The sequence below is a fragment of the Puma concolor genome, chromosome C2 (genome assembly GCF_028749965.1).
Source record: "Puma concolor isolate L17-30 chromosome C2, mPumCon1.1.hap2, whole genome shotgun sequence".
NCBI classification, from domain to species: domain Eukaryota; kingdom Metazoa; phylum Chordata; class Mammalia; order Carnivora; family Felidae; genus Puma; species Puma concolor.
In genome coordinates, this window is record NC_141675.1 from 6,885,565 (window position 1) to 7,029,743 (window position 144,179).

The 144,179-nt window shown below is 44.1% G+C and overlaps 1 protein-coding gene across 1 annotated transcript; it reads right to left on the reverse strand.

Moving 5' to 3' along the window:
• Positions 1–2,986: 2,986 nt before the first annotated feature.
• SCN11A (sodium voltage-gated channel alpha subunit 11) lies at positions 2,987–98,464 on the reverse strand. Its single transcript, XM_086720478.1, has 27 exons — positions 98,392–98,464; positions 89,043–89,353; positions 85,827–85,945; positions 83,936–84,037; positions 75,410–75,538; positions 74,007–74,110; positions 69,940–70,113; positions 68,929–68,992; positions 63,582–63,723; positions 62,813–63,010; positions 61,804–61,977; positions 58,595–58,724; positions 57,274–57,512; positions 53,240–53,422; positions 50,438–50,806; positions 47,874–48,305; positions 37,237–37,350; positions 36,391–36,505; positions 34,245–34,399; positions 31,132–31,305; positions 25,150–25,251; positions 24,427–24,696; positions 23,681–23,734; positions 20,891–21,028; positions 12,811–12,915; positions 7,561–7,831; positions 2,987–4,642 (listed from the first exon to the last, which is right to left on the reverse strand). The coding sequence occupies exons 2-27, from the start codon at positions 89,313–89,315 to the stop codon at positions 3,612–3,614; spliced, it is 5,361 nt and encodes a 1,786-aa protein (XP_086576604.1). The 5' UTR covers positions 89,316–89,353; positions 98,392–98,464; the 3' UTR covers positions 2,987–3,611.
• Between the last annotated feature and the right edge of the window lie 45,715 nt (positions 98,465–144,179).

Below are 144,179 nucleotides of genomic sequence, written 5' to 3' on the forward strand. Positions count from 1 at the left end.
TTGCCAGGCAACAAGCTCTCCGGGACCGGCGGCTCCCCCTCCTTGAGCGGGAGGAGCTCGCACAGGATTTCAACTTTCCCAAGGGCACCGAGCACGAGTGGCTGACATTCCAAGACGGCTCCCCAGAGCAGCCGGCTCCCGAGCCTGAACTGTGTATACGGCAAGGTCTCATGCTCCACAGACAGGGAGAAGAGCGGGCAGTGGGGTCCTTTCCTGGAACCCAACGACCCCACGTCCTGGCTCCTGGCTTGCTTCTTGGTGGAAGCGGTGGGAAGGTGGGACCACGTAACTCATCCTGTTGGCTGTGAATTTCTCGTGAAGCCCGCTCCACGCCCAAACGGCCTGGCATCGTGTTTCCCTTCCCCTGCCTCCCCACGCCCTTGGCCGAACTGTCTCTCCTCCTCGTCTTTACCCTCTGAAAGCATGTCCCCCGGGGCGAGGCCTCTGCCTCCTTCTAGATCTGGGTATGCTCCTCTCCTCCATGAGTTCTTCTGTTCCTGGGGCTTCAAACGCCATCCCTGCTCATGCCTTATCCTCGCGGTCTTGGCTGGACACCGTCACTTGGACGGCATCTTAAACCTTCAAAATGTTCCCAACTGTTAAAAATGTTCCGAACTGGTAAAAAATAAAAAATAAAATAAAAAATTTCCTCTGCCATGGGTGCCTGGGTGGCTCCGTCGGTTGGACGTCCGACTTCGGCTCGGGTCGTGATCTCATGGTCTGTGGGTTCAAGCCCCGCGTCGGGCTCTGTGCTGACAGCTCGGAGCCTGGAGCCCACTTCGGATTCTGGGTCTCCCCCTCTCTCTGCCCCTCCCCCTCTCATGCTCTGTCTCTCTCTGTCAAAAATAAATGAACATTAAAAAAATTTATATAAAAAATTTCCTCCGCCGTAGCCGTGAAATCAAACGATCTCTTGCCCTCCTATAGTCATGAACTTGGCAACTCGTACTGCTGTCTACCCTGTCACCTTGACCCTCAAATCCTAAGGTTCCCCCTGGATCCCTCCACCACGGCCGGTCAGTGGGCACAAGCATCCTAGGGTCACACTGCATTGCCCCTGCCTCCCTCCTCAGTGCCTCTTCCCCTCCAAGACCAGTATTCTGCACTCTTTCCACTGTATTCCACCCTGCATCCTCTGATTAGTTTTTCTCCCCGTTTCAAACACCTTCAGTGCCTCCCTATTACCTAATTATGTTATAATGCCTCACCCTGGCATTTAAGGCTCTTCAGAGAACAGCCCGTTTCCAAGATTCTGTTGGGGCTGCTCCACCAAGGTGCTCTTACGTCCCAATGGGTCAGTTGGCTGGCTGGTCCTTCCTTACACCTTCTACACCTTCTCCTTCCCCTCCATGGCGTCTCCACTTCAACACCCTCCCGAGCCAGCTTCCCTTGCCACAATCCTGCACATCTATCAGTGTCACGTCGGGTACCCCACTTTCTCTTGTGAAGCCTTCCCGGGAGCTTGCCTACTACAGTCACACTCTCGAGAACGGAGGGATGTCCCTGGTTTACTGCACCTGTTACGTTGCATTGTATTATCCCATGAGTCCTTGTCTAACTCCCCTCCCCACCAGCATATGTGCTCGTGACGTTAAGGGCTATTGGCTGTGAGCAGTTTACCCAGGGTGCTCCTGCACTGGCCCTCAGAGACATGGCTGTTGATTGAATTCAGCAGGGGCTGATTTGCCTGGAAATACAACTCAGAAGACAAGACGCCTGGCTTCTTGTGCCTGTAGGACTGTTTGCCCTGGACATGCAGCTTAGCCCCAGGAGGACAGAGTATTGTCTCTGTGTCCTGGGGGTATCCTGGAGCCCCGCACAGTGCGAGCTCTCTCAGAGGAGAGAGACTTCTAGCACCTGCCCAGGATTTGGATAATTCTCCCGCCTTGGCTTTCCTCCCTTAGCCCTTTGGGTCTCCCAGTGCCAGGCTCACACACAGATGCCGGGCAGCGCTCGGAAAAGAGCACGTTGGGCATTTGCTGCCATCTAGTGAAGGAAGCGTGGCTCAGTCTGTGGCTAAAGCGAAGCAGAGCCTGTGCCCTCCCCGCGACAAGGAGCAGCAGGTCAGAGGCTCAGACCTGAGACCCGGGGCCGCTGGCAGGCACCGGCCCCTCCAGCCTGCCTGCAGCCCCGGTTTGCACAGGGTTTTCCTCCACGCCTCCACTGTCACGAGGTAGGTTCTCCGCCCCCAGGGCAGCCTCTTGCCAAGCCTGTCTTGGTCTGTAGACACCTCCAGTTTTTAGGGAGGTCCTGGGCCTTTTGAGAGGCCTGGTTGGTTCTCTGGACTGCATTTCACACAGACATTCAGCCAGAACTGAATGTAGGGCTCATCAGCTCACCCGCTACGGCTCCCCCACCCAGGGGTCCGTGTGTGGCTAAGAAGGTGCTCTCCCTGCCCAAGGTGGCCACTGCAGATATTTTAAGTGACGCTTTCTTTCTTTTTCCCCTAATGTTTATTTACTTTTGAGAGAGAGAGAGACAGAGTGCAAGCTGGGGTGGGGCACAGAGAGATGGAGACACAGAATCCGAAGCAGGTTCCAGACTCTGAGCTGTCAGCAGAGAGCCTGATGCGGGGCTCGAACTCACAAACCATGAGATCATGACCTGAGCCGAAGTCGGATGCCCAACGGACTAAACCCCCCAGGCGCCCCATTAAGGGAGGCTTTCTTACTGGTTCCAGCCAGTGGTGTGCTGGGGCCAGCTCATGAGAACTGGTCGGGCATCTCTTCCCTGCTCCACATTCAGTAATATCATGTCGGTAGCCTGAAATCAGGCCTGATGGGAGAGTTCACCACAGAAATCAGTACATGTTACAAATCGTGGCCCTTTTTTTTTTTCCTGAAGAGCCAGTTGCTATACATTTATCAGCATATGACTGGCTTCCATCGAAATTCGAAGCAAAGCACCACTTTTAAATGACTACTTAGACAACCGCCAAACAAGATGTTTTTTTAGTGTGCCATCTGAATGAAAGGCCAACTAAAAGTCTCATTTATTTATTTATTTTTTCAAAATGTATATAACGGAGATTGCAGCTGGTGAAAGGGTGGTAACTGAGAAGTCAAGATCATGCCTTAGGTTCAAAACAAAACCAAAATACTAATGGCTGGTAAAAAAAAAATATCTGCAATAGGTTATTTATTTATTGGAAGGTTTTGAATTTTTACTCATCATGCAAAGGAGTTATATGGGATAAGCCACATACTTGCATTGGGGAAAACACTGAACGAAGGTATTGAACAATGTGCTTAGAAACAATATGGAAAAACACCATCTACAGTTTTAATGTGGTTTTTGTTTTGTTTATTCTTTTTTTTCTCCATGATTTGAAGTGTGTTTCAATCCTAACATTGGTGTGTCCTCTACAGCCCTTCTAGTGTCTTCCTTGCTAAGATACTGCCAGTGGTTCATAGTCAGGCAGCCTTATCGTCTATCTCTGTAAGAACCATTTGAAATACACATTGACATATCACTTCTTTTAGGCAGAAAAAGAAATGGGATGGCTATTTTGGGGAGTCAGTTGCTTGTTCACACACCGAGCTGTGGACCCCTGGAGCTGAGAGGCCAGAGGCAAGGTTGTGAGGCTGTGAGGTAAGGGTGGAGGTAGGGGCTCAGTCGTAGTGGACCTTGCCCTCGGCCACCCCGGAGCTGGAGAGGTCTCCATTGCAGAGTGTCTGGAGTGGTGAACGAGGCCCGTCTTCTAAGGCACACATGGACATCTTCAGCTTGTATTTTCGAAAGGCCTTTTGAATAACAGCAGCACATCTTTCCTCTTCCTTCCTCTTGGTGGTGGTGACTATGGGTTCATACAACTTCTTGGAAGGGTTGGCCTCCATGAACTTCTCCTCCATCATTGCTTTCATGCTGTCCAGGCCGCTGGAGTCACCAAGTACCCTAGTGGTGAACGCGAAGAGAATATCCAGGCAGTGGAGGCGATCTCCACTCACCATGGGCAAGTCCATCATTAGGAACTGAAATCTATTTGGCTTTGCCACCCGTAAAGGCTCAGGAAGGGCATCGGCAAAGTCAGAAAGGGCAGGATACTTGATAAACTGTGTTGCTTCTGGGTCAAACTTTTCCCAGACTTCATAGAATATTTCAAAGTCATCTTCACCCAAAGGGTCCTCACTTTCTTCAGTGGCAGTATTGAAGTTCTCTAAGATCACAGCAATGTACATGTTGACAACAATGAGGAAGGAAATGATGATGTAACTAACAAAGTAGGCTATGGCTATGGCAGGGAGGTGACGGCTGTCTAAGTTGGGGTTGCATGAATCATTTGATTGCAGCATGGGCCTGAGGAGGGCATCCCAGCCTGCCGAGGTGGTGATCTGGAAGAGACAGAGTATGCTGCCAACAAAAGTCTTGAAGTTGAATATGTCATCAATTCCAAACCCTTCCTTCACTTTGCAAAAGCAGTTCATACCAAAAATGGCATAGATAAACATAACCAGAAAAAGCAGAAGACCGATGTTGAATAGAGAGGGAAGGGACATCATCAGAGCAAAAAGGAGGGTTCTAATTCCTCGTGCTGCCCGAACAAGTCTCAGGATCCGACCAATCCGAGCCAAGCGCACAACTCTGAAGAGCGTTGGAGGGAAGGGAATGTGCTGCTGGTTCTCCAAGGCAGAAACCATGGCACCTTAGGAGAAGGAGATAGGTCGATTAATTTCCAGCAGGCACACTGCTTTCAGATCCAGCTTGTCGCTCCTGCCTTGGAATCTTAGCGTGACCGACTTTTCTCGGTACTTTGCAATTTACGCACCGCACACTTACCAATATCAGGGCAATATCTATCTGTGCCTTAACTTGGAAAATAATTTCCAAGCACCGTACAACTTTAAGATGGGACTTTGGATGGAATAGGAGATGATCTAAAATATTGAAGGCACCCAAGGAATGGAAAGAGAATGCAGTTTATAAAAGACTATTTTGTGAGTTATCTCATACACTCGAAGTACATTTTCTGTGCCGGGTATTGAAAGTCATTCACGGGATAAATAGTTTTCCATATTTGTTGGAAGTGGAAAACAGATGGAAAACAGATAAACTAAGGATGGAGTCCTTCAGATTAGAGCGCAGGGAGGAATGTCTGTTACCGAAGGTTGGCTTGAACCTGAGCTGTCATCAGAAACTGTGGAAACTCTAACCCCAAAATTCCTTAAAAAGGCCAGTTCCTATTTGTGTAGGGGAATGTGAGCACAGCCTGCTACAGGTGATGACAGGGCTGGAGGGAGAAGGTGTTAGGAGGCTCAAATCTGGGCGGAAGCTGCCATGGGCGTCTCATATTTGTCAATATGCTCATCCCAAGGAAGGACTCCTGGGGTCTGCTCAAAAAGCTTGAGGGACTGGAGATACTTTCCGTATTGCTGTAGACACCCCCCAAAAGAGCATCTCGAGCAGAGGTTTCCGCAAACAGTTGAATATTTGCCCTAAAATGTCATCCTGTTCTCTCATCGCCTGCTCTGCAAGGAAATGATACAGGATTTGAAACAGCTCACATTTTGGCCTAAATATTATAGAACGGCTGGGACCTGCTTACCCTCTGTAGATATGGCCTTGGTCTTGCTCTGGGGGGTCCTCTGAGGTCATTAGGGGTGGTGGGCAGCCAGAATTGTCTGCTATCACCTAATGACTAAAGAGAAGTGGTGGATAATATACTTCACCAACTGCCCTGTTGTGCCAATGAAGTTAAATTCACATGTTAATTTTGCAGCCAACGCTGGTAGATGTGGAATTTATTAAGTTCCAATTTAGCAACAACTGGAGGAGGTCCACCCTTTAAGGCCACCTCCTCCACGAATATTTTTCTGACTAATTGAGCCAACAGTAATCCGTCCTTTATCTGAGCTCAATTCTGTGTACCATGAGATTTGGTGTGCAGCTAATTTCTCGGTTTCTGACTCTTTAAGGTGAGTAAGTCTCCATACGTCACCTGCCTCGTTAACTCCTAGAGAGATTCACTTTGACTCGCACTCATTTTGTATTTATCTAAAAGCTTAGGAAAGAGCTTGAGAAAGCGTAGAAGCTTAGTGTCGGGTGGCATATCTATCTACTGGCAAAGGCAGATAAAATGCTGCCCACGTCGGTGAGTAGGATTTGGCTCAGCGCATGCATTTTCTCATCCACTGGAGCAAAATGCGATACAGTGCTCTGCTGGGGTCTGTTCAAATTGCCTAGCAGTTGTTCAAAGGACAGAAGTAAGAGATACTCCCACAAACTGCACAATGGCTGGCACTGCCTGGAAGGAGCTCAGTAAGTGGTGGGATAAGTGAGCCGCTCTCTACATATTGGAGGAAGGGCTCTTCAAGTTCTCCGAGGGCTGTGCCAGACTCATGCTTAACATAGTTTTCTGGTTTTGCTGTTGCTGTCAGTTTCACCAGGACTTGGGATTGGAATTGATTGACGAAGATAAGCGATCCATTTCACTGTAGGCGTGTGGAAGGATCTATTGCTAAACTTTATCTACATAAGTTTCACGGCTTAGAAGCCAGAACAGACTATCATCTGTACCATTTTCTCGTTCTTGGAAACATCGGCATTGCTGCCGTAGTGATAGGAACCAAAATATTTTGATCTCGCGTATCTGTTGAACGCATCCTTTCTGAAGGAGCACAAAAGCTCCCACTTGTGAAATCAGTTTTCATTATCTTCATTGCTTTTTGAACTACGAGAATGGCCTCTGGGTGGTTGCACGCAATTATAAAAAGTCAAATTATCGGTTTAGTTAAAAGCAAACTGCAAAAACCCAGTGTTAACTCTCATGGTTTAGCCATGAAGAATTTAATTTCAAAGTTGATGTGTGTGTGTATGTATGTGTGTTATAAAAGGTATACAGCAACAGCTCTTTTTTTTTCTGTATTCTTCTTCCATAAATCTTCTAGGTAATCCTGCTTATGTTAAGAAAAATATACTGATTATAGAGTAAGGCTGGTTGGTGAATGGGGTCCAAGCAGTAGAGACAAGCATCGTTCATGCTGTGGTTTAGGTTAACGTGGGATTCAGAATAAAGAGAAAGCTCTGCTTATCTTTAGGACACACTCTGGGAAGCCCAATTTGGAAGCCATGGAGGCCCTGTATGGGAGGTGAGAGAGGGCCTAGGAATGTCCCAGAGATACAGTAATTGTGATCCGATATCCACATGGATTTTGAACTAAGGAAAACCGTGGGAACTAAGTGCCAAATCCTTCAAACTAAAAGATGCTGACAAGAGCTTATAGTTGCACAGGAAAGGTAGGGCTTTGGCTCAACTATGTGACTGTACCAGGTACCCCCACAAACACTTTAAGGTCATCTTAACTTTGTCTCTCTCCACTGAATAAATGGATCCGCACATTTATTGGACTCTCTATTTCACTCATGTAAACAGTCAAGAGAATGAAAATTGCTCCGTATCTCCTAGCAACTTCCCAGGAGAGAATGGCATCAGTACACCTATTTTTTCAGAATCCACGTTAAGCCTAATTTGTTGCGTTGCGGATAGTCTGGACACGCTACCAAATGATAAGATTTACTTCTAGCTCTCAGATGAAGGCCCCTCTGGCTTCTGATTTTACTTACTAACAATAGAGAGAACCACGATCACACAGTCGAATAAGTTCCAGCCATTGGTGAAGTAGTATTGCCTCAAAGCAAAGATTTTGATGAGACACTCAATTGTAAAGATGACCACAAAGGCCAGGTTGAGATCCTCAAGGATGGCTTTTGTGTCTTCGGGATGGTTATTTGATTCAGCCATCATGATAACCATGTTGAGGAAAATGAGGATGATGATGATGACGTCAAAGACCTGGTTTGTGACCAGGTCGAACGCGAGACCCTGGCATTTATTCTGAGAGGGGGAAAAAAAAAAGAAATCTTAGATCATTTTGCATTGTAAGAACAAAGTCACGTACATAAGGAAGACACACACGACAGAATTTGTCCTCCCTTACAATTAAAGCAGTTTCTTGAAAAATGAACACCCTTTTTAAACAAGAAATTCTTGCATATACATGTTCATTTAAATTTAATTACATGACTGCTTTTAAGCTGTAGGCTTACAGCTTTAATTCCATTTTAAAACACAAAAAATTAAAAATTCTTAGTAACAGCATAACTTTGATATGATGGATGATGTTTTGCTGAAATAGAACAGCTCATGTTGGGTTTAATGACAAAAAGATGACCTTTGGTCTCTATACTTCATCTGTTTCTTTACTTTGACTTCAATAATACCTGCTTACATAAGTATGCTGGACAAAATGGAATTCACATCCCCAAGGCTCCATTCATTAATTCAGAATAGTCAGACCTTGTACTTAACCCAAACTCTGTATGCGAGCAGTTCTTGAATGCCAATGTTCCACATGTGGCTCACTTGAAAATAAGGCTAGGTAAATGGGATTGTGAGGCAATGATTACTAAAGACAGAAATGGAAAAATGATTTCATTTTATTACTGGTGGTGAACTTGCACAGTTGGCTGGTACACAGATGGCCATCCGATGCACAGTTGCTCTGGTACAGGTTCTATCTCAAGTTTGCACACCTAACCCACCACACGCAGTGATATGACTCAACTATTCCACTATATTTTCCGTAATCTAATGGCTGTGAAGCACTACTTTGCTCTTAGTGGAAAGCTATTCTTAAACACAAACTCATACACTAATATTGCATAGCATGCTTGACTATAAATTGATTGTTTTATAATATATGTACATGTTAAGGTATTTTGTATTATCACCCAATCAAAATATACACACGCCAGTCTACCTGGAAAACTCCTAAACCCCTAAGAATCATCATTAGAACCCTAGCATCTGTTACGGTAATCAGGCAAAAGATGATGGTGGCTTGTGGTGGTGATAGTGGAGAGAGATATAAGCATTTAGGTCGAAGAGCTAAGAGGGAAGTAAATGCAGGAAGGGAAGTGGCTGCAGGAAAATGATAAGCTGAGGCTATCATCTCAGGCTGGTGGAACCGGTCAGCCAGCCACAGAGCAGACAATGAGGAATTTCAGAGGGAGATGTTAAGATCTGTCCTGAGAACACTGAGTTTGAGGCACCAGTGAGGCATCCGAGGGCCCTGGGCAGGTAACAGTATGGGTACGGAGCTCAGGTGCAGAGCTGGAACGCAGATGTGGAGTTCAAGGGCACCAGTGCCGACATGACTTAAAACCATGAGAGTGAACGGTATCAGTCAGGAAGGGCGAGAGCAATGAGAAGAGGGGTTAGGGACAGCACTGGAGGGATACTACACGTAAGCTGGTGTCTTCCAAATTTTGTCCCGGAATCATTAAAGGAGTCTGGAGGAGAAACTTGAAAGCCAATTGCATTTGCTATGTGAGAATGCATCTGGGAAGTCAGAAAGGAACTGGGGAAAAGGTACTTTTAAGGGCGCTGTCCGGGGAAGCCCAGTGAGTGGCAAGAATTAAGAGTGAGGGAGGGTATGCCTAGGCCTAAGAGTTCAACTCTGACAAACAGAGGAGATCAAGAATACAAGGTAGCTAAGTTGGCAGAGATAAAAAAGCATTTGCATGTACAAAAAAGCGTTAGAATGTACAGTGAATCCTGCACCTCAGTACCATTTTTAAACCGGTAATGGAGCCCCCCTCCCCCCCGCCACTGTGTGGATGGTTCAGGAAGAATCAGAAATGACTCCAGATCCCTTCCTCTACTGTTAAAAAGAAAATGCATCACTGCTCAGGTAAAAACAGTTAGATTTCCCCCCCATGCAATTGTTATTCATCTGTCCCAAAGATAATATTTAGATTTTAGAGATTGAAAAAAGTCAGTAGGAGGGGCACCTGGGTGGCTCAGTCGGTTGAGGGCCAGACTTCAGCACAGGTCATGATTTTACAGTTTGTGGGTTCGAACCCCGCGTCGGGCTCTGTGCTGACAGCTCGGAGCCTGGAGCCTGCTTCGGATTCTGTGTCTCCCTCGCTCTCTGCCCCTCCCCGACTTGCGCTCTGTCTGTCTCTCTCGCTCTCAAAAATAAATAAGCATTTAAGAAAAAAATTTTTTAATGTCAGTAGGGAGATCAAGTTGCAAATTAAGTGCTAACAGCTGATGTAAAGTCTTAAATTCAGGGACATCAGGGAGTATGTATTTACCTCTTGCAAGACTGCTGTCTGGAACATAGAAGTTAACGTAAACCTGATGCGTTAACTGGGGAGATGATACTCGGTTGTTGGAATCGCTCGGTGTGAAGCTATGACTGGTAAGCTGCAGCTACACAGGGGATTACGGGGTGACACCTACCCGCAGACAATCCATGGGCCACAAACGCCATAAGACATGGTTCAAGCACGGAGGTGGCAGCTTCCCTGGGGTAAAGTAGCTCGTGCCCACTGGAAGCTCGGCGCTTGCAGCCTAGCATGCAAAGTGCAGCGGAAAGGCCTAGAAGCTGCATCTGTGTCCTTGCAACATCTGTCTGGCTGTGTGCTTGCTTCATACCCTTTATGAGGTCGACAGGTAAATACGTGGGAACATACTGTGTCTCTTGAGTCTTCCAGTTAATTTCAAACCTAGGACCAACCAGTCCCGAATCAGCGGTTGCACAACACCCACGGGCAAATAAAAATTCTCTCTGTCTTTTTTGTTGGCTCGAGGTCAAATGACAACCTCCTCAAATATAGTTATATCATTAACCTCCCAGTGAAAAATTCTTCCTGGTATAAATTCTAAACCCTTTGCCCGAACACTCACAGGTATTTTTAGTGCAACGCAAATATTTAATCCTAGTGGCGTGGACTCTGTGTGGACCCTCGAACATAACCTCTCACTCAGCTAATGGTCACGGACAATACACGCTGTGCCACGCTCTATTCTGCGTCACGGGAATAGCAGTAAACGAAACATACCTTGGATCATTTGGGGTCTCGTGTTCGAGTGGAAGTCTCTATGTCCTCTACACGCTGCAGACATCAAGCCCCTCTTCCATGTTGCCTTCCTGAACTTTTCAGCCCCCTCCCTACCTTGAAACTCACTTGTCAGAGCTGCTAACTATGGGTAGCCATCCCTTTTTAATCTGGTGTGCCCCAATTCCAGAGCCTCAATTAAGCTGCAAGCCTGAGACAGCCCCAGACTACCTGAGAAAGCACGATTCACAGAGAGCAGGGGTCAGATCTGGCCCGCAGTTGGTTTTTGTGTCGCCTGGGAGCTCAGCATGGGTGTCACATTTTTTTTAATGTTTGGGGGAAAACTCACAAGAAAAAATAAAATGTCAGCATGTGAAAATTAAAGAAATCCAAGTTTCAGTGTCTATAAATCAAGTTGCCCTAGAACACAGCCATGCTTTATGACCATTAGTTCAATACTGTCTACAGCTGCCTTTGTGCTAATGCCAGAGTGGAGACCACGCGGACCGCAAAGCCTGAAATATTTACTATCTGACCCTTTGCGGAAAAAGGTGTGTCAACTCCCGATACAGAAACTTCGTCGTAAATGCTGGTGAGGCGGAAGCCAGTAGGCATGGCCTAGACTTCACACCAGAAAAGACCGGTCAAGGATAGTGTAAATACATTTTAAACTGGTCAAGATTTAGTCAAAACTACAGGGAGAAATCACCTCACACCTGTCACGGTGGGCGGAATTAACAACGTAAGAAACAACAGGTGTTGGTAAGGACATGGAGAAAAAGGAACCCTCTTGCCCTGCTGGTGTGAATGCAAACCGGGGCAGCCATTGTGGAAAACAGTATGGAGTTTCCTCAAACACTTAAAAGTAGAACTACCTTAAGGTCCCACAATCGCACTCCTAGATATTTGCCCAAAGAACATAAAAATACTAATTTGGGGGGATACATCCACCCCGATATTTATAACAGCCTATCTACAATAGCCAAATTATGGGAACAGTCCCAAGTGTCCATCAACTAATGAATGGGCAAAGGTGGATATACACAATGGAGTATCACTCAGCCATAAAAAGAATGAAATTTTGCTACTTGCAACAACATGGAGGGAGCTAGAGCCAAGTGAAATAAGTCAGTCAGAGAAAGACAAACACCATAGGATCACACTTGCATGGGGAATTTAAGAAACAAAACCAACGAGCAAAGAGAGGAAAAAGAAAGAGAGAGAGAGAGACAAACCAAGAAACAGACTCTTAACTGCAGAGAACACACTGAGGATTACCAGGGGGAGCTGTGTAGGGGGAGGGGTGAAATAAGTGATGAAGATTAAGGAGTGCACTTGTCGTGGGGCGCCTGGGTGGCTCAGTCAGTTAAGCGTCCACCTCTTGATTTCGGCTCAGGTCACGATCTCACGGTTCGTGAGTTTGAGCCCCGCGTTGGGTTCTGCAATGATAGTGTGGCACCTGCTTGGGATTCTCTCTCTCCCCCTCTGTCTCTCTGCCCCTCCCCCACTTGTGTTCTCTCTCTCTCTCTCTCTCTCTCTCAATAAACGTACAAAAAAAAAAAGGGGGGGGAGTGCACTTGTTGCGATCATCACCAAGTGATGTACGGAAGTGTTGAATCACTATACTCTACACCTGAAACTAATATAACACTGTGCGTTAACCACACTGGAATTTAAAATTAAAAAAGAAAAAAAGATTTAAACTGTTAAGTTCACATCGTTGCAATGAGCATACACTAAACACCTATTGTGCGCTTACCAAAAAGCAAATGAAAGGTTTTTTGCCCAAGTTCTTATTATTGAATTTGAATGTCTCATTTCCTTAAAGACACTAGTGTATCTGGGTTTTTACGGAGTTCTTAGATAATGTGTGTAAACTTAGAAAATAAAGGAGAATGGCACAGTAGACGTCTGAGCTCAAGACCACTTAATAGATCTATGTGTTTAGAACAAATCAGTTGCTCTCACCAGAGGCCTCGGAATGGGCTTTTGAGGTTTTTTGGATCCTAATTTTTTCATTGCATTATAGTATTTCTTCTGTTCTTCTGTCATAAAAATATCTTCACCACCTAAGTATATGGAGAAGATGAGAGCTAATTATCATTAACAGTATTTTTTTGGGGGGGAACAAGTTCTAAATTTTCAGAAACAGTTTCAAAGTTCTACTACATTCTATCCTAAAATTCCAGTGGGAAGCAAAAGAGGCGGGACTCTAGGGGAAGGCTGAAAGGTAACAGGGTTTAAATTAAGGAATGAGGAAATAATGTTACTTTTATCAGCTATATTTTACTTTTTAGAATGTCAACAAAGATTGCTTACTCTTTGCAAACAGCCATGGAATCTTTACAAGAACTGAATATATTTCAGGTTTCATAAGTCAAACCACAGTGCAACAAAAATCTAGTAACAAACATTCAAACAAAAACTCTCACGAAGTGGCAATTAAAATTCTCCCGAATAAGTGTATAAATGCACATACCACCATCAATAGGATTTCATAAGATTTGTTCCGGCCAATTCTCAGAAAACAGTAACAACTAGAGAGCTTTAAATGTCACTATTGAGCAAGAAAGAATAGAAATATGAACAAGAATTTCTGTTTCTGGAAAATTTGGGAGGGAGTAAAATATCTAGAAATGCTGAGTAAATCAGAACAAATTCTTTTAAAACGTACAGCTAAACTGGCACAAAAGACAGGAAAATCTCCAGGGTCTGAAAAATCAATAGTGATCAAAAAAGACAGAGAGTAGGAAACTAGCTTGAAGCCATTGTGGGCCAAGAGCATGTGCTAATCTCTGTAAAAACTAGAATCTTGGGCCTTAATAAGTATAAGGGAGTCATGAGGGAAAAAGGCAGTGGGCTTATGCCAAGATGCCTCCATGAATCTGGGACTCCCCAAGTGCTACCAATGAAAGGGTGAAGAAGAAAACAGAATCTGTCTGTTGGTGGAGGAAGATAAGTAGGAAACTTAGTTTGGACTCGGGGTAAAAATCCAGTCTTCCCTGATAATTTGTGAATCCAGGCCTACCTTGATGACAGTGTGGGATTTGAATTTTCACCACTACCAGTGTAGACCAAAAATATACAGCCTTATGGCAGTGTTTTCAACAATGGTGCTGGGGAAACTGGATATCCCCAATTTTCCCAGCACTAAGAATAAAGGTAAATCCTTACTTAACACCACACACACACAAAAATAGCTCAAAAAAGATCAAAGACATAAAGGTAAGATCTAAAACAATAAAACTCTTAGAAGGAAACATAGGACAAAAACTTCACAACGTTAGATTTGACAATGATTTCTTGCATGTGATGTGAAAGGCACAGAGAACAAAATTAAAAATAGACAAATTGGACTTCATGAAAATTTTTAAATTTTGTACATTAAAAGACATTACCAGTGGAGCCAAAAGGCAACTCACAGAATGGGGGGAAATATTTACATATACATACATATATATATATATATATATATATATATGTATGTATATGTATTTATTTTATATATGTATATATCATATACATATTTTTCTATGATTTTATTTTTAAGTAATATTTATACCCAACATGGGGCTCAAACTCAAACCCGAGACCAAGAGTCGCACGCTTCACTGACTCAGCCAGCCAGGTGCCCCTTATATATCAGAAATCATGTATCTGATAAGGGATTAATCAGAATATATGGAAAACTCCTAAAACTTAAAAACAAAAAAACCAAACAGCCAATGTCAGAGAAATTACTATCCGTGTTCTCTTCTAGAATTTTATGGTTTTAAGTCTCACATTTAGGCTTTTGATCCATTTTGAGTTTATTTTGGGGTATGGTGTTAGAAAGTGGTCCAGTTTCATTCTTTTACGCGTAGCTGTCCTGTTTTCCCAACGCCGCTTATTGAAGAGACTGTTTTTCACCCATTGTATATTCTTGCCTCCTTTGTCACAGATTAATTCACCAGATAAGCATGTATTTATTTCTGGGCTCTCTATCCTGTTCCATTGGTCTGTGTGTCTATTTGTGCCCCAGTGCCATGCTGCTTTGATTACTACAGCTTTGTAGCATATCTTAAAATCTGAAATTGCAATACTTCCAGCTTTGTTCTTCTTTCTCAAGATTGCTTTGACTCTTCAGGGTCTTTTGTGGTTCCACACAAAGTTTCGTGTTATTTGTTCTTGTTCTGTGAAAAATGCTGTTGGTATTTTGATGGGGATTGCATTGAATCCATAGATTGCTTTGGGTAGTATGGACATTTTAACAATATTAATTCTTCCAGTCCATGAGCATGGAATATCTTTCCATTTGTATCATCTTCGATTTCTTTCATCAATGTTTGTAGTTTTCAGAGTATAGGTCTTTCACCTCTGTGATTAAATTTATTCCTAGGCATTTTATTCTTTTAAGTGTAATTGTAAATGGAGTTGTTTTCTTAGTTTCTCTTTCTGCTACTTCATTATTAGTGTATTAAAATGCTACCAATTGGTGGGTATTAATTTTGTGTCCTGCACATTTACTGAACTTATCTATTACTTCTGGTAGTTTTTTTGGTAGAGTCTTTAGGATTTTGTTTGTATTGTTTCATGTCATCTGCAAATAGTGGCAATTTAACTTCTTTAACAATATGGATGACTCATTCCTTTTCTCTTGTCTCCAGCCATGGCTGGAACTTCCAGTACTATGTTGAATAAAAGTGCCAAGAGTGAATATCTTTGTCTTCTTCCTGACCTTAGAGGAAAAGCTCTCAGTTTCCCCTCCACTGAGTATGATGTTAGCTGTGGGCTTTTTGTATATGGCCTTTAATACGTTGAGGTATTTCCTTCTAAATCCCCTTTGTTAAGAGTTTTTTATCATGAATGAGTGTAGTATTTTTGTCAATATTTTTCTAGATGTCTCCTGAGGCAAGGGGGAAGAAAAGCAAAGATAAATTATCAGGAGTACATCAAAATAAAAACTTTTGCACGGTGAAGAAAACCATCAACAAAACAAAAAGGCAACCTACTAAATGGGAGAAGACCTTTACAAATGATTTATCCAGTAAGGGTAAATATCTAAAACATATAAAGAACTTATACAACTCAACAACCCAATTAAAAAATGGACAGGGGACCCGAATAGACACTTTTCCAAAGAGGACATACAAATGGCCAACAGACACATGAAAAAGGGCTCAACATCACTGTTGGGATCTTGATGCAAATCAAAATCACAGTGAGATATCACCTCACACCTGTCAGAATGACTAAAATAAAAAGGATAAGAAAGAACGAGTGTTGACAAGAATGTGGAGAAAAAGGAGCCCTCACGCACATTGGTAGGAATGCAAAATGGTGCAGCCACTGTGGAAAACAGTACGGAGGTTCCCCAAAACATTAAAAATAGAAATCGCATATGATCCAATAATTCTACTCCTGGGTATTTACCAAGAGAAAATGAAAACGCTAACTTAAAAAGATGCACACACCTCTATGTTTATTGTAGCATTATCTATAATAGCCAAGACATGGAAGAAACCTAAGCATCTATTGATAGACGAATGGAGAAGGAAGATGTACTTCAGGGGCGGGTGCCTGGGTGGCTCAGTCGGTTAAGCATCTGAATCTGGCTCAGGTCATGATCTCACGGTTCATGAATCCGAGCCCCACATCGGGCTGTCTGCTGTCAGGATCCGCTTTGGATCCTCTGTCTCCCTCTCTCCCTCTCCGCCCATGCAGGGCGCACTCTCTCTCTCTCTTCCTCTCTCCCTCAAAAATAAATAGACATTTAAAAAAAGGGAAGATGTGGCACACATGTGTGCAATATTATGCGACCATTAAAAAAGGAGGAGTTTGTGCCATTTGTGACCACCTGGGTGGGCCTAGAGCGTATTATGCTAAGTAAAATAAGTCAAACTGAGAAAGACAAATTCCACATGATTTCACGCCGACGCGGAATCTAAAAACCAAACGGATAAACAAACAGAAAGCAGCATCAGACCTAGAATACAGAGAACAAAGCGATGATTGCCAGAGGGAAGGGGGGACGGGGGGCAAAATGGGGGAGGGGAGTGGGAGACACAGGCTTCCAGTTATGGAGGGAATAAGTCATGGGAACAAAAGGCACGGCATATGGAATAGAGGCAGTGATACTGTAATAATGTTGAAGAGTGACAGATGGCAGCCACACCGTGGTGAGCACACCGTAACGTATAACCTTGGCAAATCACTATGTGCTACACCTGAAAGTAATGTGATATCATGCGTCCACTATACAATAAATAAATAAATAAATAAATAAATAAATAAATAAATAAAACAATCCAATTCAGAAACTGGCAAAGGACTCGACTAGCCATGTGTCTAAAGAAGACATATAAATAGGCAACAGGCCTATGAAAAACAAAAAAAATGCTCACCACCGGGAGTCAGAGATATCTGCACACCGATGTTCACGGCAGCTCTAGTCACGAAAGCTAAAATGTGGAAGCAACCCAGGTTGCTTCACCGTCCATCAAGAGCTGAGCGGCTGGGCAAAATGCGGCATATATACGCGGTGGAATATTCTTCAGCCTTAAAAAAGGAGATTCTGACATATGCTACAGCACGGACGAACCTTGAGGACACGATGCTGAGGGAAATAAGTCCATCACAAACGGACAAGTGCCATAGAATTCCACTTACACGAGGTACTCAGAGCAGCCAAATTCATAGCAAAAGAAAGTAGAATGGGAGTTGCCAAGGGCTGGGGGAGGGGGAAGGAGAATGGGGAGGCAGGGTTGAACAGGTACAGAGTTTCGGTTTTACAAGATGAAAAGAGTTGTGGGGATGGGTAGGGGTGATGATTGCACAACATTATGAATGTACTTAACACCCCTGAACTGTACATGGAAAATGGTTAAGGTGGTAAATTTTATGTTATGTGTATTGTACCACCGTAAAAAAAATAAATACATACATTTTTTTTTGTAAAAAAAAAAAAAAAATGCAGCCCCAGAAGTTAACCAGATTGTCTCAGGATGCCTGGCAGATATGCGTCTTCAGTAATCATATGCATCATGACAGTATGTGTTAGTGCTGTTATTCTGAGACTGTCCTGTGTGTGTGTTGGGGTATAAAGCAAAAATGAGTAATCATGGAAAATGTTAATTCTATCATTTCCTGTGCCCGTGAGAATCGGTTTTCTCAGCATGGGAAAGAAGAGATTCAATTCAAGTTATTATCAGAGAAGAGGTTAAGTGAAAACCTTACAGTTCTCAACTTGAATGACCAGTATTCATATTTCTACGTACATTTCCTTGAAGTCCTAAATGTGAATAGCTCTGGCCACTGAAAAATCCTAGAAGCAATGGCAATGAGCTTTCCAGGTTGTGATCTTGGGATACCACCTCCCCACCCCACCCCCTGCAAAAAAAAAAAAAAAAAAAAAACAAACAAAAAAAAAAAAACAGAACTCCTTAGAGAAATGGCTGATTCTTGATCTGGCACAGGAGAGATACCACTTAGCCCTGGAACATCTTGTCATTCCAGATGGCAAGGAAGCTGTCAAACGGGAGGACCTGATTTTAATCCTGATTTGAAAAGAAACAAACTTTAAGATCACTTGATCAAAGGATGAAAGATAAATATTTTAAGAAAATGAAAGACTCAAAGAAATCTGAATGTTGACTGGGTACTTGACAAGCTTAAAGATTCCATGTTAAACTTTTTAGGTGTGATCATGGACTGTGTTTATGTTTAAAAAGAGATATGTCTTGAAATATCGGTGGATGAAATGATGTGCTGTCATTTGCTCTGTTGAAAAATCTGGTGGCAGGATTGGATAAGGGGAGAGATGCCATAAAGATGGGTTTTTTTTTTTTTAGTTTTTAAAAATGCTTTATTCACTTTTGAGTGAGAAAGAGACAGAGCATGAGCAGGGGGAGGGGCAGAGAGAGAGAGGGAAAAATAGAATCTGAACCAGGTTCCAGGCTCTGAGCTGTCCGCACAGAGCCCAACGCGGGGCTCGAACTCACGAACAGTGAGATCATGACCTGAGCCGAAGTCGAACGCCTAACCAAATGAGCCACCCAAGCGCCCCCATAAAGAAGCTCTTAAATCAATAAACATGTTGGGTGATGGGTAGTGTAGGTTCATTTTAGTAGACTCTTGTGCATGTTGGAAATCTTCTATAATAAAAGGTAAAGACAAAACGAAATGCCATGGCCTGATCAAAACAGTGATTTCAAATGTAAGCTGAAATCTAAAATCGCAAGGCCTTGACATCCAAATTATAAGTATTGACTGAAGTCAAGCCGCATATAACAGAGGTGACGCCACACCACACACCTCCAAGTAATAGCAGCAGTAAACTTACAGAAGGACAATGAGTGACTTTCCCAGAAGTCACTAAAGGCTAATCAGGGGTGCCTGGGAGGCTCAGTCAGTTAAACGTCTGACTTCGGCTCAGGTCATGATCTCACGCACGGTTTGTGGGTTCGAGCCCCGCGTCAGGCTCTGTGCCGACAGCTCAGAGCCTGGAGCCTGCTTCGGATTCTGTGTCTCCCTCTCTCTCTGCCCCTCCCCTGCTCTCTCTCTCTCTCTCACTCTCTCTCAAAAATAAACATTAAAAAATATTTTTAATAAGTAACAAAGCTAATCAGTATCAGTCTACATTTTGGATAGATTACAAGAGTTCAAGAAAAATTGAAAAGAGCCATAAAAAAGTTAGAAAACCAAAGGTGAATATTTAGTTACCTGATTTTAGGATTTGGGGATTCAGTTTCTACATGTAAGAGAAGAGGCCAAAAAAGGACAAGATTGGGAGTTCGGTCCCATAAAAATACTAAATGCCTACAAATCAAAAATGTCATTACAGAAATATAAGAAGCAAGTCACAAATTGGACTTAATATATAAAAACATAAGAAAAAATGACAATTTCCATTTGGAAAAGAGACAAAGGGAGAAATATAGCCATCAATCTGAAAAAATATATAAGCTCACAAATGATTAAATAAATGAACAATGAGATAACACCTTTACCCATCAAGCTGGAAACGAAAAATTATAAAAATACGAATGATGAGAACAGAGCAAACAGGCATTTTTACATCTTGCAATCCTGTTGCAAGGAGTGCCGAGCACAGCATTTCTGAAAGGTTATTTGACAATATATGTTTAATGCCTTAAATTCTAGAAACTTATCCTGAGAAAATAATCACAGATACAGAGAGAATTTCAAGAATGTTCACGATTGTTTTAGAAGAGCAAGAAATTTAGAAATGACCTAAATGTCCAAAAAAGAAGGGAATGATTAAGATAAATTACTATCTATCTATAATATGAGATGCAATTCAGCCCTGAAAATTCTCACAATAGAGATGATTTCATCACATGGGCTCAGTACTAATGGGGAAGGGGGGTGCTACAAAATTAAAAATATTCTGTCATCTCAACCATGTACAAGGAATACATATTTAGTGAGAAAGTAACTGATGAGGCTTACTCTAAACCTGTTATCATCTAGTGACCACCTTAGTGGCGATTAAATTTTTTTAGTCTTCTTTTATTTTCCACATTCACTAAACATCCCCTTATAGACTACAGAATCAGAAAAAAAATACACATCTGTTTATTACAATGCATGACGAAAAAAATCTCCCTAAAAAAACCCTGCCTCTTTCCCAACCAACTTGTTTCCAAGTAAGTTCACAAAATCTGCCGAGACTCGCGTGCTGGGAGCCAGGAGGCAAGTTTGCTGGAAAAGGAGAGTTCTTCTTTTTGTCTTGGATTACAAGGTACACTTGAAAGGTTACTTAAATATGACTGTAGAGTCATAAATACTAATCCTAGTACGTGTTTTTCTGTTGGGGTTCAACAGTGTCCTCTGTGTAAGGGGGTAGAATGGAGAATAAAAAGCAGCGATTTAATAGAAACCAGCTATCCTCAATCTCTTTTCAGCCATATCTCCAAGAATCTTCTCCAGGTAGCTTTGTTCCCATGCAGATGATGCTTTGCACCACAATCTAGATCAGCATTGTGTTCCTTCCAAGCCCTTTGGGGAAGACGTAAAACCACCAAATCAGAACAACCCCCATACTTATCTTTTTCTGCTGTTGGTTGAAGTTGTCAATAATAACACCGATGAAGAGATTCAGAGTAAAGAATGAGCCAAAGATGATAAAAGCCACGAAGAAAAGGTAGTTTTGTGGGTTCTCCTCAAACCCTGGCTGTAGTTCTTTCTGTTAGGGAGTTTTTTAAACAAGAAAAGAAAACAATTACAGGAGAAAATTAGAAGCCATCTTAACTACCTTATCTAAAAGACCACAGTGTCTCTCGGCAGGAGCTTTAGCTCCCCAGCCTCCTCCAACCAGCCATGGCTCGTGCAGGGAGACCCTCTTTAAGCTTCCCCTTGAGGGGCTTAAGTTGTACCATGCAATGGGGAGGGCATGTGAAAAGAGGCGTAGGCTTTTTCTCCTAAGCAATAGAGAATCATGAAAGGGTTGTAAGATTGGGGAATGGCATGACCCCATGTGTCCTTTGAGAAGGTCTCTAGAATGTCTACATGGACACATAACTGGAAGGAGCCAGACTGGAGATGAGGCCACTGCAGAAGGGGCACAGTCCCTTCAGGCAGAGGTGACTACCAACTCTTGATGAACAGCTACATCCTTCAGATAGAGCCCACTGTTGTATCTAGTCTGTGCTTGTGCCCGGTCACTCTTGAATTCCCAGTGCCTGGCATACTTTGTGACATGTAGATTCTCAATACACCTTGGATGGATGGATGGATGGATGGATGGATGGATGGATGGATGGATGAGTGAATTAGTAATCAAGCGCTAGAGCAGACGCAAAAATGGACCACAACTAACTTCCCCCAACTCAAGGTGTGACCAAAAGCATCCAAAATCCCCTTTGTCCAAGTTCTTCACATTGTCATTGGCTTTATGCAGTTTGGGGACAGGTGGCAGGAAGATTTCTCTTTTCTTTCTCCAGATGACATGTGAAGATATATCTGAGTGTTGATAGCTCTGTCACTTGTTGAATGTTTTTATGATGTTTGCTATTTAATACCCACCACACAGACTAATGTAATGAAGGTAATATTTGAAAATATTCTTGTCTTTTGCCTTGAAGAGTACCTGGCCTTGGTCCCAATTGGCTTGAGATGTCCATTTGTTTGAACTAAGGGTAGCCATTAGTACAAAAACTATATAATGGAAAGAATCACCACTCAGCATCTGACATTTAAAATAAGGTTATAATGCAGGCTAACCATCCTGCAAAGAGAGGTTCAACTAGGGAAAGTAAATGATAAAAGCTCACCTCTCTTGTACCCAGAAAAAGCAGTAGAGAGACAGAGAATATCAGAGTCATGAGATGTGTATCCTGATTCTCCCTCCATGGGTTTGGAGAGGGGACTTGGGATTCAGTAAATTGAAAGGAACATGAAGGGGGGAAAGAGGATAGTTTTGCTCAACTTCTGTATTTTTCTAAAAGGAAGCTGCTGCCGGGAAGGCCTGGGATACATTGTGCAGGCAGGATGACTTAAGAGGTTAGAGTAGCATACTTGGACAGAAAGAGTCTCTCAAACTTTTCAGTTTTCATGAGGCTGGGAAATGGAGTTGATAGCCATGGGCTCGCCCTGATGGGCTTTTGGTAAGTGATGGGAGTAGCCTGCTGGGCCAGGGAGCCAAGTAGAGGACATGACAGAGAGTCAGTGTTTAAGGCCAGGAAGAGTTAAGGGGGGAGAAAGGCCCATGTTTTCAACAATATTTGAGACCCGCAAGAATCTCTGTGACTGTGCAGACAGGGGATCATCATGCTAGGTGCCAGCACATACCAGCTATAATGTCCCAGGACCAGCATCAGGATGGGCATCCCTCCACCCACCGCCACCCACCTATCATTCGCTCAGGGAACATACGTAAGCCACACTTCCTGCAGACTTCTGCATAAGATTCCCTCCCCATCCCCCATCTCCACCTCAAGGCAAATGGATGCCTAAGGTAAACTAGGGTGAAGGTCATATACTCAAAAGACAAAAATTAAGCACATTAATAGTTTAAAATACTGCGTTTGTTATAATTTACTACTGTACCACTTCTCACACCCCCAGTGCTGTCTCTACCAGCTCACATGTATTGAACATCTACTATGTGCCAGGCATCAATTCTGCAGACTCTCAAACAGAACAACATGTGTGTGACGACAGGGAAAAAATAATGCTGGCTCCATTCTTGATTCAACCATTTGCTTACTCCATGGCTTTGGGCAGCATTCTTCCCTTCTACTCCTCAGTTCTCCCTACTGGGAAATAGAAATGGCCTAGATGGCTGAGTACCCTTCCAACTCTGGGAATCCATGATTTTACTTCTTACTTAACTAGAATTTAACAGGTGGCAATCGCCAGAAGCCCGTTTAGTCTCTGGAGAGACTGTAGCCATGGGAAGCCTCTCTTATCGGACGCAGTCCATCTGTAAGGTCTTCCCACAGCCCTTGGCTGGCACCCTTTGAAATCTGGCTTCTGCCTGTATACCCATTTGGAAAAGAAGTGAGAGAGGAAAATCAAGGCATTCTGTGATTCTGTTGCTTCTGGCTCCATAGCATCCCAAATCCCTTTTGTCCAAGTTCTCCTCCGTGAGAGGTTGTTCCTTGGTCACTATGGAGAAACAGGACTGGGCTTTGGAGCAGAATGGAATGGAACACTCATCAGAAGATGAATGGAAACTTTTTTTTTTTGATCCCTATTTCATAGTGTTTGTCCCAAGGAAAACAGGGCAAGAACGCTAGCCAGTGGAACTACGACGTGGGAAGTTCTAGACCGTGTAGTGATGACATCCCTGATGTGACCCTGGCACTCTCTGTAACATGGCAGAACACAAGCTCACCCCTCTGGAGTCGACAGCTGCATACATGATATCCATCCAGCCCTTAAATGTTGCCTGTAACAAAAGCAGAGAAACATGAACACAGAGACTTGCTATCTACAGATGAGTGCCGTAAAACAGCCAGCGAGGCCCAGTGGGCAGATGCGTCCAAGACGATGCCCCACCCTTCCAGGACGGAATGGCCAGGTGAAAGAGAATTCCTTTCCTTTACAAAGGAATTCAGACTATGGGTGTCTTGTGAGTTTTTTTTTTTTTTTTCTTCTTCATTTATACAAAATAAAGAGTTTTTTTTGTTTTTTTTTTTAAAGAAATTCCTGCCTTAAAAATTTCTGGAGAAGCTGTGTTAAAGCTGCTGGAAAGAGCCTGGCTGAGGCTTCCCTCGTGCCTCATGTTTGTGCTGTTCAAGCCCTGGCAACCATGGTTTGACCAGAGGACTGACTTCCAACAAAGAAGTGCTCCTTAGCAACTGAGTCTCCGCTCCTGTTTGGCTCTGGAGAGTAAGGCGCCATACGGGACAGGGTGAGAGATGTACAGGGCCTTGTGTGGAGGTTGAGGCTCAGTAAACAAGAAAGTTGGAGACACTCAGTGGGGGGCAGTTCCAGAGGGCACTGGCTTCCACATTAGAAACCGGGATTTGATTCTACCAGCTCAATGCAGTCACTGTGTTTTTCATTAACCCGAGAAACGATTTATGCTTCTTTTAAGGTTTCTCTCCTCAGAGTGAAAAATATACCAACGGCACTTACCACTTGCAAGAGGGCAAGGTAAGCCATTCCCACATTGTCAAAGTTGACCGGCGGGGTGACCCAAGAGAAATTTCCACTTTCGCATTGACTTTGGTTTGCAACAACGCTGTAATTTATAACTGAGTTTGTATCTGATACATTAATGCATCTTCCAAATTTTCCAGAGAAGAAGTTTACTCCCAGGATACAAAATATGAGCCAGAAAATGAGGCAGACAAGCAAAACATTCAGAATGGCAGGTATGGCACCTATGAGAGCATTGACGACCACCTTAAAAAAGAAAACGGAAGAAAAAGTAGGATTCACCAAGCTCCGGATCTCAGGATGGGCCTGATGTGCAGGACTGGACCTCTTAGGGTCTGTCTTTACTTTCTACCCTCAAACTCCCAACCCCGCATCCTAGGACAAGCCCTGCTCTCGGCTCCATATGGACCCGTTTCTCTTGTCACTGAGGATCACTTGAGAAGTGTCCTCTGATGACAGTGTCACAGACCTATGGGACACCTGCCCTAGGATTGAAGGAAAGCCGGAACCCATCTTGCCTACCACAGAATGCACGCTACGTCCTGAATTTTTCATCTCTCAAATTCTAAACAGCGCGTTAGGTAGGAAGGAGTCCAGAAACAGCTTGACGATTTAAGGGAAGCCCAGCCCAAGAAGAACGATTGGTGTTTCCACCTCTCCCTGACAGCTGACCTTCCTCCCCTTTGCTGAAGAACGTACCTTCATTCCTTCAAACTGGGACAGTGCGCGCAGGGGCCTCAGTGCTCGTAGAGTCCTGAAGGACTTCAAGCTCTTTAGGTCGATGAGACTGGTCACAGAGACCTGGTGGGAAGAGAAGCGACAGGTAGTGTACCTGACTTGGCTCCCAGGGAAGCCAGTGGGGGGCTGGTAGCCCTCATTCCGAGAGGCAGACACAGGGTGTCCTCAGTGGATTATCCAGAAACAGAAGCCAGCCAGCCTTCTAGAAGTCGGAAGGCAAGCGAAGAGGCTATTTTTGCTCCAGTCTGCCAAAGCTACAACCCATGCAGGTGAGGGCAATGCACTTACATGATTTGTTTAATGAAAGACAAAGAAAAGTGAGAAATTGTTAAAGGAAACCAAAGGACATGACACAATGATGTGTCACTTAGGGTCCTGAACTGGATCCTGGACTAGGGGGAGGTGAGGGAAGGTGACACAGGTGGATAGAAAGAATTAACCTGAGGGAGCATTTTAGAGGAGATGAAACTATTCTATGGTGTGATTGTGGTGGTGCTTACACAATTGCACACCTTCCCCCCAAATCATTGAATTACACACTTAAAAGTGGTGAATACATTTCAAGCAAGCTATCCCTCAGTAAAGCTGATTTTTAAAACTGAGCCGAAGACGGGGCGCCTGGGTGGCGCAGTCGGTTAAGCGTCCGACTTCAGCCAGGTCACGATCTCGCAGTCCGTGAGTTCGAGCCCCGCGTCGGGCTCTGGTCTGATGGCTCAGAGCCTGGAGCCTGTTTCCGATTCTGTGTCTCCCTCTCTCTGCCCCTCCCCCGCTCATGCTCTGTCTCTCTCTGTCCCAAAAATAAATAAACGTTGAAAAAAAAAAAAAAATTTAAAAAAAAAAAAAAAAAAAAAGAAAGAATTAACCATAAAGGACCTTATTGAAACGATTGACAAAATTAGAAAATGTGTATGGATCTTACTATTGAGTCACGTTAAATTTCCTGACTTTGATAATTGTGCTGTGACCGTGTGAGACAATGTCATTGCTCTCAGGAAATACACACTGGAATGTTTAGGGGTAAAGAGGTGTGGTGCCTGCAACCTAATCTCAAGCAGTTTAGCAAGAAAAATGAAGAGAAAAGGACAAAGCAGATGGGGTGAAATGTTAACAACTGGTGAATCTGGGGAAAGAGTGTAAGGGGTTCTTTAGGTGTTTCTTGCAACTTTTCCGTAACATCCTCAACTATCCGTTTCAACATCAAAATTAAAAGTTACAATGAAATAATAAATTGTTTGCTAGTATTTCCCCTCACTCAGTTAAATTTGGGGGGGAATTAAATCCAATTTTCTCTCCCAACATACTTCTTCCCAATGAGTCAGGACTAAGGACTGGAAAGCTCTATAAACACACTAAATTGAAACTTAAATATAACGAGCTTAAGTTGCACACCACCATCTGCGGATTCCAGTCACTCTCATCGATTATGCAGAGGCTCAGCTTGCAAGACGGGTTGCTCAGCGGGACAGGAAGTGAGTTATCCTACAACTGACTATGCTGATATTAGAGTTCGCTATTATCTAAAACCATTCCCCACTAATCCTGCCAATCTCATCGTAGTAGTAAAATACTGGCAAATTCAGAGAAATTAAGTGAGTTGGTATGGCAGAATGACAAAATTTTTAAATGGGTAATTCAGCTTTTAAAAAATTATCGATTCAAAATGCTCTTATTTATAAAGGTTTCCTAAAATAGGCTGTTTGTTTGTAATGGCACTGCCTGTCGGGAGAGTTATTTCAGCAGCTTTTCCACAAATACTCTTTCTACCTGGTTCCTGGCAAGAGGGAAAAGAACGGCACAGCTTAACGGTTCTTCTGGCTTTACCCAGTAGCTGTTATGGGTGGGGAAGAAGGGCCCCTAGAGGGACATTGTACACCTCTTCACCTGGAATCCGATCCCCAGTCTCCGTTCCACTAGATTCAGAAGCACTGATGAGACACGCAGACATAAAAACACCCGCATTCTTTCCCACTCTACAGTCTTCTGCTGCTTTTTATCTTATCTTTTTTTCCTATCTAACTTGCATTTATCAGTCCGCACCGTGTGAACGGTCACCATTTTGATACATATCTTTTTTTTCCTTGTGGTTTACTCCTTCTAACTGTTGTAAAATATTACAGTATATAAATATTCATATTTTATGGATCCATTCCCCCTTGGTGAGTATCTAGGTTATTTCAATTTCTTTGCTGCTATGAACAACAAACTGGACAGCTGTATGCATTTCTCCTGCCTACGTACTCAAGAATTTTCCTTACATGTCTAACTAGAAGTGGTATTTCTGGATAGTAAATTACAAATTGGGCTCATTTACAATTTTACTTAATAGTGCAAAATTTTTCTGGGGCACCTGGGTGGCTTAGTTGGTTAAGTGTCTGACTTTTGATTTCAGCTCAGGTCATGATCCCAGGGTTACAGGATCGAGCCCCACATCAGGCTCGGTGCTGAGTGTGGAGCCTGCTTGGGATTCTCTCTCTCCTTCTGTCCCTCTGTCCTGCTCTCTCTCTCTCTCTCAAAATAAACAAATAAACCTTTTTTAAAAATACTGCAAAAATGTCCCTGAAATTTTATTACATTAGTAGCAGTGATTAGAGATTCCATTTTCTTATATCTTTCTAAGTATTAGAGATTATCCAACTTTAAAATTTTTGTCAGTCTGATGAGTAACACGGTTTCTCATTTTAACATGTACTTCTGTGCTAATTGGTGATGCAGCTAGTATGTATTTCTTCATATATTTATTACAACTTGAGTTCCTTATGTGAATTACCTGTTTGCATCCTTCTCCCATTCTTACATTGGGTTGTCTTTCTCTTAAGAGCTGTAGGGAGTTTTTTATACTATGGATAATAATTTTCTGTTATGTATATGTCAAATACTGTCTCCAGGCCCTAGCCTGTCTTTATAATTACAATTCTACTGAATAAAAAACCCAGAAGTTTTACATTTTGGGATAGTTGAATTCAATTATGTTCTTGTGGTTGTGTTTGTATTTTTCTTTTTACATACATTTTTTTTTTTTTAAGTCCGACCATTTATTTTGAGAGACAGAGTGCATGCAAGCAGGGGAGGGGAAGAGAGAGAGGGAGAGAAGATCCCACGCAGGCTTCTTGCTGTCAGTGCAGAACCCAGTGCAGGTCTCCAACTCACAAACTGTGAGATCATTACCTGAGTCGAAATCCAGAGTTGGATGTTTAACCGACTGAGCCACCCAGGCGCCCCTCTATTTTTCTACTTCAAAATTATAAAGATCATTTTACACAATGCTGATTAACAAGCAGTGTAAAAGGATTATTCACAGACATTCTCTTATTTAATCTGCACAATAATTTTCTGAATTAAGTACATTTTATATCACCTACCATGTTACAGACAAGGAAACCCAAAGCCCAGAGGATTAACAACTTACTTCAAGTGGAATTGGCGTTCACACCCTGGCCTATGTGATGCTACAGCTAATAATAGCAATAGTGGACCACACTTGTCCAGTGCCTTGTCTGGGATTTATAAAGCATATAAGATTATTTCTTTCCTCGTTCTACTCATTTTTGTTCCGTTCATTTTGTTATCAAGGTTATACTTGTCTCATTAAGTAAAGTTTGTAAGCTTCCTCTCTTTTCTTATTCTTTGTAACAATTTGAATAAGGTTGGGGGTAACTGCCTATCTTAGTTCAGGCTGCTGTAATAGAATATCGTAGCCTGGGTTGCTTATAAATAATGGAAATTTATTTCTCACAGTCTGGAGCTGGGAAGTCCAAGATCAAGGTGTCAGCAGAATCACTGTCTGGTGAGAGGCCACATCCTGGCTCACCTATTGCTTTCTTCTCCCTGTGTCTTCCCGTGACAGAAGGGGTGAGGAAGCTCTGTGGGGTTCTCTTTTATAGCAGCTGTAGTTCCATTCATGAGGGCTCTTCCCTCATAACCTCTGCTCGTAACCTAATAAACACCTCTAAATAGGAACACATTGAGGATTACGTTTCAACATATGAATTTTAGGGGATGCAAACATTCAGTATATAGCACTACTCCTTGAAAGTTTGATACAACTTGCCTGTAAAACCATCTCGGCCTGGTGCCTTTTTGACAGTGTGGTTTTGAACTACTGTTTTGGTATTTTAAATGGTTATTGTTAGATTTGTGTTTTCCATTTTGTATCTGGTCAAATTTTGGCACTCGGTAAAAAGTCTATACTCTCATTTTCATTAATGTGAAGATTTATGTCAAAAGAAGGAAGCACTTTGCTTAAGGTTGCACAGAAAAAGCACAGACAAGAGAGCTTTAGGATCAGTTTCCTGAGTTGAGGTCAGTGGACCACAGGTCCCTAGAATGGAGATGCCAATCATTTGTCCACTGTCTTATGGGTTCTTCACTCTAATATAAGAAGATAATGGATTCAGAATGATTTGCACCCTGGAAACTGACAGGGTTGACAGACGTGGATATATTTATTTCCTTTTATCACTCCTGTTGGAGCTCCCATAGCACTGCTGCCTTTCTAAAATGCCTGAAACATATGGCTACTTGTGTCCACCAATAATTTTTTAAATTTTTATTTAAACTCTAGTCAGTTAACATACAGTGCAATACTGGTTTCAGGAGTAGAATTCAGTGATTCATCACTTACATACAACACCCAGTGCTCATCCCAACAAGTGCCCTCCTTAATGCCCACCACCCATCTAGCCCATCTCCCTACCCACCTCCCCTCCAGCAACACTCAGTCTGTTCTTTATTGTTAAGAGTCTCTTATGGTTTGTTTCCCTCTTTCCCTTTCTCCCCCTTCCCATATGTTTATCTGTTTCTTAAATCCCACACATGAGTAAAACCATATGGTTTTTGTCTTTCTCAGTGTGACTTATTTCGCTTAGCATAATACACTCTGGTTCTATCTACATTGTTTCAAATGGCAAGATTTCATTCTTTTGATGGCTGAGTAATATTCCACTATGTACATATATACCACATCTTCTTTATCCATTCATGAGTCGACAGACGCTTGGGTGTGTCCACCAACATTAGCAACATTATGGTTCTCCAAATAGGTATGCTGACCACATGGTTTATGCACGTATCATGTCTACTTCTTTAAATAGCAGGGACAAAGTCTAACTAGTTAGCTCATGGTAGAAAGGATATCAATGTTAAAATCAAGGGCTTTAGAGTGAGGCTTCCTGGGTTTTTGAGTTTCACCTCCACCATTTCTAGCCAATCTTTGACACGTTTCTTAACTTCTCTATGACTTAGTTTCTTCCTGCGTATATGAGAAAAGTAATAGTGCCTACCGTACTGAGTGGTTGTGATAGCTAAAAGAGAGAATGCATGTGAAGCATATAGCAGAGTACCTGGTACAGACAAAGCTTTTGATAAGTGTGATATACTATTATTAGCTTTAGCATCACACCGACCAAGGTGTGAGTCCCAGTTTCATCTGAAGCAAGTTGCTAACCACCTGAGCTTCAAAGTTCTTTGTCTGTAATCTGGTAGGTGATGTATAACTCTGCTTAAGCCAGAGCACTGATGTGCAGATTAAATGAAAGAATGTTCTTATGTTGCTTGACAATCAAAAGGGAGACCAGCTTAGTCTACTGGCTTCTGACCTGCTTGGAGAAGTCTTCAGAGAAAATAGAAAGTTGGAAGGAGAAGGGTAGGACACTCAATATTATTCTAGGCATACATCAGACATAAGCAGCGCTTATGGAGAGAACTGGATGAGTCATCATGGAAAGGGCTGGGGTGGTGAGAATATGAAGTGCAGTGCGAAGAATGTGACCCAGAACAGACGGGACTGCTGATGGGTAGATGACGACTATTTGCAAGTACTGTGGAGAAAAATATTTTGGAGAGGCATCCATATAAGGCACACAGGAAAGGCAGCTCCCGTATGATGCCCACCCCTCCCCTCCCCCCAACCCTTGCCCGCATGGGACACAGAGATGTTAAACTTACAATTACAATGATGAAGTCAAGCCAGCACCAGACACTGGTGAAATACTTCCCAAATCCAAAGGCTACCCATTTTAGACCCATCTCCAGGATAAAAATGTATGTGAAAATATGGTCAGTACAATTAAGTAATGCTTGGATATTGGGTCGTTTCTCAAGGTGAATATCTTCAAATACCTGAAATGATAAAGCATAGCCATAGGCCAGGTTGAATATTTGCACAGAACTGCTTGAGGACTTTACTTTTTAATTTTTCTTCCTTATTTGAATAAACTAGTATCTCTTTTGGTGACAAGGTTTTGCTCAAAAGGTATTAAGGATGAAATGTCTCAGTGGAATCAATTCCTTGAGTAAGTAAAACCACAAGAAGGAAGATCCTATTTCTACACTTCCATTGCCACAAGAGCTCCCTAGGTTCTTATCACTGACCCCTGAAATGTGAAAACATCTTCCTAACAGATCACCACACAATTTCCTGATCTTCCGGATCCTTCCAACTCTTGTCAACAATATCTTGCCAACGTTTCCAGAACCACTCAGTGAAATATTCCATCTCTCTCATCCTCCTAGTTACTTTAGTAGCCCTATTCAGTGGCTCTCCATTGCCTGTAACACCTTAGGTCCAAACACCTTAGCTCCCACTCTAAATCCTGCCAACCCTGATGCCAACGACCTACCGCAAACAGCCTTACCACTTACCCCTGTGCTCACGATGGATGTGCTCATTTTTATGTGTACCAACACATGCAAAAGTTGAGGAAGCTCTGGGCTAGTGTAAATTACTTTGAATGTGAAACATTCATTCAATGTGATCATGAAAATGAGACGCCTTAGCTTCTGAAGAGACCCTTTTTCATGCTACATGCAAGCATCTCCCTCATTCAAAGTGCATATGTGATTCTTCGGGGTCTATATAACTAGGGTAAAAACTGAGAATGAAAAAAAAGAAGATAAGGGAACCCAGTACTGAACCTGTCAAGACATCTGGGCAAACACTGAAGGCAAGAAAGAAATCGGCCCTGCTGTTGAGTACGAAGGTAAGCCCATGGCCCCATGGCCCTAGGGAACAATAATGCAAAAGAACAAAACAGTCTGACTTTCAACTCCTAGGTGGGCTTTGACTGGAGAAGACCCTCCACTTCCTCCTGTCCCCTGTCATCTCCTCATCATTTTTGAAGTCTCAGTTTGGCTGATATTTTCCATAGGAAACTGTCCTTCTTCCACCAAGAATGAGTTAGATGCCCATTCTACATGGCCCCATGTCATCCACTGCTTCTCTGAGTGTACCACTATGGTCCTGGTCTGTAATTGCTTGGACCCCATCTGTCTTCCCTACTAGACTCCCTGCTCCTGGAAGTCAGGGACTTATCTGTGTATTTGCCTCTTAAAGACAGACAAATGGGAATGGTGTGGAAGCTCAGTTCCTCTGTCATTTTGGAAGCTGAGCAGCAAGCTGGCTCAGCAGATCTGTTTGCTCCGCAGAAGAGTAGGCCAATATTAGCAACTGAGCTTTGGAGGCTCCCACATTATAATGAGGACATTTCCTTGTCCAGGAAGCTCCCATTATTACACAGTTGTCCAGACCAGAGCTTCCCAAACTCTAATGAGTCCCGAAGCATCTAGGTTCTGATTTCAGCGGGCCTGGGGTGGGCCCAAGACTGCATTTCTAACAAGTTTCCAAGTGATACTAAGGCTGCTGGTCCACACAGCACAGACAGTGGCAAGAGACCAGATGTTTCCTGTCTTCCTTTCTCTGCAGATACGTTAAGTGGAACTAGACCCGAGTCCCTCTCCTATAACCCTCAACATTGTGTGTTCAGTCTTGCTTTGTCCAACCTACACTCCTCTTAACATAACAAAGATGAGAACTAGAAGGAGGGTACCATGTCTCCCTGGCCTTCTGACAACACCGTGCTTTCCCACTGAGTAACACAGGGTTCGGTAGACACCAATTACCATTGTGGAATAAATGAAGAGCCCTATTACTTGAATAAGGTAAATAGCCAGTGAAAATGTAAGCCCAGAAGACTTCAGGGGATCCTAGACCAAGGGTTCGCAACAAAAAGTAAGAGAGTTCTCTGATACGGTTTAGAAAAATTTATTTTTTTTTTCTTGAGAAATAATTTGTACTGCAAGTAGATAAATGGAGATGGGTGCTGATCATAGGGTCTGGGGGGCCCCAGCGTGCACTCATCTGCTTTCACCTGGAGATCACACAAACGTGAAGCACTAGCCAGGAAAGCAGTGGTGACGAAGCAAGACATTTCCTTGTCCCTTCCAATGGCTAGTGACTTAATGTTCTGTGACCCCAAATCAATAAGGGAGAACCTAAGGTTCCATTCACTTACATACCAAATAGTAAGAGAGTTTAGTTATATATTCTGTCCATTTTAAGGGAAAACACAAGATAGAAGGGGACGAAGGGAAAGAGAGAGAGAAACATGTAGGTAGTAAGGAAGAAGATACTATCACTCAAGGGTGGGAGGCAAAGAGAAGGCAAGGACCAAAAGGTGAGGAGAGAGAGAAGGAAGGATATATGCTATGGAGGCCAATGGATTTGGAGTTATTTCCAAACCTCACTGGGACACACCTGACACCTCAATCTAGAAGGATCTGCCATGTACATAAAGCAGTATCTCTTTGTTTCTCCTCCCAAGGGAACATGAGTGGTGGAAAATACCAAGACAATGTATTATATCCTCATCTGGTCCCTGTAGCCTTTCCCTCTTAATGTTTTACCTTTTGGAGAGCAGCTCTATGTTCTTCTGGAAAAGAGAGGTAGAAACATTGCTGTCCAGAGGAAGAAATATGTAGGATACAGTGAAAATGTCTAGAAATTCTCCAAGAATGAGGGACAGAACTGGGGTCAAGGACAGGCTCCAGTAGCCACTTTAAAGTGCTGATTTGAGTCACGCTTCCCCACAGGTAAAGTGTCTTTGGCTTGGGGACTTGCCAGTTGGAGCATGACTCTAGAAGTTGGGTAAAATCTTGCCCTTGAGGGGACCCAGCAGCAGAGATCCCGCTTCTGCCTTGTCTCCCCACATTCACAGTCCCATGTCAGAATGTAGCCCAGCTGCCTTGATCCCCAATGTCCCCACAAGACCGTGATAATTTACCAGTGCCCCACTGCTCAGCAGAATCACAAAGATAACAAAGCTCTCAAACCAACTGTGTTTCACTATTTGGTAGCAGGTTTTCCGCAGGTTCCACCAAATGATCCAGTGGGACTTTCTCTTGTCCGTGGCACAGCATGGGAAGCAGTGACCCAGGCCTGCAAGAAATAAGCAGTAGCATTATCATTAGTGCCTGCCTTGAACTGTATTAATAATCCTAACTCTTCATCCCTGCCTTTATGTTTATCCCTTACCTTTGCAGTTTTTCCCACTGAAGAAAGAGGTGAAGTCGTTTTCCAACCCCTCAGTTCCGGGCTTGGCCATATGACTTGATTTGGCCAATAGAGCAGAGTGAAAGTCACACATGCCAGGCCCGAGCTTCGGCCTTTACAGGCCGTGCATGTTTCCACTTGCTCTCCAGGACCATTTCCATAAGAAAGGAATATTTGGGCCAGCCCACTGGTTTCAGGAGAAGGAGGATGGACATGTGGTACAGAACCAAGTGGTCCAGGCAAGCCCAGGCTAGGTTGGCCGGCTCCCAGTCATCACCACTCATACGAATAAAGCCAGCCCAAATCAGCAGAGATACCAGCCTAGATGAGCGGAATCATGTAGATGCATGTTCACTCTTGTGTGCCACTGGGGCTGCATGGCTGTTTGTTATACTGCGATTTCTTTTGGCAATAGTAAGCTGTGTCCTAAGGACGGAGGGGAATGAGGTAAGGGGGGGCACAGGCTCTGTGAACCACCCAAACCACACAGGGGAGAATCTGATCCACTGTCGAGGTGCTTACACATAGCTGAACATTTGCCTTCAACACACATGAGCCCTCGGCATGAATCACGTCACCCTTCTCTCCTCGTCTCTTCCGCCCATCCTCCAAGTCCTGTGGATGCTAATTTCACAGTGATCACAACATTCCACTCCCTTCCTCATCATCTTCCTAAGCAACCGTGAGGTCTCCTCAGCCTGCCCCTGCCATCCTCCACTGTTTAGAACATCAATAGGTCAATCTCCCTGAAAGGTTATTTCTTCTTTTATGCCACCCCTCCCTTCTTGAAACCAACCTTTCTTCTCCAACTCCACTGTTGACAACCTGTGCATACCTCAAAGACCAGTCCAAATGTAAGTCAGGAGAACGGTGATCTATTCCTAGTCTGACTTCTGACCCCGTGGGAAGTTGGGGGGCCGTCAAACAACCTGGAATATGTTTGAAACCATTCTTGGTGTCTTGTCTGAGACCGGTCTAGTGTCAAACTTATGGAGAAATTTTTAATTTTTAGATTCATTCATTCACTTAAGTCCCTATCTATCTATCTATCTATCTATCTATCTATCTATCTATCTATGTTGAGCCCACAATCTAGGAAAGATTCCATTCTCACCCTAGAGATACAATATTAAGTCACTGCCTATGTTTTTAAGGACCTCACAAGAGAGACAGACACAAATAAATTCCCCACATGAATATAGGAAATAATAAAGGCACATAGGAACGAACTACTATAACTACTCAAGGAATCAGGAGAGACTACATTTATTGATTGCTTATTATGTGCCAGATACTCTTCTAGGTGATTTACATTCACTCATTTAATACTAATAATAACCCTTTGCAGTAGATACTAGTATTATAGCCATCTTATAAATGAGGCACAGAGTGGCTAAGTAAATTAAGTCACACACCTAGTAAGCGGAGAGGCCAAAATTAAGCTCAGGCAGTCTGGGTCCAGAGCCAAAGGTCCTAACTACAATGCTACCTTTCTTCCAGAGAAAAATCTTGAGGGATGGCAGGGCTCCATTCAACCCTGGTCAGGTTCCCTTTTCTACCACCTCGTCTACGTCCTGACAATGGATGTACGGGGGGTTAGAGAAAGTGGAAGACATATTGGCCCAGCGGGCTCTCTCGGAAAGTTTTCTGGAGTTTCTACCCCAGTTGTTAGGTTATATAAGTTGAGCCCACCTAAATCAAGAATTTCCTGAAATCTCCTTTGCCTGGATCTGATAATGGCCCCAAGAATTGATAGATGCCCTCTCTTCACTTTTGTCTCCAGTAGAAGTAGAAAGAATGCATCTACAGAGCTTCCAAGAATAACAGAATTTCCTCCAAATGTTCTGCGAACTGGATGCAGGAATACTGCCACTTACCTTTGGGAAAACATCTCTCTGGTTCTTTTTTGGGAACCATTTCCGGTACCCTTGCAAAAGGATCCTGTGGATCAATGGTGCTACATTCTGAGAAAACACTGGTAGTATCAGACTTCTGCACATGAGAACAAAGGAAAAAGGGAATCATTTACCAAGACTGTCTCTCACCATGGTAGCACCTGATACCTTAGTGTGCAACATTTTAGGAATAAAGCTAGCTAGACAAAGATTCCAGGTATAGGGGTTTCTAGAAAGTGTCCCTCTCATTGGGTGTTTCTAAAAAGTGCTCTGAGTAGCCCTGACATTAGGAGAGAATTTCCTAACTGCTCTCCCCTGGCTGAAAAAAGACAAGGTATATGAAGATACAGTGTCTCAACCTTCCCCCCGCTACAAATCATATCTCTGATACACTACCTAACTCCAAATAGGGAAGCTGGGTGATGAGGTGAAGGCTACTTTACTGAGACTAATTTTCAGCTCTCTCAATCCCTAGAAGAGTAGGCCTATGTTAGTGGCTCTCATTGATTTTTGTCTTCCAGGATACATTTTGACAATGTCTAGAGGCACTTTTGATTTCACAACTGGGGAATACTATTTGCATCTAGTGGGTAGATGCCACGAATGTTGCCAAACATCCTACAGTAGACAGAAGAACCTACCACCATGAGGAATTATCATGCCCCAAATGTCTTAGTGGAGAGGTTAAGAAACCCTGGCCTACACCTTTGCTTAAGATCGGACTCTGGCAATTGGTTCCGCATTAGTCTTGATAGCCATAGTGACTGTCTTGGAGAATGTGTATGGATAAGCCACAGGTTCCTCTTGGGAGCACCCTGGGAAAATTACCTTTCGGGGGTTCTGTGCTGACAGATAAATGTCACCTTCAGAGAACACATCAATTTCCACACTTTGAGCTCCTGGGCTGGTAGACGTCTTGGTCTCCTGAGGGAGTTCATAGGCCTGACACAGAGGAGGCCAATTAAGTACAATTAATATTCCTCCTGGACAGCTCACTTGAGATAAAACAACTTTGAATTATGACATTTTACTCCTTTTCTTTTCACTTTTTAAAACTCTCCTGGAGAAACTCCACACAAAATAATTCTGGGAAAGCTACCATAGGAAACAGGTAATGAAACTTACCCAAAAGTCATTTAAGCAAAACTATATGGTTTTGGTACAAAATTCACCAAATAATTCAGAAGGGAATGGCTAAATAATAAATTATTTAAAAAGTGGTGCTGGTATAATTATCCCTGAAAAAAAATAATATAATACAGAATGCAGTAAAAATAAAATCCATAATGATTTGATGTACTAATATAAAAATAGATGAGTAGAAAATGTTAGAAGAATAATTTGGAAAATAATTTTTTCTATTCTTTGGGGTACAGAGGGTTGGTTTAGTGAAATAGAAAAGGGCATAAAGAGACAAATGAAGATGTATTACTACAGAAAAATACAAAGTAAATTTTGTGTGACAACCTGTGGGTATATTCAAGAAAGATGTACAAAGTCATGCAGGTATATGTGATTACACCTGCAGGTATAATCAAGAAGGATGTCACGGTGTATGTAAATATTCCTGTGACTCTGACACCCTAAGGTCATAATTTAAGAACACTTCTCCCTTTTGAACACATGCATGGACACATTACACACACACACACACACACACACACACACACACACACGAAACACAGGTAAATGTATCTATGGACCAGACACAGAACAGAAATATGAAGTAGTAACAATTTAAAGTGTGTAGCAGAGAGGGGCGCCTGGGGGGGTTCAGTCGGTTGGGTGTCTGACTTCGGCTCAGGACATGATCTCATGGTTTGTGAGTTCAAGCCCTGCGTCGGGCTCTGTGCTGACAGCTCGGAGCCTGGAGCCTGCTTCAGGTTCTGCGTCTCCTCCTCTCTCTTCCACTCCAACGCTCATGCTCTGTCTCTCTCTGTCTCTCAGTCATAAATAAACATTAAAAAAAAAATTAAAGTGTGTAGCAGAGAATGATAACTAAAAGTGCCCCATAGGAGGAAGGGAACCACAGCTATGTCCAAAGCTTGAAACTGTGGACTGGGTTGAAGTTCTTGCACTTAAGAGAGAAGGCCAAAACAAGTTGTCAATGCTTGGAATTACAATTATACACAGCTGCCTATCTAGGGAGGCAGAAGGAAGGAAGGCCTCAGCAATAAGACCTGAGTAAAGGTACCCACTGGATCTGAAATACGCCTAGTGTCACTATTAGACAAGAATCTCCAGTTGGCAATTTAAGACTTGGTTCTGCGCTGGTTGCCCCAGAAGTATCTATTAAAGACATCACAGAACTTAGACTGCAGAGGGAGTGACAGATCCTCTCACTAAAGATGAAATTTTAAACGAAGACTCTGAAATACAGGAGGAGACAAACAAATCAGTAGCCCTGTAAATTAACTACTAGGAGGTGGATTTACTTGAGAAAAAAACGAAATCATATAATAATCTGGAAGTGTCATCAAAATGAGTAAGTTTAGGATTTAATCAAAAGTATACAGAGTTTCACTTCCTGAATGGCAATGTAAGGAGCTCTGTGGACATGTTCTCCAGAGAAATGAACCTAAGTGGGGAAAAATATTTTTAAGAAATCACTTAGAGTCTCTGGAAATTGTCCTAAGGGCATACAGCAAAGGAAGAAACATTTATTCAAAAAAATCTTCAGAATTCAGGAACAGCAGCAGGAGTCCATGGCAATCGAGCCATGAGTTCCCCTCTCCCTCTCACCTTCCAGCTCAGTTTGATGGAAGCCTTACTTGAGGCAGCTGTGACAAAGATGAGGTTCCCTCTACCCTCAGCCCCCAAGGAAGGGATATGTATCTTATCAGGAGGTGGAGATCACTAGCTTTTCTTATCCTCTCCAATGCGGAGTTGACGAGGCCACGTTCCTGGTGAATGTGGCCAAGAATTTGGGCTCTCTTTTTCAAACCAGTCTCCTAGGACAGAGACTATTCCAGGCTCCCCAGCTTGAGAATACTGTAATCCTGATAAGCCTCATGCCAGCTAGTTTGTAGGGAAGAGGTTCCCTCTTTTTACAAAGATGGAAGCTGAGAAGATGTGAGACCACTGCCCCTCCAAGCACTTGCATTAGTAGCTAAGGGCTTTTGTCTATGGAAGGAGGCATTCCATAAGAAACAAGAACTTTGAAGCTCTCCACAAAAGAATCGACTTTATCTGACACAATGTGAGGGAGTCCAAGCCTAAGGGTATTCTTGAAAACAACGGAGATTTTGATGGTAAGCAAGTAAGAAGAGACTGGTGGCTCTTCATTAAAAGCAACAAACTCTAATTTGGATGTAAATCTTAAAAAATAAAAAAATAAATTTAAAAAAAGCAACAGACTAAACCACAGGTCAGCAAGTTCACCACAGAGAACCGAGGAAAGAGACAACTGAGAAGAATCTCCCTGGGTTGGGGGCGGAGGGGAGGGACCTGAGTGGCTCAGTCAGTTGAACATCTGACCTCAGCTCAGGTCATGATCTCGCAGTTTGTGAGTTTGAGCCCCACACTGGGCTCACTGCTGTCAGTCTGTCAGCTCAGATCCCACTTTGGATCCTCTGTCCCCTTCTCTCTGCCCCTCCCCGGCTTGCGTGCCTCCAATAAATAAATAAATAAATAAATAAATAAATATTTTTTTAAAGAAGAAGAAGGAGAAGGAGGAGGAGGAGGAGGAAGAGGAGGAGAAGAATCTCCCTGGGGTCAGAACAAATCTCCAAGACTGGCCTAATAAGTAAACCCTACCTGAATTTAATTAGGTCAGACTGCGGAGCAATCAATGCCCTGTGGTATCGTCAAAAACAATAGAGCAATTAAGCCAGCAATTAGTTGAGCCTAAAATCTGGGTGTGACGCCATATATGGCAGACAGAGTAACAGAGAGATCTTGGAAAGAGACAGTCAAAGAGAGACCTACTAAAATAACTGTCATCCTGCAGTGACGGCCAGCAAACCCAAGGATGTGCCCTCCAAAGTGGCACCAAAGACTTCACATTTGTGTGTGTGTGTGCGGTGAGGGGAGGTAGGAAAAGGAGGGAATAGATTTCACTAGAATAGTCTAGCCAAGTCACCAAAGAATCCCCAGAGAGGAGAAAAGGGAATAAGTTCCAGGTCCGCTACAATATATTAAAATGTCCAGTTTTAAACAGAAATTATAAAACATGGGAAAAAGCCCAGGAAAGTATGACCCATACATAGGAAGAAAGAGGACAACATACACTGCCTGTGAGAGGGCCTGGATGCCAGAGTTAATAAACAAAGAATACAAAACAGTGAGTATAAATATGTTCAAAGAATTTTTAACAATATTTAATAAATAAGGGATGCTATGATAACAATGTATAATCAAATACAGATTATCAATGAAGTGAGAAAAGTTATTTAAAAAACAATAAAAATTCGGGGCGCCTGGGTGGCTCAGTCGGTTGAGCGTCCGACTTCGGCTCAGGTCATGATCTCACGGTTTGTGAGGTCGAGCCCCGCATCGGGCTCTGTGCTGACAGCTCAGAGCCTGGAGCCTGCTTCAGATTCTGGGTCTCCCTCTCTCTCTGCCCCTTCCCTGCTCATGCTCTGTCTCTCTCTGTCTCTCAAAAATGAATAAACCTTAAAAAAAATATTTTTTAAAAAACAATAAAAATTCTAGAGTTGAAATGTGTAATAACGGAAATGAAAAACTCACTAAGTTGAGCAACAGTACATCTGAACTGGCAGAAGAAAGAATCAGTGGACTTGAAGAGGGATCAGTACAGATTGTACAATCCAAAGAGCACAGGAAAGAAAGAAGAGAGAAAACCTAAAGGAAACTCAGAGGAATGTAGGACACTGTTAAGCACACCAACCACAAAGAAAGGAGAGAGAAAAAGGAGCAGAATAATGGCTGAAGACTTCCCAATGTTGACCAAAAATATTAATCGACACCTTTAAGAAGCTCAGAAAACTCAAAATAGGATAAACACAAAGGGATCCAAACATAGATATACCATAGTAAAAATGCTGAAAGCCAAGGACAGAGGAAATATTGAAAATAGCAAGAAAGAAGCCATTCATCATGTACCATGGGATTCCAACAAAATTAACAGCTGACTTCTTATTAGAAACAATGGAGACTAGAAAGCAGTGGAATGATATGCCATGAGTGCTGAAATAAAAAAGCAAATGTGAACCAAGATTTTATTATCCAGCAAAACTATCTTTCAAAAATGAAGGTGAAATAAAGACATTCCCAGATTAACAAAAAGGAAATTCTTGGCTAGCTGACCCACCTTACAAAAAAATACTGAAAAAGATCTTTCAGGCTGAAAGGAAGTGATCCTAAATGATAGTAAAAGTGCACACAAGAGAGCAAAGAGCGGAGGTAAAGGTAAGTCTGTAATTATAAAAGATGAGAAAAATGCGTATTTCTTTTCTTCCCTTCTGATTTCAAAAGAAATCATCTGAAACAGTTTAAAATTAACATATTTTTGGACATGTAACATATAAAAATAAAATATATGTGAGAATAATAATACCAAAGAGGCAACCAGGAGCAAAGTTTTATTGTAGTAAGGATATGACACCTGAAGGTAACTCACATTCACAGAAACAAATGAAGAGAGCTAGAAATGATAAATGAGAAAATTAATAAACTTTATAAATAGATACTTGTTTTCTTTCTTTTCTCAGCTTCACTAGTAAACATATAATTATATAAAGCAACGATAAAAATGTATTGTTGTGTTTTTAACATATATGAATGCAATATGTATAATAAAAATAGTACAAAAATGTGGGAGAGGGAACAGAGCTACACATGAGTAATGTTTCTGTATCTCATTAGAACTAAGTTAACTTATCAGACATCAATTCTGAAGAAGTTAGATGTATGTGGCAGCTCCTAGAGCAATCAATAAGGAAGTAACTCAAAAAATGATGTGAAAGTCGTTAAAGGAATTAAGATGTTATATTAGAAAATACTCAAATAATGAAAAATAAGGCAATAAAGGAGGAAAAGAGGAATAAAAACACATGGAACTTATAAAAACAAAAAGTAAAATATTAGTAGATAAACTAGATCAATAATAATATTAAATGTGAATGGGTCAAAAATATAATAAAAAAAGGTAGAAAATGTTAGACTGGATAAGAAAACAAGATCCAGGGGCGCCTGGGTGGCGCAGTCGGTTAAGCGTCCGACTTCAGCCAGGTCACGATCTCGCGGTCCGTGAGTTCGAGCCCCGCGTCGGGCTCTGGGCTGATGGCTCAGAGCCTGGAGCCTGTTTCCGATTCTGTGTCTCCCTCTCTCTCTCTGCCCCTCCCCTGTTCATGCTCTGTCTCTCTCTGTACCAAAAATAAATAAACGTTGAAAAAAAAATTTTTTTTAAAAAAAAAGAAAACAAGATCCAATTATGTACTGTCTACAGAAGAGACATTTTAGATTCAAAGATACAAACAGTTTGAAAGTAAAAGAATGGAAAAAGCTATCATACAAGCAGAAGCCAGACTAAAGCTGTAATAACTATATTAATATCATACAAAACAGACTTTGAAACAAAAAAATTTACTAAAGATAAAGAGGGACATTTTATAATGACGACAAATCACTATATCAGAAAGATATAACATTTATAAACATGTATGCACCTAACAGAAGAGCCACAAAATATATGAGGCAAAAACTGACAGAATTGAAGGGAGAAATAGACACTTCAATAATAATAGTTGGAGACTTCAATAACCCATTTTCAAAAATGAATATAACAACTAAGTAGCAGATAGAAATAGAAGACTCGAACAACCTGATCTATCAATTATACTGAAAAGACACCTGTGGAACCCTCAACTCCAAACAGCAGAATATACATTCTTCTCCCATGCACACGGAACACTTCCAGGATAGACAATATGCTAGGCCATAAAACAAGCCTCGATAAATTTAAATGTATTGAAATTGTACAGACTGTGTTCTCTGATCATAATGAAATAAAATTGGAAGAACAAAAAGACACTTGAAAAATCACAACTATGTGGAAATTAAACAAAACATTCCTAAACAACCAATTTGACTTGTAGTCAAATAAAAAATCACAAAAGGTATTAGACTTTAAGGCTTGAAGTATAAAAGACTTTAAGATAAATGGAAATAAAAATATTATATGCCAAAATACATTGTTGGATACGTACAGCTAAAGTAGCACTTAGAGGGAAATTTATAGCTATAGATACCTACAATTAAAAAACATCTCAAATCAATAACCTAACCTTCCACCTTAAGGCACTGGGAGAGGAAGAGAAAACTAACTCAAAACAAGCATAAATAAGCATACAGTAAGTATTTGAGCAGAGATTCAGAAAATAATAGATATAATCAACAAAATCAAAAGTTGATTATTTTAAAAGATCAACAAAATTGACAAAACTTTAATAAGACTGACCAAGAGAAAATGAAAGATCAAATTGCTAAAATCAGGAACAAGGGGGGACATTGCTATCAACCTTACAGAAACCAAAAGGATTCCAAGGAAATATTATGATTAACTATATGTTAACAAATCAGATAACTTCAAAAAAAGGACATATTCCTAGAAATACAAAAACTACCAAAACAGCCACAAGAAGAAACAGAAAATCAGAACAGCCCTGTAATTCCTATAACAAAGTAAACAGATTTAATTTGTAATTTAAAAACTTCTCACGGAGGGTGGCTCAGTTGGTTAAGTGACTTCCGCTCAGGTCATGATCTCAGGGTTTGTGAGTTTGAGCCCCACATCAGGCTCTGTGCTGACAGCTCAGAGCCTGGAGCCTGCTTCAGATTCTCTGTCTCCCTCTGTCTCTGCTCCTCCCCTGTTCATGCTCTGTCTCTCTCTCTCTCTTCCAGTTTCTGGTCTGACATGTAAGAAGGCATGGAAGTCTCCACTCCATCCTAACATGTGAAAGGCTAAACGAACTGGAAAACCAATAACTCTTCTTAGAGCCATAAGAGAAATAAGTCCAGGGCAAATTATTGTCCCCCAAATTGGAGAGAAAGACAGGATAATACAGAGAATCACAATTTACCAAAGAGGAAGCCCAGGAGCAAAATCCTCCGTGGGAATCAGTCCCCAAGGAGGGAAACCTAAACTGTAATTGACAAACCGCTGGAGGCTCAGTGTGGACAAGTCTAAGAGATAAAAGTCCTAGGGGACCCAGTCAACAGAGGCCCCCACACATTTGTGAGTTTTAACTCTTAGAGCTCTACCAGGTTCTCACAGTAAATGTAGGAGAAAAATCCACACTTGCTTCCAGCAGGGGGAGAGTAAAAGGAACCATTTTGAAACATGCTAGAGAATTCTATTCTTAACAAGCCCTTCCCTCAAGAGAAACTAACCAGAGCCTAACCTGCTGGGGTTTTATCAGGACCTAACTTACCCCAGGGTGGGAAATACCCGACTCTAGCTCACGCTAGCCACACTGAGAAGCACTGTTCACGGTCCAGAAGCACAGGCTCACTAAAAGACTGAGATCTAATCATAGGACCACAGAGCTTCTTCATTCCCCTCAAACCTCACCAACACATTGATAAAGGCCCATTTAGAGCATTTCCATCTACCCAGCACATCATGTCTGATTCTGAAGAAAAAATAGAAGGCATACCAGAAGGCAAAAAATATAGGTTGAAGAGACAGGCAAGCATCAGTACCAGTCCCAATATGGCAGTGTTGTTGGAATTGTCAGACCAGGAATTTAAAACAGCTATGATTAAAATACTCGGGGCTCTAATGGACAGAGTAGACAGCATGCAAGAACACACAGGCAAATTGAGCAAGAGAGATGAAAATTCTAAGAAAGGATTTAAAAAATGCTAGAGATCTAACACATTGTAATAGAAATAAAGAATGTCACTGATGGGCCTATTAGTAGACTGGATACAGCTGAGGAAAGAATCTCTGAGCTTGAGGCTATCTCAGTAAACATCTCCAAACCTGAAAGACAAAGAGAACAAATACGGGGAAAAAAAGGAACAGAATCCTTAAGACCTGTGGGGCACCTACATAGGTGAAACATACATGTAATGGGAATACCAGAAGGAGAAGACAGAACAGAACAGAATATTTGAAACAATACACACAATGTTCTAGCCTCAATTATAACTGATAATATTTGGATGGACCCCAGGACATCACGCTCAAGTGAAACAAGTCAGAAAAAGACAAATACAGCACGGTATCACTTATGTGTGAAATCTAAAAAAGCCAAATTTGCAGAGACAGAGAACAGAATGGTAGTTAACAGGGGCTGGGGGGTGGGGGGTGGGGGGTGGGGGGAGTGGGTAGCTGTTGGTCCCAAAATACAAACTTTCAGTTAGAAGATGAATAAGGATATAATGTACAGTGTTGTGATTATAATTAATAATACTATGGTATATACTTGAAAGTTGCTAAGAGAGTAAACCTTAAATATTCTTACCACAATAAAGAAATAATTATGTGACATGACAGAGGTGTTAGCTAATACTATGGTGGTAATCATATTATAAGGAGGCCCATGTTAACCTGATACCAAAACCAGGCAGACACATTATAAGGGGAAAACCTAGGGATGCAAAATCTTTAACAAAATACTAGCCAGTTGGATGCAAATATACATAAGAGGATAATAATATACCATGCCCGAATAGGGATAATCCAAGGAATGCCTAAGTGATTTAGCATCCAAAATAAATGTTAAAAATGATTATCCCAATAAATATAGGAAAAGTGTTTCAGAAAAATCGGTACACATTCATAATTTAAAAGAAAAATAAAACCTCCTGGCAAATGGAATGAAGGGAACTTCCTCCCCTAAGATCTTACTTAATGGGAAAAGACTTTATGTTTCTAACTAAGACCAGGAGCAAGGCAAGGAATACATTCCCATGATTCCTATTCAACATTATACCAAAGGTTCTAACCAATGGAATAAGGCAAGAAAAAAAAAGCCCACATAAAAAAAAAAAGAAGTTTTTATTTACAGATGAAATACTTATATGCCTAGAAAATCCTAAGGAAACTACAAAAAAGCTATTGGAATTAATAAGTCAGTTTACCAACACTGCAGGATAGATACAAAGTCAAAACACAAAAGCCTATTTATATCCATGTACTAATACCGAACATTCAGAAACTAAAATTTTGAAAATTACATTTACAATAACGTAAAAATATTAACAGATAGAGCCAATTTGATTTTTGACAAAGATACCAAGTTGATTCAGTGGGATAAGAACAGTCTTTTCAAAACACGGTACTATAATCACTCATATATACAGGAAAAAATGACTCAACTCATATCATACACAAGAATTAAGTTGAAATGGATCATAGACCTGAACCTGAGAGTTAAACCTGTAAAATTCTCAAAGAAAACATACGGGAAAATATGTCCAGTTTTGGGTTATACAAAGATTTCTTAGAATGGAATGAAAACCCACGGACCATAGGAATAATATTGATGAGTGATACTTCACCAAAGTTAAAAATTTCTGCTCACTGAAAGATACCGGGAAGAAAATAAAAGATGAACCACAGGCAGTTAGAAATATGTGCAGTGTTATACCTATCAAAGGACTTGTATCCAAATATGTAATCGACTCTTACAACTCAATAATAAGAAATAAAGATGGACAACAGATACTTTACCAACGAAGATATATTATGCAGTATCATTATTTATCAGTGACATGAAACTGGAAACCACAATGAGATACCGCCACAAACCCGTTAGAATGATTACAACGATTGCTAATGGGAATGCAATATGCTACAACCACTGTGGAAAACTCAGGAATATTGAGACAGCCCAGCTGCATCCAGAATGAAGCCTGTAGTTGTTTATTTTTTTTTAATTTTTTTTTTCAACGTTTATTTATTTTTGGGACAGAGAGAGACAGAGCATGAACGGGGGAGGGGCAGAGAGAGAGGGAGACACAGAATCGGAAACAGGCTCCAGGCTCCGAGCCGTCAGCCCAGAGCCCCACGCGGGGCTCGAACTCACGGACCGCGAGATCGTGACCTGGCTGAAGTCGGACGCTTAACCGACTGCGCCACCCAGGCGCCCCCGTAGTTGTTTATTTAGGGCGCTCAGCTCCCTGCCGCTCCCTGACCGCCTCATCTCCCACCACTCCTCGCCTACCGGTCCCTTCAGAGACTTTGTTCTCACCACCATCTCCTTCTCTGTGCTGTTCAGTTCACTTCCCACCTTTCAGCTAATCCAAACGTTACGCTTCTTTCAGGGCTCAACCGCAGTCACTTGATTCCCCTGTCACCCTGGCCCACTCTGATCTCGCTCCCCCCTGGACTCCTCTGCCATCTCTCCACCTCCGTACGTGCGGGAGCACGATTCGAACCGGCACTAGGATGTGCACGCAAAGACTGCATGGAGCTCAGAACAGGGCGGGCCACCAGTGCCCCATGGCAGCTCTCCCTTCATGTGACCTCTACGTCTATGTATGAAGCTTCATACCTGTTTGCCAGCCTCAGGGGGTGCAACGCACTGTGCATTGATTTTGCCAGAAGATTCAAAATCATCCTCTTCCTCTGCAAGTGGGGCCAACCAAGTCCGGTCATGCTCTACACTCAAGGTCTTTGGTGCAGACGTGACTACACCGAACTCCTCCCAGGTCTCCGAGCCCCTTTTCACCCCTGCGACCAGCGGAATGATGTCTTTGCTTTTGGCAGGAGGGCCTCCCGACACCTCTTTTTGCTGCGGTAACGTTTGCCTCCTGCACCACGTGTGACAAAAACGCGCAAGAGTATGGATTACAAAGCAAAAAGCCCGGTGGAACCGATCCAGGGCTAACTGGACTTTGGTTTTTTTGGCCTCTCCATCCAAGCTTCCATCCCTCTCCTCATTACTGAAGGAATTGAGCAGCAAGGCAATGAAGAGGTTGAGTACCTGGGGTGGGGCAGGGGGAGGGGAGACACAAGGGGAATAGGAAGCTTAGCAGACGGGAAAATACAGTAGGTTTCCGGAGCAACTTCTCCCCCAAGACCCAAAACTAACTCAAATGAGAGTTCTACGTCCTTCTGGCTTCTAAGAAAGTTTACCTATAAAATGAATAAGAGGAGAAAAATTGAGGAAGAGAGCAAGGTAAAAGAAAAACGGAAGGGAAATGGTGCAAACAGCCCAAGTCTGGCTTGTCTACATACAAGCAACAGATGTTGTAAACCCTGGCCACGGTAAAGCAGAGCTGTGTGGCCATGTATGTTCCTTGGGGATCCGTCGAATCCTGACCTTGGTTTTCCTGGAATTGCCCACAGGGATATGGGTCTGATTGTCTCAGACTGCTGTGGAGTCCTCTCCTGTTGGTACAGTTTGAGAGAGGATGTGCTTTGGGCAGGGTTTTTAGGTCCTGTTGCCTGAGCCACAACAAAGTATTGGGACTGAGCCGGAGGGGTTGGAATCGAATCTGCGACTCTTCTGTTGAAGCTTGGATCAATTTAAATTCAGATTTCAGATCATCTCATCACCTTCCTACTTGGGGTTTTTTTGCTGACACTTACACACCCTCCCATTCATCATCTTTACCTCCTCAAGCACCTTTGTGGCTGTCACCCACTCAAAAATAGACTGCCTTCGGGGAGGCGTATCTCATGAGCTCGAATGGGTCTCGTCACTCTCCCTCAGCTTCACCATAAGAATTCCCAACTGTAGATCTTTGCTCAAGCTTTCCTCTCTTTGCTAAGTCCACCTTGCCTTTTTTTTATATTTTTTTTTTTTTTTGAGAGAGAGAGAGAGTGTAAGCAGGGGAGGGGCAGAGAGAGAGGGGGACAGAGGATCTGAAGCACTCTTTGGGCTGACAGCAGTGAGAGTGATGTGGGGCCTGAAATCACAAACCGTGAGATCATGACCTGAGCTGAAGTTGGACACTCAACCGACTGAGCCGCCCAGGCGCCACCTCCTTGCCTCTTGAGTACCCTTCTCAAGTACTGTATCTTCCACACATCCTTTGTTAACACTCCGTTCCCACTCCCATTGGTGATACCCTGTTCCGAAACTTTTGTATCCCTTACTGTCTTTCTAACACCGCTGATCTCGTACATAGGATGAAGCAATGGTGTTCATGCGGATGGTTCATTATATTTGCACGATAGCCCCAACTTGATTCTCAAGACCTTGTGGTCAGATGTCCTGTGTGTCTCTTGTCTCTTCATATCTTTACTGGGTACCCAATTAGCTAATAGGGTCTATGTTTCCAGCTGCAGGTAATAGACTCAAGGTAACTTACGCAACAAGAAAATGTAACATAACAAGATGCTTGAAAATAAAACAGGGGGATGGGGTATCTGGGTGGCTCAGTTGGTTAAGCGTCTGACTCTTGATTTCAGCTCAAGTCACGATCTCACAGTTGTGAGATCAAGCCCCGTCCCAAGCTTGGGATTCTCTCTTTCTCCCACTCTGTCCCTCCCCTGCTTGCACACATGTGCGTGTTCTCTCTCTCTCTCCCTCTCTCTCAAAAAATAAAATAAAATAAAAAAATAAAACATGGGGAACACGAAGATAGGTTCGTTCCACCTTTTCCCTCTACCTTCCTAACAACTTTGTGTTAGGCTGGCTCTTCTCCTGCTTGGATAATGTTTGCAGCTCTGAGATGAATCAGTCTTTAATAAAAAGGCCCAGGGAAAGTAAAGGACCTTTTTTTTTTTTTTTTTAGCTCATCCCTTTTTTTTTTTTAAGACCAAGAAATCTTCCTTACTAGATATCCCTTTACATCTTATTGCCCAAATTAAGTCACACATCCCTACCTCAGCCATTCATGGACAAAGAGAACACAATTATCTTAGAATAATCACCTGTAGTAGAATAGATATTGAGGCATCAGTCAACATGAGCGCTGTGTGACGAGGAGGTTTTGTTTCATGCTTATAATAATTTCCTCAAGTCAAATTCAAATGCATATTTTAATATCATATAACATTACATGCATAATTTTATATTTAGAGTAATGATCACTAGCGAAGCATTGCAAAAGAAGGTAATGCATCCGTTTAGTCCGTATATTAAAAAAAAAGATATAAGACACTCACCACGAGTTTTCCTATCACCATGATCAACAGAAAGACGACGACGCACAGTGGTTTACTAGTTTCTTGCATACATTCCCACATGTTTTCGATCCATTCCCCACAGAGGATGCGGAATACCACCAGAAAGGAACGGTAGAAGTCCCCCATGTGCCAGCGTCGTAAACATGGGACTGTAGGGCCACAGGATTTGGTGTTATTCCTTACAGAATTGAATTTAGAGCCAAAAAGCTGCATGCCAACTACTGAGAAAATGAAGACCACAATGGCCAGGACCACGGTCAGGTTTCCCAGGGCTCCGACGGAGTGACCAATTATCTTTATCAGTGTGTTTAAAGTCGGCCAGGATTTGGCTAACTTGAAAACCCTTAGCTGTAGAAACAGACGATAAACAAAAGTGGAAGAAAAGCCTGTTAAAGACAAATTCCATCTGCTCAGCTATGTAGTAAATGACACGTTCCCAAAGCACAGCATTTATGATTATCAAAAATCTTTTCAAAGCCAAATCCATCCTAAACATAGTCATCAACTCCTTGTCCTACGCTAACACCCATATTTACTTTTTGTTTTAAAAATGGAAATATTTGGGGCGCCTGGGTGGCTCAGTCAGTTAAGTGTCTGACTTCAGCTCAGGTCATGATCTCACGGTTCGTTGGTCGGAGCCCCGCGTCAGGCTCTGTGCTGACAGCTCAGAGCCTGGAGCCTGCTTCGAATTCTGTGTCTCCCTCTCCCTCTGCCCTCCCCTGCTCATGCTGTCTCTCTCTCGCTCTCTCTCTCTCAAAAATAAATAAACATTAAAAAAGTTAAAAAAAATAAAAATGGAAATATTCTACAGAGAACAAACTAAGGGTTGCTGGAGGGGAAGTGGGTAGGGGGATAGGCTAGATGGGTGATGGGTATTAAGGAGGGCACTTGTTGGGATGGGCACTGGGATATATGTAAGTGATGAATCACTAAATTCTACTCCTGAAACCAATATACACTATATGTTAACTAACTAGAATTTAAATAAATTTAAAAAAAGAAATATTTTGTTCTGATTTTTGTTAAATGATACTTTGGAGTCATGAGATGGTGGAATTAAGCATACGTGTCTGTTGCATAAAATGAAATGTTTTGGAATTCTATACTATAGAATACTATAGAATACTATACCCAGAGTCAAAAATGTCTGGCCCAAGGACCAAATCCAGCCAATGCCTGTTTTGGTATGGCCTAAGGGCTTAGAATATTTTACATTTTTAAATGGTTAGACAATAATCAAAAGAAGGGTATTTCATCACACATGAGAACTGTATGAAGTTCAAATTTCCACGCCTGTAAATAAAATTCTATCGGAACACAGTCACGTCCATTTCTTCTCGAATGTCTATGGCTACTTCTGTGCTATAACAGCAGAGTTGAATGATTTCGACAGAGACCATATAGCCTATAATGCTGAAAATATTTACCATCTGGCCTTTTACAGAAAAAAAATGCTAACTCCTGCTTTACATAATTCAGGTCACAAGTCTGAATCTAAACTGTCTAACAGTGATGAGAGTAATATGACATTTTGTACCCAGGAGAGAAAAAGCAATCAGCTACTCAAAACACACACACTTTTTCCAAAAAGAACATTTTTTTCCCTGGAACCTTATAGACCCTGTAGGAGACAACGTGGCAACTACGTTCATAGGTGATTTCCTACATTAACTTCCAATGTAAACCAATGGGTTTCATTCCAAAGTACAATCCTATCAACTATTTGGGAGAAACATTTCATGTCAGTAAGACTTATGGCCCAAGAGAAGGATCAGCGCTGTGTCCCCAGAGGGTAGATGGGGGAAATCACGGTTCTGTTCTCATATAGACAACTCCACAGAGTCCCTCCCCTCAGAGCATGGCTGTAATAAGCCTAAACAATCGTAAAGCAAATGTAACTTTGCCCACCTGAGCACCAATAAAACTTCAGGAGAGCAGCCTAAAACGATGCATGACTTTGGGCAGTGTGATCGCCTAACATATCCCAAGTATAAAATGTACACCTTCTGTAACTGGGGCAACTGTCTTACTCCTGGAAATCTCATCCCTGCCAAAATCAAAAGCAAATCTCTGGAAGGGGACAAAAGGCCACCTTTTCTGGCTTCCTGCTTCCCCTGTTAGATGTGGTCTCTCTGTAGCTTTCTATCCATACTTCTCATGGGGTCTGTCACGTTCTCTACTTTGCCTCATGGTCATTTCTGGCCCTGCCTTGTCTCGTCTCTAGATGCCAGACTCCTTGAAGACAGTTCTTTTCCTCACCTTTCAGCCCTCCTTCGGGTCAGCTCCTATCAGGTGCCTCTGCAAAGGTCACCAGCATGCCTCCATGGGCAGTAGACGGAGGGCCGAGATGATAGGATGGGAATATGGCACTGGAAGCCATGAGGTGGAACCCTGTGCCTGTCGGTCTTCACCCCCCCTTGGTGAGCCCAGATGTGAGGGTGCCTGGCTCAGAGCTCAGGGGTGGGTGGTGGGGAAGAGATGGAGGGAGGGGTGGTACGCTAATCAAGGAGCAGAATCCTGACACCAGAAGACACAACACTGCACCTGCTTGCCTAAACCATCATCTTGGGAGTGGGGAGGGAGGGGTTCAGCTGGGAGGAGACCCCCGCGGACTCCCAAGAATATCCAAAACCTGGGTGGCAGGAGGAGTGCAGTTTTGAGTCTCTGGTTAAGGCAAGAGGAGTTCAAGTTGAGTGCAAAATAGCCACTGAACTCACTCAAGACTCTCGTCAACCCTGGCAGCTAAGGCATTTCAGTCAAATACAACAGTAAGTGCCTTACCACTCTTAAGGAATGGAAAAACAGAGGACTTTGTTTTCCTACAACTACACTGTTCATCACATCTGCAAAACTCAGAAGAGCGACGATGCTGTCAAAAATGTTCCAGCCTCGGCGGAAGTAGTTGTAGGGATCGAGCGCGATGATTTTTAGGCACATCTCTGCCATGAAAATGCCAGTGAAAACCTGCAGTGAGACAGGGAAGAATGAGAAAAGGGAGCTACTGCTCCTTGAAGATACAATTCTAAGAATGGTCCAAGGGAATTGCAGAAGTCACGAAGAAATACAGCGCATTTTGATTTACTTGGCTCCTCTCCCCCCATTCCTCTCCCCATAGTGCCCATTCCAGTGTTCCCAAACTCGCAGACATCGGCGTGGAGAATAAATATCATTTCCCATTCAGCTGAAAATAAGGCAGAGTGATAGAAAATGTCAAGCGATCCCTCCTCTAAGTTCCTTTAAAATGTCAACGAAAGTTCCAAAATGGGGGAGGCGGGGAGTACACGGCAGCTCTGAAAACTGAAGATAAATATCCTCCATAAAGCAGAACCCAGGAGGAGTTCACCCAACCACTTTGATCAGAAAAAGATTTAAAAGGGGCCCAGAGCAGAGACTTGAAAAAACACTGCCGGGAACAGGAAACATCGTTGAGCAACTCAATATGTAGGCTCAGCCTCTATGATGAATACCATGGGCTAAACCCCACATTGGTCATGGTTGAAAGGAGGAGAGGTGAGTTGGAGTATAATCCTAAACATTCACTCGCAGAATGCAGGGTTCCTTATTCCAGAACAAAATACCGGAGAATCAAAAAGAAGGGCAAGAGTTACAGAAAGCGCTAAACGATGTGATTTCCACGGGCACAAATATATGTTTTTGGTTTTGTCTTTGAAAATTAGATAAATACAGGCTGAAAAACACTGCAGTGTTGAATAAGCGGCAGCCAAATTCTACATCATCTACATCTTTGCAGACGATAAAACAAAGCATTTCTTCATAGCAAATAGCACATTCTCTCTCACACATACACAAATAAATAGATATGAGAAAACAATAGTATGAAATAATATGAAATATGAAAACAATAGCATGAAATAAGTAATAATAGTATGAAACAATAGTATGAAATAGGGTAATATAAAAAAGCTGTCAGCTATAGGACTCTACAGCTTTGGAAAAGAAAAGGAAACACCCCAGAAATGATTTTTAAATGTCCTTATTAAAAGAACAGATGATCCACTTTTATAAATAATTTGATGACGTACTATTTATCTTTAAAAATCCCTAAAATAAAGTGACACAAGTTAAAAAAAAAAAAAAAAGGGAGGGGGGGATAGGCAAAGATAAATCCAAGATAGGCAAATAGAAATCAAGGGGACAAAACCAAAAACCAAAAAACCCAAAGCTCGTATCAGTCTTTTCCCTTTAAATATTTCTATCTACTTCTGCCCAAAGCTGCAACCAGAGTCTAAAAGCACGCAGTGTTACCTGTTCTAGTTAATTGTGCTGGACTGATCCCTGTCCCCTTTTGAGCTCCTCCTCCCCCTCCTGTCCCCTTCAGGCTTAAGCCGTCTAGCCCTACAGCAACCCTACATGCCTTGGGACCATGGGTTTTGCAAGCCGACTCAACTGCTACTCATGGCTTTTCGGGAGCTCAACGTACTCCCCTGATTTAAGCTGTCCCAAAGCCTAGAGAGTCCATTTTCAAGTCCAGTCCCACAGAACCTCCACAGGCCAGTTAAAGTCCACCCATCAGAGGAGGGAGGCTTGGATGTGTTCTTGGGAACTCAGGGCTCCAAAGCCTCCTTCCACCGCTGCTACGGGGGCACAGATGACGTGGCTACACCCTCGTATCGTGTGCCTAGGGAACGGGGCGCAGGGGATGGAAGCACAGGCTACGTGGCCAGCAATGCAGGTTTCGTGTCAATTTTCAGGGGGCCGGGGTGCAGCCTCTGCCTGTGAACTCAGACACCAACAATGTCCCTGGGCCTCCTTCTATACCACTTCTGGGGAGAGTGAAGAAGAATGTCACTTAATTATCCAACTTCTGACTGCAAAATGCAGCTTCACCTCAACACCCAGAACGTCTAATCAGTGGGAAATCTGAGAGGGTGGCTTTTGTCATTTCCCACACTTGGATCAGAAAATGAAGGGATGGACAGACAGGCCACCTTTGCAACTGGAAAGCCCTGTCTAGGGGCATGACTTTGGGTTCTTTGGGTTATTCTCTGGAACTAATCTAATAACTCCATCCACCAGGAGGTGATGAAGGATGGCTCTGCTGACTCTGTTGAGCCAGGAACCATGGTCTCGTGGGCACAGCTTTCTGTCTCCAAGGGAAATAACACTGTCAGCCCATGTCTGGGATACGTCAGCAGGAGATAGCTGAATACGCTGGCCTAGAGCCCAGAAGACACCAGCCTATTAGAAGGGACCACGTGTGTTAGGTTCATCGAGCAGCATGAAATCTGATCTGACCCACACACACCCACAAGGGCACTTCCTCCCAAGGGCAGTTTGGGGAAAGAAACTTAAATGCAGACTGCATGGAGAGCCACCTTGGTCCTGCACTGTGGTCCCACTGGATCCCTGCTCCTCCTGAGGGGCCCTGGAACTGAGGGTGTCAGTTACCTAAACCTGATGCATGGAAGCAGCTCTGTGAACCAACTTCTGATTCAATAGGCATAGCGGGTTCCGATCAGCGTAAAATAATTAATTAAAAAACACATACGTACATATTGCCTAGAAATCCTCTGCAATGCTAAAAAAATGATCATCTTTGCCAACAGGACCATAGGAAATAAGTTTCTGCTTTGTATTCCCCTCATCTTTAAAATTTTCCTTAGTTTTAAAATTTAAAAAAAACATGTATTACTTTTTTAAGCTGGAAAAATAAAATAAAACTTTAAGAATAAATGGCTACAATTTGCAACTATGTAGATGGAACTAGCGGGTATTATGCTAGGCAAAATTAGTCAGAGAAAGACAAATATCACATGACTTCACTCATATGAGGAATTTAAGATACAGAAAAGATGAGCATAAGGGAAGGGAAGCAAAAATAATATAAAAACAAGGAGGGGGACAAAACATAAGAGACGCTTCAATATAGAGAACAAACAGAGGGTTGCTGGAGGGGTTGTGGGAGGGGGGATGGGCTAAATGGGGAAGGGGCATTAAGGAATCTACCCCTGAAATCATTGTTGCACCATATGCTAACTAACTTGGATGTAAATTAAACAATAAATAAATTTTTTTAAAAAAAGAAAAAATGGCTACATACTCTGGTAAGATTTTTAACCTATTCACTCATTAGCTAATTAGGATAGAACGTTCAGCGGGTAATTTGCTATTTCTGATATTTAGGAGACCAATTAATCCTCGGGAAAAATGCCTTCTCCGGGAACAATAAATTGAGCAGTTCATGAAACGTCTGCTCTCCTACCTTAATTTTCCCAATTTAACTTGGATTAGATACATCTAACGAGAAACATACTGAAGCAGGCTCAAGTCGGGAGACCCACCCCGCCTTCATAAATATTGTACTTCATAAGCTTTGCACATAAGCATAAGCTTTCCCTCCTGGGAAAGCAAGCCTCCCACAGCTGCCACGCCCTGGCCCACCTTTCCAGGGGAATAATAACTAGTAATGGCAGTCACATTATTTTGTGACAAATGATGCCATCAGCATCACTGGGGACCATGAGACACGTTACCAAGGGTCTCTGGACATCATTAATGTTTTCTTGCCCCCAAGAGCGTGCCAAATAGCTGACCTTTTAAGATGTCTGCTGCCTTCTGGCTTACCACTGGATGGCTAAAGAGGTGCCTTGGCATACCAGAGGGCCAACACGGGGGCTATGGAAAATTACCAAACGAGTAAAAACAAAATTCTAACAGTTGCATTTGCCCTCGACTCTACTTAAGGGGACCAGGGACCTAGGCTAGGTTAGGCCACTTACAAAATGTTTAGACTTTGAAAGAGTTATTAAGTCACAGTTTGGAATATTTGTATATTTTAAAAAGCCTAAAGTTACCAAATTCCCTGTATACAACATATACTCAAAACTCTGGTCCATTTTGTAATGCTCCAAGGCCAAGAAGACAGTGTTGATTACGATGCAGATGGTGATGACCAGCTCAGTAAAGGGGTCGGTCATCACGACTCGCAGGGCCTTCTTAACGCACAGCCACTGGGGGCTGCAGTTCCACACGAGGTATCTGGACGCCACGTTTCCCCCACACGGGAGGCAAGGCTCCTGTGATTTTTCTTGCTCTGGAGAAGGAGAATGGGAGAGCAGTTGAGTAGTTAGCTATGAATCCATCTGGCCACTGTTTGCCTGAGTGCATTCCACTCTCTTCCCCCCCTCTTCCCTACGGTCTCTTGTGAACAACGTGATCAGCCAAGAAGGGCGCTGACGGGTGCAGCCAGAAAGGCTTGCCATATACAACTTCCCTGCGGTACAGCCGTGTACATCCAGTCTTTATACTTGTGTTGAGCATCTGGGAGCTGAGCCGCACCGTTAGAGATACAGATGGGGAAGTCAACACTCACAGGCTGTGAACCCATGACAGAGAAAGGTATAAGCTCAAATTATGTTCATTCAAGGCAGACCACGGTGACAGCTGTACCAGAGGCACACAGAGCTACCAGGGCTCAGAGGAAGGCCAGGTATTCAGGCAGGGGCATCTTTTGTTTTGAAGCAAAAGGTACTCTATCAGCAGGTTGAATTCAGGCCACAAGGCCACTGTACCCCTGATTTCCGATTTCCCCGGCACCATTTCAAGGGACTCATACAAGCCAAATGAAGCGATGCAATAGGGCTCAAAGTGCTAAGGACGAATCTGACCCCGTCCCTGTAAGGACTTGGGTCCTGCCTTTGAACACCAACCCCTCAGTTGGGGGTCCTGGTTACGTGCTGTTGATGAGGTCCATCAGATGATTCCAGCCTATCTACACAGGTCTTCCACTTTGCATGCCAGATTCCTAACTCTAACTTCCATGACAACCGTCACCTTCTGGAAACTTCTGTGTCGTCTCTTCTTTGGTCACTGTCATTGCCACTGCGACCCCCTGTGACTGCCTGGCCTGATCAGGGTGGGTAAGGGTGGGGGTCTTGTCTGTACTCTTGGTCCTAAATGCCAAAGCTAGCCAGTTCCCACCAATACCCAAGGGCCAACTCAGGGTGGGCCTGCTTCCTCAAGCCACTTGGCTCCCATGCTCCAAAGAGGCACAAGAAGTCACTCTGCAGGAAGCAGAAAGGGCTACAGAGGGCTTCTGGGGGAGATGGAAAGAAGGAAAAGGGAGGGACGTCACTGCAGTTGGGCTGTCCCTGGGGCCAGGAGGGCAGAGCTTACCCTGCATGGTGATGGTGAGGATGCTGACGGCACTCAGGGCCCTCTGCCTTTGGAAGGGGTCCCCGTGCTCATCACAGAAATCCACTGACAGATTCTGGGACAGCCGTTTGGTTTGCTCTAGGATGTGTGGCTGTAAGAGAAGGAAGGCATGGTAGACCTTCAAAGGGAAGGGACTGCCCCTCCTCAAAAGGTCACAGCCTACTCTGTTTGAACGCCACGTGCCTGGAAAACGCTTAGTATCTTATATAGCTCCTCTCCCTTCCATCTCATGGCAGGATGAAGGTTCAGCTTTCCTGTTTCAGATTTCATAAATAACTAAAACGCAGGGTGGCGTTCACACTTTTTAATGTATGCACATTTCCAGGATCCTAACCATGGAAATGTTTCTTTCTCTGTGATTTATTCATTGTCAACAAAGAGCAAACGAAATTTTACAAAAAACGAAGGAGCAATAAACGGTTCAGGACACAAAAGCAATAAAAAGTCAAAATTAGAAATAATGTCTTGGAGTGGCAGGAGTGGGGGGATAGATACATTTAGAAGGGTGGATCGGGGCCAGGTTAGAATGGCTGCCTAAATTGATTTTGAAACAGTCAGTAACTAAAAAGAACAGCCAAAATAAATATGACAAAGTCTATATACTAAACCTCAAGCACTCTCTCAGGCTGTGCTTGGGGGCTTGACTCTCGCCTTGCCTACAATTCTAAAGTCTCTGGACACGACAGTACATAAATCTTCAGCTACCTAGATGACTTATTTCCCCGAAGTTCTGACCAACCGTGGCCCCAGAGGGAACTATTTTATTTTAGTTAAGTTTATTCATTTATTGTGAGAGAGAAAGCATGAGTTGGGAAGGGGCAGAGAGAGGAGAGAGAGAGAATCCCAAGCAGGCTTCACGCTGTCAGCACGGAGCCCCATGCGGGGTTCAAACCGTGAGATCATGACCTGAGTTGAAGTCAGATGCTTAACTGTCTGAGCCACCCAGGTGCCCCAGTGATAAGCTATTTTAAAGGCAACCTGTAGTCTTTCTATAGCTATTTCCTATTTTGGCTTAGGGAAAAGACACTTTTTATTAGCTGTCTGCTCTTGGTCTATTGTTTTGTGAAATGAGAAAAAAAAAACCCTTCCAAATACTAAAAAGTATTTGCAGGCTCTTCAATATGCTATGGTCTGACATTAGAGAAGCCTCTAAACTAAAAGATGGGTCCCTGTCACTCCACCAGAGAACTGCACACAGCAATGGACGAGGTCTGCCCACCTACTTCTGTAAAGGCCCCCAAACCCCTTTCCCCACCTCCCCTCAGGCATGCACCCTCCCTTCCGACCACTTCACCTCTTCCTCCCATCTCAGAAAAGTGGCTCTCGCCATGATTCCCTGGCCTGTATCTTCAACATTTTCCTCTCCTCCGATTTCTCTCTCCACAATTAAAACATGTTCAAATATCCTCCACCACACTGATATAGGGTTTTTCTCTACCCCTCATAGCTTCATATCCACTTGGCCTACAAAATATCCTTGCTAGGATGCCCCACAGGCATTTCAAACTTGCCACACCCAAAACTGAGCTCGCCATCCTTCCCTCCCCCAGGACAAGCTCCTTTCCGGTCTCGGTAAACTACCGTCCATCAAGTTGGCTACCCAAGCAATCAACCTGGCATCTTCCCCCTCTCTGCATCTATCTAGTCAAGTGCCAAATTTTTTCTTCTGGAAATCACTGTACCACTATTGTCTCTTCATCCTCCTGCCCTCACCACAGTTTAAGCCCCTGTCGCCTCTTACTTGGATTGACACCACAGCTTCTCAACTGGTTCCCTCCAGTCTCATCCTGCTCTGGTCCGGTCTCTTCAGTGCATCTAGGATTTCAAAACTGTCAACCTGGTCAAGTCACTCTTTTGCTTAAAACCTTTCACGGGCGCCCGGGGGGCTCAGTCGGTTGAGTGTCCAACTTTGGCTCAGGTCATGATCTCATGGTTCATGAGTTCAAGCCCCGTATCGTACCAGGCTCTCTGCTGTCCGGCTCAGAGCCTGGAGCTGCTTTGGATTCTGTGTCTCCCTCTCTCTCTGCCCCTCCCCTGCTCGCACTCTGTCTCTTTCTCTATCTCAAAAATAAATAAATATTTAAAAAAACAAACAACTTTCAATACTGCTTAGCCCTTGGTCCCTGAGTAAAGGGTGAGCCCCTCAGCTCGGCTTCAAGGTCTTTTGTGATGACCCCATCCTACCGCTATAGCCTCTTGCCAGGCCGTCTCCAGCCTCATACACACATGCACGTGCACACACACACTCACAAGTGTTCTACGAGGTCACATTCTTCCGCTCTCCTTTGCCTCCAGGCCTTTGCGTGTGCTGCTCCCTCTACCTGTGGTGCTCCATTCACTTTTTACCCAGGGATGAAACATTAATTCATCCTTTGGTCACGGATGCTTTTTTCCTCTGGGAACTCTTCTGATCCATGGCTCTTCTCCCGCCCCCCACCCCCCACCCCCAAGTCATAGATGCTGCCGTTGGCTGGATCTGTATGTCCCCGGGTCCTCCCTGAGGGCTTTCTCTGGCGACCTGACCACCCTCTGCCCTAATGAACACAAAGTCAGAAATGCAGGAAAATGATTGTCACCTGAATCCAGCAGTCTGGAACCAATGATGGACCAAAGTCGGTGTATAAATACTCTAGTGCCCTCACTCCACGGAGATTAAACTCCAAGTACCTTCAGTGGTAACCAGCTGAATGACGAACCTTAGTTGGCCACTTTATCTTCCGTGTAACCCTTCTTCTCACTCCTCTTGGTGCTTCTTGGGATCACTTCCCAAATCATCTATCCGCACTTTAACGTCTCAGGGTTTGCTTCGCAAGGAACCCCCACTAAGACATGGCTTCTCCTCTGTTCTCCCATATGGGATCATCATGTCAGCTGTCATACTAAACAATAACTGCCTCCTTGTTCGTGTGTCTTCACCGTTAGTCGTCTGTTTCAGACATCTCACAGAGCCCTCGTACCTACCCCAGTGCCACGTGGCTAGTAAGCCCTGTCAACACTTCAAATAGATGTTTGTAAAGACATGGGTAGTTGAACAGATGCACGGATGTGGCAAAGTACGTGCAAATGGATGAATGACTAAATGAATGAATGAATCCCTTCAATTAGGCTGACAACTTGACCTGTCCCCCTAACGGTGCTATAGGATCATTAATCCCTGGGCCGAGACTTGCCTTTTTCGTGGAATCTTCATCAGAATCTGATTCTGGAGGCTGGTCTTTCCCAGAGTCCCTCAAAAAAAAGGACTTTCGTTTCCTATTACCAAATAGCTTTCTCTTCTTTGGGGAAAAAGATGATGCCTCAAGGGAATTAAGTGAACTTCTGTCAATTCCCATGGCAACCAGAGCCTTAGAAAGTGAACAAAAGCAATTAATAAACAGATTATACCTCCCCATAAAACACTGCAAATGACCTGACCTCCGTGAGCGTTCTCTCCTCCCTTCTGGAGGCGTCCACCCACTTAGATTGCTCATCGCCGACTTGGAATAGGCTAGCTTTGTTATTATTTACCAGAGGGACATATCCTGTTTATTTATCCACAGAGACTGCAGCCTCAAAGGCAAGGTTAATGCTTTCATGTCTCTATCGCTAAACCGTAGCACGGCACTCTATACGTGTCTGTGCCTGATGATGCCGGTATTAAACATGGTGGGGCCTCCCTCTGACAAATCTCCGTGGAGGCTGAGAAAGAGAACAAAACATGTTCCTGAAGTCTTCGAATTGGAAAAATGTAAAGACGCCAAGAAACAATGAGAATGGCCTGTAAATATGACGGGAATTTCAAGAAGGGAGAGGTAATCACGGCTATTGTGTCTAGAGCACCATTGTACTTTCCCAAAGCCTCGGCAAGCAAAGGCCCTGAATACAAGCATCTCCGGGTTCCCATAAACAAGCCTGGAGCACAGCCTTAATTTACATATATGTATATTTTATCCTCTAGCCCCGGTTTGGGGTCTGTCCTACAAGGCCCAGGTCTCAGAAGACCGAGGATTTCCTGCTCTCAAGAGCTCTGTGCCTGGACAGCTCAGGAAGAACAGCAGCAGAGCCAGTCTTCAAGGGGCTTAAATTCTCCAAAAAGCATAGTAGAGAAGGCTCTGAGCCCCGGCCTAAGGCTCAAGGCTTCGTGACCTCTGCAGTCCACCCCCTAAGCAGACCCCACTGTCTGACGCTGCGTGTCCCTACCTCCTTTTCCTCCTTCAGCAGCCGCTGGGCTTCCTGGAACATCTTCTCCTTGGCCTCGGTCTCGGCAGCTACGTTTCTGTTCTGCTCCTCGTAAGCCATGGTGACAACAGCCAGGGTTAAGTTAATCAGGTAGAAGGAGCCCAGGAAGATGACCACCACGAAGAAGAAGACTGAGAAAAGCCCTGAGGTACGCAAGGTCTGCAAAGGACACAGCACACGCTTGCGTCTGAAGCCTTGTTCTGCAGGAGGTGACCGTCACCTCAAGGAGACACAGCACAGTGGCAAGCGGCCCGCCCCCAGCACCGGTTGGCTGAGCCGCCCACAGCAGCATCATGGATAGCCTCCCGTTCCTGGGGGGCTCCTGCTGCCCATCAGTGAGGAGAGGCCGGCCCTGAACTCCCATGTGAGTCTCGGAACTTTATGATGACTTTCTCAAGGGTATTTGCATTTTAGAATTGAAAAGGCAGGAGAGAAAGGAATGCTTCCTGAAAACCCCAGCATGGGTAGCAGAACCGCAGGCTGCAGGGAATCTGGAGAGGGGCGGCATTTCTAGGAAAAGGAGGCACTTTTTTTGGCATTTCTAACGGAATATCTGAAGTAGAACCTAACAGTACAACTGCTGAGGACAGAGAGCAGAGGACAATGGCGGGGAGTGGATGGCAAGTTATGAATAAACAACAGAAATGTCAATGAGTGATGGAGGGGGAGGGAGGGAGGGAGGAGAGGGAGAGGAGGGGGAGGGGGAGGGGGAGGGAGGGTAATTGATAACCTGTTGATAAAGCTTCTCCCAGGAATCTTGGGTTATCAGCCGAAACATGGACAGAAAAGACCAGCCAAAGTTGTCAAAATTGGTATAATTATAGTCAGGATTCCTTTTGGTGTGGTTGCACTGAAATTGTTCAGAACAGGCACTAGATGGAAACAAAGGAACAGAGGAGGAATTACATTCCAGGCCAGCTTCGCTCCTGCCTCCCACCCATCCTGGCCAATGCACCTGCTCTTCTGGGGACCACGGCTCCCATTGGAAAGCCCTAGAGCTTTTGTGCGTGACTGTGTCCCAGCTGCCAAGCTTCCCAGCCTGCACCTTACTGTGGGCACTCACTGGCTCTTTTCAACTGGATTGATTAGTAAGTTCATATTAGCAGGTTTTTTCTTTTCATTAAATGGGAGCGTTCTTTGACCGCTCTCTTGAGCCTTGTTTTTTTTCATGGAACAAGATAGCACGGAGGCCTTTCCACACAACCATACAGGGAAATATCTCATTTCTTTTCGTGCCTTACAGCCCGATGATTTATTTAACTGCTGTGCTAATGGTGAAGATTTATGCTTCAGTTGTTAAGTCTTTTTGGTCTCACAAACATTTGGGTTCTACTTTACAAACAGTGGATATCGTGTACATGGGTCTTTGCCCACGTCATCAGAGCACACATCACTAAGTGCATCTATCAGATAATACTAAGGGTACATACTTTCTTCATTTTTGATAAGTACAGCATTTTGATCGAAGGAATACATGCATACAGTTTAAAAGCCATGTGGTACCCAAAGACTTGTAATTAAGACCTTTATCACCACTCTTTAACCACCATTTACATACCCCAAAGTCAACAACTTTCAACTCGTTTATGTCCGTACCTCTAAAGATAATGTTTATGCTGATATCTCTCAATTTTAGTCCTTGATTAAGTTGCTGCTCTGGTAGATGAGGGTTAGCTCCCCAATATCCTATCCCACTCCATCACCACTTACATCCCTCTTTCCAGAAAAGTACCGCGGCCTTGGTTGATGGCTCTCCCGTCAGATCCATTTTTTGTTGGCTCTTGTGTGTTGCTTTTTCCAAGTTGCATTTCCTCATTTTTCTGGAACAAATCTCAAGTGGCTTCTTAAGAAGACTGGGTGATCTTTGCCTATGTGAGTATACTTTTATCCTGCCTTCACAGTTGATGGTTTGGTCAGAAGTAGAATTCTGGTTTGAAAATAATTTTTCCTTAGAAATATGAAGGCATTGTGCAGTGGTTATCCTGTGTCGCTGTTGAGAATTCTGATGTCATTTTGATTTTTGTTCCTTTGTGGGTAACCTTTTTCTCTTTAAGATCTTGACTCCTAAAGGTTCTGAAATGCCACAATAATGCCCTTGGCATGGCCTTTCTTCATTCACAGTGTTGGGCACTTTATGGGACACGGAGGGACAGAGAGACGTGCATCCTCAAGCTCAGGAAAATTCTTTGTATTGTTGCATTGCTAATTTTCTCCCTTTTGTTTTTTCTGTACTCTGTTTCAGAAATTTCTATTTAGTTGAAAGTTGGAATTTCTGGATTGATACTTATTCTCAAATTTTCTGTCTCTGTTGTTGTTACTTTCTGGGGAGTATTTCCTCAACTTAATCTTTAAAAAAAATTTTTTTTAATGTATTTATTTTAGAGAAAGAGAGAGAGCACGCACACACGTGCGCACAAATGGGGGAGGGGCACAAAGATACAGAGGATCTGAATCGGGCTCTGTGCTGACAGCAGAGAACCCAGTGTAGGGCTCGAACTCATAAACCATGGAATCATGACCTGAGCCAAAGTTGGACGCTTAACCGACTAAGCCACCCAGGTGCCCCTCCTCAACTTAATCTTTTAATTCTATTATTGAGTTTTTGTAATCATGTTACAAAAAAAACTTGTGTTCACTGTTCCTTTTTTTATGTTTATATTAAAAATTTTAATATAATAATTAAGTAAATAATAATTTAATAATTAAATAATATTTAAAATTTTTAATGTTATATTTATTTTTGAGACAGAGAGAGACAGAGCATTGACTGGGGGAGGGGCAGAGAGAGAGGGAGACACAGAATCTGAAGCAGGCTCCAGGCTCCGAGCTGTCAGCACAGAGCCCGACGCGGGGCTGAACTCACAAACTGGAAATCATGACCTGAGCCGAAGTCGGACGCTCAACCGACTGAGCCACCCAGACACCCCTGTTCCTTTTTCATAATGAGCTATTTTTGTTTTTATGTATACAATAGCTCTTTTAATTTCACTGAGGACCCTATTTAAGGTTTTAAAAGTCCTTGTTGGTTCTCTCTAAACTGTTGTTTTGTACACAGCTCTTATGGCCTGAATGTTTGGGTCCTCCTGAAATTTGTACCTTGCAGTTGTTATCTTCAGTGGGATACTGTTTGGAGGTGGGGCCTGTGGGTGGTGACTAGAGCAGGAGAGTGGAACCCTCATGATGGGATTCGTACCCTCATAAAAGAGACCCCAGAGAGCTCTCTCACCCCCTTTCTGCCATGCGAGGACACAGCAGAGAAGACTGCCACCTACAATCTGGAAGAGACCCCCACTAGAACCCAACCAAGCTGGTGCCCTCATCTTGAACTACCAGCCTCCAGAGCTGTGAGAAATAAATTCCTGTTGTCGATAAGTCACTCCGTCTACTGTATTTTATTTAAGCTGCCTGAGCTATGACAATGATCATTTTTCCCATTTCTTTATGTCGGCCCCTTTATGCCAAAGGCTTTCTTCAGATACCTGGTAAGCCTGGGCTGTTCAGTCACATTTAATCAAAGGTCCTGACAAATTGACTGGGAGTTTGCTTGGTGGGCAGAATAGGACTCGGTGAGGGGTAGACTTGGCGTTAGGGTGACTCAGAAGGAAGACATCCATTGTGCCCCTTTCTCAGACCTCAGTGAAACGCTACTATTCAATTCACAAATCTTGCTCTTTCTGTCTCCTAAATGCCTTTGGAACTCGTCCATCCATTTCTCATCCTCTCCACCGCACTGCTTCGTGACTCTCACCTGTATCAACGTAGTCTCCTAAGTGGCTGCCTCATCTACTCCATGCATCCATTCTCCATGTAGCAGCCGCAGGGACCTTTATAAACCCCTAACCTGGTCAGGTCTTGTTTCCTTTGTGATCAAAGTAAAAATCCTTGGCACTGACGGGCTACCAGACCCTGCAGAGTTAGTTCCCGTCTCCTGCCCCTCTGCCCAACAAGCTGCTGGGTTTCTTCTTACTCCCCCTGACCACTTACCCTCAGGCGCAAAGCCTTCCCCGTTACTTTTCTACTGAATGGACTTGGTCACACTATCTCCTCACCTGCCAGAACCTCCTACTCATGCTTCAGAACCAGCCGGATGTCTTCAGGGCACGAGGCAGCGAGGAAAGGCTGAAGACCAGGCCTGGGCCCTGGGCAGATGGAGACCTGCCTAGGAAGGTGACCTGAGACCTGCCATCTCCTTGGAAACTACTGTGCTATGATCAATGCAGAAGATCATGTACTAAGAGTTGGTCTATCAAATACCTGGGGCACCTGGGTGGCTCAGTCGGTTGGGCGTCTGACTTCGGTTCAGGTCACAATCTCGTGGTCCATGAGTTCAAGCCCCGATTGGGCTCTGTGCTGACAGCTCAGAGCCTGGAGCCTGTTTCAGATTCTGTGTCTCCCTCTCCCTCTGCCCCTTCCCTGCTCACGCTCTGTCTCTCTGTCTCTGAGAAATGAATAAACCTTAAAAAAAATTTTTTTTTAAAAAAAACAACGCCTGAGCTTTGAGACTATACCTAGACTAGAGAACTAAGACCGGCATACAAGCTTAGAGAGACGAAGACACAATAAAGACCATTTAGAAGCCAAGGCTGCGGTGTCTGTGTGTCCAGGTGGCCCAACCCCCCTTGGATTTTGCCCATAGTAACTGTACCTGCCCTGTGTGGGGTCAAGGAAGCACTGTACGTTACAGTGTTTGTCTCCTCATTAAACGAAAGCACTGTGGATGCAGTGTCCTGCCGAGGATCCTTTCTTTCAGAAAGCTCAATAAACTGTGTATTAGATTAAAGCCTATGGCGTCTTGTGGGCTTGGCTGAGTCTGAACCTGTGACTGCCCCACGTGGTATTGCAGGATGCTTCTCTCATGTTATAGACAGGGTTATATCCCCTGTTATTTCTCTCAGTATCTACACATCTCTCTTAAAACACTCATACTTTCAAAGAGTCAAACACATTTTCTCTCGTTCCTGCGAGAGGCCAGCTTCAAGAGGAATATGCTCCCTGGTTTGCACTTGGACTCTTTGGGCTTAGCACAGAGCTTGGCATGCTGCTGGCCTTTGATACTTATCTGTTACTGGGGCGCAAATTTAGCCTATTTTGTGAGAAGGATTTGCGTATTATCTTAATTTGAAATATGCTCATTAGGGGAGCCTGGGTGGCTTGGTCGGTTGGGCGTCCGACTTCGGCTCAGGTCATGATCTCAGGGCCTGTGAGTTCGAGCCCCGCATCGGGCTCTGTGCTGACTGCTCAGAGCCTGCAGCCTGTTTCAGATTCGGTGTCTCCCTCTCTCTCTGCCCCTCTCCTGTTCATGCTCTGTCTCTCTCTGTCTCAAAAATAAATAAACGTTGAAATATGCTCATTAAATCACCCTGAATTGAATTTCTCACCACAAGAGAGCACTGAGACCCCGGAAGAAAGAAGGGTATCCCCAAAGGGCCAGAGGGCTACGAGTGGCCTGTGAACACACATAAAACCGTGTATGAAATTAGAGGCTTTGGTGATCAACACGTGAGCACCTGAGAAAGACGTTCAGCCTTGCATCAGGACCATGCCATTGAACAGAAAATAAGGATTCCATGAGGCTCTCAGTCATAACATTCTTCCTAACCTTTGAAAGTCCTGAATACTCACTCCATAAAGTCAAAATACTACATTCTCAGTAGGTTTATTCAGCTACTAATTCAACCTAACTTTGGGGAGGAAGGGAAGCTGCTGTAAACACTTGGAAATAATTATTATATTATTTTTTTTAATTATGTTACATTATTTATTATTTTTAAGCTATATGAAATTAATTGAATTATATTAAATTCATGTTTAAATGAATATATCAATTACAGTAAGTTTATTGTTTTATTATTAATTTTAAAAATAATTTATTTTATTTTTATTAATTACAGTGGTGAGTTGTTAATAACTTAATAATGCATGTCGAAACTTGTGCAGATGCGTGCAATAATCGGGACTGTTTGTCAACTGCCATCACTGCCTCCACGAGTCATTAGATGAGGACCGTTTGCAACATCACCCCAAAAGGTCCACAAGTGATCTGCTTGGGAGAAAACAGGAGAGTGTGAACCTCTTACCTTTCACCCATCCAGCTGCCACATATTCTGAATTCAGTGGAATCTTTCTTTTCAAAGCAATGGTCTGAAAAGGAAAGAATCATAAATTCAGATTTAAAAGCAAAACCTGAAAGGAAAGACAACAGCCAATGTGCCAGGTTTGCTTGAAAGCAATGGTTTGGAATCCTCTAAAATGATCAAAGTGGGCAGCCAGAGAAGAAGCAGACAGTAAGCCCTCAGGAAGGAGCAAGAGAAAAGGAGGGAAAGGAAGAAGGAAGAAGGACGAGGAGGAAGCAGGGACACCACCATGACCCCCTGGCTTCTCAGTGCATAAAACTGAACCAGAGACCAGGCCCTGGGGGAAGCTGGACACAGACTCAACCCACGAGAAGTTAAATAAACCAAGACAACATGGAAACGGGGTAGCCATGTGAGATCCAGGACATGTGGAATTGCTGGACGGTTGACCTCAGTGTGGAGAGGGTGCAGCAGAAAAAGAAGTGATATCGGGGCTCCTGGGTGGCTTAGTCGGTTGAGTGTCTGACTTTGGCTCAGCTCTTGGTCTCATGGTTTGTGAGTTCAAGCCCCACAGTGGTCTCTGTGCAGACAGCTCAGAGCCTGGAGCCTGCTTCAGATTCTGTGTCTCCTCTCTCTACCCTCCCCTGCTCACGCTCAGTCTCTCTCTCTCTCTCTCTCCCTCCCTCCCTCCCTCTCCCTCTCTCTCTCTCTCTCTCTCTCTTTCTTAAATTAAAAAAAAATAAAGCAAAACATGACACAGGGTGGACAGATCCACAGGGGAAGGGATGGGAGCTGACACCACTTGTATGGATATGGCTTCAGGCTTTGCCTTCTCCATGGAAACCCAAAGAATGAGGCAGTTCTCTAAGAAGCGCATCTGCCCATGTGAGACCCCTGGAAGGATGAAATCATCCTTCCTGCTAAGACTCTGGAACGTAGATCTGTAGATAGCATGAATGGTGAGAATAAAAGTTAACCATGCACGGACCAAGGTGTGGAAGGTAGAATATTTACCGTCAAGGTTATCCATATCTTTACAGTCCTTCCTGACACATCTCTGGTTCAGATTTTCCTTAAAGAGCTGCTGACCTACCAGGGCGAAGATGCTGAGGCAAAAGAGAGTCAGGATCATCACGTCAACAAGCTTCTTCACAGAGCGCAGCAAGGCCCCAACGATGACCTTCAGACCTGGGGAGGAAAAGGACCAGGGTGGGAAGAAGCCCCCACTCACGTCTACAGCAGACACAGGCAAAGGGCATGGAGCGAATGTCCAAGGCCTCGGGTGTCACCTGACTGCCGGCTGGGACTGTAAACTAGCCTGGCCCGGGATTCTGCTGCCACGGGTTCTGGTTCTAACTCTGCCAGAGCAGTTACGTGCCGTTGGGTGGACGCCGGTCTAGGGCTCAGCCTCTTCCTCCCGCCCTGTGTCTGTGACGGGGTTGCTCCGCAGGGCAAGTTAGAAGACCGAACAGAAGCATCCCATATAGGCAACTTGATTACAGTTGTGCAGACAACGCACAGCTGGGGCTCACGTGCGGCATTAAGGCCACAGTGAGGCCACCCTAGAGAAGGACACGGAGCTGTATTTAACATGCAGTGGTCACTGCCAACCACAAGCTCTGCAAGGTGCCATGAGACCTCGCTAAATCAGGGGGCAGGGAGCTAGAAGGAGGAGCTCTTTCTGGACTCAGATAATGAGAATGTTCTAGGGAGAGGGGAACTCAGATTACTACTTCTAATAGGGGTTTTTTGAATTCCAGAAATATTTACTAAACACCTACTGTGTCCATGGCACTCTATAGGCTGCCAAGTTACAAAATAAGGACACCATGTTTGGTACGACGGCAAATGTTTAAAATCAGCTTTCTGGGGAGGGGAGAGGGGGTGTATGTGCAGGGAAATTCCCATCTGTAGCATTTACAGCCTTCCTTGTTTGCAGAATTGTGTAGCAGATCCCTCTTCTCCCTCCGTACAGCCCTCCCATCCAGCTGGTTTCAGGCTACACGGCACGACGTCCCTGGATGCGGAGCTGGAAAAGGAGGTGCACGTTCTCCTGCTGCGGAGCCAGAACAAGTCAGCCCCAGCACATGACTGAGCCAGGGGCCCCGCTGTCCGCACAGGTGGGGAGATAAATAACCAGACAGGACTTACAGTGTGTGGGATGGCACCAAGTGACAGAGTTTCCAGTGATCAGTGTAAACCACGACGGGTAGACTTGAGAACAGAAAGTGCCACCTGACAGGAGGCCAAAGCGGCAGCAAATGACTTTCCCACAAAGTGCAGTGCCGCATAAGGAGGAGGCTTCCGGCCAAGCTGGGACATTCACTGTGTCCCCAGCGGCACCAAGCAAGTGGACGCTTCAACCTTACCTAAGCCCGACTCGCATCTATAACAACATGTTTGAGTCTTCTCCAAAGCAAGAAGATTTGGCTGGAAGACGGCTGGGACACCTGAATAATTTTTACAAAGTTCCTTAAAGGATCATACCTCACGCCCCTACTTCCAGAAAGTATCCAGGGATCTCATGTGTTTCATGGGTCAAAACAGAGACTATGGTCACCCGTTTAGAGAGGAAGAAGGAAACTGTACAGCTGCTAAGTGACTGCCTGATGTATATTTTACCCATAGGAAATACAAGGCACTGAGCCCCTCACTTAACTTGGGAAACCAAGGCCGACCTTGCAAAAGAGGAAGAAAAGAAGGAGGGAGGCAAATCCTACATAAAGTGTCCTTGACTGCCAGTTTACCATTACGCGGCTGTTTTTCTGAGGTTTCAAAAAATAACCAACCCACTGCCTCTTTTTGAAAGGATCCAAATTGCCTAGCGTTTTGGTGGGGGAGCTAAGCATTGATAGAAGAGACTAGAAGGGAAGGGAAGAAGAAGCGGCAAGGGAAGGACTGCAGAGAGGGAAAATTTTTAGTGAAGAGGGTTTACAGTTAATGATGACGCCATCTGGCCAGTCACTCGGGCCAAGAACCTTGACTCACTCCTCCACACCACCTGATCCTAGAGCACAACCGTCTCTCCTCTTGGATTATGACAGTGGCCTCTTGTGCCTCTGTTTGAGTTCTCTGAGAAGCAGACACTCTGGAATGAGAACTGCATGGGATGTGTTGGGTGACATGCCCGTGAAGAAAAAGGGGAAGAGAGTACAGCTGGCAGGGAGAGCCTCGGGCTGTGACACAGCGCTGACAGCTGGGAAAGCAGAGTGGGAAGGAAGCAGGAGTGGACAAGAAGAGAGCCACTGTGAGAGAGTCGCAACCTGGCTGCTGAGGAGCCCCCGAACTAACGTCTCCCACTAGAGGGGGCCCATGTCCTTCAGCAATGGGTCTGCACTAGGCCCCCTGATATGCAGGGAAAGCATGATCTTGGCGTGGACACGGATGCAGTGGTGAATCCAGAGACATGGCAGCTGGGATCATTATTCAGCTATGCTGCCCGCAGCAGATCTGAGTGACACATTTCCGTGGCGACCACCATGTCTCCTATCTGATTTCCCTGCTTCTGCCTTTCCTTCCCTTCGCTCTATTCTCCATGCAACAGCCAGAGCAGTCCATTTAAAACCTGTCAGATTAGACGAATGGATAAATAAGACGTGGTAAATGTAAATACACACACACACACACACACACACACACACACACACACACACACATATACAATGGAATATTACTCAGCCATAAAAAAGAACAAGAGTGTGCCATTTGCAACAACACGGATAGACCCAGAGGGTACTACGCTCAGTGAAATAAGTCAGATGGAGAGAGGCAAAGACCACATGATTTCACTGACATGTGGAATCTCAAAAACAAAATAAATGAACAAACAAAACAAAATAGAAACTCATAGATACAGAGAATCGACTGGTGGTTGCCAGAGAGGGGGAAGAAGGAGGGTGGGCAGAAGAAAGGAAGTGGGAGGTACAGGCTTCCAGTTTTGTAATGAGTAATCCGTGCAGAAGAAAGGCACAAAATAGGGAATAGAGGAGCCCCCGGGTGGCTGAGTTGGTTGAGCATCCAGCTTTTGATTTTCGCTCAGGTCATGGCCTCACGGTTCGTAAGATCGAGCCCCGCGTTAGGCTCTGCCCTGACAGTGGGGAGTCTGCTTGGGATTCTCTCTCTCTCTCTCTCTCTCTCTCTCTCTCTGCCCCTCCCCTGCTTGCACTCTCTCTCCCTCTCAAAATAAATAGACATTTAAAGAAAAGAATAAGGAATATAGTCAATGGTATTGTAAGAGTGTTGTATGGCGACAGACCGTAGCTACGCTTGCGGTGAGCACAGCATAGTTTATAGAGCTGTTGAATCACTATATTGTGCACCTGAAACGAACGTATCATGGTGTGTTGGCCAACTTCCATAAAAACAAAACAAAACAAAAGCCTTGTCAGGTCAGGTGACTCCTCTGCCCAAAGTCTCCCATTTATCTCACAGCAAAGCCCAAGTCCTCCGAGTGCTTACATACCTCCCCGCCTTCACTAGGGTGGTCCACCTCCACCACCTGGCCCCTCACTCTGTCTGCTCGGCGCATCTGTATCCTTTCTATTCCTCAGTCTCAGCACTCCTAGCTCTTGCCTGTGCTCAGGACACTCCTTCCCATACAACCCGCTTGTGGGACTCTCTCTCGCTGCCTTCAAATCCACTCCCGTACGCCCTCCCCAATGACACCTATCCTGATCACTTTATTGAAAATCGCATCCTGTTTCCCTGAACCCACGGCTTCCAGTAGCCCTCCTGTTGTTTACTTTTCCTTTTTATTTTTCCATGGCACATAGCACTTTCTAACAGGGCAGGTAATTACCTATTTATTATAGTTATTGCTCAGTGTCTGTCTCCCTATTCCCACTCAGAATGTAGACTCCCTGAGGGCAGGGACCTCTGTGTGTTCACTCACTGATATACCCCAAGTAGTTAGCACAGTGTCTAGACATATGAGGTGCTCAAAGACACATTTGTTGAATGATCAAATAAATGAAGAAAGCAGAATTTGTTTGGTTTTGGTTTATATGTCATCTTGAGAAACGTTTAACATACAAGAACATTCCTCCCACTAAAAGGCAATGCTGAAAGTCAGACTGACTTACCTGAAACCACCGAAATTGCTTTCAAAGCTCTGAACACCCGAAAGGTACGTAGGGACGACAGACTGATGCCACTGGCCCTGATACTTGGTGAGTATGATACAAACCTAGAAGACAAAGCACAGGGAAAGCCTGGGCCTACTCAGTCCTGCAGCTGCACTGTGTATCTCCACGCAGGCCACAAATAAACGTGGCCTCAGCTCTCTGTCCACCAAGGTGAAATCTGGGGCCTCACCTTCTTGGCCCCACCTTCATCTCGGGGTCTGTAGTATCATTCTCCATAGCTGTGGGCCACAGATTGCACGGGAGGCTGTTCTCAGCTAATTTTTATATTTGGACATAGAGTAAGATCCCTTGGAATAGCCCATGCAGTTGTGGCTACAGCTATCGATAAGAGAAATCAATCAAAACATGTATTGACTGACTACCGGGTTCCAGGCCCAGTGCATTTACGTAAGGTCTCACTACGTGGCCAAGCCCAGAAGGAACCCAGGCAATCTGACTCTTGAGCTCTCACCACTGCACTATGCCACCTTTCAATAGCCAAGATCACCCAACCGTGGAATTTCAAATGTAAAACTTGGGAATTAATAGCATCTACCTCAAAGGGCTTTTGCAGATAGTAAACAGGAAAGCATAAGCAAAGTGCTTACGACGATGGCTGGCACAAATTAAGTAATGTTAGGTTACTATTATTGTGCCAGTGATGGGCCATTGCTTTTCTTGTTCTTCATTTTGGCGACCCTGTGTCATCATTCAGATGCCAAACTGATGCCCTTTCCTCCGGGAAGAACTTCAATCCTCGCCTCATGTCATATACAATATACACACAATAATTAACTCAAAAGGGGCCATGGACTTAAACATAAAGGCCAAATCTAGAAAACTTCTAGAGGGAAATGAGGAAAACTCCTTGAGAGCTTGCAGTAGCCAAAGATTTTCCAGATTCCGTGGTTCCTCCTACACATTCTGACAGCCTGATACATGCCCAGCTCCTGTCCCAGCACTCACCCTACCAGATTGCAATGGTTGTTAATTTTCCCTCTTCCCATCTGGACTGTGAGCTTCAAGAGGGTGAGAACCATGTCTGTTTGTTTTGTTTTGTTTTCATTATCACAACCCTTGTATCTTGCACAGAACTTGGCCCATCATAGGCCACTGTTTGGGGAGTGAATGGCTGGAGGAAGGAGAGCATGAATGTGGCCTAGAAATGGATTCACGTGTGGAGGCCTCTGGCCAATTGGCTGCATGATGCTGTTCAGGGCCAACCCACGCTGCACTCAGAGCTCTAGGCATTATTAGGACATGCTTAGCTACTCACATGGACCCACAGAGACCCCTGGTGGAAGCCAAGGAGCTTCTTTCCCACCCCAAGTCTCCTCAATAAACATCTTTGACATTCTTACGCTGTTGCAATGACAATGGAGTCCAGCCAGTTCCATGGATCTCGAAGAAAAGAAAACTCATCCAGAACAAAACCTCTTGCCAATATTTTTATCAAAGCTTCAAAAATATAAATCCCAGTGAAGACATACCTGCAAAGTAAATCATTCAGAACAAGAAGGAATATGGTAAGTGATGTGAAAAGCAGAGAGGCCATCTGTCTTATCTGGCCTTTATGTGGTTTTTTTACATTTCAGTGCGACGTTTAGCATTCTGATTTTCAGTAAACCCGAGTTCAGAGTGGCAAGCATCGTAAGCAAGTTCTAGTAGTCAGAATTTCTAAGCAACAGGCCCACAGATAAAGTTGTAAGCTGCTGTTCAGTGCTTGGTTCCATGGCCACATTCTTGAGAGTTGTTTTAGCAACCTGGGGCCTTGGGACGGGGGTTGTCACTGCTATTTTGTCATCACTATTCTAGAATTGTCACTTTGATGTACAGAAGGGGATGATGGCAAAGAAACAAGGAGAATAAACGAAAAGATTAAAAGCTGGATCTTTCCATAGCCCATGTTCATGCATCAGAAGACTTAATACGGTTAAGATGTTTGTACCACTCAAAGTGATCTACAGATTCAGTACAATCTCTATCAAAATCCCAATGACATTCTTTGCAAACATAAAAACATCCATCCTGGAATTCATATTTTGGGACCCCAAATTTCAAGGGACCTTGAAAAGCCAAAATGATCTTGAAAAACTTGGAGGTCTCAGATTTTCTTATATCAAAACCTATCACAAAGCTAAACTAATCAAAACAGTGTGGTGCCTGTATAAACACAGACATATAGAACACTGGAATAGAACAGAGAGCCCAGAAATAAGCCTTAACATATATGGTCATATGATTTTCCACAAAGATGCCAAGACTATTCCATGGAAAAAAGACAGCCTTTCAGCAAATAACGCTGGGAAAGCTCAGTACCCACATGCAAAAAAATGAAGTTGGACCCCTACCTTACGCCATGTATAAAAATTAACTCAAAATATCTAAATATCTAAGTGCAAGGGCAGAAACTATAAAACTTCAAGAAGAAAATATTTGTAAATCATATTACTGATGAGAGGTTAATGTCTAGAAGACACAAAGAACTCCCACAACTTAACAACCAAAAAAATCACACCATACACAAAAACAAACTTAAAATGTCTTAAAGATTTAAAGGCAAGAACCAAACCATAAAATTCCTAGATAAAAACTTGGGCGGTAAGCTTTCTGACACTGGTCTCAGGAATATTTTTTTGGTTCTGTCTCCCCAGACAAGGATAACAAAAGCAAAAATAAACAAACGGAGCTACATCAAAGTAAAAAGCTTTTGCACAGCCAAGGAAACATCAACAAAATGAAAAGGTAACCTACTAGGGGTGCCTGGGTGGCTCAGAGTAAACGAAAAGGTTCCAAGCTGGATCTTTCCATAGCCCATGTTCGTGGATCAGAAGACTTAATACGGTTAAGATGTTTGTACCACTCAAAGTGATCTACAGATTCAGTACAATCTCTATCAAAATCCCAATGACATTCTTCGACTCAATGACAACTTCAGCTCAGGTCATGATCTCGCAGTTCACGAGTTTGAGCCCCTCACGCCCGTGTTTGGCTCTGTGCTGACAGCTCAGAGCCTGGAGCCTGCTTGGGATTCTGCATCTCCCTTTCTCTGCTCCACCCCACTTGTGCTCTATCTGTCTGTCTGTGTCTCTCTCTCTCTTTCTCTCAGAAATAAACATTAAAAAAAATTGAAAAGACAACCTACTAAATGGGAGAAGATTTGCAAATGATATATCACATGGGGGTTAACATCCAAAATATATTTAAAAAAAAAAAAACTCCTACAACTCAATATCAAGTGAACAAATAATCTGATTAAAAATGGGCAGAAGACCTGAATAGACACACAGATTGCCAACAGGAATATGGAAAGACATTCAACGTCACTAATCATGAAGAAAATGCAAATCGGGACCACAGTGAGATATTACCTCACACCTGTCGCAGTGAATATTATCAAAAAGCCAAGAAACAAGTGCTGGCAGGGATGCAGCAAAGGGAACCCTTGTGCACTGTTAATGGGAATGGAAATTGGTGCAGCCACTGTGGAAAACAATATGGAGGTTCCTTCAAAAATTAAAAATGGAAGTACCATATGATCCAGCAATTCCACTTCTGAGTGTTTATCCAAGGAAAGTGAAAACACGAATTTGAAAAGGTACACATACTGCCATGTTCATTGTAACATTACTTACAATAGCCAACTTATGGAAGGAATCTAAGTATCCATCAATGGATAAATGGGTAAAGAAAATGTGGTGTATGTACACAATGGAATATTATTCCACCCTAAAAAAGAATGAAATCTTGCCCTTCATGAAAACAAAGATAGACTAGAGGGTATCATGCTAAGTAAAATTAGACACAGAAAGACAGATACTGTATGATTTCACTTCTATGTAGAAACTAGAGAGCGAAACAAAACAAAACAGACTTCTAGACACGGAGAGCAAACTGATGGTTGCCAGAGGGGAGGGGGTTGGGAGATGGATGAAATAGGTGAAGGGGATTAAGAAGTACAATCTTTCAGTTATAAAATAAATAAGACATGAGGATGTAATGTACACCGTGGGGACTACAGTCAATAACACTGTAAAACTTTGTATGGTGACTAGACTTATGGTGATCATTCCATAATGTATATAAACTTTGAATCACTATACACCTGAAACTAATACAGTATTGATGTCATTACATTTCCATAAGAAGATTTTAATTAAAAAACTAAATTTAAAAAGAAACAGCACAAATCAAGTAACCTAATTTAAAAATGGCTAAATGACTTGAATTAGACGTTTCTCCAAAGATGACATCCAGATGGCCAACCAAGCACACGACAAGATGCTCAATACCACTAATCATCAGGGAAATGCACACCAAAACCACAGTGAAATATCACCTCATACCCATTAGGATGGCTGCTTTCAAAAAAAAAAGCCTCAGAACATAACAAGTGTTGGTAAGGATGCAGAAAAACAGAAACTCTCGTGCAGTACTGTAAAATGAGGCAAACAGCCATGGAGAACACTACGAAGGCTCTTCAAAAGAATTAAAAATAGAATTACCATGTGATCCAGCAATCCCACTTGTGGGCATGCACACAGAAGAACTGAAGCAAGATTTCAAAGAAATAATTGTACATGCACGTTCACAGCAGCATTATTCACGATAGCCGAGAGTTGGAAACAACCCTTAATGTCCACTGATGGATAAACAGATCAATGGGGTACATACCAAAAAATATTATTCAGCCTTAAAAAGGAAGGAAACCCTGACCCAGGCTACAACGTGGATGAACCTTGAAGTCATTCTGCTAAGGGAAATAAACCAGGTGCAAAAAGATAAATACTGTATTATTCCACGTAAGTGAGGTGCCTAGAGCAGTCAAATACATAGCAACCAAAGGTAGAATGGCGGTTGCCAGGGACTGGAGGGGAGTTAGTGTTTAATAGGCACAGAGTTTCAGTTTTGCAAAATGAAAAGAGTTCTGGAGCCGGATGGTGATAATTGGTTGCACAACTATGTGACTGTACTTAATACCACTCAAAAGTGGTTAACAGGGGCGCCTGGGTGGCGCAGTCGGTTAAGCGTCCGACTTCAGCCGGGTCACGATCTTGCGGTCCGTGAGTTCGAGCCCCGCATCAGGCTCTGGGCTGATGGCTCAGAGCCTGGAGCCTGTTTCCGATTCTGTGTCTCCCTCTCTCTCTGCTCCTCCCCCGTTCATGCTCTGTCTCTCTCTGTCCCCAAAATAAATAAACGTTGAAAAAAAAATTAAAAAAAAAAAAAAGTGGTTAACATGGTACATTTTATGTAATGTGTATTTTACCACAATTAAAACAGTCTGTCAAAAATGCTGGGTCTGTCCGTGTGCACGTGGGCACACGCACACAAACGGGTTCCACTTTGGGGACAGAAACAATCAATTCAAACAATCTGTTGGTTCACAGTAAAAGAAATGGACCTTTTCTGGTAGAACATCCAACCACTGTCAGCCCACAAAGCTAAAGAGCTAAGATCTTGGAAACTTGAAAAATCCAAAGTAGCCAAATCCAAGGGCAGAAATGGTTATGAGCTGCTCTCTGCTTCAGCCTTTTTTTCGAAGCTGATCACCTTTTAGGTGACAAAAGAACACAGCAGATTAATTCATGTCTGCCCTGAAATACTGTTTTAAAAAACCAGGCATAATTTATAAAGTTAAGGGTATTTTGGGAAAAGCTGTAATTGCAGATTTGTGGGATTTTGCAAATCGCCATCTAGGTCTCAGGCAAATGAGACAGCAGCCCTTGACTGCCATTTCTACCTAACCACCTGGTCTCCCACCTCCCACTCCCAGCCGAAGCCTGGCCAATAGAGGGACAGGCAGACCAACCATGATATCTGATATGGAGTACAGCCATGCCCACCACAAGGAACAGGGCTTGGGAGCTGGGTGACAGAGAGATCCCAACCCACCAGGCAAATGAGGCCCTCTGGAGCATGTCACTGTCAGTTCAAGCATGGTTAGGGTATCCAATCAGGGCCATGGGTGGTGTCCAGGTAGGTTAAGAGAACACCATCGCCTGATCCTAGGGCACTTTGGCATTCATTCTCTGAGAGCTATAGACCTGGAATCAATTTCCCATTTAAAAGTTTTCTAACCAAAGGACACTGACAAAATTAGAGAAACTCTCCCCCCATGGGCCTAATAACTCAGTCACATGCCTTCTTTTGTAAAAACATTTTCAACCTCCTCCTCCCACCCTCACTTTTATGCATCCATTGTCAGTACAAATGCCACCAGGAGACAGCAGCAGCTTCCCTACAGCCTAGACAAGGGTTTTTTCATATCTTTGCCTTATGGGTCTTTTAGTAGTGAAAATGACCTTTGAGCAGATTAGCATCCAATTGGGCCACTGCTTTCCATTAATAGGAAAAAGAAGACTCATTGCATCTCACTAGAAGAGCCGAGCAGGCTCAGCTACACTTTGACTACAAAGGCTTCCAGAGACACTGCAGTAAATAATGAGCAACTCCTCCACTCTCAATTAGCTCCTCACATGGAATAGCCAACTATCTAAAGGGGAGACCATTTTCCCCAGTGATATTGCCCAGGATCACTTCTATTCTCAGCAGTATCCATGCCCCTTGCTTCAAGGCATAGCCCCAAACTCACTGTCCTTAACTAGACCCAAGTCCCACTTAACGACAGAGAAGGAGCAATCACTAAAAAGTAATGCAAAGAAGTAAGTCTAAAAGAAAAACAGTAGAGATTTAAAATGAAATACTAAATATACCTGATTAACAAAAAAGAAGGTAGGAATGGAAGAACAATAGAAGAGGAAAGGAACAAAAAACAGATGAGAGCAACAGAAAACCAAGAGAAAAACAGCAGACCTGAATTTAAGCATATTCATAATTACATTAAATGCAAATGAAATAAATATACCATCAAAAGGCAGAGATTAGAAAATAGACTGCATAAAAAACAAAAACCAACTATGTGCTCTTTACAAGAGATACACTATAAATACAAAAACACGAAAGGGTTGAGAGTAAAAGGATGGAAAAAGATATACCATGCAAACAATGAGCCTAAGAAAACTGGAGTAGCTGTATTAACCTCAGACAAAACAAATACTAAAAGGAATATTACTAAAGATAAAGAAGGGCATTTCATGCTGATAAAAGAATGCATACATCAGAAAGATATAATAACCATAAATCTGTATGTGCCTAATAATAGTGCTGCAAAAATATATAAAGCAAAATTTGCCAAAAATGAAGGGATAACAGACAAACTCACAATCATAGATGGAGATTTCAAGCCTCTCCTCAGTAATTCATAGAAGTACTAATTGAAATGGCAAAAGGATAAAATATATAAATGCCACTATCAACCACCTTAACCTAATAGGACTATTTACAGACAATCATATCAAACTGCAGAATCCACATTTTTTCATGTACACCTGAAACATTCCCCATAGAGCCATAAAATAAGTTTCTCCTAATTTCTTTTTTTTTTTTTTTCAACGTTTTTATTTATTTTTGGGACAGAGAGAGACAGAGCATGAACGGGGGACGGGCAGAGAGAGAGGGAGACACAGAATCGGAAACAGGCTCCAGGCTCTGAGCCATCAGCCCAGAGCCCGACGCGGGGCTCGAACTCACGGACCGCGAGATCGTGACCTGGCTGAAGTCGGACGCTTAACCGACTGCGCCACCCAGGCGCCCCAAGTTTCTCCTAATTTCAAAAGATTGAAAACTTACAGAGTATATTATTTCCACAGAATTAAATTGGAAATCATTAACAATAAGGCAACTAGAAAAATATAAAATATTTGGAAAAAAACACACTTCTAAATAACACATGGGACACAGAAGTAATCATAAGAAGTAGGGAATGTTTACCCAAAAGGTAATAAAAACACAACATATCAAAATATGTGGGATGAAGCTTTCTTTAGCAGTGCGTAGTGGAAATTTATAGCTTTATACAATTGTACAAGAAAAGAAGAATGGTCTAAAACCAACTATTTAAGTTTCTACCTTAAGAAGCTAGAAATAGAAGAGCAAATTAAGGATGAAATTAATAAAGACTTTGAAGCCTTCATATATTGCAGGAATGTAAAACAGTCCAGCCACTTTGGAGAAGTTTGGCCATTTCTTACAAAGTTACTCACTCATATACTTCACATATGTCACAGCAATTCCACTCCTACGTATTTATCCAAGGGAAATGCAAACATATATCTACAAAAAGACTTTTACTTACCTACTTAATTAATTCAATTTTTAGAGAGAGAAAAAGAAAGAGCATGAGCTGGGTAGAGGGCAGAGGAAGAGACAGCATCTTAAGCAGGTTCCTCACCCATCACAGAGCCCAACATGGGGCTCTGTCTCACGACCCTGGGATCATGACCTGACCCCAAATCAAGAGTCAGATGCTCAACCGACTGAGTCACCCAGGTGATCCCCATAAACAGACTTTTATACAGAAATGTTCTTAGCAGCTTTATTCATAATGGCCAAAAACTAGAAACAACCCACATGTCCATCAACAGGTGAATGGGAAAACAAATTGTGATATGCTCATACAAAGGAATACAACTCAACACCAAGGAGGGGAAAAGCTAGTGATACAAACAACAGCATGGGTGCATCTCAAAACATGCTAAGTGGAAGAAGCCAGATAGGAAAGTATGGTATCATATACATTATATGAGCCCATTTATATTAAATTCTAGAAAAGGCAATACTGGTCTAGAGCGACAGAAGGCAGATCAGTATTTGTCTGGGGTTGCGAGTGGGGGTCAAGGGATTGACTGCCAAGTGGAAATTTTAGAGTGTCTGGAATGTTCTGTACGTTCTGTATGTTGACTGTGATGGTTTCTATCACACAGTTAAATATGGGATAAAAATATGTGAATAAAGTAAGTGATTTCTTATTATTCTCTCAATTATTCAATATATTCCTGAAAGACTAAAGCAGCAAATATGTTAAATTAGAAAAACTAGGACAACATTCTCTTTGATAAGAGAATACTTATCAAAATATAGAACTTTCTAAGTTGAAAAATTAACTTGCATTACTGAGTAGCCAACTAAAACTTACGAAAAGTTAATATTTTAATTATAGGAAGAACTCACTCAAACTCACCAGGGAAAAAGCAAAAATGATACATGGGAAATGGAAATATTGTTAACTCTATAAATTAACAACTATCCCAAACCTTTTGGAAAACATTTTGTCCCCATATGTTTTTCAAGCATTGAAATGTACTTTTGATCTAGTAAACCCATTTCTAAGACTCTACCCTAAGAAAAGTAATCATTTTTGAAAAGTAGCTTTATGCAAAAAAGATGCTTATTGCAGTGATATTTATAGGAGTAAGATACTAGAACAGTTAAGTAAATTATGGTTTATTCACCTGATAGAATGTTATATTACCATAAAAGCAGATTCCTATAAAGCCTCTATAAACACAAAGAAAACCTCTTAAAAGCTAGACATAAAAGTTGTAAGTGTGCTGCTTATTATTTTTGAGGTCTTTAAAAATAATTGTTGGGGCGCCTGGGTGGCGCAGTCGGTTAAGCGTCCGACGTCAGCCAGGTCACGATCTCGCGGTCCGGGAGTTCGAGCCCCGCGTCAGGCTCTGGGCTGATGGCTCGGAGCCTGGAGCCTGTTTCCGATTCTGTGTCTCCCTCTCTCTCTGCCCCTCCCCCATTCATGCTCTGTCTCTCTGTGTCCCAAAAATAAATTAAAAAACGTTGAAAAAAAAATGAAAAATAATTGTTAAAAATATGTGTACCAAACTAAAATGGACCCTTCCGACATTTGCACTGGGAAGCTGGGATTAAGGGTGACTTTGTCTTTCTCTGTATAGCTGAACTCTGACCTAATCACAGGTCGTTTAGGCGTATTTGTTCCAAACCTTAGGTTGGATGAGCACAGGACAAACACTTACTCGGCATTGTCGGTATATATGTTGCTGTTGTCCTTCCCACAGGCGGTGGCCATGAACACGCAGTTGATGATGACGGTGCAGATGATGAACATGCTAAACAATGTAACCGCTGTCTGTTAAGGCAGGTACACTTCAGGGTGGCCCGGGTCATCCGTCACAGTGGAGGCTGCGGGCATACCTCCAGGCCCCATTGGCTGCAGGTGCAACCTGTCTGCGGACGGTGCGTGTTGGCGGGCGACCGCCCACACCTGTCCCCTCCCCTGAAGAACTGTCCTCAGCCAAAAGGCATCCCCTTCACCTGGAGGGCTACAACTCCCTCCCTCAGGTCTGACTGACTGAGACGTAGAGAAAAGCTGGCCCTCGTTTCCAGGTGGGCTTCCTCTGTGACGTAATCGGTGCTCTAGGGCTCCTGGTGGACTCCAGCTGATATGGGCTCAGCTGAGACCCCATCCTTGTTTGCTCCTCTTTCTCTCCATCCTGCTTCCCTCTTTCCTTCTCCAGAGGGCAACTCCTCTACTAAGTCATCATTTAGTATTAAATAATTAAATAATAAAGATGGGGGCGGGGGGCGCCTGGGTGGCTCAGTCGGTTGGGCGTCCGACTTCGGCTCCGGTCATGATCTCGCGGCTCGTGGGTTCGAGCCCCACGTCGGGCTCTGTGCTGACAGCTCAGGGCCTGGAGCCTGCTTTGGATTCTGGGTCTCCCCTTCTCTCTGCCCCTCCCCTGCTCATGCTCTGTCTCTCTCTGTCTCTCAATAATAAATAAACGTTAAAAAAATTTTAAAATAATAATAATATTAAAGATGGGGATTAAATAAGAATCCCCATCTCAGATTCTGCTTCTAGGGAAACCAACCTGAACAGTTATTCCTTCCCATCCCCCCAGTACTTCAATACATGTACCAGTCCATGTCTTTCTGACCTCCCCCAGTCTAAAACTGCCTGGCATCTTCCACCACCCCCTGCACACAGCAGGAATGCTCAATAATCCCCTCCTATCTTTATCCTTAAGACTGAGGTTGCAAACTCAAAGCCTTAAGAGTCTCGGGAGTCCTTTAAATGGGTAAAATGGGCCACAAATAGGGGTGGAGAGGTGGTGAAGCAGAGCTTGCATGGCCCCTCTAAAACAGGCAGTGGTTCCTCACTACACCGATTTTTGCCAGCTAGGACTATAGGCTGAGCCTTGAGAGAGGTTCCGTTTTTCAAAAGAAGCCAGAAATCCGGACTTTCCACATTACACAGTGTTTCCATAAAGCTTTAAATTCTGTCTAGGTCCGGGGCGCCTGGGTGGCTCAGTTGGTTAAGCGTCCGACTTCAGCTCAGGTCACGATCTCGTGGTCCGTGAGTTCAAGCCCCGCGTCGGGCTCCGGGCTGATGGCTCAGAGCCTGGAGCCTGCTTCCGATTCTGTGTCTCCCTCTCTCTCTGCCCCTCCCCCGTTCATGCTCTCTCTCTGTCTCAAAAATAAATAAAACGTTAAAAAAATTAAAAAAAAAAAAATTCTGTCTAGGTCCAGCATGACACCGTTAGCAGGTAAATACAGAGACAGGTAGATGGTTTGCCACCTTTGTCTGGGCCCCAACTTAGATGTTCCTTTCTCCAGGAAGTCCCCCTGGATGCCTCCAAAGCACAGCGGTGCCTCTCCACACTACCGCTCCCAAACTGCCCACCCCACTGAAGAAATTGCCTGCCTTCTGGCCCCTCTCCTTCTGAGGCCACAGGATCCCAGGGCAGGGCCAAGCCTTGTTCACACGCAGTAAAACCACAGCCCCCGCCATGCAGCCGCAGGCACTCTGCCATTATTGGTTCCAAGAATCAGCTACTTCCCCTCAGTCTGGGGCTCTGGCACTTTTCACATGGCCTGGACTTGGCGGAAGATGCAACGAAAGGATATGAATGGACTGAGATCCTAATGGCCAAACTTCGGATTGGATTGAAAGGCCCAAATATGAACAAGGCACGATTGGCACTGAAGCGATAGATGGTCCTCTTTTTGTTCAACACCATAAACGTCTGCGAAGACAAGCAAACAAATGCCGCAAGAATTACATGCAGTGACGGAACAATGTTTATCGCGAGTTAGTTCATTCAGAGGAAATTCAGTGGGACCGCGGACTGAGGCGTGGCTTGGCTTATTATGATCATGACAGTTTCTGATTGGGCTACTGTCACTCTGTAGCCTGAGGCACTTTCCCACCGGCCCACGCTGTGACTCTGGACACCAGCAAAACCCTTCGTCTTGTATCTCCGTCTAGAGAGATAAGAACTAGGAGGGAACTTGAAGAGATGGGGAGTGGTATTGAACATTCACATTCAGCAGATTATTTTAAATTATTTTGATTACGAATAAGAGCTTCGTAACAAAGGTTAGAACAGTCAGGGACCCGGCGAGTCTGTGTTGCTATACCTGAGCAGTTCTATGCGAGACAGTCTGCCGATCAATTCCAACCTTGAGGCTCTTCAACAGAAAAAGTCATCAAGCTTCCCAGACTTGCTCTCCCATTCTCCCCACTGATGCATGAGCAAATCTGCCTCCGGTTCCCAACTGGTGGGGGAGGCCTTATAGAAGGCGTCTGGAAATACATGTGGGTGTTTTTGGCTGTCTGTCACAACGGCTGGAGGCTCTACTGGTCTTTAGTGGGTAGGTCTAGGGATGCCGAACCCCGGACAGATCTGCTAAGTGTACACTGTCCCATCCAAAATGCCCACTGGGCTCCACTGAAGACAACACCAGACGTGTGTCCAATTCTTCCTGGGACCTAGGAATGAGGCAGTGCCTGCAGAAGAACCCATCACTCACAGGGTCTCACATCAACGCCCCGAAACCTCCTTCTTTCCATTTAGCTATAATCTGGCTGTCCCCTTACATGTCCCCAAGGCTGTTGGTTACAAAAGCCTTCACAGAATGAGGGTCATTCCTGTTTCCCCATGTCTCTGCTCCTTTCAGATCTGCAAAAGTACTACTTGGCATGTAATCCAGTATGTTCTTATACAGGAAAGACAGGCCTTGTCGCCAAGGCCCAATATAGCAGGGTGGGTGCTGCCTTGGCTGAGGTACCAGAACTTCAGCCACTGCCAACCATCAACCTCCCTTTGCTGAGTTGCTGGAACTTACTTGTCTGCTGGCCATCTGGCGGCAGGAAAAAATGGGGCAGGATATTTTCTGTTGCCTCCATAACAAAAGGAAATGGGCCACAGGCTTCTTTGAAAGCTATGCGCTCAGGAGCCCAAGACCCACTTTAGGGATTCTGGGCCCTTCCTTCGGCTAGAAAGACAATTTTAGGGCAGAGAGCAAACCCCTCCTTGAGGCAGGTCACCCCAGATTAATAGGTGGCATGATACGGCTCTGTCTCTGTGCCCCTTGATATTTTATTAATGCCATCTCTCACTGCTTTAAATATTTCAGCTAATGGTGTATTTAACTATATTCACCAGGGTTTAAATTATTAAAATGATAGGTACCTGCTCCTTCTGTCTTCTTGCTGACATATCTCCACCCCTTTCTCTGTAGCTTTTCAAAATGGAAGTTTCAAAAGACAGGAAGTGGCCTTAGACTATCAAAAGAGCCCTTGGGTTTAGGGCCCAGCTTCATCCCTTACAGGTTGCTTGGCCTGTCATAATCCACTTCCCCATCCAGTCTTTGGATTCTCATTTATGAGGTGGAGGGCTAACTATCACATATACCTCACATGACTGCTGAGAATACCAGCCATGCGGGGTCATGGGTGTGCAGAGCTCTAAAAAAGTATCGTGTCTTCTAATTTAAAGGGAGAGCCCAAGCTGAGAAGAGATAGATAGTCCTAGAACATTCAGCCACGCTGGAACAGAACCTGTCCTCCCAGGACTGTCTGCAGCATACCAAGCTGCCACCTGCTCCAGCCTTGAAGCAGAAGACCTCCAGAAATTAATTCGCATTTAACAACTCTGCCTCCAAGAAGCCCCTGGGATTCCGGGGCATAGGAAGAAGGAGAAATATTGGGGTGTTTTCGTTCCTTCATCTCTCTTCTTCTTTCTTGTCTTTCCCACTCACACCCCACTCTCCTCTATACACACAGTTCCCATTTGGTCTGGTAACCCTAAGTCTGTCCCAATGCAAGGTAACATACCAGGCAGTATTTCTCTGGAGAGCTCGATTTCCCATGGTTGCCAGCAGAGAATGGTCTCAGCATCTCATATTTCTAGGACTTCTACCCAAACTTCCTTCCTCTCTGCCCTCAGTCTGGTGAGGTGGGTTTTCCATTCGCTGCTGGATCACACAATGGGATTATTATGGCAAGGTCTTCTGAGCTTTTCCGGATGGTCTGCAGAGGACCGTCCTCACCGTCCCAGGCTTCCAAGCAGCCATCAGAGGAGCCCAGAGCTCACATTTCCTCACTTAGGAGCCCCTTTAAAGAACTTTTACTAGAATTTCCCTGCAACAACTATATTCAGGTAGGTTAAATAGCAAGCCTATCACACATCGGCATGGGATTTATGCAAAATCTCCACCTGCCCACTTGATTACCATATTCTTGAACATCACTTATTGGACTTCTATTATGCATCATGTTGGTGTATGGTTCCAACCTCCAGAATTCTCATTTAATAGCCTAAAAAGCCTATAGCTGGGGAGTTTTTCAAGGAAAACTTATTACTGAATTGGACGTTCCTGGACAGTGATATTCATCTCTCATATGAGTATAATGCTTTACAGTTTATAAGTGCTTCCATGGCCTGTCCATGTTGTAGGAAGCATGCTTTATTCCCATTTTACAGATTAGAAGAATGAGGATTAGGGATTTATCCAAAGTCAAAAAGCCAGTCACTTAAATGGCCTACACCTAATTCTTCTGACTGCTAGTCCAGTCCTCTTTCCTGACACCATTTATGTTTTCTCTGTTTTCCTTTTAACCTTCCTACTGCCCCCTGGACCTTCTCTTCTTTGCCAAGACATGCGTTACAGAGAGAAAATGAAGACTGAAAGAGGGTCTCAGGACTATAGAGGCAATGACAAGTGGTGATAGCAAAGGAGGACAGACACCCCTGCAAACCCCAAGATCAATGTTTGGAGGTTCTTGTGACACCAGTTATAACTGCATGGCTAGAACACCCCAGAACCCCATCCAACTACCTTATGATTTCTGTAGAACGGGTCCAAGTCTTCCAGGGGCCTTGCTATCAGCTCATGGGGAATGTTGCCATAGAGTTTGGGCAACTTCCTGGAGACCTTTAGGTCAAGCTGAGGCCGAGGCTGGGGTTCTGCTGGTGTCTGGTCTTTGCACTTCTTTTTCTCCTTTTGGATGGCAATCCGCTTCTCAATTGTAGCCAGGGTGTCCGAAGTGAAGGGACGGAAATTTCGTTCATCTGGGAAGATCACCGGGTAGCACCTGTCATCCATTTTCATCCTAGGGACAGAGATAAGCAGCAGATCCTCAGAGAGCTCTGGAAGATAGAAATCACACAGCCTGCCCTGGAATTCTGCTTCTTAGGGGTGATGTCATGGGGAGCTATAAGATTGGGTGAGGTGAGGGGGCTTGGGAGCTCACTGATTGTGGGGCAGGCCAGCAGAGGTGACCACCATTGTGGATACAGCAGGAATTCTGGGTGCAGGGAAGACCAAAGCAGGCCATCATTCCTGGAGGACCTAGATATAAGTGGAAAGTTAAGTTCAGGAACAGTGGGCAGAAGAAGCCCAGTCTCTAAAATTGAGACCCAAGCATTGAGCAACACAGTAAGACTGAACCAGCTAAACTACTGAAATGGGGCCTGCAGATGGTGACTAAGTGGCCACAGTGTGAACAGGAGAGGAAAAAATAGGGAATCAAGTGGGACATAAGTATGAGCTGCAAAATCAAAACTATTAAGTGCACACATCTTCTCACATTTGGTCAGCAAAGTTCTTAAAATATGATGAAATGGAAACAAAAAGGCCATAAGCACAGGCAAGAACATTTACACTAACACCTCTGATTCCATGCCAACTCTCTTACTTCTGAAACCCAGACCTGGCAGAAGTAAGGATCCAAGAAAGCAGAAATGATTTGCCAACACTAACGGGGTCGCTCTACCACGGGATAATAGCTGTACTGGCCCCTATCCCTGACAACCCTTCTACAAGGACTTTCTCTATAGCTTCAAGTTTAAAAGTAGGCTCTGAAAGGGGCACCTGGGCAGCTCAGTTGGTTAAGTGTCCAACTTCAGCTCAGGTCATGATCTCACAGTTGGTGAGTTTGAGCCCCGCATCGGGCTCTGTGCTGACAGCTCAGAGCCTGGAGCCTGCTTGGGATTCTGTGTCTCCCTCTCTCTCTGCCCCTCCCCTGATCACTTGCACTCTCGCTCTCTCGCTGTCTCTCAAAAATAAGTAAACATTTAAAGAAACAAAAAAGTAGGCTATGAGAAAAGGCAGTAGGGCTCATGTTAAATGCCTTTACTTCCCATGCCATGCATCGTCTTCCTTTCTTATTTACCTGAATACCAACCTACGATTGATTTCCAAGGCACTCCAGAGAATTACGAGTAATCCAACATAGCACTGGTTTGTTCATTCAGCAACCACATGCGTGGTGTCTGCTCTAAGAACAGTGGTAGGCACTAATGCAAAAACACAACCGTCCCTCCTCCTGGTCCTACAAGTTATGCTCTCCTGGTGTAAGTGGAGAAGACAGATAAAAGGCAGGAAATTATAAGAGTAACACAGATGCTGTTATAGGGAGAAAGAGAGGGTACTATGTCTGTGCATGGGATAGGCGTCTAACCAGTCTTGGGGAATCAGGGATGGTCTCCCAAAGCTTTAATGTCTCAGCTGAAACCTGAAGGAGATATAAGACATAGATAAGCAAAAAGGAGGACATTAGAGTATGGTAGGGGAAACAAGCAGCATGTGCAGTGACCCGTGGGTGAAAAAGAACATGATGTCCATCAACAAGTTCTATCTGCCATTGTAAAATGGCCAGATAAGGCCCCAGTCAGCACTGAGAGAGCATGTGGGACCCTAGAATCCTAGTGAAAACCATGGACCTCACTCTGACAGTAATGGGGGGTTGCTAAAGAGTGAGTTGCTACTGTTGTTGTTGTTGTTGTTGTTGTTACAGAGGAGTAACACTATCAGGGTTTCAAAAAAAAATCCCTCTTACTCATGAGAATAGATAGGACTTGGGACAGGGGCTGAAAGAGGTGAGGAGGTAGAACTGAAGAAATTGTTGCAATGATCGCAACCACTGAGGATGACCTAATGGAATGGGTAGATTGGAGAGTCACTTTCGAAATAGCCATGGTGAGGGAAAGATTCGAGGGACAGGAAGGAGCTGAGGTTCCCGGCTTGGGCACCAATGGCTTGGTCAGAGGTGCCACTCACTCAGACAGAGAGCACTAGGGAAGGAAGAAGCTTTGGGGGAATAAATTGAGTTTAAAACAGATAAAGCTGAAGCTGTTTATGAACCTGCAAGTAGAGAGAGCCAGGAGGCATTTGAATACAGGGCAATCATAGCTTACACGTTAGCCTCTGAATATAGCATATGAGAAAAAAAAAAGCATAGTCAAGTTTCTCTTGGAAATCCCTCAGGAAGGCACCAGACTGAAGAGACATCCCAACTCACTGGCCAACGAGGTCAACACGGCCAGTTTTTCTTCTAGTGCCGGAACCAGTCACCCTTCAGTTATCCACAAACAGAGTGGTCAGGTTGTGTTTAAGGGCCACGATAAAGGCAACATATGTGTCTTTAAACACACTAAGGGTAATGCAATGCCCATAGTGTGAGTCATATGTCAACTGAAATGACATATGGAGCCTAGATTCACTGCATTCTGTCCCATCCATTCAGCATTAAGCTCTTTATGGATATGCCTGGATGATGGAATTGGCCACACAGTTTAAATTACTCTCTCTCCCTTCCCACCCCTCCAATCCTCTTCTCTTCCATTCCACTTCCTTCTCTCTCACAAACATATATTATTGAATTTGTATAAATAAAGTGGGACTATGTGAGACTCTACTGTATTTGGCTCTGGAGCTCATGAAAGACATTTGAGACAGGGATGAAGTCCTCTGCAGTCAACAGCCTATGGATGCTACTTGATCCTGGAAAATAGATGAGCCTAGAAAGACCCTGGATGGCAAAAGCTTACGCTAAGTCACCGCAAGGAATCCAATACAGGACTGCTACCATAATAAGGAGACTATTAAAGAAGAAACTGTATACTCTGACCCTGTTGTTCTGACCCTAAGCATATTTCACCCAGGTTCTAGCAGAAAAGAGACTTAATGGAAATAAGTAACACAAAATAAAAACTGCACACATTAAAATTGTTTATAGATATATGCATGAAAAGATGCCCAACATCACTCATCATCAGGGAAATGCAAATCAAAACCACAATGAGATAGCACCTCACACTTGTCAGAATGGCTAAAATGAACAACTCAGGAAACAACAGATGTTGGTGAGGATGCTGAGAAAGGGGAAACCTTTTGCACTGCTGTTGGGAATGCAAGCTGGTGCAGCCACTCTGGAAAACAGTATGGAGGTTCCTCAAAAAATTAAAAATAGAGCTACCCTACGAACCAGCAATTGCAATACTAGGAATTTACCCAAAGGATACAAAAATGCTGATTCAAAGGGGCACATGCACCCCAATGTTTATAGCAGCACTATTGACAATAGCCAAAATATGGAAACAGTCCATTCACTGACTGATGAATGGATAAAGAAGATGTGGTATATATATAATATACAATGGAATACCACTTGGCGATGAAAAAGAATGAATTCTTGACATTTGCAGCAACATGGACGGAACTAGAGTGTATTATGCTAACCAAAATAAGCCAGTCAGAGAAAGACAGATATCATATGATTTCATTCCTATGTGGAATTTGAGAAAACAACAGATGAACATAAAGGGAAAAAAATAAGATGAAAACAGGGAGGGGTGCCAACCATAAGAGACTCTTTTTTTTTTTTCAACTTTTTTTTTTTTTTTTTTTTTTTTTGAGACAGAGAGAGACAGAGCATGAACGGGGGAGGGGCAGAGAGAGAGGGAGACACAGAATCGGAAACAGGCTCCAGGCCCCGAGCCATCAGCCCAGAGCCCGACGCGGGGCTCGAACTCACGGACCGCGAGATCGTGACCTGGCTGAAGTCGGACGCCCAACCGACTGCGCCACCCAGGCGCCCCATAAGAGACTCTTAAATACAGAGAACAAACTGAGGGTTGTTGTAGGGGAGGCGGGTGGGGGGATGGGTTAAATGGGTGATGGGCATTAAGGAGGGCACTTTTTGGGATGAGCACTGGGTGTCACACATAAGAGATGAATCACTGGGTTCTACTCCTGACGCCAAGACTACACTGTATGCTAACTAACTTGAATTTGAATTAAAAATGAATAAATAAATAAAATTTGTTATAGACGTGGAAATAACTAAAGAACCACATGTTAAAGGTAACATTGAAAACTACAAAAATTGACCTAGGAACAAGAGGACTTTAGGGGACCCTGGGTGGCTCAGTCGGTTAAGTGTCTGACTCTTGATTTCAGCTCAGGTCATGTTCTCACGGTCATTAGATGAAGCCCAACATTGGGTTCTGTGTTGAGGGCGGATACCGCTTAAGATTCTCTTTCCCTCTCCCTCTGCCCCCCTTCCCCGCTCATGCTCTCTCTCTCTCTCAAATAAAAAATAAAAAAGAGGACTTTATAAACATTATCAACTCAAATCTGAAAAAATAAATCACACACAGTAAAACTGTCTTATAATTGAAAAACATTGATGAATCAAATATTTTTATAAAAGTAGACTCAGGAAAATTGGGCTGTGGAAATAAAGCCTGTGCATGCAAAATTAACTCAGTTAATAAATTAATAAAATCAGTATGCATAATTGGTAACATTTGGAACAATTCAAATATTCATTGTGAAATTTATACCCCAGATACTTGATGCTGAGAATTTTTCTATACAGCAAGTAGACTGCGTTGCATGGAAAAAATTGGTTGAAAAATTGGCTACAGTGCAATCTTTCTCAAGCTTTACTAATAATCAAATATGACGGCAAGGTTTGCAGACACTGAGTGATTCTTTACAAAAAAAAAAAAAATTATTTGGGTATATGCTTCCAAATAATGAAAACAGAATCTCAAAAATGGTGGGCACATGAATTCCAAAACATAGTGTACCAAACCCAAGAGTGCAGTAAAAAAAAAAATTCCGGGATAACTGCACTACGATCAGCTTAAAAAGCAATTGATCGGGGCGCCTGGGTGGCGCAGTCGGTTAAGCGTCCGACTTCAGCCAGGTCACGATCTCACGGTCCGTGAGTTCGAGCCCCGCGTCGGGCTCTGGGCTGATGGCTCGGGGCCTGGAGCCTGTTTCCAATTCTGTGTCTCCCTCTCTCTCTGCCCCTCCCCTGTTCATGCTCTGTCTCTCTCTGTCCCAAAAATAAATAAACGTTGAAAAAAAAAAAATTAAAAAAAAAAAAAAAAAAAAGCAATTGATCTAAGAAGAACTAGAAGTCAGAGAGCCCTAAGAAAAACCTTTCAAGTATAAGTTAAGTTCTCTGTCACAAGGAAAATGATTAAGCAAGTGGTTTCTTAATAGGTAAAAAAGAAAGGTAACTAGAAATTCCATCAAAACAACAGCTCTTCAGAAAGTCAGATTTTACGTATGAAGCTGACTAAATGGCTTGAGCAGCTGACAGAAGAGGGGAAAAAGTCCATTTGACCTTGACACTTAGGACATTCTCCTTCATGAAACAGAAGGTCAGTGACATCAGAGTCCATTCGCATCTCTATGGGTCCAAATAAGATACCAAATATTGGTTTTAGAGACTAGAAGCTACAAATTCATTATATCATAAAAGTTATACACCAGTTTTTTATTTTAACAATCATCCTATAGATAAAGCAGAATGGATTACAATTACAGAATAGAATTCAAATGACATAAATGTTATAAAATTGTATTGCAAGCTGGAGTTGGAGAGCAAAGATGAAGGGATGCTCAGAGCTACAGTTTCCTCATCCTAAGCACCTGAAGAATCAAGACATTCTATAGAAGGTCTTGGATCAAGCAATACAAGTATAAGTCTATCCCTGAAAATTATGCAGGTAATCCAGCGCAAGACCAAATTAAAAATATGCTAAGTAGCAGAAACTGAAGGAATCCTGGGTACGGAAGAAGGATTACGGTCAGTACACTAAATTCCTCATCTTGCACAGGGGCAATTCAATAACTGTTACTTAAACTTGATAACTCAAGAAATAAAAGCATTAACAGGATCAGTTCGAGTTAGCTAGACAACAACCAGAACACTGAAACACTGAAGGGATTCAAAGTGGGACGGAGGAGATAGGCAAGGGGGAGCGGGGCGGGGGGGCATTTTATTTTTCATGTGATACCTTTCCCAGCATTTCTTCCTTCTGAGTTATTGGAATTACGTACACCTAAGTGTCACTTTTACAGATTTGCTAAAAGACTAAAAATCCTTCCAGGCCTCCAAACATTCTCGGATTTAAAACAGAGAGTCAAAATATCAGGTACAATGACAGGCTCTAAACTAACTCGAGTCCTAAAGGAAGCAAGCAGAATCTCAAGTTGAAGTCCAAAGCAGGAGGCCAGCGCCGTGTGAATTATGATGTGATAGGGAAACCACAGAGACCAGGAGCCCCCACCCCCCCCCCCAAGGCTCTGCCAGACCTCCCTGGGGGGATGCCCTAGACTGGCTGGAGGGCTCCCCGTCAGAGGGGGCTCTGTCCCTGCTCCTCTAAGGACTGGCCCTCAGCAGGCTCACAGGCCCACAGGCCCACGCTTGCCAAATAAAAAACAAGCTCCCATCCAGGGAAACAGGGCTGAAGCTTCATTCCCTAAGCAGAGAGCTTAAATTACTCAGGGAATTCACTTGCAGTTAAGATCAGGTCGCTCCGGGCTTTGTGTCCAATCTACAAGCCTTACAGAGGCATTAGATCTGAACTCCGATTGCGCGCTCATTCATGCTCTGGGCACGGGCAATGCAAAATGATTTAAAACACCATCCCAGGCCTCAAGGGTCTTAACAGTGGGGTGGGCACCTGGGTGAGTCAGGGACCGAGGCTGAAACCACACAGTGAATACGGCTGCACTAGCGGGGAACCCGAGGTGCTGTGGGAGCCCAGAGGACAACGTGGTTATGAAGGATCGGAAATCACTGAGCTGGGAGGATGGAGGGAGGTGTGAGCATGTGTGAAAACACTGAGGGTAGCAAATGGCTTTTTTCCCCTATTTATGACTCTACCAGTCATTATAAAAGTTGAGTAACCTCATTGTGCTGCACATCTGCAGTTTGCGCTCCAAGCCTCTCCCTGTGCTTCTCCTCCTTGCTCAGTGCCTGTGCAGCTGATCCACGTGGACCCCTCAGTGGGAGCCCCGGAATTCTGGCTTCCGGTTCCGTTTGGCCAGTGGGAGGCACCAGCAAGAGACCCAGAGAATGGTGGAGAGTGAGGTCAGGGTTTTCCTTCCCAGCTCTCTCCCCAGTGGCGGCCATGCGCCATGGCTCCTGCCCGGTGGCCCATCCACACGGCTCTCTCTGGTTCTGTAACACCTCCCTCCCCCGGCCCCTTCAGATGTGGGTGTAAGGCACCCCATTCTCACCACACCTGAGAACTGCACCCTCACCGGTTGCTGTCACTGAGCTCTGCCTGTACCTTTTAAAAAAAAAAAAAATGTCCCTTTAATAAAATATCCTCGAAATGCCCAGTTTGAATGTGCCATCTGCTTCCTGCCAGGGCTCTGGCTGATGGAATCATCCATTAAATAAAATTTAGAAAACAAGAAAAGGAAATGATCGCCCACAAACCAAAGCCACCTAGCACATGCAAGTTTTAACATTTTGGTATATTTCTGTTCCGCAGTCTTTTTTCCATATATTTACACTGCTGGCATTGTCATGCATAGGCAATTTTATCTCGTGAACTTTTCAATTAATGTGATATTGCAAACATTTTTGCAAAGACAGGTATCACTTAATGGCATCTACCCTGTTCCAGGTAAAATTTTAAGTGTGCTAACACACATTATCTCCTTTAAGCCTCAGAACAATCTCATGAGATAAATATTAACCTTGAGGGGTTTCTGAAAGGAAATGTTCATCTGGAATGAAGGTGAATTATTTGTGGCCTTCTCTTAAGAGGCAGGGGTTTTAACCTTATACCTTCCTTGGCTAGAGTTTCTCTCCAGCTCTCTGTTAGTAGGAGAAAGGACAAACCGACCCTCACACTTGACCCTAACCAGTAGGGGAGGCCATTGGGCAAGTCACCAAAGGTTTGCAACCCAAAGCCTTTCGATGTGGATCTGGTCCACACAACCTGAGACGCAACACTGAGGTTAATAAAAGCTCTACACTATGGGCCAAGCACTAGGTCAAATGCTTTAGATGGATCATCTCTCATAATCTCTCCTAACTTCCCAGGAAATCTACAAGGTAGATATTGTTATATCGCCCCCATTCTACAGAAGCACAAGGACGTAAAGGAATTGGGAGACTTGCCTAAGATCACATACGGAAGTGCCAGAGAATCTCAATCCCAAGTAATCACCACTGTGCAATCCACCTACCTGCCTAGTTCTTCATAGTCCAAGCTAAGACAACCCAAGAAGGTGAGAGAAGGGAGTCAGGAGGAGAAAGCCACACAGCTTCCAGCTGGGCTGGGTGGGGTCTATGACATCCTCACTGTGTGACGTGCTTCCCAGGACATCAGCCTTACTGCCACAGCCTCACACGTCACTGCCTCGGGCATCCCACCACCCCCACCGTGACACTGTCTCATCCACCCAAGCCAGACAGCCCGATGGTAACGTACCCTATAAGACACCCCTTTGTCCATTTTGGATGGTGGTCTGAACAACAAGATCTTAACTCTGGTGACACACAAACCAAGTCCATTAACACAGGTTACAAATAAATAATGGCCCCTTCGTCCTTCCTAGATCCCACAAGAAGATCAGAAAACAAATGAACATGAATAGACTTTCATTGATCTCAATCCAAAATCAATCCCAGGTTGATGAGCTTACTACCTCTTCAGAAAAAAAAATTTTTTTTTTAAGTACACATTAATTTCTGATTAAGTTAATTGGCCACAGGGAACTCAGAAACTATTTGGAGGGTCTGCACTGCAGTCTCGGGATAGAAGACTTGAGCACATCTTTTCTAGAAAAACCCAATTCCTGACATGAAGTCCGGTGTTGCGAGCACCTATCAGGCCAGGCAGCCATCTCCCGTCCCCCTGGCCCCATGTCTTCTCAGAGCACTTGAATGGAGGAGAAGCACCCGATGGACCCCATCACCCGAGCCATGTATCTTGTACCTGGTCCCTGACTCTGATCTGAGTAGGACGTGGTTACAAGAGGCCTGTACTCCATCCTGATGGAAAACACAGAGCAAGTTCCGTAGTGACAGGTCTAGCCTCGAAAGCCCAGAAGAACAGGGATGCCACCGGCCCAGAGGACTTACCTGCCTTGGGAAGGCGGCTCCGGACAGCAGCCCCTCTCGAAGCTCTCCACGGAGCAAGTCTCACAGAGCCTGAGCCTCTCTGCTCCTGGCAGTTGGAGGCCTTCTGGGAGGGGCAGCTCGGAAGCTGGGTGGAGAGTGTTGAGGAAGGCAAATGGGAACACAGCCAAAGTGATTTTAAAGAATCGTGTAGGAAACCCTGTAACCGGAGAAGTGACTGAGATGGTACTTACATTTATACTTTGGAAGCATCTGCCTTTAATCAGCGCTTAATCTAACCCTGCAGAGAGCATCATTAATAAAGAAACAGGTTGTTTTTTTTCTTTGGCCTCGTCCAAGTGGGTGAGAGAACAGCGAAGAGTCTAGCTGAAAAGCCACGCCGCTCAGCCTGGAGGCCACCTGACCCAGGCGCTCCGGCTTCTTGCCCCCCAGAACCTGCCAAGGCCCACGATGTGAAATGGTTCATAAGGCGCCCGGTCTGCTGCTCCTCCCTTCTTTTCTCTCGGGCCATCAACACCGAGGGTTCAGACCTGTGAAAAGACACGCTTACCTAGGTGGTTGTCACAAGGGACGCCAAGCACATCCCTTGGCCACCAAAGCAATGCGACAATGATCTGTCACCAAACCCCAAACTCCCCCAACTTAGCTTTTGTTTTATTAATTCTTGGGGAAAACTTAGATCTCTTTGGGAAGTGTTGCACCATAAGCTATTTTCAGCCGCTGTCCCCTTCCAGAGGCTAGCTGACAACCAGCTGAGATAAACGATACAAGATGTTTATACGGGGGCAGGAGGCAGGAAGTAGGTGTTTAAAGGAGTGTTGGATTGCAATTACAGGCAGATTTCGGTCCTGTCAGAAGTGGCACTGAACACTCGTCAGAAGAACTGGGCATAAATCCCAGCTTTACCGCTAAAGCTGCATGATATTGGATGAAGCACTCAATTTCCCTGAGCCTTAATTTTCTTCGCATAAAATGGGATCATTCTTTCAAACCTCCTTAGCCTTAAGAAGCAAATATGATAATAGCTACAAAAACACTGTGCAAACACCGGATATGAGTGTCTTCATTTTTAAGAGGGAAAAGGCCTCGTTGCTTTTCTCCCCCTACTGACTCAACACCTAAATCCCACGCAGCCACACTGAAGTCACAGACATGGGATTAGTGCTGGGCTTGGCACAATGTATATGCCCTGACTTTTTAAAGCAGTGATCAGAAATTCTAAACCTCTGTCTGATTTCAGGGAGATTCTCAGAATAAGAGAAGACCAGTGAATAGGAAAAGGACATAGAGCTAATAAATAAGCATTTTTTTTTTACATGGTTAAAAATGTGTGTGTCTGAAGAGGTTAAAGGAGGCCTCTAAATCCATTATCTTAAAAGGCCCTGGCTTTTTTTTAAATATAAACTCTTGGCAAATATTATTTTCCTAAGCTATTAAGTCATTTTCTGACTTCCCACTCTGAAGTCTCAGAGAACATCCTAGCTTCTGTCTTCAAGGTAAATGCAAATGATTCCACATGTAAGAACTTCCAAACAGTAATACACCAACGCAGGCCACAGAAGCAGCATGGGGTTTGCATGCAGGACGTTTCCCAGACTCGCCTCTCCTGCGGAGCACTTGGGGGAAGCGAATGTGCACCTGAAGGCTGGAGCAGAGCCCCTGTGTTGAGTCTGCATTATAAGGGGATGCTAACATCAGCACGTGGGCAGGATGCCCCCACATCTGCTGTATCCCTGGAGCACTGTCACCTCCCTTGGGTGCTAGCAGGGAGCAAGATCCTGACAGTCTCAGTCTTTCCATCTGATAGGCTGACCAGCTTTGACATCAGTGGCCAAGTAGGGATCATCAGCTTTAGCAGCAGCCACACACCCATCTGTTTATTTAGCAAAGATGACATTGAACCTCTATTACTGCAGAACGCCTGGAAATCCCAAAACAGGACCTGAGTCCTTGAGGAGCGTGCAGCCTCCTGCATGGGAAAGAAAGATGTACGAAGAACTAAAAACAAGACAGAGGGCTTCAAGAAGCTGCAAGCAAGATGCAAACAGAAGCCTTCACAGAAGGGAGCAGAGAGCCTTGGGAAGGCTTCCAAGAGGAGGTGGGAATTTGAGCTGAGGCTGAGAAGATGAATGAGAACTCAGTATGTGGAGCAGGTAGGGATGGACCTTCCAGGAAAAGCCTGAGCAAGGACACACAGGCCGGCAAGGACAGGACATGTGTAGAGAACCTCAGGTTGTTCCATGAGGATGAAGTGGTGACAAAGAAGAGGATACAGAAGAGGAGGAGGCTTTGCGTGGCCTTGAACACCACTTGACTACCACTCGGGAGTTTGAACTTGAACTTGTATGGAGTCACAGGCATGGCGCCGGCACAGCCTTAAGCTTCTGATGATGTATACCCACCAAGTCTTCTGTTTCCCTAATGTGCACCACCACCGATACCTCACCGACGGTAAGACATCCGTGCAAATAAACAATGTTCATGGATAATGCCGAGGGTTCGACGTATGCCACAGCAGGTGTGGGCAGCCGAAGTGAGCGGAATGTGTGCGGGAAAACTTGGGAGGGAGCAAACCAACCCGGGGGAACTGGCTGTGACCTATGTAGCTGAAATCGGAGGTAGTCCGAGGAAATGTAGCAGTAGGTACCAAAAGCAGCCGCTCGAGTCAGAGACCTCCTGAAAGCTGGTTCCTATGTATTCTTCCCTTCCCCGATGACACACGGTCAGCCAAAGGCTCGTACAAGCACGTAGGGACTGAGCAAAGGCTTCAACGTCCAGCTCGTGAGGTCTCGTGCAACACAGGAGTGAAGACCGCCCCATCACCTAACCCCTACCGTTCATTGCTGGAGCCTGCATTTAGCATTTAGTCCACAGAGCTTCCACTGTCTGATATGCATGCTGACATGATGCGTATTTCTGATACGTAACCGTGAGGACTCTTTGGGTTGCAGCTAACAAAATCCTAACCCTAGCGTTTAGTATAAGCAGAAAAGAGATTTTACTGGCAGGGATCAGGGGTGTCGCACAGAATCCAAGGGACGAATGGCTGTGGCCCCTGACGGAAAAGCCGAAGTCCAGCAGGAAACTCAGGAAGCTCTGTCTCTCCTCATCTCCTGTTCCTGTTGCTGTTCCCCAGCCCCTGTGCTCCCTTTTCTGCGGTACATGAGTTTTCTGTGATCCTAGTTGACCCGGCAGAAAATGGCATCTCAACCTCTGCGTTGAAATGTGGAGCCTTTCCATTCTGGGATGCAAAATCCCTGGGGAAGGATCTGCATGACCCCACTTGGCTCCGAGGCCTGACTCTGAACCGGTCAACAGAGGTCAGGGCGCTGGAGGTTGGCCACTCCCACTGCCAACCCGAACGGATCCAGGGGGAGCAGCTCCTGGAGAACCCCAAATGCGGACAGCACCAACATCACCATGTTTTAAGGATCAAATGAGGCAACATGTGTGAACTTCTCTCTGTACAGTCCTACACGGTATACAAAGAAACAACTTTATCGTTCTTGGGGAACCACAAGACCCGGCCTGGAATCCTGCCTTGTTGTGCCACCTAAAAGCCATGTGATCTCTTTTTCAACGTTCTCTAAATCTTGGTTTCTTCGTCCAGAAGCGGCACTGATAACGCCTGCTGTATGCAGCATTTGTGAGACTTAACTGATCAGGGGCTACCGCGTTTGTGAACTGTAAAGTACAAGCTGAAATGAACGCAGGCTCCTTGCGGTGAGAGTCAGCCTTCCCATGTGTGGTCACCCACTGGCTACCGCGTCTTTACCCCCCACCCCCATAGATACAAATACACACAAGCTCCAACGTCTTTATGCCCACCGCAGCCCCTACCCTTTTTAATCCCCAGCAAGTAGTAGCTGCAGTGTATTGCTAACTTATTTGTGTAGGAGGGAGAGGGGAAGAGGTAGAGGGAGGGAGCGAAGGACGGAGGGAGGGGGGAAACAAGGCAGGCAGACAGGCATGCCGCCAGCCCGAGGCTGGGATAGGTGGCCAAGTCTATAAGGAAGCCCAGGGAAGGGACTGGCTGGAAGTCAAAAAGGATATAATTAACTTAAGAATCACAATAAACTTGTAGCCACACTTAATAGGTTTCAAATATTTTCTCAATTTACCCTGGCTTCTTTCTTCTCGGTGGTTTGCCCTTGTGGAGGAGGAAGGGAAGGAAAGGAATACAGGCAAGGAAAAGTCTTAAAGGGACAGTACCCCCCAAGCGTGTAAAGGAGAGGGACCCGTCTAGGCTTTGAACAAACACGCAGCGGCCTGCCTGACATCAGACCTCTGCACAGCTCTCCTTCAGAGAATAGACAGAGGAGGGGGGGTTGAGCTGTAGTGACAGGAAGAAACACATCTACCTATGAAGCTGTCTTGCCCCAACTGCCTCCCCACCCCGCTCCCGGCCCCCCTCCCCCACCTCCTCCCCAGCAGCCCTTAATCCCCTAGGGGTTGAAGGTGGTCTCAGGACTGCAGTTCAGCAGGTTTGCCTCAGGATGTCCCCCCCTCCCCCCGTTGTTTTGTCATTTCAGCGTCTTCTCTGCTTTTCCCTGACTGGGCAGAAAGTGGATGTTGGTATTTCTGGAGCAAATGTAAAGCCATCTGGAAATGAATTCACCGTGTGCAACAGAAGAGAAACAAGGTCTTCTGAGGTTCAAGTTCAGAAACAGAAGGGGGGGCCCGAAGACGTTCCTCCTCTGCCTCCCCTGGCCTCGGGTTAAGTGCTTCACGCCAAAGCCTAAACTTGATGCTATTCCGGTCTCTTTAAAACCCTCAGCACAGTGGCTCCTCTGGCCACCGCTTAAAAACGTGGCCCGACCCAAACCTCTAGGAGGGCTGGAGCCTGTGGCCGTCGGTGGCCATTGGCGGCCATCTAGAGAAGGTAGCCTTTTAACTGTAGCACCGATGTCAGCGGTCTGTCCCTCCAACGTCTCCTGGACCCACCCCGGCTGTCCCTTGCTTCTGGCTCTGGGGAAATCTCTCTCGGCCTTCCCCAGCCCCCCTGGGCCCTCAAGTCTTTGTATTCACTTCAACATCCTGCCATCTCTCCCCTCAAGAATGAGGCACATTTCTTTCCAAGCCTTGAGCATAACGGTTTCAAAGATGCCCCCTCAATTTTTTTACCCGCAGGCCCTTGGGTCTCACCTGCCATCTCAAGCGATTTATCTGAGCATTTCTTTCGAGCAAATAATACGCTCTCTGCAAAAGAAACGTGGTAAAGAAACATACTTGGGAATTAAAGGTAATACTGTCTTATTTTGTTTGCCATTGGTTTTACGTTTAACTTTAGAAATCAAAACGGATGCCGCAAATCCTCATGTTTTTGAGGCCTCGTTTTTAAGACAGTTTAGTCTTAAATGACACCATGAAGCGAGTACGTGTGTAGACGGTCCTAGATGCCTGGGGAGTCAGACCACTGGGGTGCAGCTTCTCCCCCTCTGCTCCTCTCCACTCTCTGGAATTATCTGTGCCCTGACCAGTCCAAACTGTCAGCACCTCAGCCCCTCGAGGCCAGTGAGACCACTCTCCCACAGCACCCAGCATGAATTTCCTTCTGAGAAGGGGCCGGCTCAGTGGGTCGGTGGGCCCTGACCATGGGACCTTCCGTGTGTCCCCAGAGGCCTAGGACCTTGCTCAAGAGGAAGGGCCTTCCTGGGTGCTCCCTCAGCCCCTCTGAAGGCCCAGGATTCCCTACCTCCCCATCCTTGGGCCCATCCTCCACTATCAAGGAGCCTGGCAGACCTCAAGGTGAGGACAGAGCTGCTACCAGGGTCCGTGTAGTGGGGCTGAGGGTCTCACAGCGTCAGTGACTCAAAGCTATCGCCCCTGCTGCGCCAAGTCTGTTATTATCGCCCCAGGCTCAAGTCCAGAACACAAGTGTCTGATGAGGCTCCCTGAGAGCCCAGGTATGCATTCACACACACACGCACGCACACACACACACACACACTCATCCACACAACCCAGCAAACAGAGACGTGACAGTAAATAACACCAAGAAAACCTAAAACTTCTTTGGGGCCATGACCTGATTTCTTCTATAAGAGTGTGCTCCCCACACCCCCAAACACCAGGAGGCTAAGAAAGGGAGGCTCACAGGCCAGGTGATCCCAAAGAGGAGACAAACTAGCAAGCAGGCAGACAAAGGGCCGCCCTGAGCAGCCCTGGCTTGGTTAAGGCTCACCTCCCTGACCTTTACTTACCTCCCTTGTGCCAGCTGGAGGCTCACATTCAAAGCCACACCTGTGCTCCTGCCAGTCCCCTGCCCACGCTGCCCTCCCCGCTACCTCCTCCTGGAATCCACACCAACATTCAGAACTTAGGTGACGCCCTCTCCTCTAGGGAGCTTTTCTCATAGCAAGGTCGCACTTTGCTGACACTGACTGCCCCCCCCTTCCTCCTCTGACCATTCCCTGTTGGATGAGCCTCGTCACACTATTTGAAGGCTGGTCCAGGGCAAAGGCTGCGTCCTCTTCCCTTGCATCTCTCAGCACCCCGCTCTCTGGGTGCCCATGAATTAGCATTCAAGCTCCCTATTAAATGGGATGAAGGAAGCTAGATGAGGGATGGCTCAGCTGCTTCCAGAAAGACCCTTGTGCTTCAGAGCTCGAGGAAAGCAGGAGGAGGGAGGGAGAGAGGGAGAGGGAGGGAAGGAAAGGCTCACTAAAAGCTTCTCGAATACACAGAAGAGCTGAGCATCAGAACAAAGACTCATTTAAAAGGGCAAAGGAAACACTAGATGGCTGTTAATGGTGAACTGAATATGATAAATTATTGCTTAAATCACTTGGTTTCACTCCTTGTTGTTATGCACAGTTAATTGGAGGGAACGCTGAGCCTGCCAAACGGGGGGTGGGAGACGGCAGCAATCTCAGGCTTGCAGCTTCTCTAGGACCGCAAAGCCATCACGCAGGGGTGACAAGCATGGGGCCAACCTCACTCCCTAGCCCCCTGCGGTGGCCAGGTCCCCTTACCCACACTCTGGTCCCCAGCGGCTGTAGCTGTTTGCAGCCAAGTCTCCTAAGGGAGAGAGAATCAGAGGGGTGAGCTGAGTGGCAGGAGGTCACCTTATGATCCCCCAGGCTCTGAACACCAACCTTGCCCCACGGGGCCCTACTCAGATGTCTCTCACCCTAAAGAAAGCCAGGTGGCTTCAACAGCAGATTCAATCTCTGTTCAAAAACTTGGATTTTGACTGTTATTTCTTATGTTTCTATTCTATTTCCTATATATATCCTGAGTTCCTACCAAATTATAAAGCGCTTAGTGGGAGAGAGGGTTAAGGAGACCCAGAAATAAGTAAGACGCAGCTTCTGCCTTCACTCAGCTGAGAGAACAGACATGGAACTCACTGGCTGCATAGAAAAAAAAAAAAATCTCTCTAACATTTAATTTAAGACAAAGGATCTGTTAGAGTCTGGGATTTTATTGATAATCCTGTGGCCGAAGGAAGAAGAAGCAGGCAAAGCTAGCCTGGTAAAAACATCGGCAAAGAAAGAAGTTTCGAAACAGAACTGTTACAGACTAGATTTTCACAAGTAATGTTTACATGACAATTAGTTAGCAAGGCTTGGAGAGTTACAGTTACCTGATATGGGAGACGACATTCAAATGTTGAAGTCTACCCATCTACAAGATAGTTTAACAAATACTATCAAGAGACATTCTTATGGTTACAGAAATAAAAAACAAGGGTTATATAAGACATAGCACAAGTAGAAGGTTGAAGACCCTGCCCCCTTTTCCTAAACGTGGATTTAAATTTATATTTAATCTTATGTTTAAAGACTGTTCTCAACCTTCAGTTTTATCACAGGAAAAACTTTTTAATTGCTGTAGTCCTTTCATGAAGCTTTTGTGTAAATACATGTTATCTCAGGAGAAAAAGCTTTTTCACAGGAATATCAATTAGAGGTTCACAGACTCTCCTTACAGTCAGGAGTCAGTACTGGGAGAAAAAAAATAATTAATATATATATATACATATATATTAATTATTTTTTATAATGATAAAATTACATGTATACATAAAATTTTATAATTATAAAATTATATAAAATACATGTATATATAAAAAATATATGTATATACGTGTATACGTGTATATATATACTATATATATACATGTATATATATACAGTATATATATATAATACACATATATATATAATACATGTGTGTATATATATATATATGGAGAGTTAGATACCTTGAAAATTTCTTGTATTTGAAACAACTAATATACTGCATAAAACATTAAAAGATGAAAAATTGGGGCGCCTGGGTGGCGCAGTCGGTTAAGCGTCCGACTTCAGCCAGGTCACGATCTCGCGGTCCGTGAGTTCGAGCCCCGCATCGGCCTCTGGGCTGATGGCTCGGAGCCTGGAGCCTGTTTCCGATTCTGTGTCTCCCTCTCTCTCTGCCCCTCCCCCGTTCATGCTCTGTCTCTCTCTGTCCCAAAAATAAATAAACGTTGAAAAAAAAATTAAAAAAAAAAAATTTGTTAAAAAAAAGATGAAAAATTAAAATATTTAAAAAGCTTGAAGGACTCTACAGATAAAACAGAAACCCTTGGATGGAAAAGAGTGTTGGAACCAGCTTTTACCTAAAGGATCTCTGCCAAGCCTTAGAGACCTTACGTGTCCAATAGACGGCTGCACAGTGTGTGGGGCAGGACAGAAAGCCTAGGGCTTATCTAAAGTGGGATGTGTCAGAACAGTCCACTGTATAAGGTGGAAGCCTCAAAGTGCTTACACCCACAATGCACAGTAAACAAGAAATAAAATCTGCCTCTAGAAGGAGTCTGGCAGAAGCAAACACAAATCCTTTCAGGAGAAATTCCACTGTGATCCAGGGCCTCAAGCAATTCCCACAATAATGTTTTAATAAAACTCAGCAGTTCACAATCAAAATCACAAAACATGGAAGGAAATAAGTCACCAAGAGCGAGAACCAGTCAAAGCAACAGACAACACAAAGATTTCAGGTGGTAGAATTATCTGACAGGAAATTTAGGAACTGATTTTAAAAAGCTTAAAAATATGAGGGAGCAAGAGACTGTAAATAATGATCTTTGCAAATTTTAAAACGAAACAAAAAATGTCTAGAAAGCAAAACATTTACTAACTGCAATTAGAAATGCAATATACAAGTAAAGCAGCAGATTAGACACATATAAAGAGAAAAATTTTAAACTGGAAGATAAATATAAGGAAATTAGAACAAAGAGCAGCACAGGATGTAAAATTAGTAAGAGGGGTTAGGAGATATGGAAGATAAATTAAGCCTAACAGAAGTTCATATTGAAGTTCCAAAAGGAAAAAATAGAATAAAGAAAAGAACGTTCAAAGTACAGTTGGCAGAAATTCCCAGAACTGTTAGAAAACATCAATCTTTAAGTCCAAGAAGCTCAATAAATCCAAAGAAGGGAAAAAAATTTTTAATAAAAAAAAAAAAATTTCAGAACCTCCAAAGTAACTAGATTCTAAAAGCTTCCATGGAGAAAAGACAGATCATGTACCAACGGATGGTGATGTAATTGACGGTTAACAACTCAACAGCAAAAAAATAATCCGGGAAGGAACTGAATAAAACATCCAATGGAATGGGAGAGAGGAAAAAAAAGTAAACCTGAAATTCCATGTTGACAAAACTATCTTTTGAGAACAACAGTGAAATATAGACAATTTTGGACAAAAACTAGGAAAAGTTTCTCAACAAAAGATCCTCACTAAAAATATACTGTAGTAGGATTCTCACACAGTCGTGACACCAAGACTTTTCTGTCCAGGAAGCAACTTTATTCCTGCCGGCCCCGCTCAGGCTCAGTTGGGTTCCTACCTGAAGAACTGAGCCCCACAGGCCACGTAGCCTCTTTTATATACATTTTCTATTTCTTTGTCTTCCATATATGGTAACACACAAACATGCAGTCTGATCAAGTGGTCTCATGCTACAAGGTCCTATAGCCAGGTTGCCTTGAGTTGTTTGTTTGTTTCTTTGTTTCCTCTCCTTAGGGAGGGAACTCTGCCACAATCCCTCAAGCCAAAGAAAAATTTTCCCAGATGGAAAGTCTGAGACACATGAAACGATATTGAGTAAAAATATGTTTTTAAAACATTTTTTTAATGTGTATTTCTGAGACAGAGAGAGACAGAACATGAGCAGGGGAGGGGCAGAGAGAGAGAGAGAGAGACACAGAATCTGAAGCAGGCTCCAGGCTCCGAGCTGTCAGCACAGAGCCCGACGCGGGGCTCGACCTCACAAACCGTGAGACCATGACCCAAGCCAAAGTCGGTCACGCAAGCAACTGAGCCACCCAGGCGCCCCAAGTAAAAATATGTTAATATGTGGGTAAAGCTAAACAAACACTGACTTTAAAAATTAATAATAATAACAGTAACATTAATAATAATGCTTAATTTGAGGGGTGAAAGGTAGGCTAGAAATAAAATACTGGATCACAGGGAGAAGGATCAAAGCATGCTCAGACCCTTGGATTGTCTAACTCAGTAGGATTAAAATGTTGATTAACTTTAAACTAGCGAAGGCATGTTAAAATAACTTGCTAAGAAATAGACACAGAGGGGCGCCTGGCTGGCTCAGTCAGAGGAGCGTGCAATTCGGGGTTGTGGGTTCAAGCCTCGTGTTGGGTTTAGAGAGTACGTAAATAAAACTTAAAAAAAAAAAAGAAATAGATACAGAGTATATAACTTCTAAACAAGTTGACAAAAAAATTATAATAAAAAGAAGAAGACGAAAACAAGGAGGAGATTGTTGGGCATTCTGCTAGGAGAAAGAAGCCAGTAGGAAAAAGATTGCACCTACATGAGGTACTTGGAGTAGTGACTTCATACAGAAAGTAGAACGGCAGTTGCCAGGGGCTAGAGGGAGGGGAGAACAGGGGATTGTTGTTTAACGGATAGAGAGTTTCAGTTTTGCAAGGTGAGAAGAGTTCCCGGGATTTGGTCTCACGACCACGCGAATGTATTTGACGCTTGAACTATACCCTTAAAACGGCTGATGGTAAATTTTATGTCATGTGGATCTTACCACAAGTTTTTTAAAAAGAAAAAAGAACGGAGATTTTCTTTCTTAACAAATTAGAAAACAGTGCAGTATAAGAAGAAAACAATAATGTAGTAGAAATGTATCTTGGTATATCAGAAATTACTGTAAAAGTGAACAGGGCTCTCCAGTTTCAAACAATGTTGTAATATTAGATTTAAAATTAAAACTCCAGGTGTAGGCTCGTTTTGAGACATGATTAAAACAAGGAAACAGAAATACTGAAAGTCAACCAACAAAACACACACACCATGACAAACCAAGTTTCCATAGTTATGAGTATTGTTTCTCGCTTTTTACACACTCGAAGCATCCACTCACACCCCACATTAGACGTTTCTGCGTGCAGGGGACATTACTGAAGGTCTTGGGAGATGGTGACAGGGCCTGCACATTGCAGGTATACAAACCTTTTCAAACCAAAGTTTGAACAGTTCTTTGGTCACCCGTCAAAGTCCCATGCCTCAAGTGACCTCACTGGCTTAGCCCTTCTCCCTCCACCCACCCCTCTGGCAGCCAGGGTCTCCAATCCTCCCTGGTCTTTGATCTGAGCAAGTCAGTTTTCTCCCGTCCCTCTGTCCAAACTCAGAGGAGCCTTCCTCCTCAGAAGGTAGTGACTTATCACTACATGTAGAACTAGAAGTGGCCGGAGAAATAATTTAATATCCAATACGGCTCACAGAGTGTAGATCATTCGAGAGCAGTGGTTCCTAACTAGGGTTGAGAAGCAAATCCTCTGAAAGCCTCCCTTCAAACCCTCTCAATCAGATGTCTTATGGTGAATTTGGATCCATGTGCATTTCTGCTAAAAAAAAAAAAAAAAAAGGAAAAAGAAAATGACATGAAGAAAATTATTGTTGCTGAGTACACAGTGATTACTCCAAACAAAACGAAACGAAACAGTAGGTTTCTGCTTCACAACGAATTTCCACCAGGCTAGTCCAACGCTCATAGTTTGTCTGAAATGTTATGGTTTCTTCCCTGGCCATCGCTTCTCGGCCTTTTGGCCAAGATCGAGTGCAGTTTCCTCCCTGGCCATCGCTTCTCGGCTTCTGTTCCTCTTCCCCTCCATCCGCCCGGCACACAAGCACTCCTGAGACCACAGCTGCTCAGAAGGCTTGGAGGACCCCCGCATTAGCTACTGAATTAAGAGTTGCACAACCTTGAACACGTCACTTAAGCCCTCTGTGCCTCAGTTTCCTCCTCTGTGAATTATAGAAAACAAAACTCACATGAGGCATGAGGCTGATAGGAGAAGGAACACTTAGTGTTTGAAAAGCCTTTCAAACGTTGCCTGACACATCATAAGCACTCGACAAATGTCAGCTGTTACCACTGTTGGTTATTTTATTTTCTTTTTTGCTCTGTCTTGCTTTGCTCACAACTGTCCACCCTGCAGATAAAGCTGTGCACTGTGGCCCTACCCTCACTGACACTTCTTGACTCATTGCATGCTGTGACTCAAACTGGACCATCTCCATTGCCCCCAAACATGCCCATGAGTTCCTATCCCTGCACTTTAGATCACTCTGTAATTTCCACTTGGAATGCATGCTTTTTCTCTCTACATACTGGTTAATAGGCCGATGGGCCGTTTTCTTTTTTTTTTTTTTTTTTAATTTTTTTTTTTTCCAACGTTTATTTATTTTGGGGACAGAGAGAGACAGAGCATGAACGGGGGAGGGGCAGAGAGAGAGGGAGACACAGAATCGGAAACAGGCTCCAGGCTCTGAGCCATCAGCCCAGAGCCCGACGCGGGGCTCGAACTCACGGACCGCGAGATCGTGACCTGGCTGAAGTCAGACGCTTAACCGACTGCGCCACCCAGGCGCCCCGAGGGCCATTTTCTTAAAGGTGTAACTCAAATATTACTTTCTCTCCAGACGTTCCTCTTGTTGCCACCATCCTGTATCAGATTTGCATCACCTCCACACGGGAATATTTGCAGAGTCAAACAACCCTCCTCCTCTCTCCACCAATGTCACCATCCTTGATGCTTGCAGAAAATTCTCTTCTCCTGAGACGAACATTCTCTGATTACCTGGGATGTGCCAAGCACCGCTAGAACCTTCTACAACATTTCAGTACTCGTCACAAGCACCCTCGTGAAGCGGGTATTATGCTTATTTTACAGACAAGAAAGCTGCTACTCAGAGCCAAGGTCACAGAGCTAGTGGTGGAGGGGCCAGAATTTCGAACCAGGTCTGTTTCCTCAATTCCACAAGTATGGTCTCTGAGCTGCGTTTGCAACGTTTGCCATTTCTGTTTACCACCTAACTATTAACTTACCATTTTTATTTAAATCAAGCCAAATTTTAGTCTTAAATATGTTCTTCTGAGAAAACCTGAATGTTACTACTATCCATTAAAAACTAACAACACTTGCCATAGATAGAAAGTAATCCTGAATAACAATACCGGGAAGGTGCCATCAGGCCTCGCCTGCCCCTCCAGCCTTGAATCCCTTCATTCTTCCCCTGCACAACAGTTTGCTTTCTGTTCTCAGTGCTTGCCATGCCCCCTGAAGCCACAGGGTATTTGCACATGCTGTTCCCCCACTCAGAACACTCTTCCCCACTCTTTTAGCTTACTCTGAAACTCCTTCAGGCCTTGGGGCACCTGGGTGGTGCAATCAGCTAAGCGTCCGACTCTTGATTTCGGCTCAGGCCATGATCTCAACCTTGGTGAGATTGAGCCCTGCCTCAGGCTCTGTGCTGACACGGCTGAACCTGCTTGCGATTCTCTCTCCCACTCTCTCTGCCCCTCCCCCACTTTGCACAAGCTCTCTCTCTCTGTCTCTCAATAAACTTAAAAGAAACTATGAAAAAAATTCCTTCCGGCCTTCCAGATACCAGTGTAAAATATTTCCCTGGGAAAACCTTCACAGACCTCCCTGAGTCAACTGAATCCCCCTACTCTCAGGTCTCAGAGCACTGCTGGTCTCTCCTCAGCACTTCTGCCAGCAACACTTTTCTTTTCTTTTCTCTTTTTAGATTTTTTTTTAATGTTTGTTTATTTCTGAGAGACAGAGAGTGACAAAGCATGAGCAGGGGAGGGGCAGAGAGACAGGGAGACACGGAATCCAAAACAGGCTCCAGCTCTGAGCTGTGAGCACAGAGCCCGAACTCACTACCCGTGAGATCACGACCTGAGCCCAAGTCGGACACTCAAACCGACTGAGCCACCGAGGCGCCCCATCCACCACACTTTTCCGTTTGTCCACTAACATCGGTCTTTCCTGCCGGCTCATGTAAATTCCACCAGGGGTATGCACGCTGTTGGTTTTGCTCACCACTGCATTTCCAGAGTCAAGCATAGGCACTTAATGGTATTTGCTGAACGAATGACTCGCTGAACAAATGAACGATTCCTGAATTTTGGAGATAGCAAGTAGTGAAGTCCTGCAATTCCTTGTGGGTGTAGCAGGGAAGTCTTCTGTTCCCTGCTCAGCTTCTTTGTCTCTGATTGGATGGTGTGGCATGGATTTGCCTGACAAGCCTGCAGGGTGGTCCTCTGAAGCTTCTGGATCTCCCCGTCTCCACTGCCGACCTCTAATGCGTGCCCTCATGCTCTGGCACCTGGACCATCATAACACGCCCCTCCGGTCCCTGTCTTCTTCAACCGATTCGCCACACAGTCAAAAATTCATAGATGAGCAGACTGTCTCTTAGCTGAAAAACCCTCCGTCCCCAAGATGTCCTCAAAACCCCCCCGGCAAACATTTAAGGCCCTCTTCAGCGCGGCCCCAACCTCACATCCAGCCTCTGTGAAGAATGGGAGAAAGAAGGGGCTCCTTTCCAGGGGCAAAGTGGTTTTTAAAACATCTTTCCGGGGAGGGAAGTTAATGGGCGAGCAGCACAACAAAAGACCCAGAACCACCGCAGGCAGCCGTGGCACGGCGATCTCAGTCATTAGTGGGAGTCAGGGGTCACCGCTACCACGCGCCCTCCCTGCAGGGACTCAGGCACGTCCCTACCCGTGGACTCTCCAAGTCCGTACCAGGATCCGCAACAGATCGTAAACTGAATGCCACTGGAAAGGCAGGATGACAAGGAGAAATGCGTGAGAGGCTGCTCTAACTGTAACCGGGCTGCGAGGGCATCCGAGCCCAGGAGAGATCTGGGGGCTTGTCGAGTTTCCAGTAGGTGCTGGTGTCCAGCAGGGAGGAGCTCACGGTACAGTCAGGTCAGACGCGGATTTTGGTCCTGAGCTTTGCTGCATCAGGAGCATTTCATTTATTAATAAAACAGTTGTGACTGCTATCCTGGGCAGCCTCTTCCCAGCATCAGGATTCCAGGGAAGCCAAATTAGTACCCAGAAGTTCACTCACTGGGTGGAAGTGAGCCGGAGGGGACCAGACAGTTGTAGACATATTTTTGTTTGTTTGTTTCATAACCAAGACTACACAGGGCCTGGGATGTTCGATGTAGTGGGGAACTGGCCTGCCTAAAACCCAGAGTGAGGTACTCAAGAATGCCAGACGCCGTGCCTCCCTCCCTAGGCTGCAGCTGAATAAACCTTGACATTGGTTTTCTCCCATCTACCTTCGTCTACCCTCTCTGTGGGTACATGTCTGTCATTACCATGTCACCGTTTCTAAGGCTACAGTTTATTTGATGTGGCTCCTTATCTTCCTCATTCGGAAAAACCGGAATCTCAAATCACCCATGGGTTTACAAGCCTTCTCTGGCATTGGGCTTCCCATCTATTAGCCAAATTCTTAGCACCCAGGGATGTTGCTTCCTGACCTGAGGGACAAATGCAAGGGTGCAACTGTCTCGCCTTGCACCTTAATTATATTTCCAAGAAGTGGTTCAGAAAAAAAGAGACCTGGAAAATGGCTTCAAGTTGGCTCCAGTATGAATCAGAGCTCTGTCTGCTGAGGAGAACTGAAAACCAAGGGCAGCCAGTGCCCCCCCACCCCCAGCCCCAGCCCTATGGGGCTGTCTTTAGGGATCAGTCTCGAGTCTCTCTTTCTGCACCCTTATCCACGGTCTTGGGAAAGGGCAGCAGGCCATCCAACTTAAGGCAGGCTTTTGAGGTTCAAGTGCCATAGTGGCCATCCTAGGGCAAAGACGAGGCTAGCTACAGGTCAAACAACAGGAACATTCCAGTTCAAAACATGCGAGGGATGGGGAGTGACCTCACTCAACCTCAGACTTTCCAATGAGTGGGATGAATCTGACACAGAGTGCAAAGTGAGACACAACTGACTCAGAACTATGCAAACGAGTATAAGACAAACGTAGGGACTGGGGTCAACACCAGGCCCTATTTAGAGCTGTGATGAAGGACCAAAAAACTGAGGAGGAAACAGTAGCCCTGACACCTGGTCTGTTGGGATCACACCTGGAGCAGCCCAGGATGCAGAATTCCTGGAACTTTTAATGAGTATAAAGGGCATTTTCCACAGAGCAAGAGGAAATGAGCTTTACTCCCAGCAAAGTGCACAGATCGCCCTGGCCCGCTAAGCATCGCTGTTCCTAATGGTTTAATGGGCCCTGGTGAAACAGTAGGTGAGCCCCTGACTTAAATGGAAAAGTCTGAGTTTATAGAATACAGCCCCACAGAGCTAATAAAGCAGGGTGGGGAGCTACTTTAAAGTTGCTACTCCTGCGTGAACCTAAAGGGACATAAAAGAACCCTATGGACTGTTCTACTGGAATAAGCCGAAAGAACGGTTTCGTTTACTAAGGGAAGGAGATTCCTGTGAGAGTAGACAATCAGCAGAAATACTGCATGAGAGCTACAACAGCAAAGCATTATGCGGTTACCTGAAATGTGTCGTGCTACATCATAAAGATGGTTGATGGCTTAGGAAAGGGGTGACGGCAGGAGGGGGAAGCCGGGAAGGAGGGCCCCGGCCCAGGGTCAGGAGCCTGGGCTGTCATGTAACATCTACCTGTTCATTGTAAGCTTGGGGGGCCCCATTCTGGGCCTTGGCTTCTACATCTGTGAAGTGCTGTAATAATAATAGCAACCAACACTTGGTTCCCTCCAGATGGCAGATGCACGTTCCAAGCACCTTGTATGCAGTTATTTCGTTTAATTGTCACAACGATCTCATGAGGTAGGAGAAGAAAATTTCTGATTTCTCTGAAAAACAAATCAGGAAGCCTGACAATGTTGGGCGCCAGTCCAACATAGCAGAAAAAAGACAGAGCTGAGTAGAAGCTGGGCTTTTTTAAGTGAGACCATAGGCCACACCATCACACTCCTATCATACTGTTTATTTTCTTTATGGTGCCTGGATGGCTCTTGCAGCAGGTGGGCTTGTGGCTCCTGGGTTCAAGGTCTCCATGATCCCGCCCTCTACTCCTGAGAGTTGGTGTTCTTTGCTCCGCATCACCCCGCCCAGAGTGATCAGGCCGCTCATTTCTCAACACTCAGGCCTCAGACAGAGGGTGCTGGGTGTTGGGCCCCCCCATTCAAGGACTCCAAGGTAGCAGGCACTGGGGACAGAGGGCGGGCACTACGCTGCCCTGTAAAGTGGCGTTTCAATGGACACTGGGTCCTCTGCAGCCTGCCTACCCCTGAGCCAGAAGCTTGAGTCTCATTTGAATGGGGAAAGAAAGTAGTAAAGAACAAGGACATTCTGAAACCCCCAGGCACTGTGCCAGGATGAATGAGGACGCTCCTATCCTAGAGGCAAGACAAGATGTGACACTAAGGCAAGTTATTCATCCTCTCTATGCGTCGGCTTTCCTCAACTATGAATTAATAATAGTCCCTACCTCATAAGGAGGCTGCGAGAAGCACAGTAAGAACCCCTATAGGTTGCCAAAAACTCTGGTCCCAGTCCTTTGGCCATCATAAGAGAACTGCGGGTTCATAAAACAATGATCTATCTCTATTAAAAAAAAAAAACAAAAGCAAAAACCTTTTTCTGCTTAAGCTAGCTTGTTTTGGGTTTCACCCACCAGGAAGTTAGAAACCGAACCTACTTAGAGATGAGCTTACACATTATAAATCCTTCAAGTCTGTGTGGTTCTTCCATTACTCTCTTTCTAAATGGTCCTCTGGTGCAGGTCAAGGTCAGTTCACTGGTTTGTTTCCAGGACTAGAATGGGGTAAAATGAAATCCTGCTCGTCACATTTCTAATTCCTTTTAGTCCAATCGCTTTGGGAAGGTTTCCGGAGCAGTCACCATTCCCCAACCTCAACCACCAGACCAAAGGAGGAATCCTGGAGCAGTCTTGTTCTATGACCTTGGTCATATGGTCCTTTTCACTAGGAGCTCTCTCTAACCACATTTCTCCAGTTGGGTTTACTCATTCTTCGTCTGCGGCCCCTGCCCTGGGGCAGGTGCTCTATTCAGAAACTTCAGAGCTGCCCAACGCCTGCTCCTTCCTGGCCCTTCAACACTGCCTTCCATCAAATTCTGCTCCCCCTGGCTTCTCATAATTGCTATTTTAGCTTAAATAGGAAAGAGTTGGTTTCTGTTGCTTGCAACTCAAGAACCTTGGCTTTAATACGATACCTCACCTGTGAGGGAAAGAGAATAGATGGGGAAAGGGAGCTGTTTATATAGAGTTGTCAAGAAAGGCCTTTCTAAGGAGGCAACATTTCTGATGATCCTTCAACAAAGTGTGTGAACAAGGCAGGCAAGGGGTTGGGAAGGAGCATTCTAGGAAGGCAACAGTAAATGCAAAGACCTTGAGGTGGGAACATCATCAAGGAGTAGCAAGGAGGTCAGTGTGGCTAGAGCCAAGTGAACAAGCGAGTGGAAGGAGTCGAGGGCAGAGAGCTAGGCAGGAGCTGGATCCTGAAGCGTCTCTAGGCTGCAGTGAGGGGTTGTGGTTTTATGATATGGTAAGAGCCCCTAAAGGGCTTGAACAGAGTGACCTATTCTGATTTAAAAACCAAACGTATTTCTGGCTGGTTGTCTTGAGAACTTCCCATGGAAGACAAGTGTAGGAACAGAAAGGCCAGTGAGGACACTATTTCAGGAGTCCACAAACACACACTATTTCAGGAAGTGACTGTGGCTTGGGTGCAAATCAGGGTAGTGGAGGTGGGGAAGAGTGGACATACTTGTGATAAGGTTTTAAGGAAAAGGTGCCTTAAAAAACGTGTTGATGTGGGGTGGGAGGGGAAGAAAAGAATCCAGTTTTACTCTTGGATTTTGGACTGAACCACAGAGTAGATGGAGTTGCCATCTGCTGGGATGGTGGAAACCATGGGAGAGAGAGGCCTGTCATTGTATTCGTCATCTAGCTCCATAACAATGACCACAAAATTTAGTGGCTTACAGTAACAATAAACTGTCACTATCTCACTGTTTCTGTGAGTGGCCACAGAATTCAGGAGTGGCCAGCTGGGTGCTTCTGACTCAGGCTCTTTCATGAGGCTGCAAGGAAGCTGTTGACTGGGGCTGCAGCCCCGGTAAGTCCTCTTTGGGGTCGGAGGATGTGCTTTGCAAGTGGCTCACTCACTGGCCGGCGGGCTGTGCTTGCCATCGGTAGGCAACTTCCGTTACTCACTACCTAGACCTCTCTCCAATCTCCTTAGTGTCCTTACAACACGACAGCTGCCTTACTCCAGGCAAGTGATGTAAAACCCCTTATGACTTAGCCTCAGCAGTCATACTCTGTTATTCCCATAGTATCCTGTTGGTTACAAAGGTTGGCCCTATTCAGTGTGAGAGGGGCATGATCCCAGGGGACAAAAATGACTAGGAGCCATCTTGGTGACTGGCTCCCACACCGTCCACACTGATGCTAGAACACAATGCAGACAGAGCAATCAGGGTGTTGAGGGGCCCACCTGGCAAAAGGGACCTGGAGAATAGGATTAGAGCAGATTTTAGAGGTACAAATGAGAAAACGGGAGTGATTCCAGACGTGTAAAAGTGGACTTGAGTGGGGCGCGATGTTCCCCGTTAAGAGGCGAGCTGGGCTAGAGAGACACAAAGCCCTATTTGTGGATAGGGCTTGTGGATTCCTGCTTGGGGTTCAGAACACACGGAGGGGCCCACAAGAGTTAATGAATCATCATACAGGGAGGTGACCGTATCTGCTGAAGGAAGAGGAAACCTGGAGCTGAAGATATAAAAGAAATCGACTAAGGCTAGTGGTCAGTGTTGAGATACAAGCATCCCCACCCTACAAACACACACCCCTCTCTTCTTTTACAGGAGTCACTGTTACCTTACAGGTCTGGCTAAAGGCACAGGTATGCCTGGGACCCATATCCCTAGTTTATGCCTTCTGCCACAGGTGATCCAGGTGACAGGATCTCTCCCAGTGTCCGAAACTTCTCAAAGACTTCACCAAGGAATGTGGGTCGAATACTGAGGAAGGTATTAATCTCCCTGAGACACTCTGAGACCAAGAGTTGGCTCCTAAGAGCAGGCAGCACAAGAAGGAGGAAGCTCTCCACCCCTGTGATCTGAAGGGTTGTAACCTCAGCTCCGAGATGGTCACCTTGTGAACACTATCAAACTCAGCCTGGGCACTGACACGTCCATAAATGCTAACTGATCGGATTTACTGAGTCTTACCTTAAAAATGCAAAGACCGGGCTCTGTGAACGCCCAGGTCGGCTCCCTCGGCGAGCCCAGGTCCTGTCTTGCCCCAGGACTGGCCTTAAGGAAGAGTTCTCTTAACAAAGGACCGTGCCTCATACCCATCCGTCTTCGCCAGTGGCAGGACATTTTCCCACCCTGTGCCATCCCCAGCCTCCATCCACAGAAGCACATGCGTTCACTTTGCTATCCCATGAGGGATCTAGGCACAAATTCTGCAGCTGAGCCTCTGATTAAAGCCTGAAGGCGACAGTCAAGCTGCCCTGCCTACAGGACCAAGTTTATCATTTGCAGCGCCCCGTGCAAATGGAACCGTGAGGTTCCTTGTTCATACATTATTAAGAATTTCAAAATGGTGACAGCAGAGCATTAAACCAAGTGCAAGGCCCTTCGAAGTGCAGGGCTCTGTGTGGCTGCACAAGGCTGCACACACACCAAGCCGGCCCTGCCCACCTGTCCCTTCCCCTGAGTCCATAGCTTTGATGCCTGCCATTGACATTCATCCTGCCAGTCTCCCTGTGTGCCCCCTTCAGCCCTGGGCTGGGCCACACAGGACCCTGAAGGAGAAATATTCTTCCTTCCTCTACTTATTATCCATCTTGTACTCTCTGAGCCTAAGCAATTTCATCTGCCCCCCTCCCGGCCTCCACATATCCTGTGGTCTCCATCATCAAAGTTTCTGGACCATCCCATCCCTCCTCCTTACAATGTTCTTCCTATTTTGGGGCAGCAGTGGCAGCCCTATAGCCCACACTCACCCTCTCGGATCACCTTCCAGTCTCTTTCTGTCTCTGGTGATCCCACACGTGCCTCTCACCTCTGTCCAGCTCTGCTCCATTTTCCCCACCGTTGCTCTCAAGGCCCTCTACCCATTTCTCCATTGTTACCAAGCTTTTGCCTGACAAGAACCATACACAAATTTGGGGACATTCCAATCCTTTCCAAAAACCCTTTTCAGATCTTTTTTAGGACAGCTACCTTTTAAAGATATTTTATAAGTGACAAAAGATATCCAAAAGTTTGTTTGTTTTATAGTAAATGATTTTGTAAATGAGAAAATGGAAATTTGGATGGGTTAGGTAAATTGTCCAAGGTCACACAACTAGGAAGTGGCAAAGCAAAGGCAGGATTTCAGCACCTGCTGACTCCGGCCACAGTTTCTAAAGTAATTAGGAATTAGAGGGGTCATAAAAAAATAAATAAATAAAGCAACAACGACATAAAGGAATAAGACAATGGTGGTTTTTAAAAACGATGGCTGTGTGTTCTTTGGCATTATTGAGTGGTGGGGTATCTGTGTTCCTTCCTTTGAGTCTGAGCACCCTTATGACTGCCTCAATCAATAGAATGGGTCAGAAGTGATGCTAGGTCAAAAAAGGTCTGTCAAGTGCTCCTGGGAGGCTCACTTTGGGGAAAGCCAGCCCCCGTGTAAGGGTACCAAGTACCTTGAGACTGCCATGCTACAGGGGCCACACGTGGGGCTCTACTCAATAGCACCAGCTGAGCCCCATGATAGCCAACATCAACTGCCAGCCATTGATAAGCAACCCTGGACATCCACCCAGGTGGACCCTTAGAAGATTCTAGCCCCAGCTGTCAAGTGACCCTCGTGGGTAAGTCTTCCCAGCAGACGCCCCAGAAAGAAGACACCATCCTCACTGTTGCCCTGTCTGAATCCCTGAGCCACACAACCTGTGAATATAATGAAATGGTCGTTGCGAGACCATTAGTTCTGGGGTGACCTGCAATGCCGCGGTAACCAGAACAGACGTAGACAGGCCGTACATCTGTCCGCTGAGGTTTAAGTCATAAATTTCACATGACTTCTTCTAACAGTGTTCTCTTAATAGACAACAAGGAGGTGCTTTTGGAAGATGTGCTTGGGAGAAGCAAGGCTTCTTCCCCGCTCCTCATTCACACTCCTCGCTCCAGCCAGGTTTGCTTTCTGGAAAGAAGTGGACAAGCTGGAGTTTCACATCCAGTGCTGTATTAAGGTCTCTGCACTTCAGTTCCTCTTCTATAAATGACAGATGGGGTGTGATTTTCACTTTGTGGATCTGGTGGGGGGTGAGGGAGGGTCCAGGAAAGTGAAGGCATAAACCTATTCACTCTAAGGGGATCACAGAGGCCACCTACCATCTGTTCCCCGTCCTGCCTACTCCACAGCCCCCCTCGCCTTGAGGCCTGGGAGATACAGCTTGACTTGGTCCAAACAACGTTCCCAGCCCAAGCCATTAACTCGAGAGCCTCTCGCAGCTGCCATCCTTCCCCTCTAGTTTGCACCTTTCCAATAAAAGCATTGCCTCTTTTGATTACAAGAGAATTCTCCGCTCTAATTGACTTCCAGGCATTAAAGTTTTACTGAGATGATCTCAGAAGCTCCCTGGGGACAGGAGAAGTGCCGAGCAGTGCCGCCCTGAGGGCCCTGGTGCGAGGGAAGAGTTTCTAAAACTGTTTGCTCTAAATTTTGGCAGGGCACCTTCTGGGGCCTATAAAGAGCAGCTCAAAACAAGAGAAGCCCTCCATTTTCCTCTCACCCCAAGCCCTGGACAAGAGGGGCAGCTGGGTCCCAGGGGACAGAGCAGGACAGAGATATGGAGGCACCTGTGTTCCTGCCCCAACTCTGTTCAAGCGGTGTCTTTACAGAGACACAAAGAAGAGGCGTGGCCCCTGCCTTGACAGTCAGCAGGACACATGCACATATGACAGACGGTGGGACAATACGAGGCAGTATAATTGGGTGCCAAATTAAATGGCATGATTAGCACTAAAAGAGGTAAACTGGAGGGGAGCAGGGATTAGGGCTAATTGAAGAAGGTTTCCTAGTAAGGAGGAAACAAGTGCTAGGCTTTTGAGAAGAAGAAGAAGAAGAAGAAGAGTAAACATGTATTTATTTTTTTAATGCACCCATTTTAATGTTTTATTTATTTTTGAGAGAGCGAGAGAGACAGGGTATGGGTGGGGGAGGGGCAGAGAGAGAGGGAGACACAGAATGGGAAACAGGCTCCAGGCTCCGAGCCGTCAGCACAGAGCCCGACGCGGGGCTCGAACACATGAACTGTAAGGTCATGACCTGAGCCCAAGTGGGACGCTCAACCGACTGAACCACCCAGGAGCCCACTTACACACCACTTGCTTTGTGCCAAATCCTGCCCCAAGCCCTTTACACACTTTAGCATATTTTACTCCTCGTAACAACCCTTTGAGGTGGATTCTGCTTTTAATCCCCTTTTACAGATGAGAAAATCATGGCATGAAAATGTTGAGTAACTCAGCTAGAATCAGAGTTAGCAAATGGTAGAACGGATGTGCAGCCAGAAAGTCTGACTCGGGAATCTGTCCTTTACCACTACATGGTGCCGCCATTCAAGGCATTAATACAAAGAGGTGAGGGGACAGGGAAAGGAGGAGACCCTACAGGTGAAAGGCACAGAGGTGGGGCTGCGCTCTTCATTCAGTGGCCAATCACATCTTTCCTCTGACTCCTGGGAAAAAAAGGAAGCGTGCGTATGGCTTTATATGCTTAGCAAATTTCTGGAACGATACACACAAAAACATGTTATCAGTGATTACCTCTTAGGAGTGGAAATGGAAGCGAGTAGGGGGGAAGGAAGAGGAGCTCTTACTTTTTACTTTGTACTTTCCAAATGTGAGAAATTTTTGTCTTGTGTCACTTTTACAATTCTATATTGTTTGGTTAAAAATGAACAAAGGAAAGGGGCACCTGGGTGGCGCAGTCGGTTGAGCGTCCGACTTCAGCCAGGTCACGATCTCGCGGTCCGTGAGTTCGAGCCCCGCGTCAGGCTCTGGGCTGATGGCTCAGAGCCTGGAGCCTGTTTCTGATTCTGTGTCTCCCTCTCTCTCTCTGCCCCTCGCCCGTTCATGCTCTGTCTCTCTCTGTCCCAAAAATAAAATAAACGTTGAAAAAAAAAAAAATTAAAAAAAAAAAAATGAACAAAGGAAAGACTCTCCTCCACCTGCCCCCACCATTCCTTTAAGGGAATGTCAAGAGGGGGAAAACAGATTAAGCCAGAGCCAGCCCTTGGGCTATGGGAGTAGCCAGGGACCATGAGCCTCTGTATCCTGTCCTCCCCAGAGTGAGCTGGGGACCCGCCCTCCTGCCATGCAGAGGGCCCATCCTTTGGTCCCAGGATGCCAAGCTTACCCCCACCACTCCTTTGTCTAGGAGCCCCCCCAGCTTTCCACTCACCACTATATGTTTGCAAAGATCCCAAAGAGAGTTATAGACCCATGTTTTATAATTTTTTGATTAATTGAGAACCTACAAAAATTCAGAAATTCCATATAAACATCTGGATTTCTTATCTCTTTTGACCAAACCAGAAGACCTGGCAACCATAGGCCTTCATTCTCGCTGGGCAACTTGGGAGCTGAGCTGAGGTTCCTGGCCCGTTCAACAGGACCCATGCTGTTTGCCTCTGTCTTTACCACCCCCTATATTTTCTTATTAAGTCTAAATGCCATCGATATGGCATCTATGCATTTCTTTCTCTTATAACTGGTGTCCTTCCTCAGCTACATCACCTGCTGGGCCCTGATAAGCAGTCTAATTTTCAGTTTGTGGTTTAGATTGCAAATAATTCCCAGTTGTCTCACAACTCTATTCTCCCCACGATCCTGGAGCACAGGAACAAAGTCCAACACATCCTTTCCATTCTGTGCGTCCTCTATCAGTGAGACGTTTCATTGAGGGCCTGACGAATTGATCTGTCAAAGTTAATTTCAGGGTAAAGACCCAGATTTCAATCTATCCAGGATGGGTCACGGCCAAATCATCCATACAGCTCCCCCTCATGAATGCTGTGCTTTTATGCCTCAAAACGTTAATAGACAACACACCGCTCACCCCGAGGCCTATAGTTTTGCTAAATATAACTGCTGACTTCTGTTATGTGTTTACAGACAACCTGCATCCCTTCGGCTGATCTCGTTTCCCCATGGACAGTCAACTCCCCATCACCTCTCTCCTGCTCGTGCATATTATATAAATGACTCATACCCTGACCTTCTACTTATTTTAAATAGTAAAAATGCCCTTACAGTTATTCTGTCAAGCTAATATTCTTTCACACGTTTAATCTCACTTGACTCTTACAGCAACCTCATTAGAGTGGCATGGCACTATTTTAGAGATTAGGAAACCAACGCACAGACAGGTTAAGTGCCTTGCCAAGCATCATACTGCCCAGATGGGGCCCGACTCTAATCCAGTGCATCTTCTTGATTTTCAAAGACAGGTAGAGTTGGCTGATTTTTAGGAGCAGTGGTTAATGCTGCACTTGGCCCACTGAGCCCCAGAGAATGGGTTGCAGTGAGAGGAGGAAAGGAAAATTCGATTTTTCCAAGGCACTTCTCTGTCACAGATCAGCTGTGGCTGGTTGGTTGTTTGGAGTGACTGACTCCCAAGTGTTTGGGTATCCACCTGGACTTCTTTGGGGGTGCCCATGAGAGCAGAAGGAGGCTTTCTAAAGGGTCTTGAGAGGGGCAACAGACCCCAGACTGGGGGTACTCCTTGGAGTCCTACTCATTCAAGAATCCAGGATCAAGTCTATGAGAAACCACAAAAATGGAGCCCTACCAAAAATGAATCTCCATTGCCACTTAGAGGCACTGAGCCAAAATCATGTCTCGCCTTTTCTCAGCCAAGTTACATCACATTTAGGTGGCCCAAAGTTATGCTGCTTTTCTTGGTCATCTCAGGCTTCAACAAATACCATAACTAGGTGGCTTGAACAACAAATATTTCTCACAGTCCTGGAGATGGGGAAGTGCAAGATCAAGGTGCTGAGAGATTCAGTGCCTGGTGAGAGCCCACCAGATGGTGGTTTACAGATGGTCACCTTCTTGCTATGTCTTCACGCGGTGAAGAGAGAGAGCATGGAGCATGAGCTCTGGTCTCCTCTTATAAGGGCACTAATCCCATCATGAGGGTCTCACCTCATGACTTCATCTAAACCTGATTACTTCCCAAAGGCCCCACCTCTTAATACTATCATACTGGGGGTCAGGGCTTCAATATACTAATTTGGGCGTACAGGGCGGAGTAGGGACATTAACATTCAGTCCATAAAACTGACCTTGGCTCCTTCTCCTCCTTCTAAAATTATTAGTTCCCAATCAAATACTTTTATACTAACCAAGAAAAGGATTAAGTTCACTACAAGAATCAAATTATTCACTGATCATAAAACCAGGCCAATAGAAGCTTCTAGTCACTGAATGACATTTCATAAAATTACAGGGAGACACTGTAAATCCAGAAGAAACAGAAGTCTGAAAAAAATCTATACATTCAAAGAAAGAAAAATCCAAGTGGAAATACCTCTCAGAACACTGGTAGTTAAACTGGTAAAGATTCAGGTAAAGGTTGGGATAACATATATTTGAAAAGTCACAATGGTCCCAGGACCACAATAGCAAGAACAGCAGTCCACCACAGCCTCATTAATAACATATGCAGTAGGGTGCTTGGGTGGCGCAGTCGGTTAAGCGTCCGACTTCAGCCAGGTCACGATCTCGCGGTCCACGAGTTCGAGCCCCGCGTCGGGCTCTGGGCTGATGGCTCAGAGCCTGGAGCCTGTTTCCGATTCTGTGTCTCCCTCTCTCTCTGCCCCTCCCCCGTTCATGCTCTGTCTCTCTCTGTCCCAAAAATAAATAAACGTTCAAAAAAAAAATTAAAAAAAAAAAAAATAACATATGCAGTAGAGAGTAGGTAGATAAAGGGGCTGGTCCACAGAGAAAATATACTCAAAAAGCAGAGTCCAGAGGCACCCGTATAGCATTATCCAGAGTGGGGGGTGCCTAGTAGACAGGATATTTCAATCTGTCCTTTTCAAGGATGGGTGCATCTCACTGTTAAGTTCCATGACATCAGTCATCAATTACCCAGTTAGTCCCTTTTGTAGGAATCCCAGGCTTCATGGTTGGGTGGCTTCCATGAAACAGTCCCCTAAAAGAGGACTCTAGAAAGGTGCCATAAAGACCTAGTTCTCTAAGCAGTTTTGTTATTCATTGTAAATGAATAAATCAACATCAGCCTGGTGTGAGCTTCGAACTTGAGACCTTAACTTAAGGAAACTGAAGCACTCAGAAGAGAATTCCCCAGAATCCCACAATTATATCCGTTTACCTACTGGGATCTGCATTCATATTCACTGCCTTGTGTCCTGTCGCCAATTGCAAAAATGGCCACAAACTCTTCCCCTCCCTGAATCCATGTCCCGTTGGAATGTACTTATGCAGCTTCTTCTATCAGGAGATAGAATGTATTTCTCTAACGTTTGAATCACTTTAGCCAGGAGGACATTAGTCAGTGCGATGCAAATAGAGGCTTGAGAAATATTTGCACACTGGGGTCTGCCTTCCCCTGGAAATCTGAGACTACCATGTCAACAAGTTCAAGTGAGCCTCCCAGCAGAGTGGTGGCCACGTGGAAAACCACCGACACACTCCGGTTGACAGCCAACTGCCAGATAGATGAGCGATGCTTGAGTTCCAAATGATGATCTGGATCACCCAACTTCTAGCCAACCCGCCAGCTGACCCACAGCAAGCCCAGGAAAGACCATTCAAGCCAGCCCAGACAGGAAGAACCACCCCCACTGATCCACTAATCCATTAAGCTTCGGGGTGGTTTGTTAGGCCACAAAAGCTAATCAACACACTCCCTATTACTTTGGATGGATTCTCTGCGACCCATCTAAAGCCAGCCCCTCCACTTGCACACCTGTCTTATCCCCTCTTATAACTTTAGAGCCACAATTTCATCATTTCTCTCCTCTCTTTTCTGTACCCCAAATGTTTCCCACTTTAAGGAATCATCCCTACCGGCTTGCAAACATGCTGATATTTCCCCCACACCAAAAAATAAATCAAAACCTTCTCTTGACTCCACTTCCCCTGCCAGTTTCTGCCCCAATTCTCTACTTCCTTTTGCTCTAAACCTCCCCAAAGTGTTGTCTCTTCTTTCAGTCTCCTGTTCTTTTCCTCCTGCCTTTTCTGAATCCCATTCCAGTCAGGCTTTTGCCTCGATCCCCATGACAAAACCTCTCATGCCAAAGTCACCGCTGCATCCCAAGTTGTTAAACTCAATGACTAGCTTTCAGCCATTTAGTGACACGTGATAAAGTTGGCCATTCTCTCCTCTTATATATACTTTCTTCCCTTTGTTTCCAGGTCACCATACTCCCTTGGTTCTCCTCTGGCAGCTCCTTCTCAGTCTTCAGTTCGGGTCCTCCTATTTTTCCCAACACCTTTACATGTTAGTGCCCAGGGACTCCATCCTGGGCCCCTTGTCTTCTTTACTACCCCTGGCAACCTCCTCGATCAACGTGGCTTTAATTATCATCTATCTGCTGGTGACAGTCAGTTTATATCTCCAGCCTATACCACTCTCCTAATCTCTAAACTCTATTTTCAACTGCTTATTTACTATCTTCACGGGGATGACTAGCAGACATCTCAAATTTCGCATATCCAAAGCTAAACGGCTAAGATTTTCTTACCCTTGAAACAGTCTTCCCTCATCAGCTGATGGAAACTCAGTCCTTCCAGTAGCCAAGAAACTCAGAATCATTCTTTGCTTCTCTTGCATCACACATCCAACGTACTAAAATACATGTTGGATCTACCTTCAAAGCGAATCAGTTCTGAACACTTTCTTTGCCTCTACCTCGGTTTAAGTGACCATCATTTCCTGCTTTGGTTATTGCAGATAACTGACCTCCCCGCTTTCACCCTGGTCCCACAGTTTAAAAAATAAATACATTAAATATCTATAAATTAGGGATAGGGAGGGGAAGAATTTTCAAAACATTTCTCTTCCAAAAAAGGAGGAATTCTTTGCTCCTAGTATAACATGGGGATTCTCTGTTTTTTAAGTATGGACTTCCCCCCTCCCTTAGAATTGATTCACTTGATAAATATTTTATTTACATGTATCACTTTTTAAGAAATGTGGCTGCACCAGGGGTGCCTGGGTGGCTCAGTTGGTTGAGCGTCCGACTTCAGCTCAGGTCATGATATCACGGCTTGTGAGTTCGAGCCCCACGTCAGGCCCTGTGCGGACAGCTCAGAGCTTGGAGCCTGATTCTGATTCTGTGTCTCCTTCTCTCTCTGCCCCTCCCCCAATTTTGCTCTGTCTCTGCCTCTCAAAAATAAATAAATGTAAAAAAAAGAAAAGTAAAAAAGAAAAGAAAAGAAAAGAAATGTGGCTGCACCATTAAAGGAAGGATGGACAGCCAGTTATATCAGCAGCTGAATTCCTCACAAAGCCCAGAGAGTCTGCAATTTCCACTAACCAAACACAGAGCACATCTAAAATGCTCTCACGCCTAGTGGGCCCTATAGGCTCTCACAGGGTAGAATTAAGGAGTTCCTTAAGAAAAAAAAAAAAAAAAAGGTTTTTGAGGATAATTGGTCCTGGCAAAAGGTCACTTTAAGTGAATCCACTTAAATGGAAAGCAACATTTTATAGCAAATAGAGGGGGTAAATGGGAATGCGGATTAGAGATTTCTCTCAAAAAGAACTAAAAATGATGAAAGTAAATTTATTTTATATTTAACCACATTTTGATTATAACTGCAATGGACTAATTCGTGGAACAGAAAAATGAATCCAGACTTGTTTGGGGCATGCTTTTTTTCTGAAAAAAAGAAATTGTAACATAGCAAAATACAACATTCATCATTTCTCACTGGAACTTCACAGTGAGGTTTTAAAGAAAGTAAATTTTGCAAATAGTCGAGGGCTTCATGACTTTTCCCCAGGGCTGCTCCTAATTTTTGAATTTCTCTTCATCCCCTTCTGAAACCTCCATTATGTCATCATCATTGTTGAGTTTCTTTTTTTCAGTTGTAACCAGATAAACTCTGCCAGACCCTCATTTCTTGGAGGCTTTGTAATAATTACTGAATCAGTCCTCCACCAACACTTCCATTATCTTAGCGAAATCCTACATCTTTGGCGAGACTGGCAATTTCACTTTGCAATTGTTTGACACAGTAGTAATCACAATGAAAACATCTGACATCAAGGTTGGGTGGGAGTAGATTGTCAGCGTTAAGCCACAAGGAGATGTGATGGGGGACTGGCTTTAAGGGATTTGTCTGTCAGTGAACATTTCATGTTGGGAGGTTGCTTCCCAACTGGTAATTATGGGTACTCCGATAACAAACACTCTGATAATGCCGTTCCTTTGCACTCAAAAACAGGAATTACCACTGCAGTTTCTGGGTGAAAGGACTCCTCTGGGAGAAATGTGAGGAGTCCACCACGGGTGAAGGTGGTCAGCTCTGATGTAAGTGATGCTGGCTGAGAGGCTGACTAGGGTCCCTCCAGGCTCTGGCTTCCAGACCCTGCATGGTGAAGCCCTAAGGCTATGGTCAACACCTACAGCCAAAATCCTGGGGGAAAAGAAGACACAAGTATCTGCTTTGTGAACACTGCCACCTATTGAAAGTAAGCGTCATTTCCAATGTTACTGTTGTAGACAATATAAAGGACTCTAGGGGGCAATGCATTGCAGTCTGATTTGTGTAGATTTGCTTAGGCCTAGTCAGGGCTGAGGAGTCCCACTGAGGAGGTCTGGCAAGGCTTAAAACCCCTTCCTCCTAATGGGAGACTGTTGAGAGATTCTGGTTTTGTGTCTGGTTTGCTCTGGACTGTGTTGGGTGTGGCTCTACAAGCCTTCAAGGCTTGCACAGTAACAGGGAAATCCATTCTTGGAATATGGCTCATTCTTTCATATCTGACTTTGCACACGTTCTTTATACTACTGGTCCAATCAGCAAACTGTTCTTCAAGATCAAGCTCAAATGTCCCCTCTACAAAGACTTTCTCAACTTTCCCAAAGTTGTTATCCCTTTCCTCTGTGCTTCAAACAAGTTTTAGTCAGTTCTGTTGACAACATTTAACCACATGCAAACTAATTGTTTAATAGTCCATCTCCTCCTCTAGACTCAAGCTTTTTGAGTATAGCTGTCATGATTTAATTTTATTAGCAGGTGTTCCACTACCTAGCACATGGAAAACACTCACTCAAAATTTATTAAATGAATGAATCCTGTAATTGTGTCAAACAGCTCAAGGTTTCATCAGTCTCCTGAAGTCAGTGTTTTCAAATGGGGTAAAATTCATGTAACATACAATTCACCATTTAAGTCCTCTTAAAGTGGACAATCAGTGGTTTTAGTATATTCGCCATGTTTCACACTAGATATAGCCACCCTAGTGAGTATGAAGTGGTATCTTATTATGATTTTGGTTTGCATTTCTTTAATGACTAGTGATATTGAGCATCTTTTCATGTGCTTGTTGGCTATTTGTACGCAGTGGCTCAGAATATATCACCTCAAGCTTTGCCATTTGGCATACTGATTATTTTGAATTAAACTTGAGAAACACCATGCACAAGAAACACCAACACAAACTTGAGAAACACCATGCACATCTGACCTGTCTTTGTCCTTCTGAAAGCAGGAGATAAATCTCCCCTATGAAAGGAAGCATCCTTATCACTAGAGACAGGGAATTTAAGGCCAAAAAGGATCCTTAAAACTTGTTACTTCTTCTCCATTTTACTACCCTTAGTCCAAACCCCTTTACCAGTCAATTCTTCAGAAATTTATTGTTTCCTTGTCTAAAAGGTAAAATACTTCCTACTTTGGTCACTTCTTTATCCCATATCTTTGTGGGGCTCCTGTACATACACATGTAATTAAATATGTTTTCTCTTGTTAATCTTTTTATTATAAGGGATCTCAGCCAAGAACCTAGAAGAGTACAGGAAAACTACTTTTCCTCCCCTACATGTATATGTTCTTAGAAGAAATATCTATTTCTATTGGGTTGTCTCTTTGTTGCTCAGATGTAAGAATTCTATGTTCTAGATATGAGGTCCTTATCAGATCCTAGAATTTGCAAATATTTCCCCCATTCTGTGAGTTGTCTTTTCACTTTCTCGGTAATATCTTTTGGGGCACAAAAGTTTTAATTTTGATGAAGTCCAATTTGTCTATTTTTTCCTTTTGTTGCTTATGTTTTTGGTGTCATATTTAAGAAACAATTGCCTAACCCAAGGTCATGAAGGTTTATACCTACATTAGCTTCTCAGAGGTTTATAGTTTCAGGCCTCACATCTAGCTCTTTGTTCCATTTTAATTTTTGTATATGGTGTAAGGTAAGGGGTCCAACTTCATTCTTTGGCATGTGGCTATCCAGTTGTCCCAACACCATTTGTTGAAAAAGGCTATTCTGTTCCCAATGAATGGTTTTTGCATCCTTATTAAAAATCAATTGACCAGAGACATATGAGTTTATTTGTGAACTTTCAATTCTATTCCATTCATCTACATGGTTATCCTTATGCTGGTACCACAATGTTTAGATCACTGTAGCTTATAGTAAGTTTTGAAATCTCACCAGTGATTCTTTTTTTTTTTTTTAAAGAATTTTTTTTTTAATGTTTATTTATTTTTGAGAGAGACAGAGACAGAGTGCGAGCAGAGAGAGAGGGCGACACAGAATCTGAAACAGGCTCCAGACTCTGAGCTGTCAGCACAGAGCCCGACGCGGGGCTCGAACTCACGGATGGCGAGATCATGACCTGAGCCGAAGTCGGCTGCTTAACCGACTGAGCCACCCAGGCGCCCCTCACCAGTGATTCTTAAGCAATAAGGCATAAAGAAGTTTAAGTGAAATACAAAGACTATGAAAGCATGAACTTGTAAGTTTATTTTGCCCATAATACGCCCCATGACCTGTGCTATAATAAATTCTCTTTACTCAAAGATGTTTTGTGTGAATGGAATATGTTTATGAAGTAAAAAGAGAGCTGAGTTTCACCATTTGGAATGATTCATATGAGCAAAAGCACAGAGGCAAAAGGGATCATGAAAACTTGGAAGCAAATGAGAGGTCCTTTAGTCAGTGAATGGATAAATCAATTATGGTACATCCAGAAATGGAATATTATTTAGTACTGAAAAGAAATGAGCTATCATGATATGAAAAGAGAGGAACCTTAAATGCATACTACTGAATGCAAGAAGCCAATGTGAAAAGGCTATATGTGGTATGATTCCAACAATATGATATTCTGGAAAAAGCAAAAATATGAGGACAGTAGAAAGATCAGTGGTGTCAAGGGTTAGGGGTCAGGGAGGGACAGATAGGTCTAGCACAGAATACTTCTAAGGCATTGAAGCTATTTGATATAACACTACAGTGGTGGATACATGACATTATACATTTGTCAAAGCCCACAGAAAGTACAATATCAAGAGTGAAACCTAACGTTAACTATGGACTTTGGTCGATACTGATGTGTCAATGTAGATTCATTGACTGTAACAAGTGTACCACTTTGGTTTGGGGTGTTGATAGTTGGGGAGAGTATGAATGTGTGGCAGTAGAAGGTATTTGGGGAAATATCTGTACCTTCTACTTGATTTTGCTGTGAACATAAAATTGATCTAAACAATAAAGTACAGGGGCACCCTGGTGACTCAGTTAAGCGTCTAACTCTTGATCTCAGCACAGTCATGGTCTCATGGTTTGTGGGATTGAGCCCCATGTCAGGCTCTGTGTTGACAGTGTGGAGCCTGCTTGGGATTCTCTCTCTCCAACTCTCTGTGCCCCTCCCCCGCTCATGCTCGTGCTCTCCCTCTCCAAAATAAATAGATAAACATTAAAAAAAAAAAAAGTATAGGGGCTCCTGGGTGGCTCAGTCGGTTAAGCGTCCGACTTCGGCTCAGGTCATGATCTCACCGTCCGTGAGTTGAAGCCCCGCATTGGGCTGATAGCCCGGAGCCTGGAGCCTGCTTCGGATTCTGTGTCTCCCTCTCTCTCTCTGCCCCTCCCCTGCTCATGCACTGTCTCTCTCTGTCTCAAAAATAAATAAAAACATTTTTTAAAAGTTTAAAAAAATAAAAAATAAAGTATATTAAAAACTTTAAAAAGATTTGAGGGGCTCTAGGTGAACTAACAATGTCTGCAACAGGCACCATTTTGAAATTAGGAAGACTGAATGTTTACTTGCTGAGTGCTAAGATGCCCAGTGCTCTTCCCTCCAGAACAGTGGTAGCCAGACCTGTGTATATTCTTATGAGATTGTAATATGTAATAAATATGTACATTTGGTCTTTGTCTCATTCCCGGAACAGAGCTCCTAAAACATCCTGAAGGATAAAGAGTGATGGGAACATCTTTTGCTATAATATTTGGTCTTTTGTCCTTGGTTCCTAAAACGTCTCCAAAGCGGTAAAGATTTTGTCACTCATAACAAGCCCCTTTCAACCACACCTGAGTTCATGTTAATGACATAATTTTTGTAAAGTCCCTAGATAGACTCAGGATGGGGGGTGGTTGCCTGGGAGCAGCAACCATGTGACTAGAGGGTTGGATCTAGCAGTCCCAACGCCTGACCTGCAGATAGAGGACAGGAACTAGAGGTTAAGTCAGTCACTAATGGCCAGTGATTCAACCAGTCATACCTATCACAGGTCATAGGTCTTCAGGTTACCTATCCTTCTGTCTGATTTGGTTACAAAATGGAGGTTCCTACAACTCTCTCCTCAGGTTCAATAATGGCTCACAAACTCAGGGAAACACTTTACTTAATATTACTGATATATTATAAAGCATACAGATAAAAAGCCAGATGAAGAGGTACATTGGGCAAGGTCCAGAAGGGTCCCAAGCACAGGAGCTTCTGTTATCATGGAGTTTGAGGTGCACCACCTTCTCAGCTTCACCAACCAAGAAGCTCTCCAAACCCTTTCTTTTAGGGTTTTTATGAAGGTTTCATTATGTAGGCATGATTAATTAAAAATTGGTCACTGGTGACTAACTCCATTCATAGCCTTCCCCTCCCTTTTCCCAACTCCTGACACCCCAGAAGTCAGGGGGTAAAGCTAAAAGTTCCAACCCTCCAACCACAGGGTTGGTTCCTCTGGCAACCAGCCCCCAACCTTCGAGTCACTTCATTAACATAAACTCAGGTATGCTTGAAATGGATTTGTTATAAATAACAAAAGATGTTCCTCTCACTCCTACCACTCAGGAAACTCCAGTGGGCTCACACCAATATATATCACTGTGAGATTTCAGAACAGGGGGAACAAAGAGAAAGTACTAAAAATTCCCTGAGGATAAAATACCAGGATCAGGAATCACAATGGCTTTTGACTCATCAGCGACAACGTAGGACGCTAAAAGAAAAGATGATGGAGTAATGCATTCAAAATAATGATGGAAAGATAATTTCCAATCATTATAAATTCAGCCAAATTCCAATGGAGTATGAAGGTAGAATATTTTTGGACATGCAAGTTCTATGAAAGTGTGTTTCCCATGCATCATTTTAAAGAAAGCTACTGCAGGATATACTCCACCAAAACCAGAAAGAGGAAGCCTTGGGATATATGAAACAAAGGATGTTTCCTTTGGAGACAGATGAAGGGAGATCCCGGGATAATAGCTAAGCACTTGACATAGAGGGAAACCAGGCCGTATTGGAGAACTCAGAGGATCCAGAAACACCTGTTGCATCTGAACATATTTAAACCAATAATTCTCAAAATGAGGTCCAGTGACTGTAGGAGGTCCTCAAGATCCTGTCAGGGAATTTGCAAGGTCAAACTATTTCCACATGGGCATACAGTGGAGTTTTCCAGAGGCTACTTAACATACAACATACATACAACAGATTGAATGCAGAAGTAGAAATGAGAAGCCAGATGTCCACTGATAAGCCCAACATTAAAGATACTTGAAAATACATAAAATAATACCACTCTTCTTATTAAATGTATTTTGATTTGGAAAATATAGTTATATTTCATTAAAAATATTATTTATGTTTACATGAAATAGATTTACTAATTCTTTTTGAATGTATATATAATTTTTTTTTTCGGTTTTGATTTCCAATATGGCACATGTCAGTGGATATGACCTACATAAACAAAAACTCTTTGGGATCCTTCATAATATTATGAGACCAAAAAGGTTGAGAACTACTAATTTAGACAGCTAGTGGAGTGTGTGGACTGCATTAGCGTTAAGTAGACCTAAGCAAACGAACAACTGTAAACTCCAGAGAAAAGAGAAAATCAAATAGAAAAGGAAGGTATCCATAGCATACTGCATGGCTCAGCTGAGGAAAGCATTTATTTACATAGACATATTAATGTAAACTGATATTGTCTAATCAAAAGTATGGCATAACTGGGGCACCTGGGTGGCTCGGTCAGTTAAGCGGCCGGCTGTTGGTTTTGGCTCAGGTCATGTTCTCGTGGTTTCATGAGTTCAAGCCCCATATCGGGCTCTGTGCTAGCAGCACAGAGCTTGCTTGGGATACTCTGTCTCCCTCTCTCTGCCCCTCTCCCACTTGTGCTGTCTCTGTATCTCTCAAAATAAATAAATAAACTTAAAAAAAAAAAGGTATGGCATAACTATGTTGGGGGACTGGGGGCAGGACCGGGGGGCTAAAAGGACGGTAGGCAAAAGAACGCTAACTCCACATCTCCCACAGTAGAAAGCCAAGAGATAACATAGTAAATTTGGGATTTTAAATTCTTAATTGAGAGGTGGGAGATTATAACATGCTGGTTTTCAACTGGGGAAGGGAACATAAGAGAATCACAAGAGTCAGAACACTGAGGAGGGTAGGTGTGGTTTGAAGACAAACCACTATTTGAGAGCCGCTAGGATTTATGGGAAGCAGTGAAGGTAGAATCAAGAGGGTGGTTTGTGGTCCTGGCTTTGCCACTTACTCGCCTAACCAAGTCACTTGGTCTCAATTTCCTATTAAATTAGAGGGCTGCACTTGATGGTCACTAAGATTACAATTAAGTCTAAAAACCTATTGTAGGCTCTACCAGTAACATTCTGGACAGCAAAGGCAGGTCAGATTGATCTGAACAAGGAAACTCTTTTATCTTTAACACAGAAATGAAAACATTTTGGAGAAGAAAATAGCATTTGATTTGGGCTTCAAGATTTGCCAATTAAATAATCCATAATTCTATTCATCGAATAAAATTGGCGTTGTGGATACAGTTTCATTACATGCAAATGCCATGGTGTTTTTATCTGAGCTCCTTGTCAACAGCTTCTCTGCTTGGTAAATTCTATTTAAGATGCTGTTTCTCTTCCTGATCTCTGTGGCTAGAAAAAAGGAATTATGCTTAAGTAATAAGTGATGATACTCTTTCTTTCTCTTATGTTCATTTCTATGGTTTCTACTGCAATTATGTTTCTGAGGATAGCTAAAAATGTACCTGTAGCAAGAGCCTGTAAATGCAAGGTAAATGCTTGATTAGCTGCAATTAGGCGTGCATGAAAATAAATACCAGGTGACAGTTTGCACTATTCATCAAAGAGTATTAACGGAGGTGAGAGGGGGCATACTGTTTTTTCTTTTTTAAAAATAACCAAATGAAGAAAAGTCATCAATAATGCTACCACTTAGAGAAAACCACCTTTAACAGACTGCATCATTAATAGTGTCTTCCAATCTTTTTCCTTAGCAGCTCTAGCAACCAGAGTGACCCAGCGACACATTTCAAAGGCACATTTTAAAAGCGCACGCACACACACACACACACACACACACACACACACACACACACACTGTCACAGACATAAAAGGGTATACATGTCATAGCTGTTCTACAGAGGAGACGTGGCCCCCCGCCAGAGATGATGCCCAGAACAGAGAAGAAGACAAAGAAATTCCCTGGCTTCCTCCTTTCTTTTCTTTCCGGGTTCCCACTGGTGCCAAACGCGGCCAGAAGCCAGCAGACATGAGGGTCTGGAAAGTGTGGCGGGCGGCAGGCAAGCCCCCATCAATCAGGGAAGGGGCCAGGTGAGGCATGACAAGAGCCGCATCAGCACAGTCCACCCCTTTTGCTACGCAGCATTCGTTCCCATCTTTCTACCCATGCATAACCCTCTGAAACAACTCCATGCCCCTACCTAACATAAAACTGCAGTTTATGTGCCTGGCGTTAAGCTTTCGATTGCTGAGGCATCCACTTTCAAAGACATTTTAATAAACAAAATGAATAAACATTTTGCCGGCTGTGTGACACAGCTACTAGCAAAACAACCAGATAAGGAATCGAGCCACCACTACCCATGAAGTTTCCGCTTTCAGAGAGCACTGGGTAACCTAGACAACTGACCACTCAAATGACCCTGATTCTCTTGTCCCATGCCCTAATTAATTCCCACTCTTCAGTGTTACATTAGCCAATGAAACTTATGAAACCCCAGACAACCCACCCTTGGACCCTAATAAAGGCAGAGCCCTAGGTCCTCTCTCTCCCTCTCTTTTTCTCTCTCCCTCTTTCTTTCCTTCCTTCCCTCTTTTCCCTTTACCCTAGACCTCACTATATGGCCCTCCAGCACTTGTGAGTAATAAATCCTGTTCCTCAAAGTTCTCTGATCATTTCTTGCTGAAATGCATCCTACAATCATGATAAGAATCACAAGGGGCACCTGGGTGGCTCAGTAGGTTAAGTATCTGACTTCAGCCCAGGTCATGACCTCAAGGTTTGTGAGTTTGAGCCCTAGGGTTGGGCTCTGTGCTGACAGCTCAGAGCCTGGAGCCTGCAGCCTGCTTCGGATGCTGTGTCTCCCCTCTCTCTGCCCCTCCCCTGTTTGCATTCTCTCTCTCTCTCTCAACCTCTCTCTCTCTCAAAAATAAATAAACATTAAAAAATAATAAAATAATAATTAAAAAATAAGAAGAAGAATCTCAAGGGCTAATCCAGCCACAATGCTGGCCCTGGTGGGGAACTGTCTGTGGGGTCTTGCTAACAATAAAATAGGTCTGGGTAAGTGCTTCAGGCATTCCTAGCCAATAGCATCACTATGAATCGGCTGGAACCAACACAACACAAAGGGTTGTCAGTCTATGGGTTTCTGGAGATTAGGCCAGGCAGAAGATGTATCCTACAAATGAAGATGCTCTCACCTTCTCCCCAACAAGAGGGAACACAGTTCCATCTACCAGGTTGTCCATATCAAGTCTAGGATCTCCAAGGGATATGCAGCACCATCGGGCCTGAGTGTGATGCTTCATAACCTGGTTGCCTATAAAGTTTGAAATTATAAAATTATAAACACTTTTTTTTAGAGAGAGCGAGCGGGGGGGGGGAGTGGAGAGAGAGAGAGAGAGAGAGAGAGAGAGAGAGAGAGACTCTTAAGCAGGCTCCATGCTCAGCATGGAGCCTGATGCAGGGCTCGATCCCATGACCTTGGGATCATGACCTGAGCTGAAATTAAGAATCAGATGCTTAACCAACTGAGCCCCACCCCCTCCACAAGCACTGCCAAAACTCTTTATGCAAAACCACAGGGAAAGGAAGGGGGTGTTGAAATCACTCATTAAAATACACATAATAGAGCAGCCTTAGTTCTCAACTTCATAACTGATCACAAGGCCATAGCTGATTATTTATCATATCCTTCTCCCTCTACCCATTCCATGTTGCCCTTGACTTCATTCAGAACCTTGGCTGCTTGGCATTCTTTACCTAGTAAGGTGACCCCAACCTTCATTCTTAATCATCCTGCCTTTTGGGGTTGCTATTATCCCTTTCCCCTATAGTGACTGACCTTTCCTATCGAATTTGCAGGTATTAGGAAGTACCTTAATGAATCCCAATTCCAGACAAAGTCTTATTTATCTCCATTGTGTAGAAATGCCTCCACATCAATGGAACCGTTGCTGTGTATTTCATTGTATAGATCCACATTTCTATGTGGCATCATTTTCCTCCTGCCTGAAGGACATCCTTTAATATTTCTTCTTGTGTGTGATGTAGTAGTGATTAATTCTTTCCACCTTCATTAAGTCTAAAAACCTTTCACCTTATTTCACCTTCTTTTTTTTTATTATTTAAAAAAAAATTTTTTAAGAGACACAGCATGAGTGGGGAGGGGCAGAGAGAGAGGGAGACACAGCATCCGAAGCAGGCTCCAGGCTCCAAGCTGTCAGCACAGAGCCCGACGCAGAGCTTGAACTCACAGACCGCGAGATCATGACCTGAGCCAAAGTCGGACGCTCAACCGACTGAGCCACCCAGGCGCCCCTCACCTTCATTTTTGAAAGATATTTTATTGAGTATAGAATTCTAGGTTGATGGGTTTTTTTTTCTTTTAGCGCTTAAAGCTATTGCTCTATTATCTTCTCACTTGCATTATTTCCAACAAGAAATCTGAACTCATCCTTACCCTTGTTCCTCCATATGTAGAATGCCTTTTTTCTCTAGTTGTTTTCAAGATTCTCTCTTTATCACTGCTTTTAAGCCATTTGACTATTGACAGGGTTTTGGAGTAGTAGGGGTCCGGAGCTGATGGCCAAGAAAGAATTCTTGAGATGTCTTTGACGCAAAAAGACATTATTAAAGCACAGGGACCCTACCCATGGGCCGAAAGAACAGCACTGGGGTTGTGAAGAGCAACTGATTATATACCATGGATTTGAGGTAGATTAAAAGCAAAAGGGAGGCCTGCAAAAGGACTTTCATATGCTAATGAGGACTCCTAAGACGCCAGAGGCCTTGCTATTGTCAAGCTAAGATTGTTTTCCCTTTAGTAAGGCATTAACGTTAGGACAGTAGGGGGTTCCCGGAGAAATGTTCTCTCTGTATTTGCCTCAAGTATTTGTCAATGGACTGCAGGTTACAGAGAAATTTAATTTTATCTGCCATTTCCTTCTTGTCTTTGTTCCCCATCACTATGGAGGGGAGGGGGCTCCAGGAAACTGAGTCTATGGGTTTCTGGAGATTAGGCTATTGATAAGATTGCCTTTTTCTTATAATTTGCTAAGACATTTGTACATTTGTACACTGATGGAAACTCATGTCCTGCAGAACCGTGATCTCTCAGTTAACCATTTATTTCCCCCTTTCCTTTATTCTTGGGCAGCCAGGAGTGCCTGAGGAATGTCACACATATCCCTACTGGGAGTGGGGGGGTGGTGGTGTGGGGGTGTCAGCTTGCCTTATGCTCCCTCATCAATTATGATGGGCGCCAATGTTGTTTTCTTCAACTTTATTGTGCTTGAATATTTGTGAAGTTTCATATGTATATGTTTATAGTTTCCCTCAAGTTTGGGAAATTTTCAATCATTATTTATTTAAATTTTTTTTTGTCTTCCCCGCCCCCCCCCCCCCCGAGACTCCAACTATATTTATATTAGGGTACTTGAAGTTGTCCCACAGCTCACTTATTAATTTTCATCCCTGAAAGCTCTATTTGAGTGTTTTTTAAAACATCTTCCATGTCTCTACCTAACTTTTTGAACATATGTATATGGTTATAACTTTATATCCTTGTCTACTAATTCTTATATCTGTGTCCATTCTGGGTGGTTTCAACTGAATAATTTGTCCCTTCATCATGGGTCATATTTCCTACTTCTTTGCATTGCCTGGCAGTTATATATTGGATAGCAGATATTATAAAATTCACTTGTTATGTATGGACAATTTGTCTTCCAGTAAATATTTCTGAGCTTCGTTCTGGGCCACTACTAAGTAACTTGGAAAGCGTTTGATCCTTTGGTCTTGGTTTGATGATTTGTTGGGTGGGACTTCCACAGTGCTCATTCTAGGGCTGACTGTTTCCCAGTATGGAGGTTAAGACTCTTGTGTGTACCTTACCCAGTGCCCTGTGCGTCTTGAGGTTTCCCAGTCTGGCTGGTGGGAAGAGGCACCATTCCTGGCTCTGTGTGAGCACTGTGCATTGCTACCTCTCACACTTTTGGGTGCTGCTTTCCCTGTCCACAGGTTATTTCTCTACATGCATTCACTGACCAGTATTCTGCTGAAGACGTGAGAACACTCTACATGTCTCTGGGTTTCTCCCAATGTGCAGTTTTCTCCTGTTTCGTAGCCCATCCTGAGAACTCCAGCTTTCTTATTCTCCTCCAGACTCCGAGTTCCTTCCTCCTCAAGGAGTCTGCTGGGTTCCCCTTCTTCCACCAAGGCCTGGAAACTCTCTCAAGGTGGGGCTCACCTCGTTTCCCATCAGGGATCACTGTCCTTTGTTGCCTGATAGAGCGTCTTGAAAACCTGTTTCATACGTTTTGTCTGCTTTTTGATTATCCAGGCAGGAGGGTACATCTAATTCCCGTTACTCCATCTTGAGCTGAACTGGAAGTCCTCTCTATTGTTATTTTTATTAATTCCTTACTTACATTATCCAATGCTGACTTATTCTTTTCCTAACCTTTTGAGCAGAACGCTTGATTCATATAATGTCACTCTTACTTATAATGATACTCCTTTTCATCACAGCTATAACCAGAACTCATCTGTTTGGCCATATAGGGTTTTTCTTATTGGCGTTTTCATTTTCTCTATAGAGAAATTTTTTTAATCCCCAAACGATAGGAGTATTTATTGTTGGATCGTTATAGCATTGTTATTATTAATCTGTAGTTTTCCCACATTATGATTAAAGGCTATGTGGAAGCATACCGCGGAGCGGTTAGCACTGTTTTCTGGAGTCAGGAGGCTGGGATTTAAATCCCTGCTCTGTCTTTCCTGGTTGTATGACCTTGGGCAGAGTATTTAACCTGAGGCTCAATTTCTTCATTTGTAAAACTGAGATAATAATCATACCTATTTCAGGTGTTGCCCTGAGAATTAAACGAAGATAATCCATGTAAATCCTTTAGCACATAGTAAGTATCCAACAAATCTTAGTTAAAATGTCTGTCTGTGGGAATTTATAGGGAATCCTTTGTGGCCAACTTTTGCCATTCGATTGGCACTCGCCAGAAGTGAAAAGGGGTATTCTCTGTAGGTATAAAGTTCAACACAGTAGCACACGCTCTTGATTCCAGTTCCATACCCCTCGGACTTTGCCTGCAGCTGCAGGGGACAATGTGCTGATGGTCCCCTCAAAAACCTATACATTTCTGCTTCTCTGCTTGAAAGTGCCCAGCAAAGTTTGGGACTTAAAACCCTCAGAGACAACTGCTCAACCAGTGAAGGACAGGAGAAAGCGGATAAATACTCCAGCTTTGCTGTCCCTGGAGAGGTCAAATCTAACATACATTCTACATGTTCTTCCAAGCGTCCCCCAAAGGAACTAAGTTTCAGTTACCCATAGGTGAAACCTGCTCGTTGTGCATCCTGGATGGGGTTCTCTTCCATCCTGCTCTCTCTCTTGTGCTTCCTGAGATTACCTCCTAAATAAACCATCTGCACAAGACCTCGCCTCAGAACCTGTTTTCTAGAGGAACACAAACACAGATATATATGTATTAGATTATCCTCATAATTGCATGGTTAACATCTGTTAAGCAGTGGTTCTCAAATCTCATTTCATATTATAATCAATGGGAGATAAATATATCAAAATTTCTGGGAATTGTCAAATAAAAAAAATCCAGATTTAGTAAGGAGAGACTCCTGGAAAGGACTAATGAGAAGGAGCTGGGAGGGACTGGTGCTGCAGGGAGAAGCTCTGACCATAAGATCTCGAGTGTTAGGCAAGAAGAATTCTGCCTTTATGGAGAAGAATAAACAAGACTAGAAGGAACTAGATGTGGGGAAGTGGGGTGAAAGGGTGACCAAACGGGACAGTAGATCAGAGAATGTAAACCCTGAGGAGAGGCTATTAAGGAGGAGTTATGTGCTGGCTCAGGCTAGGGGTGGGGCAAAGCTCAGAGACTTGAAGAGACTCTTTACCAAAGTTTGGTTAACAAGGATTTTGTTCTGATTGGTCAGCGGGAACAAGCGGGTCAGCTAATCATCTATGAGGCCACAGCTGGGAACTGAGAGGGTCTGTGCCTAGCCCTGTAAAAAGTAAACAAGGGGGCATGCATGAGACTTACCTAAGTCATATGGGAAATGATGGTTCTTTGTAGTAAGCCTTTTCCAGAACACAAAAGAGATTCTGTGCGTGTGCGTGCCTTGACTGTCACTGTTTTCCGGAGCACTGGGCTCAGGTAAAATTCAACACTGTCAGGATGGAGCCTGGACAACAACAGTTTCTAGAAGCCCCCCAGATAATGTTTAGATTACAATAAAAGACTTGAGAGATGCGTCAACTAATCAAAATGTGTGGACCTTATTCAGGTCCTAATTCAAACAAAACTGTTTTTTTTTTTTAATGACATTCATAAAACAATTAGAGATTTTAACACTGAATCTTTGATGAAGTTAAAGAGTTGCCGTTTATTTTTCAGGTGTGATAAGAATACTGTGCTTGTGATTTTTTTATTTAAAAAAGTGATAATGGTATTGTGGCTATGTTTTTTACAAGATTCCTTACATTTTAGAGATACTTGCTAGAGAAAATGTTTGTATATGAAAGCATATGATTCCTGGGATTGCTTCAATATAGTATGGAAAGAGGGAAAGTGGAGGGAGAATTAGCTGGCCATGAATTAGTAAAACTGTGAAAGGTGGGTGCTGGGTCCCCTGGGTTCATTAGGCCGGTCTGTCTGCTTCTGCATAGGTTTGAAATAAAACAGCTTTTCCAAAGAAGCTCCCTAATTGGTCTTAATATGCAATCCGTGCTGAAAGCTGCTTTTCATTGCTTTATCTATTTTTTGTCTGATCAACAATCAAAGCCCGAAAGAGGTTTGTTAAGGACTCCCCTCCCCTATTACATTTCTATGCATTTCTCCGCGTACTTCCTGTGATGCTTGATTTATACATGTTATTGCTTTATTATTTGTCACACGGAGGTTTACAAAAGATTGCCTTGGAAAAATAATACATACTCATGGCAAACGTAAAGGAAAAAAATCAAGCAATATATAAAGGTGGACAGTGAAAAGCAGATTCCTCTTTCGCTTCACATTCCCAACTTTCAATCCCTCTCCTGAGTGTCAGCCACAATCACCGATTTCTTCTGTCTCCGTAGAGGAACAGTCGATGTGTATGTGCATATATACATGTGCCCATACTTCAACGTCCTTTTTGGAATATAATTGGGCCTCCAGTGTTTTACACTCTATTAGACTCCTCGCGTTTATCACTTAAGTCACTAAAATAGCTACCGTGGAAACTGCACCACAGCACACCCTGCAGCCTAACTGATTCGGTTTCTGAGAGCTATTTTACAACTCTGTAAATTACAGATAACAATGCAAAGTAACTCCTGTCTACCCACATGCAAATCAATGCTGGCAGGTGCAGGGAC

Coding starts and splice junctions, on each gene's coding strand:
- SCN11A (XM_086720478.1), bottom strand. CDS start 89,315: ATGAAAATGGATGACAGGTGCTACCCGGTGATCTTCCCAGATGAACGA. Junction 24,697..25,149: donor CCCAGTTTGAAGGAATGAAG/GTACGTTCTTCA, acceptor TTCTTTTTTAAG/GTGGTCGTCAATGCTCTCAT. Junction 7,832..12,810: donor AGCCCATTCCGAGGCCTCTG/GTGAGAGCAACT, acceptor TCCCCCTCTCAG/AATAAATGCCAGGGTCTCGC.